Source organism: Artibeus jamaicensis, unplaced genomic scaffold (genome assembly GCF_021234435.1).
Source record: "Artibeus jamaicensis isolate MK-2021 breed Jamaican fruit bat unplaced genomic scaffold, CSHL_Jam_final contig_354, whole genome shotgun sequence".
In the NCBI taxonomy this organism is placed as follows: Eukaryota; Metazoa; Chordata; class Mammalia; order Chiroptera; family Phyllostomidae; genus Artibeus; species Artibeus jamaicensis.
Genome location: NW_026521803.1, coordinates 35,548,440 through 35,666,053, shown reverse-complemented (window position 1 = coordinate 35,666,053; position 117,614 = coordinate 35,548,440). Strand labels below are relative to the sequence as shown.

Genomic DNA, 117,614 nt, shown 5'->3' with positions numbered 1-117,614 from the left:
ACAGAGGCTGAGGTGAGGGAAACTCACCAACCAGGACAAGGGTAGCACGTGTTCTTTTCTGGTGGGTTCCAGGCAAGATGGGGTTCCAAAGAATTTCTCACTGGAATGAAACCCCTTCACCTTCTTGCAAGTTTTTCTCAAATGCAGCTCTTCATGAAGATTACCCTGACTACATTATTTAAGGCTGCAGCTCATTCTCCCACTGCTAATGTCTTACCCCTGCTCTGTTTTTCTTATTTAGTCTGCAAGTCTTAAGCATGCAGGTCGATGAACTCGTGTATATGTAGACTGTCACATAACCACCGCCCAGATCAATAGAGAGAACTTGGACAGCACCCAGAAGGCTCCCTCCGTGGCCTCTTCCCAGTCAGCCCATTTTATTTTTTTCAAAGCATTTGTCACCTTTGAAGATACAATTTGCCTGATCAGTTCACTGATGTACACAAGCAAGTAGAACAGTGCCTGGCACATAGTAGGCACTCAATAAATATTTGTTCAATGAGTGAACCTCCTTGTCCACATTCCCTCCACCCCTTCCACATGGTCTGTAAGAGAGTGAACTAGCCTGGCATCTTCAGGGTCTCCCCAGGGGTGTGAAATTCAGCAGGAGGAATGGTGCTTATCAAACCTGGCACGGAAGTGGATTGGATTGGATGTATCTTAGTGTCGTCTCTCTTCTAGACAATGTTTTCCTGGACAGACTGAGCCCTAGCTGATTGATCTACATGAAGAAAAGTATCGTTCCTTTAGTCCAGGGTCATCGCTTGATTTCTGGGGTGCTGAGCCTTCCCGAGTGGCCTCCCTTGTTCTGCCTCTGCGGTCCCTGCTGATGCCATCACCTGGCATAGAGAATCCGGCTCACCATCCATGCTCCGTGTGCCCGTCAGTTGTAGGTTTTGGCCACGCTGCATCTCGGCTGTTTCTCCTCCGCGTGTCCCTGGAGCAGCTGCTGTGTTTTCAGGCCCCCCTTATGTTGCAGTATCAGCCTCCCACGTGGTACCCCCATCTTAATCTTATCGTCTTCCACACTATCCCCGTTACTTTCTCTAAAACACAAGCTTGATCCCCTCACTGCTGTGGTCATAAGCTTTCAACAGCATCCAAGGCTTTCCAGGCTCAGCTCCCTCCCTCGCCCTGCACAGGCCCCGCTGTGACTGGCCAGGGCCTGTTCTCAGGCCGAGGTGACTTTGCTCTGCTGGCGGGTTCAGAAAAAAGGCTCTGGTCCAGTTTCATTTTACAGATGAGAAAACTGAGTCCTGGGGGAACTTAAGTGACAAGCACAACCCAGTCACAGATCGAGTGTGGCTAATGGAAAGAAAGCCCGGGGCAGTCTAGGGTTTCATGTACCAGTGGTATCTGTCACATACCGGAAGGTCACAGTGGCAGACCACTCTCTGAATAAGCTCTCTGTACAACTCAGCCCCCATCAGGTGTGGGTAACTGAGTCCTGCCAGAAGCACAGCCTTCTTGGAGAGGTCTCCCTCGAGCCCCTAGCTGGCAGTCTGAACCCTCAGGCCACTGACCTTCACCTCTGTGACCCATAGGTAACTCGAGTCCTATCTCCTGTACTACATTTTAAGCAAACTCTGATTCATCTTTGACTTTTCTTCATTTTTTGTCCCGGGATTTTATTGCAGGTGAGCAGTAAAATTCTACTAAAGGGGGAGCTTCCGATAAAAGAAGCATAATGAGCTATATCCTGCCAGGGAGGTGCGGTTCACATGCCAGGATCCAACCACGCGTGCGGAGTTTAAAATGTCCAACCGCACCGCATCATTCACATGCCGCACCCTGGCTCCTACTGACCCCAGTCCTGTACAGGTGAGGGGGTTTGGTCTCCGCAGAAAGCCTGGTCGCTGCAATTACGGGATACATTTCTCGAAGTCTTTTGGCACCATCTCCTTCCCCACCCGCTGCGCGCCGAACGGCGACGCGCCTTCAGTGAGCTGTCCCAGAACGTGACTTGGCACCGAGAAAGCACAGCTCCCTTACTGAGGAAACTCAGGTCCCCGGCGAGCCGTGACCCCGACTGCCTTCCGGGCTGGCGCGGTCACCGACCCCAGGTGTTGGCCAAGCTGGCCGAGGGCAGCGGGAAAGTGACGCGCGCCTGGTGGGGCGGGGTGGCGAGAGCGGCCCCCAAAGAGGCGGGAGCACTGGCGGAGCCGGCAGCGGCTGCAGTTGCCAGGTCGCAGAACTAAGGAGGCGCAGGCCACCTCTGGGGCTCCTATCGCCGCTGGGGGGCACCGAGGGCTCGAGGCTCGACGCTAGCCGCGTCTGTTAGCCCAGGGACTAGCCGTCCATCCGCTCTTCGCCGCCGCCGGGAGGGACAAAGAGAGGGCCGACGGCTGGGCCCGCCCCTAGCCTCCGCCTCGCGCGGCGGCCACGGCTGCGGGAGGGAGACCGGAGGCACGATCCCAGAGCGGAGAAACCAGTTTGGCCGGTCCCAGCGATCGGAGAGAGAGGGCGGCCGCAGAGGAAGGGCGCGCGGACGCGGGGCGGGGATAGGCGAGGAGCCATTGGCGAGCCGCGAGAGCCGGAGGAGACGCCGCCAACGAGATGAGCTTCCCGGGGCCCCGGGCCAGCCCCCGTGCGCCATGAAGCGCTAGCCCGGCGGCCGGAGTTGGGGCTGGGCGGGCGGCTACGGCGGGCAGGTGTGCTGCGATCACGCGGAGAGGCGCGCACCCGGCGGATGCCCCAGCGGGGGCCCGGCGAGCGCCAGGTAAGCAGGGGCGCGGCGTCGGTGGCCTCCGAGCTCCCCGGCACCCCATCGGCCCCGCAGGTCCTTTGACCGTCCCGGGCCGGCGGACCCCGGAGATCCGGGATGCGGCGCAGCAGCTGTCCGCGCCCTCGGGCTCCCAAGTCCGCACGGGTGGGATTCGGGTGTGGTTGCCGGAGTCTTCGGAGCCTCGGGGACAGAGAGGCACAGCTGGACCGGCGGGCAGCACTGTGGAGAGGTCCAGGGGGTGTTCACCTGCCGCGAGGACAGGGAGCTCGCAGGAGGTGTTTGGATTCTTCCCTTGTATGTGACACACAAGTCCAAGGTGAAGCTCCGAGGCTCAAGCCTGACGGGGCTTGCGGGTCCTTGGGACGTGCTGCGGGCTTCCCTGCAGTGTCTGCAGCCCTCTGTGAGTCTCCTGTAGCCGGGTTCTGCTGGTGCCCCCGCTGTGGGAACCGATGCCAAGGCGTCGGAAACAGACCTTAGGGCCAAGTATCCCTGGCCGCACCTGCGGAAAAGGATGGCCAGACCGCCTCCACCGCGCCTGCTGCGGGACCAGCACCCCCCCCCCCCACCGGACGTATTCCGTGCGCCTTTGAGCAGGTTGGGAGGCGGTGGGGAAAAGGGTCACTTTTTCCGTTGATTGTAGCGTCGTACCCGCCAGCGACCGAGGCCCTGCTGCAGCCTATCTCTTTCCCTTTCCAGTCTGGTGCCCAGCTGTGTCACCTCGTTTTAGGCGCGCAGAAGGCTACTTGTCGGGGTGGGAGGATCGTTAAGAGAAGCGAGTGTGTTACCTTCCCACGTCTCCACTCCTTCCCAAGTGAAAGAAAAGCTTGAATTATCCGCGCAACTTATCCCAGGGGGTGTGCGCGCCTGGGCCCCGCGGGGGAGCCTCGGAATGCAGCTCCGTGACAGCTGTAGCGCTGGCCGAGGGTGCAGACTGGGGGGCGGGCTGGAAACGTGCAAGTAAGGGGGATGTGGGCCGCATTTCCACCCAGTGAGCCCCCTCAACCCCACCCGACCCTTTTCACCCGCCGCCCCTGGCTGCCTCCAAGTTCTCGCGTAGCTCCGGACGCCGCGTTCCCCTCCCGGAAACCGTCTGCCCTGTTGACTTGAGAGGAGATCCCTTCCCATCTCCCTAGGCCCATTGCCTTCAAACTTCAGGTCCTACTCCTTGAGAACCCAGGACACGCACAGGCGAAGTGCTTCAATTGCCACCCGACGCGAAGTAGCGGGTTCGATCGTTCTGGGTCCACTCCGGGGTCAGGAAGGTCCTGGACCAAGGCTAACTGATTTTAGGAACAAAAGCTAAAAAATGAGGTGTGATCAAGTCTGCAGTGATAGTAAATACAAGTGCATATAAACAGGAAACAGCGTGAAGCAGGAGTTTTCATTTTCCTCTCATTTGTGTTGGACGGAGAACGCCATTCATTAATGCTGGGCCTATTGTCGCAGGCCTTATTAAACCCATTATAAACGTGCAAACGATGACTAATGGTTATTAGCTGATTACTGTCTGGGGTGAAGCTGGCCTGCCTACTGAATTTCCCTAATGTTTTTTTTTTCACTCTGTAGTAGAGGCTTCCTTCTAATTTTAGGCAAGAAACCTTCACACTTGCTTCACTTGCTATTCCAGCTGCTGGTGCTTTGGTATTTTTAAAAGATTTTATTTATTTTTAGAGAGAGGGGAAGGGAGGAAGAAAGAGGGAGAGAGAAACATCAATGTGTGGTTGCCTCTCTCAAGTCCCCCACTGGGAACCCGGCCCATAACCCAGGCATGTGCCCTGACTGGGAATCGAACAGGCAACCCTTTGGGTCACAGCCCATGCTCAATCCACTGAGCTACACCAGCCAGGGCGCTCTGGTGATTCTTAAGGATTCTCTGTGTCTGTTATTGAGGGTCAAACAGGACACATGCAGCTCAATACTACGAACGCACATGCGTGTGTGAGGGCAGCTCTGGCCACTTTCAAGCTTCCCTTCTGGTTTTCATTTTAAGGAAAATGTGTACAAGTGTGTGCTTGTTACTTGTTAGTTACAGATAGAACTAGGAGTAAGAGGTTTGTTGTTTTCTTTTTATTGGGGCTTTATAAGAACGATTTGGTGAAGGGAACCCCTTAGCCTGAAGAAGCCTGCAGGTGTAAAGCGTGTTCAGGATTAGCTCCACGTTCCACCTGGATTTCAGGCCCTGGGATCCGAGCCCTGGCCACCCCGACCCCCGCTGGCTGCTGACTGGTTCCTTCCCTGTCTGTCTGGGACCCTGTCTTTCCTTTGTCCGTCCCTCCTGCTCCAGCAAGGAGTAGTGGAAAACATATGGATTTAGATTCCCATAGATTTTGGTTCTTTTACTTACTTTATATTGTATTTGGTTTTTACAACTTATATTTGCTTACGTTTAAAATTGTATAACCCGCCCTCCTCCGGTAGCTCACTGGGTTTGAGCAGAACCCCAACATCCCAACGTTGTGAGTTTGATCCCCGGTTAGGGCACATACAAGAATCAAACAATGACTGCATGGATAAGTGGAAAAACAAATGAATATTCTCTCTCTCTTCCCCCTCCCTCCCTGCCCACCACCCCCTCGCTCTCCCTCCATCCCTCCCTCTCCTCCCACCCTATCAAAAATCAATAAATAAAATTTAAAAAGTTGTATAACTTCAGGTGTATTTCTGCATTTTCTGAACCTTAGTTTACTCGTTTGCTGGGGTGAGAAAGGAGATCAACCTGCTTGGGTTACTGAGAGAACAGGTGAAAGTCCCTTGTACGTACGTAGTAGGGGTTCCAACATTATTTTCATTCTTCCTTTATTCAACGTGTATTTTTAAAATTAGTATGATGCCTGGGCATTTGGTGTATTTAACAGTTTATTGCCTTTTTCATCTGACTTTCATTCTGGTTTTTGTACCTGAAATCCAGGTGATCCTTATAACCCCCTCCAGAGGGATTCTAATGTACCAGTTACCTTTGCTCTCCCTTTGGTTTCAGTTCTTGAAAAAGGAGGCTACGCTCTTACGAATGCGGAGGAACTTGCTCTTTAGGTACCAGAACAAGTTTTATCGGGTTCATTCATAACCCGTATCTCTAAAGAGAGGTGCCGTTAAAGTTTCTTAAGCACTTACCTTTAGCATTTGCTTCTGTAGTTGCTTCCAGATTAATCTCCTGGGAAGTTTTTATTTGTGGTGTCTTTCGGTGTCTGGTGAGTCTTTAGGCCCGTTTGTTGGCAACATTCAATTAGATGAATTGTATTCATGCCTAGAGGGGTTCTGTTACTTATTAAGATAAGTAAAAATTAATTTGCTGCCAGAAGAGTGTTAATAACACAAAAAAGATAGCTTATCCTTTTTTCAGTCTGTGCACTGAGTTGCCCAGAATCCCTCTCCCTGTGCTCCACTGAAAAGAGTGCCCAGTTTGAGATCTTTTGAGGTCTCGTGTCACTGAAGGCCTGGCACTGTAGAGTAGTCTAGAAAGTGTAGACGCACCACACGACAGTCTTGTTGCTCATTTTTTATTCTTAGAAGACAGAGAAATTTGTACTATCTGGTCATTTAGGATCACATAAGTACTTCCTACTCCTTCTAAAATTCATGGCACTTTTAAATAAATTGTTGCCAAAACCAGGCCCAATGGAGCTGGTGTTTGCTAACTGGTCCCAGTGCATTCTGGGCCCAGAAGCAGCGGTCCACAGAGGCGGGCCGCATGCTCAGGGTTCTTTTGACCTAGCTTGCTTGGAACCCAGGCCTCACCACTTCCTCACTGAAAAACCCACAGCAAGTCACTCAGTCCCTCCGTCTGCCTCAGTGTCCTCATCTGCAAACTGGAACGGCAGCGGTGACTGCCTGGCACGGTTGTATGGTGCGTTGTATGGTGAGTTCCAAATGAGGGAATTAACTGGAAAGGCTCAGTGCACCGCTCCATGAGGAGCGGTCGTTACCACTGTGTAGTTGCTATCGCTCCATAGGTATTTGTGGCTCATCCACCCACTGCCTTTCTCTTGAGCTGGGCAGGAAGCAGGAATCACTCTGTTAGTATTTATTTAGCCAACACAGGAACCTGCTTGCACCAGGCACTGTCCTCGCCCTAGAGTAGGGGTGAAGTTCCGAACCTCCAAATCCAAGGCTCAAGTTCTGGAACATGGGCGTCCGAGGGCGACACAGAGGACCAGTGCACTCAGTGACCAAGGGACATGCCCACTTGGATGCAGCCACGTGGGTCCCTAGCTGCTCTCACCTGGGTGCCCCTCCTGCATAGTGGACGCCCTTGGGGACTGCTGAGCACTGCCGTGTCTCCTTTACACTCGTGTGTCCCCCACTCTGCCTTTCCTCTTCCCCAGCCTCTGTACTTGTGTTTAAAATATGAGGTCTGTCCAGGAGAAATCCAGCCATTATCAGTATAACGAGAACAGTTTGCGCAACATCGATGTAACCTGGCAGCCAAGGAAAGTGGACTGGAATGTGCATGTGTGAACAATGACGACTTCAGTGTACTAGTCAGTCAGGAAGGTAGACACCGTTGAGTGAGCATGTGTGCTGTGTGGCCATCACATTCAAAATGACTGAGTGAGTAGAGCAACAAATTTGCATCAGGTTTTTTATAGAACTTGAACATTCCTCCACAGAAACTGTTCAGGTGATTCGGAAGACCACAGCTACGGGCAACTGGTGATTGGCAGCTTTGTCGTGACAATGTGTTGTCATGATGTGTCACGTCTCGTGCAGGGTTTTTGGTGAAACATCCAATCACTCAGGGGACTCAGCGCCTCTACAGCCCAGATTTGGCTCCCTGGGACTTCTGGCTTTTCCCAAAACTAAATTCACCTTTGAAAGGGAAGAGATTTCAGACCATCAGTGAGATTTAGGAAAATACAACGGGGCAGCTGATGGCGATTGGGAGAACAGTGTGAGGTCCCAAGGTGCCTAATTTGATGGGGACTGAGGCGTCATTGTCCTATGTACAATGTTTCTTGTATCTTGTATCTTCTTTAATAAATGTCTCTATTTTTCATAATACATGCTGGATACCTTCTGGACAGACCTCAAATATGCATCTATGTGTGTATGTGTATATATATACACACACACATTTCCCCCCCGTTCAAAATTCAGGAATTTTTAGACCTTGAATTTCTTTTAAAGGATCTGTGCTCTCCACGTGGTTTCTTAGTGGTGGCACCTGGTAAGCACTGCCAGTGACACAGATCTTTGGTACAATCCCATTCATTCAGTCACTAGATTTTGAAATGGCTTGAGCATTTTCTCCAGGTACTGCACTGGGGATTGTACCTGTAAGGTTTTCATGGGGTCTGGGTTGCGTGTTGTTTTTCTCCTTTGGTAGGAAAGTAGATGAGACGTTCTCTCTCTCTCCCTGCCCTGGACTTGGTCCCTCTTCGCATGGAGAGGTGCTTGCCTTCGACCCTGGAGCATGGCCCAGGCCCCTTCTAGCTCTGAAGCTCTGTTTCATGATCAGCCTCCAGGTCTAGTGAATGGGGATCTGATAAGGGAGAGCTGGGCCTGGAAGCTGTGGAGGGTCAGGTGGGAAGCCCTCTGACTCTGGGGAAGACCAAAGTCACCCTTGTTCTGGGGCAGTCAGTCCTTCCGTGATGACAGCCACCCTCCCTCTGCGGGACGTAGAAGCCTGGCACTTCTGTGAGGGGCACATGGGCAGCCTGACCTTTGGTTGGTAGCGCTGGTCTTTATTTACAGGGCTGTCATTTCTGGCTTGGTCTCTTTGCAGAGTGGCTTTTGTTCACCAGAGTTGAGGTTTGTTTGCTCTAGCACAGGCAGTGTTTGGAATCAGTTTTCTAACCTCCGCTCACACTGAGTTCAGCTGGAACATCCTCACTGGAGCTCCTCAGGCAGCCAGTGTCATCCTCAAACAGCCTCTGACCGTCCCTTCTTGCTGTTTGGGGAAGCTTCCGAGGGTTGGGCGCATATGGATTTTAGCAAGTGTGGTGTGACTTTTGCACAAATCTTTACTCTGTCTTGTTGGGATGCAGCGAACTACTGACACCGTGCTCTGTGATCTGTGTGTGATGGGTAGATGCAGAAAAAAATGTTTAATATTCTCTATCAGAAACTCGGTAGCCATTTGACTTGGGTGATTTAAAACGAGGATCTGCGTGGGTCAGGGTTGGCGCATCTCATGCTGGGAAACACTGGCCCTCCCTCCACACTGGGAACAACATGAGGGCTTTTCAGCCGGGGATGAAGGACTCCCCTGAGCCTCGGAGCCTCTAGAATTTGCGGTAAAAGAAAGCAAGTAAGTGTGTGGCTTTTATCAGACTCTAGACATTGTGAGAAGGAGGTGAAAATCCATACTCTGTGTTTGGAACCAGGGCAACTTTGGGAGGAGAGGAGGTTCTTCATGATCTCAGCTTAGGGAGGAAGTTTGTTTTATGGGAGTTGTGTTAACTGTGGTCAAATGTTTATGAAAGGTACCATTCTCGCCAGTTTAAAGTGTGGGTTTGGTGGCATGAAGCACATTTACAGTATCAAGCACTTGTTGCCACCATCCATCTGCAGAACATGTTCGTTATCCCCAGTGGGAACTCTGCATCCGTTCAACAGTGACTCCCTACTCCTCCTTCCCCGTAACCCCTAATGGCCTCTCTTCTTTCCATCTTGATGAATTTGGCTACTCTAAGGCACCTCCTGTAAGTACCTTATAATACAGGGTGGGGCAAATGTAATAGAGGCTTATAGCTATGAGTACATGAAGCAGTTTATTCCTGTATTATTAATTATTGTATTATTTTCTATACAAACTGTAAACCTGCTTGTGCCCCGCCCTGTATTGGTCCTTTGTGACTGGCTTATTTCACGCAGCATAATGTCAAGAAGATTCATCCCTGTCATAGCACGTGTGAGAATTTCTTCCACTCCCCGAGGCTGAGTAACATTCCTTTGTATGTCTATAGTATGTTTTATTTACCTATTCATCTGTTGGTGGACACTTGGGTTGTGTCTACCTGTTGGCTATTTTGATAGTGCTGCTAGGAACATGGGCATAGGAGGATCTGTTCATGGTAGTTTTTGAGACCTCCCTCCGTGTTCTGAGACTTATCTTTCACCAAAAGTGGTTGGGATGGGCAGGGACATGTAATATTTAACATCCCACTTTACAACATCTTGGGAAGAACTTGGGAAACTGCAGGGGTGCGGGGGATGGTTTTATTGAAGACACACGTAGGGCAGGCACACACTTCTCCTTTTCACCTGTAGCTGCTCTTAGGAAGCTGGTGGTCCTTCAACGTTCCATCACCCAGCTGGCCTGTTGTGTGGCCGACAGGGCGCTCTGTGCCAGTGTGGGCGTAACAGCGCAGGAGACCCAGCTTCCTGATCTGGAGACCTGTGCGGACCACAGCTGCCTTGGAGGGAGGACATTCTGCAGTGCAGGAAAAAGGAATCCTTAACTTCCCTCCCAAATTAACTGGAATAAACAAACAAAGAAACAAAGAGATAAATCAATATTTTGGTGGAGGGAGGGTTAGAATGTAAGGAAAACCACTATTTAAATGTTTGAAAAATTGAATACTTATCACAGTCAAATTGTGTTCTCCCTCAGGGTAGAATCCATGGTTTTTAAAACAAGCTTTAAGGCAAAAGGTCAGTTCTAGGCTGTAGGTTGGCAGAATGATCAAAGACTGTGCCTGTGAAAGCGGGTGTTGGTGTGTGCGGCTGGAGAAACCAGATGTCCTTCTACAATGATTAGGTGTCAGTCCATGTTCAAGACATCTTGGTCTCTCTGTTTTCTAGAGAACAATAGACTCACATATGAATTTATGTTCACACTGTGCCCTGAAAATTAGCCAAAATAAAGATTTCCATGTTTCATTTTAGCAGGGGTTTTTTTTTTTTAAGTAAACTAAAAAAAAAAAAACCATTTCAAACTAACCCCAACCACCACCCTCCTTGGGTGTCATTCCACCTTCCTGTCCCATACCAACCGCAGCCACAAAAATGATATCAGAGCTTACATGGCTAATCTCTCAGCTTTGGTACTTTGTCTAACTCAAGTTGATTAAGAGCATTTAGAATTTTTAAAATCAGTCTTAGGCTTCCCCCATTACATAGAAAAACATGGTGATAATTCCAATGTGTCTTTGAGATTACTTGAACCAACACTCTTTTTAAAGCTGAAGAAAGTTTGCTCAGGCCCTGAACTCTCAGTTACTGGTTGGTCTCATTTCCTGAGTTCTAGCTTGACTGGCCAAAGAAATAAACCCATGGTGTCTCCTTGAGAATGTCCTATCTCCCCAGTCATTTCACATCAGGGACCCTCTTCCCTAGTGTTACAAAGTCTGAAATGAAGAGGCCTCACTTAGCCAGCTAGACAGCTAGCAGGTGTTTACGAAGCACATCCTGTATGCCAGGCACTTGGCCTCTCCCAGGGAATCAAGTAGGTAAAGAGCCTGCCCTCAGGAGCTCACACTCTAGAGAGGGGAGTAAGAGAGTAGAGAAAAAAGATAATAAATACGAACAGTATGTGGTGTGCTTGGAGATAAGTGCTTCAGGGGATAAAAGGAGAAAGCTGAACGGGGTAAAGGGAACTGGGGGGAGCCCGGGGGAGCAGGATGCAATGGCAGAGCGGAGGAGGTGGCATCATGAGGAACTCAGGGCGGAGTGTCCCTGGAAGAGGGGACAGATGTCTTGGTGCACAGGCCCTAACCGGGGAGTGCCTGGCTCCTCTGATGAAATCTGATGCTATTCCTCACACCTGTCAGTGGGGAGAGGAAGGGGTAAGAAAAGACCAGAGCGGAGAGGTAGGGGAGCACCCTCGTGCGGGGCTTCCTAGGCAAGTAAGAACTTCAGGCACCGGTGCAGGGCATTGCCCGTTGGAGTAGCATGATCTGCGGTCTCACCTGCATTTCCAAAGGGCCGTTCTGGTTGCTGGGCGGAAATCTGGCAGGGGGAGGGCTCTCAGGTAGGGAGACCATTTAGGAGGCTTCAACCCACGGCAGGGGGGGGGTGGCGGTGTTTGAAAGAGAGAAGGTTGTGGACATATGTGTTTTAAAGGTACAGCAGGATTTCCAGACAGCTTAGATCCAGGTGTACGAGAAAGAGGAGGCAAAGGTAACTTTCCTGGCAGAGCAGCGGGGGCAGGCGGGAATCTGAGTTTTCAGATTCTGTAAATTCAAGGGGCAGTGTTCGGATCACTCATAATAGGTTCTAAAAGGGCCTTTCAGGAATTTTTATGTGTATATAAGGTTCTGGCTCAGAGAACTTGACCTGTGTTTATTATCACAGCATGTCTTCCGACTTTGGTGGGGTAGAAGGGTAGTGTCAACAACAAAAAGAAGGAGTTGATGTGCATAAAGCAGAGACTCTTACTCACGTTGGCATGAAGATGGTCTGGAGGGGCTGGCAGGGCCTGCCCCCCACCCCCCGAAACTGCCCTGCTGTGTGTGCGTCAGGGAGGCAAACTCCCCAACTCTCAAACATAGGCTAACCACCCCCGTCTCCATCCACCTAGGGGGTCTTTTTAAACAGCTTCACTGAGATATAATTCATATTCCACATAATTCATCTGTTTACAGAGGACAACTCCATCATTTTTAGTATACTTACAGAGTTGTACAACCACACCAGAACCTATTTTAGAACATTTTCATCTCTCCTCCCCACCAAAAAGACACCCCACACCCTGTCACTCGAATTCTCTTCTGTCCTCAGCTCCTGCCAGCCTCTCACCTACTTTCTGACTCTGTGGATTTGCCTCCTCTGGACACTTTGTATAAGTGGAATCACACGATGTGTGATCTTCCGTGTTTGACTGACTTAGCATAATGTTTTCAAGGTTCATCCGTGTTGTAGCATTGATCAATACCTACTTAATTTCTTATATTGCTGACTAGGCACGTTACTTTTGCACAGGATGCATTCTTGAAAAGAACACGGGAAATGGAACTGAGTGCTATCCACAGATAGACTGACTTCCATGTGATGTGGGGAGCTGGTGGTTCCCAGAGAGCTAAATGTGTGGGTGTGTGTGGGTGCACACACATTAATTTGTTCTCTTTCACAGTCAAATACAAAGTCCATGGAATTTGCCAATGAACTTAGACTAGTGGCTTTCTGGTGGCCTAATGATTTTCTTTTACTCAGTGACTCAATAATTATTTGTTAAATACCTGTTACACTCCAGGCCCTGTGTCGAGACCAGGTGATTAATTCAGGGATGAACAAAACAGACATGCTCCTCCTCCTCATGAGGTTTATCAGGTCATTAGGAATAGATACTAAACAAAATATTGAACAAAAGAGGTATGAAAGAAGCCGATACTGGAATTACAGTCTATGAGAAGCACTTAAAAGAAAATAAAGCATACTAGATAATAATGAGAGCCTACTTTAAAATGGCTGAGAGGGACCCAGATGGCCTTTAAGGGGTGAATAGATAAAATGTTCTATGTCCACACAATGGAATATTATTTCATCTTAAAGAGGAAGGAAATTCTGACCCCTGCTATAACACAGGTCAGCCTTGAAGACATGCTGCTGAGTGAAATAGGCCAAATGCAAAAGGGCAACTATTGTGTGATCCCACTTCTGTGAGGTACTTACAATAGTCAAATTTATAGAGACAAAGGACTTCCGCCAAGATGGAGGCGTAGGTGGAAATACTCTGCTTCCTTGAACAACCAAATCTAAAAATGACAAAGTTTTAACAACAATAAATGCAACCAAACCACAGAAAATAGAACAATACGGAGTCCAAAAACAACGAAAGGCCTGATCAGCTAAACCGGTGAGAGGGGTGAAGCCAGCAGCGGAGTGGGTTGGGCAAAAATGATCCCCCGACCCGGACGGCGCGCTAGCAGCCAAGGGCCGGATCCCAGGTGCAGGGTAGCTGGGGGAAGGCACGGCGCGGCTGGCGGTCTGAGGTCTTGCGTTTGCGTGCAGATAAACCAGTGAAAAGACATGCGTTGAGACGGACCACGCAGGCCTCGGCGCAGGGCAGTGGGCTCGCACATTTGTGCTCAGATAAATAGGTGGGGGCAAGCGGTGATGCGGACAGGGCAAGTAGAGAGGATTGCCATTGCTCCCTCTCTGACCCCGCTGCCACATAGAGCGTCACAAACCAGCAACCTGGGTGGCCCTGCCCTGGTGAATATCTAAGGCGCCTTTCCTCATAAGTAACAGGCACAAACAGATCAAAACATGGCTCAAGAACAACTCAGAGCCTCAGAGCCAATAAATCTAAGCGATGAAGAAATAGCCAAACTTTCAGATGCACAATTCAAAACACTGGTGATCAGGCTGCTCACAGAACAGGTTGATTTTAGTCACAAATTAGAGGAACATATGAAGGCTAAACTTATTGAAATGAATGGAAATGCACAGGAAACCAATAGTAATGGAAAGGAAATTGGGACTCAAATTTATAGAGACAAAAGTGGAAGAGGAGCCCTGGCTGGTGTAGCTCAATGGATTGAGCTCGGGCCTGCAAACCGAAGGGTCACTGGTTTGATTCCCAGTCAAGGCACGTCCCTGGGTTGTAGGCCAGGTCCCCAGTAGGGGGCGTGCTGCAGGCAACCACACATTGATGTCTCTCTCCCTCTCTTCCTATCTCCCTTCTCCCTCTCTAAAAATAAATAAATAAATTGTTTTTTTAAAAAAAGTAGAAGGGGGTAAACAGGGGCCAAGGAAAGGGGAGATGGGGAATTTTTTAAAAATATTTTATTTATTTTTAGAGAATGGAAGGAAGGGAGAGAGAGGGGGAGAGAAACATCAATAGGTTATTTCTCTCACATCCCCAACTGGGGACCTGGCCTGCGACCCAGGCATGTGCCTGACCAGGAATCAGACCAGCAACACAGGCCAGCACTCAATCAATCCACTGAGCCACACCAGCCAGGGCTGAATCACGGTTCATTGTTTAATGAGTGCAGAGTTTCAGTTTGAGATGATGAAAAAGCTCTGGAGATGGATGATGGTGATAGTCACAGGACAATATGAATATTCTTAATACCACTAACTGTACCCTTAAAAATGTTTTAAAATGGTCAATTTTGTATATTTCTTACCACAATAAAAAAATAGCTCAGGAGGGTCTCTTGGAGGGGATGACCCTTAAGTTGAGACCTGCAGGATGAGCGGTCCCCAGGCAAGGCTTCCCCTGGTCCAGCCAAGGGAACAGCACGTGCAGAAACCTCGGTGGTGAGAGCTTAGTGCTGTGATCTTAGAACTGTGAGAAGGGAGTGATGGTGGGACAGGGAGCATGGGTTGCGGTGTGGGCAGGGACCCAGCTGATGGGGAGGCCCTGGTGTGTGTTTAAGCAGTGGAGCAACCAGGTTGCATTCCTGGTTTCACTGGGTGACTCAGGCAATGATGTGGAGAAAGGGTTGGGGTGGGAGGAGACCAATCAGGAGATCACGGCAGGATATGTGAAAGAGAGAGATGATGGAGGCCTGGGCCGGGATGGTGGGGGTAGAGGTCAGAAATGGAGGGAAGGAGCTGCATTTTTAGAAGTGGAATCTTGGTCTTGGAGATGCATCAGATTTGAGAACCTCTGAGAAGGGAAGAGGAAGTGGTTTCCAAATGTCTAGCATAAGTAGCTGAAGATAATGGAGACAATGGTGTTGGACTCAGAGGACCCGGCTGCAGGATTGAGAATTTAGCTTTGGGCCCATTAAACTGTCCCAGTTGCTGGGACACCAAGGTGTGGCCAGAGGTTAAACTTTGACAGATTCAGATGTCTTAGCTGCAGACCTGAAAGCTTGGGCGCTGGAGGGTGGAGCTGAGGCTGAGAAACTCTACAAGGACTTACGGAACGAGTGCTTTCTAGCCTTGGGGTTCACCTTCACATTTTGGCAGAGTTTGTGAAATCACACACCTATTTTTTTGAGCAATGAAGCGTTTAAAGTTGGGCCGCAGAAAAGCACTTGTGCAAGTGCATCAACCCTGCTTTCTGGCAAAGAGGACGACGGAAAGCTAGTGGTGTTGTCTGCAAGACAGGCCCATCAGACGCAATGCAAAATGTTTATCCGAGACAGGAGATGGCCAGTGTGTATTTAATGGGAACTTACCAAAGTTTGGGAATTTCTCATGGAAAATGATGAATTTGATTGGCTTGGGTGGCCTCACGTAAAAAGCAAATTATTCTTTCTAATAGTGCATGTAGGGTAATGTGGCAAAATGGCGTTGCTTTTGTTGGCAAAGTACTGTGCTTCCCACAAGTAGTATTTATCTACTCAGTCCTGTGGTGTATGTGTTTACCGGCTTCTTCTTGCAAGTGCAGGAACTGGAACTCAGAGGTCTCAGAACTAGTAATTTGCAAAACCAGAACTTGAATTCAGGCTTCCGCTTTTCCAAAGGGAGGGTTCTTTCCAGGACCTCACAGTTGATGGTTGGAAAAACAGTACAAATGATCCAGAAACAGATTAGTAAATAAAAACACAGAGCACACAGTTACACTGGAATCTCAGATAAATGAATACGTTTTTAACATAAATATGTCCCATGCAATAGTTGGGACATACTTACACTAAAGGTTATTTATTGTTTATCTAAAATTCAAATTTATGCACGTGTTCTATATTTCGTTGGACAACACTTCCTGGAAATGAAGTTTTAGAACACAGAGCTGTTTGTAATTTGAGGACTGCCTGTATATTTAAGCTCTATTTCACAATTCCTGGATCATCCATGCATTTTTTTTTTTTTTTTTTGAAATTTGGGGGCAGGGGTTGGAAGGAGGATTGATTTTTCCTAGTCTCTCAAAGTGGCTGTGTCATGCCATTCTCCTGGTCTTTAATAAATATTTATGATCTGTAATAAACAGCAGTGTAGTATAACAGGCCCTGGGTTCAGAGGATGTCAGATCTGCTCAACCCATTTTCCAGTTCTTTGACCTTGGCTGGTCATAATAATGCTTGATGTTGTTGGACCATTTCACAGACTTACAATCTTCTCACTTGGCAGCTGTTAGGACAGATATTATCCTCGTGGAACCAATGAGAAACCCAAGAGGAAGCAGGGTTTGGGTGCGCAGAGGCCAGGACTGGGCTAGAACATCGTCCTAAATTTCAGTTCAGTGATGACTGTTCGTTTTATTTTAAAGAAAATTTTATTTTATTGGGGTTTTTTTTTTGAGAGAGAGAGAGAGAAACATTTATTTGTTGTTTCACTTATTGGTGCATTCATTGGTTGCTTCTTGAATACGCCCGGATTGGGGATCAAACCCACAACATTGGTGTATCGGGGTAACACTCTTTCTGGCCAGGGCCGTCAGTTCATTTTCTAATCTTCCATTTCTTTGTGCATTAAATCATAGCCGTGGTATTTTATAGGTTATCCTTCTAATAGAATTCCATGAGCTTTTGTAGTTTTACTGGTCATCAGACTCCAACTGTAAATGTATTGTACATGGTGTAAATTTCAATGCTGCAGGTTAGGAAGTCGGTGAACTATGTAGTTTTCTGATGGCAGAGAAGTACAATAGGTTCTGTTTGGATCATCCCATATGTTCACTTTTATAAAGTATTTTTATGTCAACACAATACTACAGGCACATTTCAGAGGCTTATAAAACTTCAAATGAAGCCTTTTTATTTTAAAGGGTTTTTCTCTCCTTTGAGAGATTTTAAATCTTTAGAAAAATAAAAGCCACATTCATGTACCTGACCACTGAGGTTTGAAAACATTTGCAGCATTTTTTTAAAAGACTATTTATTTATTTTTAGAGAGAGGGGAAGGAAGGGACAAAGGGAGAGAGACATCTGTATAGGAGAGAAACATCAGTTTCATGCCCCCAGCCAGAGACCTGGCCCACAACCCAGCCATGTGCCCTGATCAGGAATTGAACCAGTGACCTTTCAGTTCACAGGCTGGTACTCAATCCACTGAGCCACACCAGCCAGAGCCAGAACATTTCTAAATAACAAGACTTTTTTTTTAATCCTCACCCAAAGATACATTTATTGATTTTATCTTACTTATTTTTAAATCCTCACTTGAAGATACATACGTTTGTTGGTTTTGAGAGAGAGAGAGAGGAAGAAAGGGAGAGAGAGAGAAACATCTATCAGGTGCCTCCCACAGGCGCCCCAACCAGGGATCAACCCGAAATCTTTCGGTTTACAGGATGATGTTCCAACCACCTAAGCTACCTGGCCAGGACAAGACTCCTTTTTTAAAGTTGAAGATCTGTAAGGCCGCACAATCAATAAGGCACGAAAATTCAGTTTGGGGAAAAAGTCATGGCAAGGACCAGCCCGATTAACAAAAGGCGATTCCCAGTGCGCCCCATGCTACCCAGCCTCAGGGCCCTGAATGGGCTCTTCCACCTGCTTTTCATCAGGTGAAATTACGTCTTCTTAGATAGAGGTTCCTTTGCATGCGTCATCAGGAAATCAGTAAGTACAATATGGCTTTAATTGCACTTGGCACAGGACTCGGGAATATAAAGGTTAGTGACCTTTGCAAGAACTAAAGTGCATTTTGCTAGCTAGTGAAATTCTGTTTGCTATGGTGTCTTAGGTGTTGCACAATGATTTCCAGTCTAGAGTACCCTTAGAATTTAGTATGAGTATCATAACATTTGTTGTCTTCAAAATTTTATATTTGAGTACTTCAAATCTTTCACATATTATTTCTCCTCTAACAGCCTGTTGGCAGTCCTTGTATTCTTTGGAATTTGTCTAAGCTCTAAGTTGTTATGGAGCAGTTTTGTGTCCCAACATGTTCAAAGTCATTGCTATCTTCCACAGCTGGCTGTATTTTGACCTATCTGACTAGACAAAAATGATAGTATCTCTCGTTTGTACTCAAGCACATCCTGATTTTTTTTAACTTCCTTTAACGTTTTGGGGGCTTCCTATTTTTCATGAATGCTTAGACCACATTTCATTGCCGAAATGAAGGGGCTTAGTTTAGCAGATCATCAGCAAAATTCCCAGCTCTAACATCCCTGTATCTTCAGTTTACTGGATCCTTCCCTCTGTCCCAATCAGTTTCTACTTAAAAGGTGATCTTCTGTTGTGGGTTGTTTTGTTTTTCACTCATTTCCTGGACTGTGGCAGGTACCATCTTTGGACAGGGGGGTCTCCACTTTCCTTTTTAACCGTTAAAAGGGGTTTACACCCCCCTTCCCCGTATCTCCAGAGCACCCCAGACACAGCACAGCAGCTCTGACCCCTAACCAGTTAAGATGGTGACTCCTCTCTAGTTGGTGCTTAAGCCAGAAACTTGGCCTTGAGCCGTGACCTCTCTTTCTCCCATTCCCAATCCGTCTCCAGATCCATTGCTTCTATCTCCGGAAGATCTTGAATCTGCCTGTTCATCTCCCCTGCTAGCCACCGCCCTCCCTCTCCCAGACCATCCCAGAAGTCTTCTCCCTTTTGTCTTCATTTCCACCCTGCCCCTCCAAGCCAAGCAGCCATCAGGTCCCAGAGCACGTCCACACCCAGCCACAAAACCTTTCCCTGTCCCAGTTTCAACAATATTTACCTCCTTTCCATGGCTCGCCAGGCACAGCCTGCTCCAACCTCTGCTTCCTCCCCACAGTCCCATTCTTGTCCTTCTTTATTTTCCGGAGAGTGACAAGCCCCTTCCTGTCCTAGGTCCTATGCATTTGTCACTTTCTTGCCTCAAAATCTCTCCCCCTTATCTTCTGCTGTTCAGCTCACATCGCTTCCTCAGAGCCCTCTCCGACCACCCTAACTAAAGTAGGACGCCCCAAGACACTCCCTCTGCGCCGCTGCCTGCTCTCCGTGTAGGGTGACCCTTCATTTATTTGTGAGATGAGCGCTGTGCTGCTCCACCTGGGAGCTTCCTGGGGAGCAACCACATCTGTCCTCCAGAGCTCAGAGGCTGCTCATGGCTAAAGCTTCTTCTTGTCTGATGAGTATTGGAGGAATATTCATGGGACTAGTTGCTCCCTGCGTGAGTGAGTCACTGATTGAAGACTCCCCTGAAGCATGAGGGAGGGACATGTGAAACACGAGGCTCTGGGAACACAGAGAAGGGGGTTCCTAACTCAGTTTGGGCTGTTCAGGAAGCTCTCCAAGAATGGGTTACATGGCAGGGCAAGCCTGAAGGATGATTTGGAGTCCCTCAGACTTGGGAAATAATACGATGTTCCAAATGGGGTGGGGCCAAGATTTCAAATGAAATGGATGCTAAAGAAAATCTGGCCTCTGATCAAGCCCGACTGTGGGTGCCACCAGCCAGCCAGAAAGTGGCAGTTTCCACAGCAGCCACCAGGAGCTTCTCAAACACTCATGTGTGTGTAGATGTCCTGGGGACCTTGCTAAAGTGTATAGACTTGGTTTGGCGGGAAGTGAGGCTTTGTGATTCTGACAAGCTCTTGGTGCTGCAGATGCTGTTGGTCTGTAGACCTTTCTTTGCACAGCAAGGACACAGGACATGGAAGACCAGTGACATTGTTGAAAAGACAACAGCTCTGTCATCACCTGCCCCTTGACACATGGTGAAGGGGATGGCCTCTGTCTTTTCTCCAAAACCGAATTTCCTCTTATACTTTCTTTGTCAAATCATATAAAGAAGTATTTTATGACTTCATTTTAGGCAGCATCTACCAGGTACATTTGATATCCTTAAAGTTCTTCCTTAACACAGACCCTCCTATAGTCAAGCAAATAGAAACATAAAAAGAAAGCTGGTTTGAAATCCACCCTGTTACATGCCTGCCATTGGTTTCAAAGGACCAAGGAAGCTGTGCAAGTACTTCCGTTAAACAGAAATCCACTTGAGTATCATCTTCTCCATCACACCTGCACTCCTCCAGGTGCATCGTCTCCTGGAATCTGCACATTGTCTATTTTATGGTCTCCGTGCTGGGCGTTCTTAGTCTGGACGTCTGTTCTCTGCTGCTTGTCATACTCTTCTGGGCACTGCCCCTCACTCCTCATTAGCCTAAGTATCTTCAGAAAAGACAGATTAATATTAATCCAGGCCAGTCATCATTCACAGGGTAAATCTATTTTCCTAGAAGAGCCACATTACAGCCCAGACTCGAACACATGGGACTCACATTATCTAGAGCCTTCTTTAAGATCTATAAACCAGAGGTGACAGAGGAATTTTCTGTATGTGGGAGTGTGCGCTCCATTCTTCGATTTGCAATAAATGAGGTTCTCAAACTGGGCTGCACGTTAAAAATACTTGGGGAGCATCGAATATACATATGCCTGAGCCCCCACCTGGAGATTCTGTACCCAACACAGGTGCATCTGGGGTGATTCTAATGCACAATCAAGGCGGCAAACTGCTGTTCGGAAGGTGGACGTGGTAGGAATCGGCCCTCTGTGGGGTGCCTTCGCTTGGATTTATGGAAGTGTCCAGATATAAACACATGGGAGAAGTGATTAAAATGAATGAGTGATGTAACTCAGAGACATTGGACCAGAGTCTATAATGCGTCAGCTGGGGGTGGCCTCGATCAAGTCACTTAACAACCTCATCAATCTCATCTGTGCAGTGATTTGCCGACTATAAAGCACTTTCACATGAAGTGTCTTCTTTTCACAAGAATTCTAAAGAGAGAGGACAGGGCAACTTTGCCCCCTGCCCTTTCTTCAGGGAAGACAGTTCTTCATGGGATGGCTGGGAGCATGTCCCAGGCCTTCCCAGACTGGATTAAGAACAACTCCTCCAAACTTCCACCCCACCCAGGACACATCACCCTCTCCTGGCACTTACCGCACTGAATGGTAGTAATCCTGAGTTATGGTTTCTCTCCCCTTGAGAACAGAGTGTCGTATTCCTCCCAAGCATCTGCTCGCTGGTGGGCATTCAATAGCTGTTTGGTGATTGGATCACTACAGTAGCCACCACTTCACAGATGGGGACACAGGCAGCCTAGCCTCCCCCTACAGGCCTACGTACAGGCCTCCCCTCGCCTCACCTAACCTTTCTGAGCTCCAGTTCTTCTTGTGAGAATGAAGAATTTGGAAGTTTTCTCTGACATTCCTCAGTGCTCGCACATGGCTGGTGTCCTGGTCTATTGGGTAGTGTTGTAGAAACTCAGCAGAGCTCTCCAAATGGGTGTGGGGCGATCTCAAGAGTAAAGAGTAATCTCTGGCTGGGATTACTGTTTATTCTCCATGCTCAGCTGGTGGGAGCATTGTCTCAAAAGGTTGCACACACCAAAAATTTGTGAGTTTGAGCTCCAGGCAGGGCACATACCTAGGTTGCACGTTTGACCCCCCAGTCAGGGTGTGTATGGAGGCAGCTGATTGATGTTTCTCTCCTTCTCTCCTCACCTTCATCTCCTTAAAAAAAAAACAGTAAATATATTTTTGAGTGAGGATTAAAATACAAGAATAAAGAGCATGATCAAAGTAACCCCTTTTTATTGGCAAGAACAGGGATTCATATTCCTACTTTAGCCTGGACCAGTAACTGAGTTTCTGCTGTGCTTCAAATTCACCTTGAGAGTTTGAGAAAGTCGAACCCCCTGTGTCTGTCCCTTTACTTTCTCTGTAGTTCCCCAGGTGATTTTGAAGTAGACAGCATGCAAGGCCCACCTTCTGATGTCCTGGAGGTTGCTCATAGCTGATGACCAGCGGCTCTCTCCTTGCATGGTCTTCAGGTCTATCCTGACGACTTTAATGAGCTGGCTGATGCCAACGGCCCTGTGGGAGCAGGGAGCATTGGCCGGCCACATACATCCAACGTGCACTGCTGAGACGAGGAAGTTGTCTTCTGTCCGAATTACTGGCTGCTGAGATTGGACTCTTGACACTTAGAAACCGTTTCCTAATCAGCTGGGGTGGGGAGCAGTGGTGAGGTTCTGGATTGCAGAAGGGAGAAGGAAATGGGAACCCTCTTTTTTCCCAGGGTAAAACCGTCCCCAGAATTTTTTTCACAGTTTGTACGATATTATTTTTATCAGGTGACCCCTTAGGCCAAAGCCAATGAAGAGATTTGTAAGGGTTGCAAAATGTAAGGATTAGGTGAGTATATTGAAGAATTAAAATGAAATAATTTCTCTTGCCTGTGGTACGACTGCCAAACTATTGAAAATCCATATTCAGATGTAACTGTGAGCTCCCCTCCCCCTACAATTTTCGAGAAGTTTTCTTTTCTTGGTCTCTCACCAACCAAGCCCTGAATTTGAAGCTGGCCTACCATAGTTTAGCAGTATGATAAAATCTGACACTTTTAATTGTTAAATTTCCCAAGCTGTTAATGTATGTAAACATATAGCAGGCTGTTCCTTACGGCAACAGGTAATGACTTGGGAGCTATTTACATGGTGAATCCTGTCAAACCTTCAGTAAAACTCACGGCATTTTCATTTTCAAAGGAATTTTTTAAAGAAATTGACAAGTTGAATATTTCTTAATCCTTTTAAGAATTTACTTAAGTATGTAAAAGATGAAATAGAACTTGTTCACTTTAACTTTTCCAACTTCAGATTTTTAAAAACTTTCTCTATATTTATTGCTGCCTCCCAGGCCGTTTTACATATACAGGCAAACTTGTGAGGGTGAAATTCATAATGACCCAGTGTGAGGATCAGAAATGTGGCTTTCAAAGTCAGTTGATTTATTCACCTTTTGAACTCCAACACTTACATGCCACAGTGGCTTACAATGGGCTTAGCAAAAAGAGAGTGTTACATTACATCTGAGTATTTCATTTCTCTCCTTTAAAAATTATTTTTAAATATGTCTATTGTTTTATAGAGAGAGGAAGGGGAAGAGAGAGAGAGAGAGAGAGAGAGAGAGAGAGAGAGAAGCATACATTGATCAGTTGCCTCCATACACACCCAGACCAGGAACTGAACTCACAACCTAGGTCAGCGCCCTGACCAGGAACCAAACCCCCAACATTCTGGTGCACGGGATGATGCTCCAATCAACTGAGCCACATCGGCCAGGGCCATTTCTCTTTCATTGCATAATATAAGAATTGATATCTAATCATTCCAAAAAAAAAGATGAAAACCCCATGTTCAATATCGCTAACATTAAAAATGGGCATAACGGACCATAGCTGATACCACCTTTGTTTTTTTCCCCCCAAGCTGAACTGTATCCAGGTTTATTAAAGATAGTTTTGGTAAACAGTCATGGTATTTCAGGCAGGACATGGACAATCGTCAACAGTACATGATACCTTTAAACTCCTGTCTCCCGTGGACTGCTGAGACCAGAAAGCCACTATGAAACCTGGTGAAGGTTTCATCTGCTTCTCTGAATGGCAAGAGTTTAGAGTGAGGGCTGACATCTCATGTTAGCATGTGGTTTAACAGCTTTTCGCAAGCTGACCCTGACTTTCAGGAAATGAAATGAAAGTGGCAGAATTATCGATCTGTAGATCCACAACCTAAAAAGGAATGGCTGCTCTTTTGAGGGACGCCATGCCAGTGGTGACACTGGGAAAAGTCCAGACTACCCAATGTACCGGGAGACATTTTGGGGGGGTCAGGTCCCAACAGGTCTCTGCACTTAAAGGAGTCAAGTCTATGCTTAAAGGGGAGAGGGACAAGGGACACAAAAATGAACTTTAGTTTTCCAGCACCACAGGGTGTGCCAAGGGCTAATGTGTGCCAACATCATGGGACCAAGAGCGATCTCTCCAAACTAGAAGGGAAGGGTGTTATTTTCCCACACCCTCCCAGCTTTGGAGACATTCTATTAGTCCTACATGCCCTTCCCCCCCAAAAAACAACAATAAAGTGTTCTGTGTGCTGACAGCAGAGCTTAAAAGAAAACAAAATTCCGCATTTTTATCAGACTTGATGAAAAATAGCACTTCAAACTGTACAGTCACCAGAAATACGTAGTTATCAAAAATGCACACCCTTCACTTGGCATCTGCAGCCCATGCAGCTTTCTGCACCTGGTCTGTTTCAGCATCTCCGTTCTCTGCAATGTTGTTCCTGTCTGCGCCAGCATCAGCATCCCCCATCTTCCCTTTGGGTACTTTCTCTCCCTCCTTTGCAGGGGCCTTTCCTGGCTTGGGAGGAGCAGGTTTAGCTGATTACCTGGTGGATCTTCCCTGTGGTTGGTTCGTCCTTCGCTTTGGCGTCATCTCCTGTAGCATCCCCTCAGGCTTTCTCTTGGGCACCATGGCGACCGTGGCGGGATATCGGGCAGGATGCAGGGGAGCAATAGCATGTGGGCTTCGGTGGGTCCAGGGCTCGTTCTCACCACCTCGTCATGCTGGGCCCAACTTTGATTTTCTAAGTTAATTTTGAATTTTCTTTTTGCCTCTTCTGGATGCCCTCCAGCTCTACTCCTGATTGCTCATAATGCTTGGTATCTCCCGATGCTGTTTTGAGTCAAGTCATGTCTCTCTGGTTCTCGTTTACCGCTAGACTTCTCATGCTTGTTCCACACAAGCTGTCTTATATGACTTTCGACTATATTTCGGACCCTCCTAAACTGCCAGGATTCTCGTTCGGTGTAATCTTTGGCTGCTTCTGTCTCTGAGTATCCTCTCTCCTGGAGCGTGGGATGGACCTGGTGATATGCTTCTAATGAGTAGAATATGACAAATGTGGGGGGGTCACTTCCAAGGCCAGCATGTAAGCCAGCGGCCCTACTGTGGGCTGCCCTGTGGAGAAATGTGCATGGCAGAGAATAGCCCACAGGTACCCTAGTCCAGCCCACAGCCCTGTGAGTGAACTTGGAAGCAAAGCCTTCCCAAGGGAACTTTCAGGTGACGTGGCCTTGGTTGACACTTTGAATGTAAACCCTGAGAGGGACCCTGAGCCCAAGAACCTCAGCCACTGAAGCTGAGGTCACACTTGTGTTTTAAATGCTAAATTTGGGTGTAATTTTTTATTCAACAATAGATACTGAATACAAGGACAGAGATTAAAGGCACAACTGAAGTGTTCCCTGCTTCAGGGAGCTCACCATCTGTCTTGTATGCGCCGTAGTTGTCTAGCAACCCTAGTAAACCGAGATGTGACATCATCTTTGTTACTCTTGGATGAAGGGCTCCAACAAAAATAGTTTCCCAGCTCCAGTTTTGTTTTCCATGTTTTTTCTTTGTTTTTCAGTTTAATTTTATGAATAAATAATACACGCAAATGATATAATCTTCAAAAGGTACAAAAGGGTATAAAGTAGATCTAACTGCCCCCTTTTGCCCCAGCACCCAGTTTCCTCTTTAAGGCAACAGCCATTACCTGCTGATTGGTTAACCTTCTAGAGTTAAACTTTTCATTTACAAACATGTACATATTTCTCCCCACTCCCCATCAAAACAAAACAAAGCAAATGGCAGTGAAATTTGACTTTCAAGTATAACTTGAAATCAGGAGTTTGGTTGGTGCTCAACAGATTGAAATCTGCCAATGGATTCTACTCTCAGCTTCACAGATAATTAACTGAAGGAACCACTGAAAACCTTTGAGAGAAAGGAAAACAACACGTCACACGATGATAGGGCTGGAGTGGGACCTGGAGAAGCCACCTGGTTTGCCCACTTGCCTGGGGGTAGGATGGTATTGAAGCAGGAAGACGAGTTTCCTCAATGAAGTATCTCATTGACCTTCGGGGGAGAGAGAAGAGGACAAGAACATACTCCCCAGATCAGAAAATGTCCTAGACAGTTGTTGCAGCTTTTCCCTCCCTAATTTTCCGATCAACTTCTCCCTGACTTTATACTGTGAAAATTAGGTGCGTGTGTGTGTGTGATTAGCTTCTGGTCACTTTAGAGAACTAAGTTGACTCTGGGCTGGATGTGGAATGAGCCCCAGGAGTGGATATGAAGAAGGAAGTGAGGGCTTACTCTTGCTGTTCTTCTACTTCTTTCTCTTGCCCCGGTGGTAGAGACTGGGCAACTGCTGTAACTGTGTGGGCGGTGTCCCAGGCCTTGTAGAACAAGACCTGACTCTTTCCCTGGCTGGCCCCGAGACCTTGGCCACGCATCTGAACCTGTCCATGTCTCCGTTTCCTTTCTGCAAGGTGAAGGTACTGAACCAGGTGATGAAATACTTTCTACACTGGCAGAAGTCTAAGTAACATGGTCTACAAAGACTAATAAATGCCCCAGAAGAAAGACACTTCATGAATTTGAGGTGATATTACTATTACAGTCATTACCTTTAAAATGACAGGCAGCATGCCAAACAAGTTCCAATGGAGGTAAAAGAGTGATTGGACAGAATTCAGCAGAACATAGATGTTAGTTATGTTTCTTTAATGTGTAGTTTCGACCTTAAATTGAACTGAGTCATAAAGTACACTCACCCAGTTTGTTAAGCCAAATCACAAGATTGGTCAATCCTTTGAATTTATTATTCAGAGAACCGTAGAAGAAAGCAGCCAAAAATAATGATGATAATTGTTACTCAGTGACTCATGAGCCCTTTGATTGGAATCCAGTGTATTGTTTAGTCCTTGTCCTGGCATCGTTAGTAGACGCTCCTTTTTATTTTGACAAAAGGAACCCATGAATGGAGAGATTTTAAAGGGATGCTTATATTTCACTGCTCCCTCACAGAGTCTCTGTCCATACATAGAAAAGCCAAGCTGTTTCTTCCTTTAGGCCACTCATCTGTGATTCTGAGGATATAACAGAGGAAGAATTTCTCTCTCTGTTTCTTTCTCTCCCTCCCTCTTTCTTTTTTCCTTCCTTCCTTTCTTCCTTCCACTCGCTTACCAAACATTTAGATTCTGTTTCCAGAATCTAAAACCTCTTATTAGCTACCAACTACCTACTATGTGCCAGACACTGTTCTAGGTGCTCTGGATACAGCAAAGAGAAGAAGAGACTGTCAGTGGGGGGACATCTTTCCTTTGCCCTCAAGATTCTTCTGGTTGGTCTAATAATCAAATAGACATGAAGCAGATTAGCAAGAGAAGAGAACTAAATTTAATACATATGTATGCAAAACCCACACACACGAGAGCATCAGAGACCTCCACCACGCACAAGAGGTTCAGAGACAGGGGGGTCAAGGTGTGTGACGCCTGCTGAGTTAGGGATGAGGTGATGCCCCTTGGGGGCTTCGCAGGGTCACTGCAGGATGCGAAGAGCAGATGTGTAGTAAATAAAAGTTTGCCCTGCCACATGCTGGGTCAGAAAGGTTATTGCAGATAATCTCTTCTTATGGGTAAGGCCCCTAGTTCTTCTCTCAGGGATGTCCAACCTTTTGGCATCTCTGAGCCACCCTGGAAGAAGAGCTGTCTTAGGCCTCATGTTAAATACACAAACACTAATGAAAACTGATAAGCAACAACAAAAAAGGTTTTAAGTAAATTTATAATTTTATATTGGGCTGCATTCATAGCCACCCTGGGCTGCATGGGGCCGTCAGCCCAAGGGTGGGACACCCCTGTGGGAGGGGCAGATGCTTCTTTTGAGCCTGAGGCTAGAATTGCCTTTAGCTCAAAACAGTCTGCGTACCACAGAAGCACATCGTGGGGTGGCTTGTTCCAGACTCACGTGTGACAAAGTCCCTGTCCTTGTGGGTCTTACATGCTAGTGTGGAAAGACAGAATAAGCACTCTAACAAGTGGTATGTCAGTTGGTGATGAACAACTGAAAAAATAAATTGGGACACAGGGGTGAGGGTAGGTAGGGGTGACCTCAATGAGGTGACCTTTCATCCAGTCCACAATACATCTACATGTCTGCTGTGTGTCAGGCACTGCTCTAGGTGCTGGGACCATATCTGAACAACAACAACAAAAATCCCTTCCTTCTGGAGGAGTGTGTGCAGGTCTCTTAGGAGGCGGGGGGTGTGGGTGGGGAATGGTATACAGGAGGGTAAGGGGCATCAGGAATGCGGAGTGTCCCATTCAAAGGAAGTGGTTGTTGGGCAGGTCACCTAAAAGGTGCCATCTGAGCTGTGACAAAGATGAGATGAGGGGCTGAGCTTTGTGTGACTACAGGAGAGTGTTCCAGGCACAGGGAAAAGACCCGCTGGGCCCCCGAGGGTCCAGGATGGTGGGGGACCGGTGTAGCTGGAGCACAGCATCAGGTAAGAGTGGCAAAGGTGAGCCCCAGGAGGTAAAGCAGCTGATGGATGCTGGGTTTTGCTCTGAATCCACAGCAGATGGGTTTTGAGCAGACACGTCATACCACGTAAATGACTTTTGGAGAGAATGAGTCTACCTTCTGTGCTGAAATTAGGTTGACAAGGGAACAAGGACAGGAGCAGGAAAGTGGTCTGCAGGCTACCTGTAACCCAGGTGAGAGAGGGTGACAGCGGGTGGTGAGAGGTTTTAGATTCTGGAAACATCTGGAAGGCAAAGCCAATAGGGTCCGCAGATGGCTTAGGGACAGAGGGGGAGGAAGAACCAGGGCTGAGAGCAATGCCACATGTTTTTCCTGAGCACCTGGAATGGCGGAGTCACTTTTTACTGAAATGAGGAAGATGGGGAAGAGTGGGTTTCAAGGGTTCCCTTTGGTTAGGTTTGGCTCTCCCTGGAGGGCGTAGTCGGGGGTCCTGCTGAAATGCAGGTCTGACTGGGCCGGTTTCTGGTGAAGAGGCCCCAGATTCAACTGTTCCCTCTCTTCTGTCACTGCTTATGCTCCCAATTCCAGGGCTGGCCTTGGTGTCAGTCCTCCTATGGGACACATCCCTGGCTGTCCCTTCCCAGAGTTCAGCTTCAGGACAGGAGTCACATCTTGCCCACGAGCAGCTACCTGGGCACCTGTCATATAGCTCAGAGGCCTTGTTTCCAAAGCCTCAAATGGCCTGCGTTTACTTAGCACACAAATTCCAAATGCCTGTCACCTGGGAGTCCTCACAGCCTGGCCTGGGGGCATATCCCTGCAGTCCCCTCTCCTGACCACCCTCTCCTGCACCTGCCTGCACTCAGTAACCCATGGATCCTGTGGCCTTCATGCTTTGGAACTTGCACACTCTCATCTCCTGAGAGGCCTTTCTCCTCCCTTCCCATCTCCCAGCCTGATCACGGCCCAACTTGACTTTCAAGGCCTAACTCAAAGAGTTTCCCTCTTCTATCTGTCCTTCTCTAAAGTCCTGCCCATCAGGTAGAATTGACAGCTGCCTCCTGTGGATTCTTCTTCTAGCACCTGGCGCACTGAATGATGGGTGTGTATTTGCCACTGTTGCCAACCATAGCATTGGAGGACTGGGCCCGTATTTTACATATTCTAAATACGTATATATACTTCACACACTACATGTCTATATATCTCTGTACTATATGCTGTTATCTTTATATATGTTGTATGGAACTAACCATTTGTTTACTGCATTGGTTTTTGGATTAATAGAAGTAATGGTGGAATGTCACACTGTAGGGAGCATGTTTCTTATTGAAGAATCTAAACTCTTTGGTGAAGCACTGATGTAATAACAGAATTATGGGTTGGACCTCAGAGAGCACAGGCAGGGCTTTGTGGTGGGAACCTGGAAACCAGCTCAGAGTCCCTTTGGAGGGGTGGAGGACGGGATGGAGAGACATGTGGGTAGGGCCTGGGGCAACCAGGCTGTGACCAATCCCAGCCAAGAAGCAGTTTGTCCGGTGATGCCCCAGCAGCAGATGCCCTGGCCTCGGGCAGAGTGCCCCATATGGCCAGCTGTAAAGAGGTATACGGAACAAGGGTGCTCTTCCATGCCTCCTTTGGTGGCCCGGTAGCACTGTGCTCTGTGGTACAGCCTGCCTATTCCCTCCCAGGTATTCCAGCGTCAGTTTCTGGGCCTCAAGCTGTGTTCTCTTCTGTCTTTTTTTTTCTGGTTGTTTCCAGAAAATGCTTAGCATGCCCCTTGATGTGCCTGGAAAGCTAACTTATCTCACTTGATACTATTCAAAACTTTGGAGACTGGATGCGCCCCAGTCAGCTGATTGGTTTTCATCAGCAGGAGCTCTGGTTTAACTGTGACCCTGGGCAGCAGCCTGGAGCAAGCTGCCTTGGGTGGCCCGGGTGAATCACGAGGCCCCCAAAGCTCATTGCTGATCAAGAAGAAAATTTTGCAATTGGCTTCTAAAGTGCGGCCGCCTAACCAGAACTCCTCGGTCTGATTTTGGGAAGCTTCAAAGAGGGAAACCTGGTTATCTCAGATCATTCAGGAATCACAAAGAAGATGAAGTGAAGGGTTGGAAATAAGGCAGAGAAGGGGACCGTCCTGAAATGTGAAATGCGCAAAGCCCAGTGCTGAAAGCACACTCTGCCCCGCTCAGTGAGACCACCCGAGCGGGTGGAGGGCTCCCGCTGTGGCCCTGAGGTCAGGGGCCTGTTTCTGACAGAAATAGCTCTATTTTGATTTTACGAGGTCATGCACAAAGATTTACCATTGTTAACTCCCCCATCAGTGTACCAGCCCTAAGTTGAAATTTCTTCCTGATACAAATGAAAGTCCGTGTCTCCTGTAGAGTGGAAACACTAAATGACTCATGTCTGACTTCCCCTTTCCTGTCCTTCCATCTCTCTTGAACAGCAGGGCAGGACGGGATGTTTTCACCTATAGCTATATTGCCATGAACTTGAAATCTGCTGCAGTTGGCAGGCTCCAACGTACCTGTTCCTTACACGTGGTTTGCCCTTAGGAACAAGACACCCTGCTGTCTGAATGGCTGGCTGTTAATCGAGAAGTCTCATCTCAGCCCCTCCTCCCCGAGCGCCTATCACCCCTGGAAGCTCTTGTCTCAGTGGCTTGGCTCTGAGGCACCCTGTTCTCAGAGTGGGCTGGCCGGGGAGAGTGGAAGAATCGCCTGTGAGTCACAGGGCGAGGAAGATGAGGAGAAGAAAGGAGGCAGATGACATTCCACACTGAACATTATTGCACTTGGTGACTAAGTTCCATGGTACCATATGTAGAGCCTCTCAAGGCAAAGGGACATTCTGTGAGCTCCTTTGGAGCTATCCTGTCTAATTCTCAGACAACTAACGAAAATCTGGGGCTGCAGTTTCTCTCTGCAGCTTGAGGGAGCAGGGCACCTGGGGAGGCCCTTGCTGGGCTGCGGTCCTTCAGAGTCCTGAGAGCAAGACAAAGGAGCTCCAGGCATGATGGCTTTGTGAGCAGGGTGCTGGAGCCGCACCAGCTGGATCTGAGTCGAGGCTCTACTGCGTGCCGTCCCAGGCAAGTTTCGCAACCTCATAGTCTTCATCTGTAACATGGAAACAACAGGACCTACTTCACTGGGTCGTTGTGAGCTTTAAATGCATCTGTACACGTTAAGTGCTTGGACCAGTGCCTGGCTCCAAACTATTAGCTCCATAAATGCTGGCCGAGGCATCATTAATCCATTATCAAATCCGAATGGCAAAAGTTCTTGGAGGACACGTGCCATTTGCCGTGCCTCTGGAATGCCACAGATGCCGCTCCTCCTGCGGTCACTTTCTGCTCCAAATCCCATCTGGACTGCTGGGGCTGGGGTCCTGCTTGGCTGTTTCCTGCCACTTGAGATTGCGCACATACTAACTGCTTCTAGCTTTTCCCTGGCTTTCCCAATGGGCCTTATTGTTCCTGATTTTAACCAAGCAGCAACTGGTGAATAAATGGCCTTCCATTGTTGGTGGCATGGGGTAGAAAAGCCCATGGATCCTTGGAAAGGCTCTAGAGAAACTGGTTTTAACCTGAGGAAGGTTTCTATCCACAGTGTGTAGAGAAGGAAGCCAAATAGATCTCGATTTTCATCTCCTCGAAGGGCAGAGCCAGGCAGAGGTGGAGCCCTGAGGAGCAAGGGGCTGACCCTTGCTTGGGCAGGCTGAAAACAGGGCTTTGGGAGTGGGGGGCGTGGCAGGTGCCTGGGCTCTCCTGGGCAGCTCTGTGGTTTTGAGCAATGCAGACACCCAGCTCTTGTTTCTCTCAGAGATGCCCCTCCCTTTAACATGCTTGGGCCCTGAGAATGTCAAACAAAGGCTACGTGAGGTCTGTCTGGGTACCTCCCAAAGCCACCTGTGCCTGAGCATCAGGACCAGAATGCTGGGGCAACCTGGGAGGACCATCTGGTCGCTGGGAACTTGCCCACCAGATTCTTCACGGGGGCTTGGGGCTGGGCTCTTGGGCGTTGCCTCTCTCTCAGGCTGGGCAGTTACTTCCTGAGCAGCTGGGAAAATATAAACATCTCTGGATTTTTCTTTGCAGAAATCAACACCCATCCTCTGGCTCCTTGTGTTTATTAGCTAGCTAAAAAGGACAGCTGTTATCGTCCACCCAAAGGTTAAAACTTTCTCCTGGGTGTGTGTTTCATTTCAGAGCATAACTCATTTCCTCCCTGCATCCATTTCCAATCCTGTCCTTGGCTTGGGGTTTGTTACCTACTTGGCATGCAATATGTCTTGCCTTTTATTTTTAGAACTTAGAGTAAGAATTGGCACTGTAATAACACGAATCCTGCAGACTGAGTCACAGTAGAGAAAAAGCCTTATAAGCTTAGTTTGGGGGGAATATAAGCAGTCAGAATGGCCTTTTAGAATATTAATCTAGGAGTATTATCCTCTCTCGATCCCTTTGGCCAGTTACTTTAAGGATTTAGAAATGGCTGTGGTGAATAAGGGTAATTCTAGGATTCTTCTTAGTGGCCTGGAACAGTTGTTGTTTTACCTCCTTATGTAAGTGATATCGAGGATATTTGTAGCTGGAATATATATTGTGAGGGACTGCTGGTTGTCTAGGAATTTACACTGTAATTTTAAAAACTGCTTCAGCGCTCTGAGCGTGTGTGTTTTTGTGAATGCTGTCCAAACCAGTTGTACGCTGGTTTAATGCAGTAACACCAAGATGCCTGGCAAGTCTTAGACCCACTGCTTATATATCCTGGACCAGTGCTGTCCAGTAGAGCTTTCTGCGATGAGATAAAAGTGTTCTGTATCTAGTCACTAGCCATAGCCCTGCTGAGCACTGGAAATGTGGCCCATGCGTCTGTGGAGCTGGCTTTTAATTTAATTGTAGTTAATTAAATTGAAAGAGCCTCTCGTGGCTAGTGGCTCCCTGTAGGGGACCTCACTGTGGACCTGGACTATTCTGACCTGACACACTCTGTAACTCAGGCAGCAGTTGGCTTCCTGAGGAGCTAGAGCGTCGACAGGAGAACAGCTGGGATGATTGGAATCAGAGGGACCAGGACACGTGCTACAGCCCCCTCCCCAACTCCTCAGGCATCCCTGGGTTATGGGAAGTTGTAGCCTTAGGTCTGAGAGTGTAAATCCTTTAATGCTAAAAGCCCTTGGAGGCTTCCTGTTGCCCCGAGGATAAACTTTAGGCTCCTTAATACCCTTGCTTATCTGCTCACCTGTCACTTCCTTGCTCATCACTTTCCCCATCACCCTCTGACTTTCATCACCAGGACAGACTTGCATTGTGCATTCTTACCTTGAGACCTTTGTAAATACTGTGCTCTTTGCCTGAAATGACCTTTCCCCTCTCCTCCCCTGGCTCACACCTCCATGGCTTATGGGTCTCAGTTTAGACGCCAATCTGATAGCATCTCCTCTGGGAAAAGCTTTCTTGACCCCTGCTGCTGTGCATCCTAGGTGGATCCCCATCATAGCACCTACCACACTTGATTGAAATTGTTTATTTACTTACAAGTCTCTCCCCTCACGTGAAAGCTTCTCAAAGTGTGGTCCCCAGACCGGTGGTAGCAGCATCACCAGGGAGCCTGCTAGAAATGCAGATTCTTAGGCCCTGGCCTAGACCTCCTGAATCCGAAATTCTGAGGGTTGGACCTAGTGACCTCTGTTTAGTAAACCCTCTAAGGGAGTCTGATGCCAGCTACAGTTTGGGGACCGCTGTGAAGGCCGGAACCTGTGGCTTTCTGTTGGCCATGGTGTCCCTGGTCTTCTGTGTGCTGCCTGAGCCAGAGGTGCAGGAGGCACCTCCAGAGTGGACATCTCCGTTATTCTTTGGGCAGCTTGCCTGATCAGGGAAATTTGAGCTGCCATCAATTGAAATCTCTTTGCCTTTCTCCAGAGGAGGTAGAGAACAACTAAATACTTTTTAAAAATTGAGCTAAAATACACATGACAAATTTTAGCACTCTTCAGTGCACAGTTCAGCGGCATTGTGTGCACTCACATTGTGGCGCACCTGTCACCGCCATCCATCTCCAGAACTTCGCCATCTCCCCAGACTGCAACGCTGCCCCTTTAAGCAGCTCTAGATTCTAGACTCTCCTCCCTAGCCCCTGACAGCCACCATTCTGCTTTCTGTTTCTATAAATTTGACCTCCTAGATACCTCCTGTAAATGGAATAATAGAGGTTTTGTTTTTTTGCAACTGGCTTATGTCACCTAGCATAATGGCCTTGAGGTTCATTCATGGTGTAGCATCTGTCAGAATCTCCTTTTTCTTAAAAAAAAGATTTTATTTTTAGAGAGAAGGGAAGGGAGTGAGAGAGAGAGGGAGAGAAACATCAATGTGAAAGAGAGACATCAATTGGTTGCCTCTCACACGTACCTTGACTGGGGACCAAACAGGCAACCCCGGCGTGTGCCCTGACCAGGAATCAAATTGGTGACCTTTCACTTGGCAGGGTGATGCCCAACCAGCTGAGCCACACCAGTTAGGGCAGAATCTCCTTTTTAAAGCAGAATAATATTCCATTGTGTGTGTGTATATACTACAGTTTGTTTATTCGTCCATTGATGAACACTCAAATTATTTCTGCTTTCCGGAAATAGTGTGCACTGCTGCTTTGAACGTGCTGTACGTACTTCTGCGTGAACCCTTCTTGGCCTCTGTTCCTTTGAGAGAACACTCAGAATGGAATTGCTGGATCGTATGGCAATTCCATGCTTGTTTATTTTAGAGGAACCACTAACCATACTGTTTTCTACGGTGGCTGTATATTTCCACCAGCAATGTGCACAGGTTTTAACCTTCCTACCCCCTCACCTTACATTTGTTATTTTATGTTTTTTGACCACTGAGTACTTGAAAGAGAAAAGTTAATTTAAGGGTAATGTCAGAGAAAGAGCTCCTAACTTTCTTACTGTATTACTTTGATCAATTCAAACTATACCTAGTATATGAAAAGTTGTAGTATTAAAAGAAATAAAGTCAATATAATTGATTCCAGTTGGTCCTTGAAAATATTAGAATTTGAAAAAAAAATACATGTGCAAATTTTAAATGTTGAGATGTTTCTACTAATTCCTGATGTAATTTATGGAAGTAGAACTCTATCTTTAGAGAATAGGTTTTTTCTGGTTTTTTTTTTTACAACTATTCTATCCTTGGAATTTATTCTAGGGTGATAATTGGGTAACTGTGCAAAAAACATAAGTTCAGGAAGCTTCATTTTCACATCTAAAATTCTCACTGTTTTAACCCCTGAATTTCATAGAACTTCAATTGCCAGTTATTTGTGGAACAAGAGAAGTAATCTATCAATGTCTGGTTGCCATCACTTAGATTTTTAAAAATGTCTAAGATGACAAAGTCATAGAACCTGTAGCTTATTATATCTGGGGAGCACATTACATTGTCAGGGGTTACTATGGGTTTGGTAGTTTGGTAGTAACAGAGGTGGTTTGCACAGGAAGGATATCCTAGGCGCTAATAAGAAAAAGTGGGAAGGAGACTTGTGCTTTTTTGGTAGTTGGGCACGCAGACCTCGGTCGAAGGTGAAGATCTTCAATCCGACTTTAATATCACTGGACATTAGTGGGCTTCCCCTCTGTCCTGCTGCCTTGGATTGTGTGCCCCCCTCCTTTGTTTATAAATTAAAAACACTTAAGTCTATTTTTCAGTTACAGTTTACATATAATATTACATTAGTTTCAGGTGTAGTGATTAGACATTGATTACCTTACAAAGTGACCACCCTGTAAGTCTAGTACCCATTGGACACCATATGTAGTTATTACAATATTATTGACAATACCTCTTATGCTATACTTTGCAACCCTATGCCTATTTTTATAACTGGAAATTTGTACTTCTTAATCCCTCTCACCATTTTGTATGTCCTGCTCTTGAGAACGAGACTTAAGAGTGTATTCTTTTTTTTTTTTTAAGATTTTATTTATTTATCTTTAGAGGGGAAGGGAAGGAGAGAGGGAGAGAAACATCAATGTATGGTTGCCTTTCGTGCGTCCCCTACTGGGAATTGGCCTGCAGGGAACCGGCCTGCAACCCCGGCATGTGCCCTGACTGGGAATCGAACTGTGATTATCTGGTTCGCAGGCCCATGCTCAATCCACTGAGCTACACCAGCCAGAGCAAGAGTGTATTCTTTAAATGAGAAAACACACATGGTATTGTATGCTTTCAAGCCCCGTAGAATGTCCAGCACAAAGAGGAACCCTAATAGGGGCCACAGAGGAGAGGGCTGAGGGATACATGGGAATTCTCTGTACCTTCTGCTCCATTTTTCTGTAAATCTAAAACTATTTTACAAATATACTAGGAAATTTAGTGCCAGATGGAGGCTTGAACAGCTTCTTGAGAAGCCCTGGGACGTTCATCTGCCATTCCTTAGTCCAGTTTCAGGTCCAGGTTCAGGCTTGGCCATTTGTCATAGTGAAAAGCATTCCACAAGATTCTGTTGGGTGATCCCATTTAGAACTGTGAATCTGGCCGACAGCCCTCACTTACAGGTGAGCGTTTGAGCCCAGGTGGGGACGTGAGCTGCCTAAGGCCATACAACCTGGGGGGGCCTCTTTCCACTCCTCTTTTATCTCAGAGACCTTCAGGGGAGCCAGTGGATTTTAATCTTAAAATTGCTTGAAGCGTAGATGGCATCATTTCCCCAATCTCTTAGAAACAAAACAAAAACTGGACATGATTCATCCTGTCTCTTTGGCGGGACCAGTCCTCTATTTCCTCTTCTTTCATGAAAATCCTTTCCAGCAAGCTGCCCGTCTGGGAAGGCAAAGCTATTTTTAGGACGTCGTACCCTTTTAGTGATAGAGATGCCCCGTGATTACTGATTCTTGGACGTGTTTTTCCAGTTAGACACATTGATCCTTTTAAATGCTGTCTGTAGGACAGAAGCTGTTTCTTCCTTGGAGAGGAAAAATTAAATTAGAATCCAGTAAGTAAAAATTTGGGGGGTGTGAATTTTATCTATTTCTACTAGTTGTGTATTTCTTCCTTTCTCTCTTTCTTTTTCTTGGGGGGGGGACAACTTTGGGGCTTTTAAAGTTTGTATTTACGATATAGGACACCTTGGTGAGCAAAGAGGAGGCTGGCCAGCATATGAACACCTTACCTCGTTAGAAGTTTCATGAAGTGGAAGAAACATTGCCTCAGGTCTGGGATTAAACTCCAGGATGTGTGTTCTGCACCAGCTGTATCTTGGGAAAGCCACTAGCTTCTCTTTCCCTGCAGGCAAACCAGGGTTCAGTCTGGGGAGGTGGATGAGGGCTGGCTTTGGGGGGTGGGGGGTGGGACTCAGGCATCTCTGGAGCTGGCTCTGCCCAGCATGTGTTCCCAGCCAGTGGGATCTTGTGGACAGGACTTTCTCCCAGCTAGACAGGACAGGGACTGAGGCGAGGCCCTCCGATGTCTCATCTACCCAAGACCTTATCCAACAGTGATTGCGTTTGTGTCGGAGGAGTCAAACAGCATTAGCCTTGAACTGCTATTGGCTTGCCAACGGCAGAGCTGGGAGTGGGTTTCCTAACAGTGGTGCTGGGTTAGTTTTGAGTCATCCTAATTAATTCCTTCTTTTATTTCCTGGTTCCTTTTATAGCCATTTGACACAAGCTGCCAGATATCTGTTAGGGTTTAAAGGTTCACAAGTGATTTTTTCTTTTATATTCCCTATGTGTGAATATTTACTTAGTTGAAAAAATGGGAGGGATTTAGAGGAACGAGTATAAAGGACACAGGGACAATAACTAAGGGGGGTGGAAATAGGAGGGAGGTAGGGAACACGGGGCGGGCTGGGCTGGGCTGGGCTGGGAGAAATAGACAGAAAACTGTACTTGAAAAATAACTAAATAAAATTAAAAAGTATATATATTTACTTGGTTGATCCTTTTGGTGCCACCATTTTAGATCAATTTTTTGCCTAGGGAAGCCCCCTGGAATGTCGTAAGTATCTGACCCGGATGTTAATCAATTCTCTCTAGCCCTGGTGAAGTGGGGTCCCTGAGGGTAAGCTAGGCCTTAAGATGTAGAATGTTAGATGATGACTTCTGTCTTGGAGAACTGAGAGGGGAATCTATGAGTTTCTTTAAAAAGTTTCCCCAGAAAATGATTTAGACACATATCAGAATGTTTCTCTAACTATAAACAGCACCTGAAAAGTGAATTTTAATGATTTCCAGGAGTCACTAAGTTAGAAAAGCAAAGTACAAAGGAGCATATATATTCAACTTCTGTATAAGATAAAAATAAAAAATACATGTACCTGCTTACCTTCATTAAAAGATACAAGGAGAATAAAGAGAATATAATGAAGTTGATTACCAGCCCAAGAGTAGGTGGGAACCAGAAGGGGGTGAGGCTATGTGAGGGACAGCCACTTGCTAAGTCCCTTTGAGCAATGTTTGGTCTTTGAGGAGCATGTCAATGTTCCACACATTCAAAAAATAAATTCAAATCAGTAAAATGTGAAGAAGGGAAAAACCCTAAAACTGAAAGCAAAATAAAATGAATGAACCCAGTTGCATTTTAAATGAGTACCACAGCCACAGTGAAGAGGGAGGAAAAAGAGAAAGAATCCAGGGAACAGTGAACATACTATTTTATTGCAAATGCTCAGTCTTAGACAAGATGTGGGAGAAAGACAAAAAATCCTAAAATATTTTACTATGTTTTATGTGGTGATATTGGCAAAACGATTCTGAGAAAATTCTAGATGTATGTTAGCATTGAGCAAATGAAGAAATGTATTGTTTGGGGAAGCCAAGCTTCTCACTGAGGAAGAAGGAACACACAGGTAACATGGAATGGGAGAAATTGTGAGCATTAGTTGGAAGTGGAGGTATTTGTGGGAGCTCATTTCTGAAATATGAGCATGCAGAAGTATTCTCATGTAACATACATGTGCATATGTGTGTTTGCATGTATTATCTGCATGGACTTAACTCTGTCCACCAAAAGGCCAAGAACCCAAGACACCCCAGGGGCAATGAGCACTCCAGTGCCCAGATCTTGGTCTCTAAGATCATTCCCCACTAAAAGGAACAGGACTGGGGCAGACAGGTGCAATGAGTCTGCAACATCCTGTTATTGCTACAAGGTACAGAAATGCTCAAAGGATGACGGGGCCTGTCACAAGGACATATGTGCCAGCTTGAAGGGACTCCCACTGGCCCAACCTGGGACCCGTTGAACACTAAAGTAATTGTGGACAATAGCATTCCTACTGATAACTGATAAATAGACAGATGGGTGGGAGTAAGGGAGACCCTCCTTACAGTGAAATGCCCAAGCCGACTGATAAATGGGGAGGGAATGCTGGAGCAGGGGAATCAACCTGACCTTGTGAAGATTGCACCAGGCAGGGATCATCCGTGGGTGCCCCATCTAGAAGGAAACCGGGATAAAGAGCAGGATGTTTGCATTGTCTCAAAGTGTCTCCCCACAAATGGCAAGTTTAAAAAGAAAATGCAGTGGAGAAATCAAACAGCACCTTGACTGAGGAATGGAAATCAAATCACCAGCGAGGGGTGGAGGACCTCGTGTGCCTCCAGATGCGACGTCCTGAGGAGGACAGAGCATCACCCACCTGTGCAGTGTCCGAGCGCAGATGCAGAGCCTGGATCCAATCACGAGGAAGCATCCTCGCTCAAGTGAGGAACATTCTGATTTTAAAAGGGGGGGGGGGGTTGAGGCAGGTGGGGGACTATACTCTAACACTTTCAATGTCATCAGTGACCAAAAAAACATAGGTTGTGAGAATGTTCCAAATTAAAGGAGTTGGTCATTTAAAGTAATTCCTGATTCCAGACTAGATTCTGTTCTGGAGTAAAAATAACGCCATGAAAGACATCAGGTCAGTGATAAAGTAAGAGTATTAGATAGCCTATTAACGTTAGATTGTCTAATGCTGGTGATTAACGGTTATGCTTATGTAAGAAATTGCAGAGACTAACCTGGAAGTCCTCACAGGCAGGGAGTATGATGTAACTTACGCTCAAATGGTTGGGAGGGAACCATGTGGACACACCTGAGAGTGAGTGGAGAACAAGGCAAAGGGCGTGAAATGTTTGCTAGCGCCTCTGGGTCAACAATGACGACGACGATTCCGGACGTGGAAACAATCCACAGTTCCACAGATGGTATTTTTCTTCTACCTTTTAAAGAACTTTATGGCCAATTTGTGGCTAGCTTATATATTCTCATTCAGAACACCCTATACTGATTAACTTTAGAGGGTGCCTTTTCTAAATAAGGAATTTGAAAATTACCCAAAAGTGTCTGTCCTGCCTGTTGACTTTCTAGTTCCATTGCTAACAGGGGACAGTGAGCACCAGAGTGTGTTAGTTAAAAACACCAATTTGGAGCAAAATGGACTTTGGATGCAATTCCAACTTGCAACTTACTAGTGGTATGACGTTGAGGAAATCACTTAACCTTCTCTAAGTCTCAGTTTCCTTATCTGTAAACTAGAAACAGGAAGAGTTTTGAGGGGTCCCAGTTCCTGGAAGGGCTGAGAAGGGGTACAGGCTGGCCAGGTGGGGAGTGTGGCAACAGGGGTGCACACAGAGCTCAAAGCGGGCAGTTGCCACCCAGCCCCCACTGATGGTCGTCTTGCTCAAGTGTTGCCAGATTTCCCAGTTTTCTGAAATTTCAGAAAATTGGGGAATCCCCATTTCACGCAGAACCAACAGATATTTAAACGCGACAATCTAAAATTTCAGTGAACAGGAGAAACCCTTGGTGAGCCAGACAACACACAGTTGCAGGGTGGGTTCTGCTGCCAGGTAGTGGGTTCTACTCTAACTCAGGTGGGCGCCTGGAGAGTCCCAGGCGTGTCCACGGACCTCCTGTGTCATGGTCGGAGCTTGGTGGCCTTAGAAGAGCACCACTGAGACTCTACAGAGAACTGAGAAGTGAAGGCCTGGAAGTGATTGGTAGATTGACCACATCTGCCCCTTCTTTCAACAGTTAAAAGCTCCCTTGGGGAGCTGGCCTGTGTAAACAGGTGAGGCCATCAGCTGACCAGGAAGGGAGTCCAATCTGGGACGCACAGATAGGGAAGCAATCAATCATTAAACATGCAGATAATCAAGGATTAACTTGATTAAGCAGTCCATGTGAAAGTGCCAAAGCCATAGGAAATTTTATCAAGGATGTTTGTCTTGAGAGAAAAAAAAAGAGGCGATTCAGTCCCTGCTATCGTGTTTCCCGTTCTAAATGTTGAGGTGGTCGTACGAGATACAGGGCTTGACTTTCTCCGTAGGGTGCGATCATAGGAACCACGTAATAAAGCAGTTCTAATAGGAGTGTAACATGGGACTAACTACAAGAATACGTTCGGCTCGGCTTCTCCAGTGTACAATCACACATTGTTGATAAACAGCCTGGGACTATTTTTGGCTGCCTGGTGTACCGTGTCTCTTGTTGGCAAGACAGGCACCGTATATGGTGGCAGAGGTGTCAAATGGAGACAGTTTCTGTTTCTGGAATAACACTTTCTCTTTCTGAAAACTCTTGCTCTTCTTCATCCTGCAAAGATGTGGAGTATGAGACGTGTTGTTGATATAGTATTTTAAATTCTAGAGTGTATGTGTGTGTGTTTTTTAAACAGGCTTCCCCTTTTCTTGGGAGATCTGAAGAGGCGGTAATAGATACACCCTGGGCTGCTTTGTTGTGAGCAGCTGGGAGAGTGAAATATTTAATGTCTGTCTCACTACTAGGGTGACATTTTCCTGCGGCCCGAACTCAGCAGGTTACGAGCTGGGTATTCCCCTTCCTATCAATGATTCAAGAAATGGAGGTGAACTTGAGCCTTGGCGTGGGCTGTAGTAACTTCTCAGCTGTTCCTAAAGTGTTGGTGTGGTCACGCATTTCTCCTCCTAGCGTTTCATTCTCTCACGTAAGAGTAACAATGGCTAATATTGATCATGCTCTTCCTTTGGGTCTGGCGCTGTTCCAGAAGCTTTCCCTATGTCGGCTTATTTCATCCTCACAGCAGCCCTAACAGGCAGGCGCTGTATTGTGCCCATTTTACAGATGAGCAAACTGAAGAACAGCAGTGTTACTATATGGGCTTCCCTGAGGTCTCCCAGCTGGCAGAAGGCATGGCTCCAGAGCCTGTGCTCCTTGTCGCGAGACTGGCCTGCAGGCATGCCAGGCACACTGTGTCGCTGCCCAGTGAAATGACCTTGGCAACTGGAGAATTTGGACTTGGCTCCAGTTTCAGCCCTACAGCAACCCACTGTGTGACCCTGAGCACTTCGTGTAACCTTGAGCACTCTGGGCAACCTTTCTCAGCCTCAGTTTGCTCATCCTTGAAATGGGAATGATGACCATATTTTACTCGCATATTAGGGGAGGAAAAAAAGGTGAGAAAAAATGGGAACAGGATCTGAGCTAAAATGATCCTTAAAGAAAAGAGTTAAAATGCACAAAAACAAGTACCCAGCAGGCTGAGGGGAGGGCTGCCCTTATCTACACAGTGTTGTAGCTTCTCTGTGACCTTTTCACTTTGTGAAATCGTTAATGAAATTCCCTTTGACCTTATGGAATAGGAAATATTCAATTTCACTGAAAAATACTCTCCTTGTAGCTATGAGAAGACTTATTATTTAATATCCGAGTTCCTAACACGCACCAGTGGCCCTGGGGAGTCTGTGGTCCCTCCCCAGCCTGTGCAGTGACTTGGGACACATAGGCCACACACAGTGGTGACTCAAGGTCAGTTAGTTCCCTGTTTATGTTAAGGCTAGTTTTTCTTTCTTTCTTCTTAATTAAGAAATATTTCAAACGTACCTCAAAACAGAAACAGTTGTATAACGAAGCCCCCTTGTTCATGGTCATGGCCAATTGTCTTTTATCTACACCTCTACCATCCTTCTCACTCAGGTAAGACACCCTGAGTAATCTCACAGATTCCCCACCTGACCTACGACCACTGTTTCTTGAGTGACGTTGATTCAGAGTTCAGAATATATTGAACGTTAATTGTATTTTGTGTCTGTTCTAGACCGCAAAATACACATCTCGAGCCAACGATTCTCCTCTTATTGCAGCCCGAGTGTCTGGGCCTGATGGGCCTTCACAGCGTGTTCTGCCCTCATGTCGGCTGGTGCCAGCCTCCGCAGGGCCAGCTGCATTGGGGTTCGGGCAACGCTGTTTGCCCTGCATGAGGTTTAGACTTTGGAAAGCTGAGCTACAATTCCCCATAGTCAGATCTCTAAGCAGGAGGAAAGGAAGGCAGTGGCCTTCCAGCCTCGGTTGGGTGGTGGCCAGTGACGAGCCCAGGGACCTGCCTGTTGGGCCGGGTCTGGCTGAGGAGCGTTCGAGGTGTCCTGCCGTGCGGCTGCACCATTACTGTGCTGCTTTTCTGGGCCTGGGGCCGCGACACCACTGAGGCCCAGAAGTTAAACCTGGGGCTTACTGCTTAAGTCAGGGGCTGTGCCAGGGCTTGTGTGGAAGTCATAAGAGGCTTTTGTCTGGCCACCTTGTTCCTCCTCTGAGGGGTCTACAGCATAGCTAGCGACATGCCAGGGGAGGAAAGGTCAGGGGAAACGACACTCACCAGCGATGTGAGAGGTCAGGGAGTCTAAATTGCATGACCAGCAATGTGCTAGGGGACGAAGGGTCACCCTGGGGGTGAGGTCCCACCTTACAATCGTCCATTGCTATAGGCACCATTTTTGCCCCAGTGACCTTCTGCACCCGGCTATGTTCCTACTCTGCTCCTGTCTGTCTAACTGCTTACTCTATCAGGAGGAAGAGGGGCTGGGGGAGGGGACAGTCCTCCGGACCACTGAGCCAGAGCCTGCTTCCTCCACAGACCTGCAGGGGACGGTGACAGTGAAGCATGTTTCCTAAGTCAAGGAATGATCTTCTCAACTGATTAAAAGCTCTATGGTACACCTTCCCCCAATCAGGTGATGTTGACATTAAGTATTAAAAAAATGTATTGGCATTAGTAATATATGATAAAGTTGTACACAGCATGGTCACAACAGGATTGATGAAGTCATTGATATTGGAGTCCAGCTGGTCTAGGAAAGGCCTTACAAGTGGTGAGGGTGGGGGTCTGGGTCCAAGGAGAAGAGCAAAACATATGCAAATGTATTTTGGTTGGCTGTTTTGCATTGTATTCCACTTCAGAGTTTTGTTGTTTTGCTTTTCAGCTCTGTCTGCATCATAGGCATCACTGTGTAAGGGCTGAGAGTGGGTGGGTGCTGCTGTCAAACCCAAGCCCTCGCCACTGGGCGTTCCCACTGCCCCGCAAGGTGCACAGAGATTTTAAAGGGAAGCAAATACTGAGAGGAGGGAATGTCACTGCAGACAACAGTTCTGGAATGAATTGTGTTTCTCCTGGGAGCCGTGTTTTTTCAGAGATGAAGTCGAACGCTTGTTTTATCGGCACTTCTTTCAAACTTCAAAACCTTTTGAGGCTGTTTGAATCAGTGTTGGATATTTCTGTGGGTTTATGTGTTCTCTGCAAATGCAGCTCAGAGCAGAGGTTTGCACAAGGCCCGTGTTCGTCAGCACTGTTTGAGCAGCTTGTCCTGATTTGCATCAAATACCAGTAGTTTCTTCCTGGTATGCCCTGCAAGTAACTCTTCTAGCGTGGTTAAGTGGCCAATATATATATATATATATATATATATATATATATATATATATATATATATATATATATATGTGCGTGTGTGTATAGCGTGTTTTATCTCTGGATAATTAGAGGAGAGAAAAGAGAATGTGGTCATTTACATCTTAATTATATAACTTGTTACAAAAGCTAGCCACAGCTTTTCCTTTTAGGTACACGATCATTTTGGGGAGGTAAGCTGCAAATTTGTAGACCTAGAGTAAGCAGGATCTGACTGTAACATCCTCTGTTTGTAGGAATCCAGGAACTTTGGGTTTTAAAATGACTCATTGAAATAGTACATTAATTTGCCAGGACTGCTGTAACAAAGCACCTTAAACTGAGCAGCTTAAACAACAGAAATGTGTTGTCTCACAGTTTCAGAGGCCAGAAGTCCAAGATCAAGGCCACGCTTCCTCTGAAGGTGCCAGGAAAGGCTCAGGAGCAGGCCTCTGTCCTGGCCTGTGGCAGCTCCAGTCTTTACAAGGCGTTCTCCCTGAGCATGAGTCTGTCTCCGTGTCCAAATGTCCACATTTTATGAAGACACCCGTCATGCTGGTTTAGGATTCATCCTAAGTAATTACATCTAATCTTAACTAATTACATCTGAAATGACCCAAAGACTCCACATGATTCTGACAACTATGTACCTGAAACAGCATCGGACTCCACAGGTTAAGGGCTCAGTCTTACAGGATGGCACTCCCCCACCCCACCCCACCCCACCCCACCCCAATTGCAAGTCTGTTGTCTGGGATTCTGACTGACTGGCTGTAGATCAGAGGCTCCAATGACACCCGTTTTGTGTTAAATTAATCTGCTAGAATGGCTCACAGAACTCGGAGTAACATTTTTCTTATTAGATGGCCGGTTTATGATAAAAGAATGATTCAGGAACAGCCAGATGGAAGTCATGTGCAGAGCCAGGTGCTGGAAAAGGGCAGGGAGCCCGTCTCCCCAAATCTCTACAAGGTCCCCAACCCGGAAGCTCTCTGAACCCATCCCTTCGGGGTTTTATGCACAGGCTTTGTTACTGCATAGGCATGTTTGATTAACTCATTGCCCTTTGGCAACCGAACACAACTTCCAGTCCCTCTACCCTCCCCTGAGGTCAGGGGTCAGACTGAAAGTTTCAACGCTCTAAACCCATGGTTTGTTCTCCTGGCAACCCACCCCTATCCCTCGGTTACTTAGGTGCTTTCCAAAAGTCACCTTCATTACTCATCACTAAGAAATTCCAACGGTGTTTGGAGCTCTGTGGCCAGGAATAGGCGAAGACCAAATAGATGCGTCTCTTATTATAAATCCCAGTATCACACATGATCTCTCATCCTCAGTTCCCTGGGAGAATGGGTTAAGGCAGGGGTCATTGTATCCTTTCTCCTAAAGCCATAATTCTTACAACAAAAATTTCATGGAACTCCACAGTCACATTTAGAAGAGTTGGCAGCTGACCTGCTAGGCCCCATGGCCCTGGGCACTCACCAAAGAGCACTGCCAAGGGACACCTTAGGGAAGCAGAGGAGGAAACCAGGCAGCCGGAAGGACTGCATCCCTCCAAGGGGGCAAAGGGAGTTTTGTATGAGATCCGAGGCCTGGATTCCAGGGCACACTGCCGAAATCTCCTTGCAAGCATGAAAACGTGTCACCGGTGACCTCTGTTGTATGCCCCTCCCCCATGTCAGCAAAGAGCAGACCCAGAGTGGAGAGATCAAAGGATGTCAGCATGGTGGCCCCTCATTCTCGCTCCAACACAGACTTAACTGTATGCCCCTTAGTTCTTTGTCTCCCTGCCTGTAAATGGGATTGGCCATCTCATCTCCAGCTGATCTCATAGTGATGCTATTGCCATGTTTTCCCATGTACAATACACACCCGTGTTTTTGTGCATGTTATTCATGGGATTATTATACCCATGGTATGTAATCATTATACCCATGTATAATTTGCATCCTTATTTTTCCCTCAAAAATTTGGGCAAAAAAGAGCACATTATACACAGCAAAATATGGTAGGTACAATTAGGGCACTGAGCATTGTAATGAAGAACACAGGGTTCTGAATGAAAAATGTGATCTCAGCCCTGGCTGGCATAGCTCAGCAGATTGAGCGCGGGCCTGCGAACCAGAGTATCGCGGTTCGATTCCCAGTCAGGGCACATGCCTGGGTTGCAGGCCAGTTCCCAGCAGGGGATGCATGAGAGGCAACCACACATTGATATTTCTCTCCCACTCTTTCTCCTTCCCTTCCCTTCTCTCGAAAAATAAATAAATAAAATATTTTTTAAAAAATTTGATCTCAGTTACTGTCTACATATCCTTGAGCAAAGAACTTAACATCCACCTTCAGCTTTTTAAAAATTGATTTTTAGAGAGAGAGAGAGACAGACAGATATTGATTTGTTGTTCTACTTATCTGTGCACCCATTGGTTGTTTCTTGTATATGCCCCGACCAGGGATCAAACCTGCGACCTTGGCACATGGGGATGACACACTAAACAACTGACCTATCCAGCCAGGGAAGCACGTCATGTCTCTGAATATCTGCCTCCTCATCTCTGAAATGGAGATAATAATTTGACACTCAAGAAATAAAACAAAATAATGCATGTCAAGCCCTTAGCTCAGTGACTGATACACGGGATGTGTGGTTGGCTCTCTTGTGAACACTCCACCCAGGAAAACGTTCCATCCCAGGAAAACATGGGAGACTTGGCAGCTCCATATTGTAGGTGTTATCCTAAATCCCTGAACTACCAGACCGGCAGAAACTTAGACACTCCTGATAATTGACTCCTTCAGACTCCGAAAGGCAGGACAGTTGGAATTGACCACTGCCCAAAGGAAACCCGGGAGATCATTCAAGCCAAACGTCAGTGTTTCCCAAGGACATATAAAATATTAATCACATGTTTGCTCTGTGCTCTTGGTCCAGAACTTCAGGTGTGAAGTCAGCTGTCTGGGAAGAGTGTGTAATCTAAGTTGCGTCCTCTAAGCGGACTTTAAATACAGCGGAGGAGAGAGTGGTTAAACATCAGATGTGCCCTTCCTTCGTCCCTAGACTTCTGGGGCCCAGAAGTGTGACAGCGTTAACTTTGAAATGGATTGGGAGGGAAGGCCCTGTGACCAACCACGGACATTCCTGAAGCCATGGCAGCATCTGGAAAAGATACGTGGAAGCTGTCCTAAGTGTACTCTATATGTCAATCAGACATAGTGCCACTTAAACCTTGAAAGATTTTACACATGAATATTTGAAAAAATGTTGGCCTTACAATGTTGTCCTGCATGACGCACAGAGGTTTAGTGAAGGTCAGTGGCTTGGGGTGTCCACCAGCACATAGGGCAGGTCAGCAAGGCCTCCCAGAGGAAAAGACGGACACAGACCAGATTTCATGACATCTTGTGACCTTGAGGAGAGAAATGGAATCTGAGGTGTACTGATGTACTGGCAAAGAGCAATAATACAAAGGAGAAAAATGGATGGGTTTCACCTCTCCTGCCCTGCCCAACATGCAAAGCATCCCTTCTCCAAGCTCAGAGACGGCCTCTATAAGAAACCAGCCATCTTTCAAGCCACTGGTTTTGGTTTTGCAGTCATTTGCAAAGAGATAGGACAATTGCCAATGAAGCAGACAAGCATGACAATAAAGACAGTGATACCCTGACACACTTTTCCTCCCCTTGGAACAGCTCGGGACGAATGTTAGGAGAGCTGGGGGCACACAGACCTGGGTGAAACCTCACTGTATGACCCTGGAGAAGTCACCTAACCGCTGTAAACCTATCAGATTAGGATAATCCTTCCTTTTGGGTGTGTTGTAAGCATTTCATAAAATAAGCCCAGCATATAAGTCACTGTCCAATAGTCTTCACCAAGGGATGGGTTGGTGTTACCAGCTGTTGATTATTTTGGAACAAGGAATGCACACAGTGGGTCTCTTCATTCAGAGCAAAAATCTGGTTCTAAAGTATTCACATGTATCAGGTATAAAGCTGCAGAACAGGACCCAATTTTGACTTCAGTCTTTCCCCCTTTTCAAAGGAATACTTAATGTTAACATCAATATGAATATTGTTTCCATGGCTACTATTTTGAGCTGCTATACTAACAACATAATTTATAAAACCACTATTCTGTTGGACTTTCAAGTTGTTTCTATTTCTGCTTTTTAAGCTAACAATGACTATGAAAAACTTTGTGCGAAGAACTATTTATTTTACTTGTCTAATTGTTTCTATTGGGACCCTTTCTATAGACGAGAATGTTGGGTCGGGCACTATATGTATCTGTAGTGTTCTTGGCACAGAAAGTGCTGCTGCACTGTGGCCTCTACAGAAAGTAGCAGCTTCAATGCCGGCAGCAGCGTGTGTGTGTCGGTGGGTGTGAGCGCCTCCATCCAGTTTTCCCACAGCCAGCAATCAAGGCAGTCACTGAATATCCTTCACCCAAGAGGTGTGAAAGGGTATCGGGGTTGTCATCAGTTGGCCATCTTTGGATTGCTAGTAAAAGTAACCTTTTCCATACGTGCTTATTGCTTCCATTTACTCCTCACTTCTGCCTCTCCTGCTACCCATTTATTCAATGCTTTTGGGTCCGAAAGGGTAATATGAGTGGTTCTGCTGCATGTATCAATGGTCAGGATGACCATTTCAATGTTTACATCTAGTTCCAGAAAACTATGCTGATCCCCGTGTTTGTCTGTAGTGGAATCTTTGTTGAATGCAGCCATGTATCATCTCATGTTGGTGACTCTTCCAACATTAACATTCATTCAACATGAAAGAATTTTTTAAAATTTTATCTTGGGAGTGCTGCTTCTGGGAAGCAGTCACTTACAAAACTCTGATGATTTTATATTATTTAAGCATGAAAAAATGTGTAAACCTAATCAGAGAGGCAATAGGGATGAGGTAAAAATGGGGCCATTGTCCCTAACAAGTAAGCGTGAGGCTTGAGTTAAAAATAACAATGCTTTTCTCCCGGTAACTTTTAGTGTTTTTAATAAAAATAATTGTGGATTGAGGCTGAGTCTCCAATATAAACATCTGGGGAATCCTGGCATCATTAAACTATGGGAACCAGTTCCACTCCTTCCTTGGCTTCTTTTCTTCGTTTTCCAGACGACAGAATGGCAGCCCCACCCTGGCTTAATTTTAAACACATTTTTCTGGCCGCCACCACCCTGACTCAGGCCTGTAGACCTTCTTGCTCTGGCTACACACAGACACTGTGTGTCTCTACTGCTCATGGCTGCAGAGTAAGGTGACTGAACTGCTTGGTTTTATAGGGGACAGACAGTTGACAGGGAGATTCGGTGTCCACTGCGTCCTATGCATGGTCTCCCCACCGGGCTCTCACCTTCCTGGCCAGGCGCACTCCCTCCTCTATCAGGTTAATCTTCCGGAAGCGCCTTGCAGCTCATATTTCTTCCCTTGCAGACACCTTCAGGGGTTCCCTCTGCTCCCCAGAACAAAGCCCTGCCAAGGCCTCCTGGGTGGAGGAAGGTGAGTCCAGCCCGCCTTCATCTCTCTGGCCCCCCTAAATCTTTCAGCCCGGTGGGCGACTCTACTTCTCTGCTCCTAATCTTTCCTGTTCAGCGTCCACGCTGAGTTCTCACCTCTGTGGCTCCCACGCGGCCCAGCTCAAAACACCTTGGAAACAGTGAATGAGTAAAGTTCACACTGATGGGATCTATGTCGGAAGCGTTTCAAGCGCTGCCGCTTGCTGGTGGCACCTGTACGCAGACTGCACCGTTGGCTTGATGTTGCCTATCAGTTTCTTCCATTTCCTCATTTCCTGTGCTTCAGTATCTCTCGTGACCAATGAGGCTCTAAGTTGGCGTGAAGAGGGGACAGCAGTTGACACTCGCAGTTGGGGAGCAGGCCCTGATGCCCCCTGGACAGAGTGTGAGTTCCAATCTGAATGCAGATGTGCACTCTGCACCCCCAAACCCAATCCCAGACTCAACCACTTCGGCGTTTTCATTCATAAAATGGCAATGAAAGTGCTTGGTCACACGTCTCCAGGCAGTTGCATGATGATCATGTGAGGTGGTGCGTGTGAAAAATACCTAGGGAACCGGTCGGGGCTGCCTGATGTTGACAAGACATGCTGTATTTTGCCGTGTATAATACTCACTTTTTTGCCCAAATTTTTGAGAGAGAAATAGGATGCACATTCTTTCTACATGGGTAATACCTGGCATACCTCATATCTGCTCTCGTGTTTTGTAATTATTTGTTACATAAAATTTCTTGTACCATAATATGTTCAAAAGAAATGCTAAAATTCCTTTATAATACAAAAAAACAAGTATCTAAATATACATACATAAAAAATTGAATTAAAAAATGTAAGCCAAAGATTTTTTTCCTGAAAATTCAGCCCCAAAACATGGTGCTCATTATACACAGCAAAATATAGTAATTGGCATTAGTAGGATGTGTTGGGGAGCCCATGGCAGAGCTGGACCATGTTACCAAAAAAAATCCTATGACAGGAAAATTGAAAAAGTGCCCTTCTCTGAAAAGTCACCATTTGAGACTTCCCCAGCACCTTTTCGGTGGTAGCCAAGGGCGTTGGGCAATGTGGAAAGGGGGTCAGCCTTCTTTGTGGCCAAGGGTCGGGGGTGGCCTTGCCAAAGCACAGAGGGTGAAGCTGTGGACCCAGAGAAGCCTTTTCTATCATGAGTAAGGCCCAGGCTGACTTGTCCCCATGCCAGTGAGATCAGAGGCTCCTTAATTTTACGTTCGTTAGCACAGGCTTCTAGATTTTCTAGGCTTTGGTTTGGGAGGAAATCAAACACAGAGCCCTGTTTGTCCTGGGAGCAGGAACCGTGTTTCTATAACAGTATAAAGTCTAAACTTAATCTAGATCCTAGATATGCTTTACTACTCTTGCTTCATGAGAGACTTCATCTAATTACAACTGTCATCCAGCTTGTCAGATCTTACACTCCAGAGTATTGGGCAGACTCCAAACAGGGCGGGGCTTATGTCAGATTAACAGATTTCCGCTGCTTCTGCGATGGACCGTAGAATGAGCATTACTTGAGATTAATGGTATGTGTGTTAGTTGTGTATTGCCATGTAACGAGTTGCTCCAACACACAGCAGCTCAGAGCAACCTCACTTGGCATCTCACCACTTCTGTGCATCAGGAGTCTGAACACTGCTGGGCTGGGTGCTCTGGGCTGGGTGCTCTGGGCCGGGGTCTGCACCGAGGCGGCAGCTGCCATGTCAGCCCAGGCTGGGGTCTCCTCTGGAGGCGGAACTGAGGAGGGACCCACTTCCAAGTTCATGTGGTTGTTGACAAATTTTATTTCCTTTTACAAAATATTTTTCCAGTTTTATTGAGATATAATTGACATACATTTGTATTAGTTTAAGGTGTTCGACATAATGATTTGACACATGTATATATTGCAAAACAATCACTGTAAGTTAACATCCTTCACCTCAGAATGTTACAAAACTTTTCCCTGTGATGAAAACTTTTAAGATTGACTCTCTTAGGCCCTGGCCAGGTAGCTCAGTTGATTAGAACATTGTCCTAATAGGCCAAGGTTGTGGGTTCACTCACCGGTCAGGGCATGTACGGGAAGCAGCGAGTGCGTGGACGGGTGGAACCACAAACTGATGTTTCTCTCTCTCTCAAGTCAATAAATGATTAACTCTCTTAGCAAGTTTGAACTATACAATGCGGTATTGTTAGCATAGTCACCCTGCTGTATATGTACAAAATTCATTTCCTTCAGGGTCGTTGGACTGAAGACCCCCAGTTCCTTCCTGCCTGTTGCCTGGGCACTTGCTCAGTTTCTTGCCACATAGGAGCCTCTCCCAGGGCAGCTGCTTTATCAAAGCCAGGAAGGGGAGAGAGCTGGCTGCCAAGAAGGAAGTTACAGTTGCCTGTGACCTAAACCTGGACCAGACATCCCATTATCTGCTGCTGAAAGCAAGGCTCGCCCTGACTGGTGTGGCTCAGTGGGCTGGGCCTCAGTTCCCCGTCGGGACATGAGCCTGGGTTTCTGGCCAGGTTCCTGGGTCAGGGTGTGTGAGAGGCAACTGGTTGATGTTTCTCTCTCATATCAGCGTTTCTCTCCCTCTTTCTCCCTCCCTTCCCCTCTCTCTAAGAATGAATAAAATCTTAAAAAAAAAGCAAGGCTGTATGTCTAGCCCCCTCTCATAGGAAGGGATTATAGATTCTGCCTATCAAAGTTGTAATTTGTTATATTAAGCATAGAGCATATTATAAAAAACATACATAGTATTGAACATATATAAATATAATACACAAATTTACTATATCATGGGTGTTACATATTTTATATCATCTTTAATAATAATAAGCAAATGAAATGAAGAAAAACGCATTTCAGAAACACCCTTTCTTGTTGAGGATTTTCAAAGCTGTAAAAAAGATGACAAAGAATGAACAAAAATGAATATTGTGATTCATCCATCCTTTCTGAGCTTGGGTCTCCCTGGACAGAAATCAAATTGTGCAACAAAGATACCATTGATCAGGGGCCTCTGGCCTTTTCCAGCCCCAAGTTCTTGTTGTTGCTCTGTGGGTACCCGGACTGTCCCCCAGCACTGACAAAACTCAACTTTTTTGTCCCCACTTGCCTGTTCTTTGAATCTGGAAACCTGTGGTAGCAATGAAAGTTTGCGCTTTCATTCCTTTTCACTTCAGAGTTTTATTGCAAAGGCGGAAAGGAAATGCTGTTTGCCCGGGGTCCCCCCCTCTCTCTCCTTCAGCACCTCCTCTCCACAAAGGAGACAGGATTTCATAGCCAAGCACTCGAAGATGACACCTATGGATGTTAGGGGGTCGAGTTTCGATACCCTGCTCTTTAGTCCTCCTGTCTAGTGGGGTTCACGACCAGGAGGGCTGAGTACTACAGAAGGTGGGAAGGAAAATGAGGCACCTCTTTACTTAATGCTGGAAAACCCCCTAATCGAGCTCTGTTATAAAGGCTTCTTCGTTCCTTCTCTTCCTCCTCACTTTCTCCCTCCACCCTAGACTTGTTTTAGGCAGCCTGAAGAAAAATCTAGAGCCCACTAACCGGACAGCTGCCTGGTGGGGGGCAGAACAAAGAGAGAGGAGAATGCTGGGCTTGCAGCTAGAAAGCAGGCCCCGTCTCCAGTGTGGACCGCAGGGAGGTGGTGAGGTGGGGAACTACCCACACAATGTCCTGGGCATTCAACTCAGGTGGTACAATAATGTGACCCCCCCTCCCGCCCCCGCCCTGCTCCCTTGGTGCTGCGGGCTCTGACCAATACATTTATCAAGGGCCCTTCCTTAGGGAGGAGCAGTAGGGGTGGAGGGGAGGGAGTGAGGAGTGTTCTCTGCCTGTTGAAAATCTTTGTCTTTCCTAAGCACTGAGAAGGAGAGGATGGAAACCAACATGTGGGAGAATGGCAGGACCCTGGTGGCCGTGTGGGAGGTCCCGGCATGAAGTCTAGCTAGAGTCCCTCTGTGGCATTTTAGGGCAGAGATGGTCGTTGTCTGCATTAGGGTGGCAGCTGTGGAAAAGGCGGTGAGGGGATAGATTGGAGGTGTGAGTTGCATAGAAGTGGCCATGTCTCATGGCTATCAGGTATAGTTCGTTTATCTGTACCCTCGTTAACCTGGAAGTCTCCGAGTGGTCTGCTCCCAGGGCCTGGTGGGGGATCGCAGCCTGCCCCTCGCAGGTGTTAGAGGAGGTTGAATAAATGCACAGGTGTCTGCAATGTGCTGCAGTGGTGGTGACACATACGACAGAGTTTCCAAATCCGTAGCACACACAGTGCCTGCCTTGTGGGGATTACGGTTTAGACCTGGGAAGCCCCGGCTGGAGCTTCAAAGAAATGATTTCTTCCTAATTTTTCATTGACCATCCTAAAACGACACAGCCAAGCTATCCTGAGTGTGACTGTGTCTGGGTTGCACACACACACGTGTATCAGAGAACTTCCCAGGCAGCTTAGAGCTCCCTGCCCGGCTTTCCCGGTTGCCTGTGCAGACCAGGCCTGCGGAGCATGTTTGGGTGTGACTTGGCTGGTTAGGCAATGCCTCGCTAACTTTGGGTCACACACTTGTGGTTATCAGTTGTTGGATCCATTTCTTTTTGTTTCTCTCCTCTCCCTGTCCTGAAGGACTGGATCCGCTCTTAACGTGAGAAGTAAGCATGGAGACGCTTGGGGGTGATGATGACACGTTTCCTTAGAAAGGGTTTCTAGAGAATGTGCTTACCGCCACTGACCTGTACTCTCAAAACTGGTTTAAAGGATGAATCTTATGTTACGTATGTTTTGCTACAATAAAAAAGTGTTTCTGTAAGGTGCTTTCAGACTTTGCAATATTTTATATGCCCCTGTAATGGAGACATTAGATCATGGCCCTGCCACTTACCAGCTGAGCCTCGGTCTGCTCATCTGTAAGATGGGATGGTAATAGCTGCTTGACTAAGCACATAGTAGGTGCTTAGTTAGTGGTAACCACTTTATTGTTTTTGCTGTGAAAGATTTCTGATGAAAGTTTTGCCTTGGAGAGTTTGGAAATTTTCAAAAGAAACTGTATTAAATAAATTTTAGTATTAGCCAAAGCATTGATGCTACGATATTACAAAACCACAAAAAGGCCAATTAAGCACTTGCAAAGTCCCAAGAAATGGCCATTTACAAAACCACAGACATTTGGAAAAGAGGGAAAAATGTTTCACTCTGCAATTAAAAGGTTTTATAACTGAACATGCCTGTGCTTAAGTATACACAATGTTTTTTAATAGTCTAGTAATTTACCTCCCATCGGGGGCAGGTGCATTTTAGAAGGGATGGGAAAGCCTAAAGGAATAGATCCTCGTATATTCTACTTGTTATTATAATGTTTTTTTCTAATTATGGAAATAATTGTGGACAATAACAATGACTAAGGTCTGAGTACCAACCATAGGCTACACACTGAACCAAGCACGGAGGTGCATCCTCTCATTTAACATGATGCGTGGCAGTCGTTGGAATTTTGGAAAATGAATAAGTGTGTGTGTGGCGGGGGGTGAATAAATGGGACTATGATGCCTCATTTTCTCAAGAATATTATTGATTCTCATTAGCAGCTTGGTCGTGAATCTCACCTTCCAAGTTAATGTGTTTGGTTGTCATTAGAAATGCTAATGATCATGATTTAAATAACAATTTAATCTGTCCCCATAGTATGGGGAGGCCACAGTTTATGGCCACAGCTGCCAGTCACTGGACATCTGGGTAGTTTCTGGGTTTTACCATTTTCAGTAACACTGGACAAAATCCTCATAAATATTAGAACATATCCTAGGGGCACACGTAAGCTACAAAAATTTAGATGTCTGAGAGGTTAGATTTGGTACAAAGCATGCAACCAGCTCAGTGGTTCCACTCCAGGCAAACACCTGATTAAAACACATAACAAACTGTAACATGCAAGTATAGAAGTATAGAACATCTCTCTTTGGAAAGCAGTTGTTTTTGCTGCGAAGTTTCAATAATTATCATGCAAGTTATCCCATGTCTCGGGCCTTGAGCTTTCTCCTCTGTGGAGTAGAAATAACAGTAACACCCCCACCGAGGTGGTGGGGGAAGGTCAAGGGTCAGTGTTTGTAGAACATTTCAGGCAGGGCCTGGCGCGCCGGTAACACTGAATAAACTCGAGGCGCCGTTGTCGGCAGTGCATGCTTATATACAGAATGCCAGGCTGCAGGCCGGTCCTGGAGGACTCGCGTAAATGTTCTCCTAACACAAATGTAACTAAGGTTGTTCCTGCCACTTGGGTAGAGTCATTTTACACAGTGACACACTCACAAACACAAATTTTAGATATGGGCAGCGGGTGGTGGCAATTAGGAAAATTGGCTAGGGAGAGCTCTCAGAGTCCTTAGTGAAGTTTGAGGGTATAAGCTTGTATTTCATATATCGGAGTAAAGACTCAGAATAGTGGTGTTAGCAGAAACCTGATGTCTGTGGCAATGGGCTTTAAATTTTGCAAGCAATCCACAGTAAGAAATTCAATTCTGTTAAGAACCACAATGCAAATAACTGTGTGCTGGTTTGTAAAGCTGTCTCACCAACAAGCTCTTACTGTGCATGCTGTCCTGATGTCTTAAAATGTTTCATTTTATTTTCTTACTATTTTTTAAGATTTTATTTATTCATTTTTAAAGAGAGGGGAAGTGAAGGAGAAAGAGAGGGAGAGAAATATCAAAGTGTAGTTGCCTCTTATGTGCCCCCTACTGGGAACCTGGCCCACAACCCAGGTATGTGCCCTGATCGGGAATCAAACTGGCAACCCTTTGGTTCGTAGCCCGCGCTCAGTCCACTGAGCTATGCCAACCAGAGCTATAATGTTTCATTTTATTTTAATATTGGTTGTGAACCAGTTGATTTTGTTTACTGGAGACCCCTAGTTTGAAATACAACCTTAAAGTTTGTCTACCCCCTTTAACAGTTTCTTGAAGCTACAATTTTGTTGTTGTTGTTATTAATTCTCACCCAAGTGTATAATCAATGATGAACGGTTTTGTTCTTATTTACATGGTCATTTGAACATTGGGGTCCTTATTCAGACAGATATATATGTTGGTAAAATTATGTTCTGTTAAAAGGCCATTGTAAGCAGATGCAGGCAGAATTCCAACAAAAACTGGGTATGGGTCATAATTCACTTTGGTTTCTCTCTCTTTTAAACCAGGTAGTTCCCATTTACCAGCAGAATGAATACAGAAAGAGACTCAGAAATGACATTTGAGGAGGATTCTCAGCCTAATGATGAAGTGGTTCCCTACAGTGACGATGAAACAGAAGACGAACTTGAAGACCAGGGGCCTGCAGTTGAACCTGCGCAGAATCGAGTCAACAGAGAAGCAGAGGAAAAACGGGAGACATTCAGAAAAGGTAACCTCTCTGGGACCTGGAGACGGGGCACTGCCCTTGTCACCCTCACATGGGCGGTGCCAAGGGCTGCAAAGCCCGAATGGCCCGTGTTGGACGACCCAGGCAGCGTCTTCTTACTTCAAGATGCAGCTGGGAGAGTGGTTGACAGGCTTACACAAGCGTGCATCGTCCGCAGTAGGGCTGGTCTACCATACCTGGCAAGTTCTGCTCGGGAATAGAAGGTCTTTGCTCATGTCTGTGTTTTTAGAAGGGAGTTGTATGTGAAAGAATTTGCTTGTTACTGTATGCAGGAACCTTGGAGTTACCATACCTTTTGTTCTGTCATTAATGAATATAAAATGGTGTGAGCTCGTTCTAGGAAAATTTTTATGAGTCTGATTGCCATGTGGGGCCTTTTATATAGCAAACTTTGCCACCAACCCAGAATCCGAGAGGCTTCCAGGCAGGGTCTCGACCCAGTTGGCAAACTTTTTCTGTCAGGGGCCAGAGAATAAATATTTCGGGCTCCGTGGACAATGCTGTCTCCTGCCTCAATTACTCGGCTCCACTGATGTCTCTTGACAGTTTGTCATTTAGAGTAACAGAACACGGCTTACTGCCCTGGCTGGGTAGCTCGGTTGGTTGGACTGTCGTCTCGAGCACCAAAATGTTGCCAGTTCAATTCCCAGTCAGAGCACATACCTAGGCTGTGGGTTTGATCCCTGGTCAGGCTGCATACTGGAGGCAACCAGTTGATGTTTCTCCCTCACATCAATGTCTCTATCTCTCTCTCTCTCTCAGCCTCTTGCTCTATCTCAAATCAATAAACATAGTCTTCAGCAAGAATTTACAAAAAACAACTTAGTTTACTTTCACAATTACGCTTTTTCCCTGGTGGCTTTTCTACTTCATGTCCTGCAACCCCAGCTAACTAACTTTCCCATTCACAGAAATCTCCGTGAAACTGATCTGCTTCTGACTCTGCAGACACACCTCTCCACCCTGTCTATCAGAATGACCTCTGGCTTCATCTGGTTTCTTCAAAGCCTCTGTCACTGCCAGCCTGCCTTCCAAGGTCTCCCAAACGTATGCTTCCCTCCTCTCGCCTCCTGACCCCGCCCCTCCTTCCAGGGCTCTGCTGCCTGGTTAAAGTGGTCTTTTTGCAGTTTTCTCCCGGAGGAAAAAAGGACACTTATACAGCACTCCCCACCGCTCTGGTTGGATGGTGCCTCTCTTCAGTTCCTCTGTGTGGGGCGGGTCTCAATTCGAGGAAGTGCATGAGTTCTCCCAGGGCCCCTCCCACAACAGGCTCTGAAACCCGGGGAGGCCATTGACTTGTGTTGCCAGCTCTCGGCTTTCCATATCAAACATGTAGAATTTTTTGACCTTCTTGTGGACTTCTGGCTGTAATTTTAAGCTATTGAGCAATAAGCTCCACTGCCTTTTGCCTCTAAATAGAAGTCATGACAATCGGGCTGAATCAAAGTGGAATGGCTGCCAATCTGAACAGGAATGTGGCCCCTGTCCAAACAGGTCCAGACCAGATCTTGCGCACTGACAGGCTCGCAAGGAGTTCTAGCTGACTGCCCAAATAATGCAGACTGGGTTTCTTCCCCATTCCTTTCCCTCTGCACTAAGTTTCATATGGCAATCTTGGAATCTCTACCGTATGCAGCTATCTGATGAGCTAGCAGAGAGGTGGCCCAGTGGGGCGAAGGGTGAGCCTGGTTGTCGTTGCTTGTGTCACTCTATCAGATGTGTGGCTAAGGACACAGCAAAGGGGCTAGGGCCGGGTGCCTGCAGAAATGTCACACAAGCACGTAGTGTGTGGCAACTCTCACCTCTGTTCTTTTCCAACTCTGTCTCCCCATTCTGGTGCTCAGGGCTCTTTCCTGAGGGCTTGGTTGGCAGATCACATTTCTTATCAATTTCTACCCTCAGGATGCAGCCCCCTAGGGCGCTCAGGCTTGATCTGCTCCCTTCATAGTCTTTTCTCTGATAGTGGCTTATCTTTCTAGAAGAATTCAGTGGTTCTCATTTCTCAAAACCCCTGTCAAATGACTTTGCTTGTGACTTCTAAACATATTGTCCTAACACCTCCATCTGCCCTTCCCAACTACACAGAGGACATTCGGTACGTGCTAACCCTCTCCCCTCCCGCCCTACTTCTGCCTGGAGCCCCACCCCCCACCCTCCCCTCCTTTCTCTCTCCCTCTTCCTCTAAATCCCTCTTTCCACATTTTTTTTTCTCCCCATATTCTCACTTGGGCATTTTCCCAATTAAAAAAAAATGATTCAGCCTTGGCTGGTGTAGCTCAATGGATTGAGTACGGGCCTGCGAACCACACGATCGCGGTTCGATTCCCAGTCAGGGCACATGTCTGGGTTGCAGGCCGGTTCCCTGCAGGCCAGTTCCCAGCAGGGGATGCACAAAAGGCAACCATACATTGATGTTTCTCTCCCTCTCTCCTCCCCCCCCTTCCCCTCTAAAGATAAATAAATAAAATCTTAAAAAAAATGATTCAACTTATTTATTTTTAGAGACAGGGGAAGGGAGGGAGAGAGAAAGAGAGAGAGACACTGATGTGAAGGAGAAACATCAATCAGTTGCCCTGACCAAGAATCAAACTCGCAACCTTTTGGTCTGTGGGACGATGCCCAACTATCTAAGGCACACCAGTCAGGGTGGCATTTTCCCCATTAAAGTCAGTGTCACTCTGACCTTTCAACCATCATCTCTCTGTCTTCACATTTTACATGAAGGACACTTTTCTTCCATGAATTCGGTTTTTCAGGACACCAGAGCGTGAGTCGCTCCGTGAAGTGCTGTCAGGCCAAGTAACACCAGGGTCAGTGTCCACTGTGGCAGAGAAGGACCCGCGTCCATTTCTCTAACAGGGTCGTCTTAGGGCAGAGCATGGATTCTCCTTTTCTGAAACGTGCCCGAGCCCAACCGAGCTTTTAGTGTTAAGCAAGTGTTTTGAGAGACCCGTCGAGACTGCTTTTTGGTTGGAGGACATTCGTGGAGTGCTGTGAGACTAAAGAATAAGTGCCAACACGCTGTTCCCATGTGCTGTGGAGGAAGAGATAAGCCCACAGATGTGACTGGGGAACTTTACCTTTCGCTTACTCTGAGCAAGGACTGGCAGGACTGGGTGGGGATGTTGTCCACGCTGTGGGCTGAACATTCTCTTCGCATGGGGAACACACTAGAACAGAAGAGTGTTTATTTCCTAAAGCGCATCCTGGGAAACACTAGTCCCACCGAATGCTTCAGGACACAAAGATTCTGTGGTGCCCATGACCAGAAACTCAGAATTCTTTATCTTTGTCACGGAATTTAAGGTTGTCCATTGGCATACAAGGGTCCAAGAAGTTTTGGCTTGAAAGAAACCAGTTTAAGTCCATTCAGTCACAGCATCCTTAAATTCCTTGCCTGGTTGGTTGGTTTTCTTAGTTTACCATCTTGGTGTCACTAGGTCAGCTCCTTGGGTAAGTCTGTGCCAGTGAGGAACCAGCCTAGGGATGAGGTCCTGGGAAGAATCCGGAGTGCTCTGGAGGGGGTTCCCGGTTGGTGCAAACGGGCTCTTTCTTCTGAGCCCAGGTTGGGATGCACACCTCTCCCGCCTTCTCAGCTGCTTTATTAATGAACTGTCCCATTCCCTCGCTCTGCCTGGCTTACAGATACACCCACCGCTTCCCCGTCCACAGCAAATTCTTACCTGAATATGCTTTCTGCCTCGGGCTGGGGTCTGGTCACCTCAGGCTCTCCTGTCCTCTTGGCTTCTTCCCCTCCATGAGCTGCCTGCTGCTCTATGGATAACACTTTTCTTTTCTTATTTTTTCAATTAATGTGTGTATGTGTGTGAAAGAGACAGAGAGAGAGAGAGAGACAGAGAGAGAGAGGTTGTTCCACTTACTTATGCATTCACTGGTTGAATCTTGTGTGTGCCCTGACCAGGGATTGAACCCACAGCCTTGGCATATGAGGACGATGCTCTAAACAACTGAGCTACCTCACCATGGCTGAATAACATTTTCTTAAAGGTCACCAAGAACCCAGTGTCAAGTCCAGTGAGCCTTTTATCAACCACCTTCTCCCGACCTCTGTTTTCTCTGACGTGCTTGACCTTTTAACACCTCTCCTCCAGGAAACACTGACCTCCTTGGAAGGGGACCCCTGTTACACTCCTATTTCTCCTCTGCTCCCCATTTTAAAATGTTCACATTTCCGTTTGTGCTCTGTTCTCTCACTGCAGGCCTTCCTTTGGCAGGCCAATCCCTTTAATCTGCTTCAGGTACCACACCTTTTTGTGTGACTCTGAGACACAACATGCGTGATGGTGAAGAGTGAGGTCCCCGGGTTCAGGCTGTGGCCTTCAGTCTTGGCTTCACCTCTTTCTGGTTGTATGACCTTGAGGACAGGGCTGTTTCTCTCTGTGCCTCAGTGTCCGCATCTATAAGATGGGCATATTATTAGTTAATGTTATACTGGGTGGCTGTGAGTATTAAATCAGAAAATAGGTATAAAGGACTTAGACTGGCTTTAAGAAAGTACTCAGTGAATATTAACTATTATCACGCCCCCCACATACCAGTTCCCCCCTTCACATCTTTCACAACAAACCTAACGTGTCTACCCTCACCCCTCATCTATCTCATTTTTCAATCATCAAACCTTTTTGGCCCCTCTACTTCCCTTTTGGGTAGTCCCATTCTCCCGGGCATCCCCAGGCTGAAGCTGCAGCAGTAATTCTGCTCAATGGATCCTTCTCTCCCCAAATCCAAGTGCTATGAGTGGATGAAGAGACAAATGGAGTTTGAAGTTCGTTTGCCCAGCAGTGACTTTGCCCACACATTGAGGAAAATGTTGCTGATTTAGTGTCATTCCTGCCTCTGCCATCTTACCTGCCTTTCCCACTAGTTTGGCTTCTCTCTGTTTGCAGGACAGTGGGCACTTCTGCTGACCCTTGGGCTTCCCTATGCCTGGTGATTTGTCAGATAAAATCTTTGACCGGGTCTTGGATAGTTCAGCATAAGGCAGTCAAGGCACAAGTCTCTTCAAACAGGGGTGGCAGAAAGCTGTATTTGTGGAAAAGTCCGCCATGCACATCTCCGACTCAAGGGACAGAGTGGAAGCAGAAAGAGCCTCGCTCCTGCAGCGGTTTGGTCTTTGGATAGATGGAGTCTGCTCCGGAGCGAGAATAGGAAAGGCTTCCTTGTGGAAAGGACTTAATTAGGGAAGGGGAGGGGCACAAGTACCCAGAATAGGGGACCACTTACAGGGACTCTGTGGTGGGGGGAAAGGTGACAGGGCCCGTGGAGGAACTGCAAGTAAGCCTGGGGGAACGAGGGTGGTATGAAAAGAGGCTGAGTGTGTGTTCACTCACATTTTCACCCCTATCACAGGGGAATTTAAAAACAAAGCGAGTAGTTTTCTTATTGTCCGTTATCCAATTAATCTGCTAGCGCTCTGAGGGCCGGGCTGTGGTCAGGACACCGGGCTGTGGGTGGGCATGTGTGATTGAAGGCGTGGAACACTTCAACAGGGACGTGGGTGGGAAGCCAGGGCAGATCTTCTGTGGCCTCCCCTGGTCGAGGAAGGCTTCCTGGAGGTGAGGACACCTGGCTGAGTTTGGAGTGTGACAGGTAAAGCGGCCCAGGGGTCTCAGGAGCAGAGCATTCACACTGAGGCAGCATGGTGGCTCAAGGAACTGAGACTCGGGAACCACAAGTCAGTTTTAGGGCCTAGATGAAGAGGTTGGTCACTCTCCTGCAGGCTTATGGGGCAGTAAAGCATCTGGGAAAACAGCACGGGGCAGTGTGCGGTGGCCGCCTCCCACTACGGCCTCTCTGCAGCACGCTCACTGCTCGCGGCCCAGCCTTCATCAGGGAGAGGCCTCCAGTGCACTTGGAGGCTGGTTCCAGCTCCTCGCTTGGCTGCTCAGCCCATGTGACTTGGTCCTGTCTTCCTCTCCCGACTGGCTGGCTGCCTGTAGCTCGTGGCCTTATTCACAGTGCACCGTCCACCCCGTCCTACCTCAGTTCCTGGTTCTTGGCAAGCCTTTTCCTTCCCCAGGGCTTCCCACCCAGTGCCTACGGCAGCCCCTCCCCTGTGACTGGCTCCTGCTCACTTGCCAGGTCTCCGCATAAGCATTTTGCTTCCTTAGAGATACTTGTCCAACCCCCACCCCCAACCCCACTCCCAGCCCCAGCCTGGGGCAGACCCCTTGTTGTAAGACCCCAGAGCCCCTTGCACTTACCTGCACTCGCCAAGCACTTTTACGATAATGTCCTTGAATGGCTGTGTGACGTGAAGCTCTCCCCCACCAGACTTGGTTTTGTGAGAATCGAGGCCGTGTCTGTCCCACACAGAGCACACGATGGGCTCTGGATAAATATTTGTTGGGTACATGAATTTATTTTAGAAATCCTGTGTTGGTAGCAGTGGGGAGAAGGGAGCAGATGATGCTCTAAGGAAAAAGTGGTGAGGACCTGAACCATCATGGCCGGGATGGAGAAAGGGGGATGCATCAGGATGTTTGTTAAGGATTTGACATTCACATGTCCCATCAGATCTGAGGGTCAAGGGCAAAGGAGGGCTGAGGAGTAATTTCTGGTTAAGGCACCCCAGAAGATATTGCTGCATTTAAAAAAATCGCTCTGAAGTCATTGGCATAGAATGACTATTTCATGGCATTCACTGATTCCATCAGGAACAGAGACAGTTTATTTCTGCTCTAAGATGTCTGGGACCCCAGCCATGGAGACCTGAACAACTGAGGTGTCGCAAACCCCTGGGGCCTGGGTTCCTCTGGAAGCTCCTTCACTCCTATGTCCCGTACCGGAGCTGGATAACTCAAAAGGCTCACCTGGGTCTTCAGATGGGAGCACCCTCAAGTGTCCTGGGCTTCCCTTACCATGGTGCTGGGCTGCAGTGGGAGTGTCCAAAGAAGGACCATTGTCCCAAGAGATCAAAGCAGAGGCCACTTGCAGAACTCAGGCAGCATGACTGGCACTGCATTCTCTTGGTTACAGGAGGCACTGAGGCCAGCCCTGATTCAAGGGAAGGGAAATTAGATGCCACTTCTTGATGAGAGAGTAACGAGGTCACGTTGCAGGATGGGAGATAGTGTTGCGGCTGCCTCGGGACAGCGCTTTCTGCCTCCGTGGATAACGGAGACATTTGTGGGGATGAGTGCTGGTGGGGGCGGAGCCCCTCCGCAGGTCAAGGAGGGGGTTGTTGTTGTGAACCTGACCAGTCTGAGATATTTATGGGACATCCGCCTGCGTTGCTGGTTAGCCGGCAACTGGAAATATAGGATGAAGTAGTAGAAATGAGCCAGGATGGTGCAGCCTGCCCCTGGGAAGTGACAGAATTTGATGTTGTGATACCACATTGTAATAGGTGGCACTGAGCTTTTTTTCTAGAATTCAGTCCTTAGGGTAGTTGATCGACTTTGGGGTTTTGTGGTATCCATGTGGGTAGCATATTCTTAGGGAAAGGGAGAGTCCAGGTCAGAGCTTCGGGACAGAAGCCTTCTCCATGGTACCTACTGCCCCCTCTCTTCCATATTCTCTCACATCCTCCCTTCACACACACACACACACACACACACACACACACACAGCACAGACATTCACCAGCACATCTCCTGCTTGTCAGGTTGGCAAGGACATGGACTGCTGTGTATGAGAACTGATTCTGCATATCAGATGCCGATTCTCTACCTTGGAACCAGAGATGATTCACACAAAAGCTTCACTGTTACATATTCCCTTCAATTTTCTTTTTAAAGCTAAATAATACTATGTAGTCCCCAAGGTCCTTTCTTCTTGCCTGGGTTGGGTTGCTCTCTGTACTTGAAAACATAAAACTGCATTTCTTTAAAAGTCTTTTCCAACTCAGAGCTTTGGGTAGGGGTGAAATCATCATTGGTTGACAGTATTTTGGATGGACTGTCCCATCACTAAGGTTTGACAGAGTCACCAGTTACCACATGAGCCTCAGGACACCGGGAGGACGTGTCCTCATGTGACTTCAGACTGAATGTGTTGTCAACAGAACACGTGCAGCTGTAAACCCAGTGGAAGTGCCCACTTCAGGGAGGAATCCACAGTTAAGGGCGTGGATCTCTGAGCATCTAGGGATCTTACTTTCTCTGGAATCAGAAAACAGATTAAGCGAGTCCTTTGAAGTGTGTGAATCCTAGGAAATCCTCGGAGCACATCCTGAGGAGTGATGTTTGCCACGCCGCTAGATTTCTGGTTTTGACACACACCTAACGTGGAAATTCCGCTCTGACTACTTCATTTCTTTCTCCAGTTGGCCGTCAAGGGCCTGCCTGTCACCACCTCAGCCTTAACAACATCACAGCAACTGGCAGCTTGTAAAATTAAGGGTGGAGGGTGGGGGTGGCCTTCCTGGACTGAGTGACTTGTAATGGGGGAGGGGCGGGGAGACTGTGCCCCCTGGTTCTCTAGAACTCGCTTCTGAGTAGTGCCACTTGCGACCCAGCCTTAAAAGAGGAGCTTTCACTCATGGGGACCTGACATGACGGCTGTTGTTCTTACTGCTGCTTGGAGCCTGCATCTCTAACGTCGGTTTTTAATGGTAGAAGTCACCCGAGGAAGTCTCTCTCTCTCTCTTTCCCTCTCTCTCTCCCTCTCAGTAACTCAGCACTGAGATGTAATTAAATAGAAAACCCCTGGGGATTCCACTGGGGTCCGGAGTGGCGCACCCCACAGCCAGCATGCACAGGACCCCATCTGAAATCCTGGGGAGATGCTGATTCTGGGTGTGGCCCGAGATTCTGCATTGCTAACCAGATCTCGGGTGATGCGATTTGTCCGTACTTTGTGTGGAAAGGGCCGGGAACGAGGGGCGTTCTTTTTTCCTTTTTTTTCCTCTCTGTCAAAGGCAAGCACAGCGTTTGGCCTTTTGCTTCACTTTCAGTCTATCCTTTTCTGTTTTCCCAAAAGCCGATCGAGCCTTCACTGCCTTCCCGAAGGTGCCCACTTTGAGCCACCTCGTGCTTCAGGAAACTCAAGGCCCTACACACACTCCCTCACTCACCCTTCTCTGCCCCTCACACCGGGGTAGCACCCAGAGTTCCCGACCTGCTGGGTCTGCAAGTGGTGCCTGACAGCAGGCGTTTTGCACAAGTCCTCTGGTGCTGCTGCTGGTCTGCACACCTCACTTCCAGAAGCACTGCCCCATTGGTGCTGCTATCACAGCTGACCTGCGCTGTCCCCATCTGCACGGTTCAGAGACTGTGAGCATGGGGAGAATCCAGGAAGACTCAGTGCTTAGCTCCAGGAGGATGAGTTCCACCCCCTTTCCCGGGCAGGGCTGACTGTATCACCTGTTAAGTCTCACTTTCTGTCCTACCCTGTGGCCTGTTGGCTGTTCTGGGCCCAGGTCACAGTGGAAGGACCCAGCACATGTACAGCACAGTGGCCGGTATGTGTCGGTGCCTGGGGAAGGGCAGAACCCTCCCGGTGCCAGGGCGAAGAGCAGACAAGGCACACTTCTCTCCATAATGCCCCCGCCCCCAACCTGATGCCTCCCCAGCCAGGACCGGCCACAGGCTCCACGGAGACCTGGGCTCTGCTCACTGCCGCATCCCAGCTTCTCTTGTTCACGTGTGCGTGCTTCTCGCTGCCGTCAGCATCCTTCTATCGTCACCTTTCTTTTTGGCTGGTCTCTTCTTGATTTATTTATTTTTATTTTCTACTACATGTTTAAATTCTGAAAAGTGCACAGAATACAAACACATAGTTTCACAAATCGTTAAGTGAACATGTGTTTCGATGCTGTTACCAGTTTCTCCCATGTCCTCCCAGAGACACACAGGCACTTACATGTGCAAAGAAGACTTACAGATGGGCTCTTGTATACCCATAGATACACATACACATGAGCACACATGTGTAAGTGGATGTCACATATGCGTTCCTGCCATGCATTAATTCTGTGTGTCACATGGCTGAACGCCCAGTACAGTGGACCCCTCGGCCTTTGTCATTCTGTATAACGTGGGAATCTTCCCTATCGCTACACATGAAGCTGCCTCCTTTTTTGCATATTGCATAGACGTTCATTTAGCTGCTCATGGTCATGTTTAGGTTGTTTCTGATGCACAGGGCTGTGCTGAGTCGCCGGTCCTGAGCTCTGCCTCTTCCCCTGGGCGTGAGTATATGCCCTTGGGGGGTAAACCTCTGGACGCGGGCCTGCTCGGTCAGTGTGGGTGGGGTTAGCGTTCCACAGACCTGTTCGAAGGCTCTCGCAGAGGCCGCCTACGAGGCCCTGTTTCTCCACTGTCTTCAGCTCAGCATGTCGTCCACTTCTTCACTCTTAGCTGATGTTCCCCCGCTATGGGATGAAAGCCGGGCCCCACTGAAGAAACTGCGCTTCTTTTTTTTGATGCACTTGAGTATCTTTTCACACATTTGAGAGCCATTTGAATGTCCCTGGGTATGAACTGTCTAGTCACGTCCTTTACCCTTTTTCCTGTTTGTTTGTTTCTTTCTTTCTTTTTGACTCTAAACTTTTGACCTTTTCGCTGTTCTGATTTGCTAAAGTCTGTACCAATTAATGCAGCTTGCTGGTTTGTCGGCATGTCTGTGAGCAAAATTCAGAAGCAGCCATGGCGGGCTCGGGGCCGGGCCAAGCTTACTTCCTCTTCCCACATGGCGATGAGTGAAGTGCTTGCTGCCCGTGGGAACCCTCTGAGTGCTGTGTAGCAATATTTACATGTTTTGAACACACATTGACCCCATATGGGAAAGATCTTAAGCCAAAGCTGGCCGATGTTAAATGTTCGGGACTCTTGTTTACCAAACAAGAGGGTGATGAGCTCAGATGTTACGAATGTGGTCGGCTGAAGGGCGAAAGGAGGAAAAGAGGGTGTGTGGCTGCAAGAGGCTTCCACGGAGTCGAGAATTGTTTTCTTAAACCAGGAGACAACGTCTTTCAATAACTGGGGCAAAAACTACCCCTAAGGAGAATCGGGGTAGAAAGAGTTAGTATAGGGTGGGGAGAGTGTTATAAGAAACACCCGTTGGGCGAGAGATTACCCCCCAGCAGCAGAGAAGCCGGGGACGTTCTGAAGCGCCCTGGAATTTAGACATGGTGACTGAATGGTGGATGTGACGTGAAATATGTGAAATGAACTTGTACGGGAGGTGGGTACTGGGGATCAGGATAAAGCACCGCAGCGCACGGATGTCTGATTGGGGCTCTCAACTGCTGAACTCATCAGTGATGCCGTTTTTCTTTGATTTATTCATGCACTAAATATTGAATGGGTTATAAATGCTACACATGAGTTCCCCTAGGACTGCCGTTACCAAGTACCATAAACTGGGTTGTTAAAGACAAGTAAATGAGTTTGACAAAATAATTTAGCTGTGACCTTCCGGAGCTGTGGGATGTTTGCCGGGGCCCCAATTAAACAAGGACTGCTCTTTTAGAATTCTGCTGTTCTGTGGGCAAGTGACAATGTGCCCACTGGTGTTGCTGGAACTGCTGTAACAAAGCACCACACACCGGGGGACTTAAACAGCTGAAAGTTCCTGTGTCTTGTTCTGGAGGCTAGAAGTCCAAGTTCAAGGGACTGACGATGTTCATTCCTTCCAAGGGCTGTGAGGGATGGATCTGTTCCAAGCCTCTCTCCTTGGTTTGTAGTAGGTCTTTCCCCTGTGAGTTCATACCATCGTCCCTCTCCGTGTATCTCTCTCCAGATTTATTTCTTTATAAGGATATTAGTCACTGTGGTCAAGTTCCATCCTAATGACCTCATCCTAAATCGTTTCCATCTGCTGTGACCTTATTTCCAAATTAGGTCATATTGTGAGGCAGGGGTGGGGGTTAGGATTTTAGCGTGAATCCGGGAAGGACACAGTTCCTCTCAAAACATCATGCTAATTATCTACTTAACGGACTTTTTCTTCTTTCTTTTTTAAGAGTGTACATGGCAAGTCAAAGCAAATGATCGAAGCTTCCATGAACAGCCTCATTTTGTGAACACCAAGTTCTTTTGTATTAAGGAGAGTAAATATGCGGTAAGTTGAGTTTAACTGCCCGTGTTATCAGTGCCAAAAGCCAGCTTTGCCCAATGGCCAGCGTGCTTACTAGCTGCTTGTGACACCTGCGTCCAGATAGCCCCTGGCCTGGGGCCACGGACAATCACTGTGAGTTGTTTGGAATGTTGCCACTGTCAGTGTGACTGAGCCCCGAGGCTGGAAAGGGGTGGCTCCAATGAAAACGAAATAAATTATGCAGATTGCAAATTGCCCTATGTTTTTGCAAAACTCTCATTAAAATGTGAAAGAATATACCAAAATATCACAAACACCTTGTGTTTGAAAGTAAGAAAAAACTGGAAGGAATCTTTCCCTTTTTTAATCCTCACCTGAGGATATGTTTATTGATGTAAGAAAGAGAGAAGAAACGTTGATCAAAACATGGAAACATCAATGGGTTGCTTCCCATATGCGGCCCAACTGGGGATCGAACCTGCAAACTTTTGGTGTATGGGACGACACTCCAACCAAATGAGCCACCCGGCCAAGACTGAGAGGAATCTTAAGAACTTATCCACCCCGCCACTGCCTGAGATCAGTTCAGAGGTTTCAAAGATTATTTTCAATGATCAAAAACGCTGATTACCTGTGTAATATGATAAAGAACAGCCGTTAAGTGTGGGCTCTAATAGTATGTGTATTAGTTTGGTAGGACTGCTGTACCAAAGTGCCATAGACTGAGTGGTTACAAACAACAAAAATGTGTTGTCTTACTACGATGAGTTTGTAAGGGGCCAGAGTCTGAAAGGAAGGCATTGGCTCCTTCTGGTGGATGGGAGGAAGAGTCGGCTCCCAGCACCTGCCGGGCCCCTGGTGCTGACGGACAGTCCTCGCCGTTCCTTGGCTTGTAGGAGCATTGCTGTCACCTCCTCCTCAGTCTTCCCCTGGACTTCTCTCTGTGTCCAGTTTCCCCTGTTCTGAAGGACAGCGGTCACTGCATCAGGGCCCACCTTAATCCAGGCTGACCTCATTGTAACTTGATTACGCAGGCAGAGACCCCATTTCCAAAGAAGACAGCACCCCCAGCTGTCGGGGGTGGGACTTGAGCACATCTTGGGGCACACAGTTCAGTCCACAGCAATGTCTTGTACTCCTTCTTACATGGCAGCCTCCACCCTCCCTTAAGTGAAAGCGCCCCTTTCCTTTCCTGCTTTGCCGCTCATGTCTACATCTCCCTGTGTCCCGTTCACTAAGAGGCTGTGAGCTGTAAGTGGTCAAGGACGTGGCAGGGCCCATCTGGTCACAGTTGGACTTGTCATACTTCTGGGTGGTATGTCTGCTTCTTGCTCCTGATTCTGACTCAAGACTCCAAGGTGTCTTAAGTCGTTGTGAGGCCTGGTTAGAATTAAAAGCTTAAAAGAAATCTCAATGTCTTTCCCAGAGACAAATGTCACTGTTGGCCACAGGACTCAGTGCTTTTTGCAGATGGGTATACACTGTGATACATGTGTGGCATGATTTAGAATGGCTTTTTCCATTTTTTTCCAACAGAGCAATGCAATCAAAACCTACAAGTACAACGCGTTTACCTTCCTACCGATGAATTTGTTTGAGCAGTTTAAGAGAGCAGCCAACTTCTATTTCCTGGTCCTTCTTATCTTACAGGTAATGCCCTTCGAGATCTTAAAGTCTGATTTGAATTATGGTGACTCAATAACATTTAAGTGGTGGACGCATATAACGCGACTAATCTGGCAAGTTTTTATATTAACGTCAGTGTCCTGCACGTACGTAAGGGAATGTGCTTCATACACGGAATTGGCTGGCTTGGTGTTTAAAAGTTCCATTTTATGCTGATATGACTGTTAGAATTGGCTTCCCTGACATTAATCAAGTTAAACTCTTCACGTTGTAAAATTATCTGTACCTTAACATTCAATGTGTTGTTTATGCATGTCCTTTATTTTTTTATTTAAATGCCTACTTTCCTTAAGAATATTATTGATTTTCATTAACATTTTGGTCATAAGTCTCAGTAAACTATTTTTGTGAAGTGGTTTTATGTTGGAAAAGGCCCATTTTTTCTGAGTTTTATTTTTTAATTGTGGCAAAAAAAATTCATTTATGTGGACAGCGTTGATTTTATCTGCTTAGGAACTGTTACTGTCACCAAGGGGACTCTGCCACTGGTAGTGCCGCCCTTTCGCAACATTTGTGCAGGTCACAAAGGACACATGTCCTCTTGGTTTAATCACCTTCTTTATTTGGGAAATAGTCTCACCTGCTGGGATTCACCCAGTAAGGTTTTGTGAAAATGGCAGCATGTGTGTGTGTGGGTAGAGATGAAGGAGGGGGGGGGAGAGAGAGAGAGGAAGCAATAGATACTCCCCAGGTCTAGTAGAATGTGAGACCTGCTGCCTTGACCACACAGGATGGTCGTGTTATCAAGAGGGACCTTTGAGATAGGCTTGTAGAGATAAACACTACAGATTATAAAGTGCTGCAGTATGAGGAATGGGCTACTTTGCTCTTCCTTCCTTCCAGGAGGGTAAAGGGGAGTTACACATATAGACGAGAATGTGGGAAATGATCTATTTATTTTCCAAGTGCTCCAATTTCTTTAGAGAACAGCAGTGCGACTTAGGGTCCTAGGAGTAGGCTTAGACAGCCCTTTACTTGCGTTGTCACTTCACTTAATTCTTGTGCTCTGACTGAGGGACTATTATACCCTCTGTTTTGCACAGAAGACCTGAGGCCTGGCAAGACAAAGCAGCATGCTCAACATCCCATATCCCATAGTAGTAGACAGACCTGGGCGGGACTTGGGTCCAAGAGCTTGACTCTAACCAGTACATATAAGACTCAATGATCAACAAGATGGTTACAAAAGATCTTTACTAAATTTGTTTCCAAATCTTTTGTTCCAATTGGTATTCTGTCTTGGCGGAGGCGGAGCTTTCTGCAAAGCCAGACTCTGTCTTGCCTGGACCAATAGCAATGACAGTGAGGGAAGGGCTTTCTCTTAGTGTACTTAGTGCACTGGATGGGGCAAAGATCCCCCATCCAGCCTCTAGCTTTCAGAGCCACCCAACACCCACTGCCCTCTTTGCCTGCATCAGAGAGCCTGGGCTGAGCACCCAGCAGTGTGGAGCCTGCCAGATGCATTGCCTGAAAGTGCAAGGACTCCTTTCACCCACACTCCATTCTACCCTCCCCTGGTTAATTATGATTATTGCGTAGGTGCACACATGCACACACGTCGGAGCACTCCCCTTACAGAGCCTCCTCGGTTTCCATTTAGGGTCACGAGGAGACAATTCCAGGAGCCACTGTCCTCTGGGCTCTGTTCCAGGAGGCCAGAAGCCAGAGAAATCAGATTGTAGGAAGAAAATTAGCTGGATGCTTAGATGCCTTTTCTGCACATTCTGCAGGATGCAGACTTGGATGATGAAGGAGATTAGATGTTGAATTAGCAAGCCTAGAATCAGCAGTTACCTGTGGGTCGGCTGTGCCTTCACGGGCACACATAAATGTCTTTTTCTTCCTTCCAGGCAATCCCTCAAATCACGACCCTGGCGTGGTACACTACTCTGGTGCCATTGCTCATGGTGCTGGGCATCACAGCCATCAAGGACCTGGTGGACGACGTGGTAAGAAGGATCTCCCATGCAGCTTTCTCCTCGTGGCTGCGAGCTGATTTTTAGTTTGAAATTAATGCTTTTACATTTCGAGGTTATTAAAATAAACTTCCCCCTTCTCTCTTCCAAAGGCTCGCCATAAAATGGATAAGGAAGTCAACAATAGGACGTGTGAAGTCATTAAGGATGGCAGGTACGGTCTGTCATCGGTAACCAAGTTACAAGGCTGCGGTGTGTCAGGATGTCTGGAAACATACTTGGAGATAATCATCAGGAGTCTCTCAGTGCATTCACCCTTTCACATAAGGGCTCTCTTCACTTCCTAAGACTTGGTTTCCCTTTGTGACCTGGAGGCTCTACCAGTTTGCGTTATGGGAGGCGGCCGACGGGGCTGCGTCACCAGCCCTCCTGGGTTCACACAGCTTCAGCCTGGAATGCACTGTGCCCAGAGCCGCTGCCGCTGCTCCCAGACTTCTGCTGTTCAGGGCTTTGACCAGCTCTCCAGGAGGAGGGATGGTTTCTTCACTGCCCTTTTTCAGAGCACTTTGTTTTCATCTTTCTCATTATGATCTGAATTTTTATTTGAATTGCTTGTGTGGGTGTCTCATCTTTTGTCTCCAACTCTAACTTTCTCAAGGAGACTGTCCTGAGTATTTGTTTTGTGTCCACCAATGCCTCTGACACACAGAGAGCACTCAAGAAGTGTTTAAATTAACACAGTCAACGGGGACCCAAGTGCCAGCTCACCGGCCAGTAATGAGTTGTTTCTTGAGCAAGCGCCTTGTGGCAGAACTCCAAAGTCAGGCGCTAAAAATAGTGACTTGGGCTCAACCCAAAGACTGTGTGTGTCAGCACTGAGGAAAATAACCTGTTTATAGCCCTGCTCCTACTTTGTCCAATGTGAATATAGATTTTGTCAATCTATAAATATGTGCAGGTGGCCTTTTTTCCCTTCACAAATAAGAGGATTCTATTCCAGAGGTTGCCTTTGAAGTCACTTAGAATCATTGTTCTGAAGGGTGGCTAACCAGCCTTCAACCTAACTCCTTTAACTGGTAGAGGAGCTCTGAGTCACCTTGAATTTGGGAGTTGGGGTCGCATATTAAGCAGGTCTGTGGCCCTAGCAGCTCCTGGAGTGGAGTGCAGCCTGTATGGGGATAGAGCATTGCTGGAACAGGACTGCAATGACCTCCTAAGGGGACCCAGACATAACCATGGAAGAATCCAATGGAATCGCCTCTGTCACCAGCAAAAAGCTGTGAGAAGGAGGTGTTCCCTTGTTTAGTTACCATTTTAGACACACACACACATTGCTAATTTACAGTTTTAGAGATATTGACATGTAATCTAACAACACCTTCCTTTATTGAGAAATAAGCCAATTCAAAAAAATCCTGGGATTAAGAATTGTACATTAAAGTCTTATAAAATTGGGGAAACCAGCATATAAGCATATATCTAAAATATATTTTAAATGCCTAGATTTTTTTATTCATAAATTCATGGAGGACAAATGGGGTAATTGAATTCTTGCCTCCAAAAAATTAAGTTTACTAATTGTGGTAGGTTGGTAATATCTGTTGGGGATACCTTTTATATGTATGGAAACTTTAAAAAATATATTTTATTGATTTATTTTTAGAGAGAGGAGAAGGAAGAGAAGAGGAGAAAGAGAGGGAGAGAAGCATTCATGTGTGTGAGATACGTAGATTGGTTGCCTCTCACACATCGTAGCTGGGGACCTGGCCCACAGCCCAGGCATGAACCCTGACTGTGAATCGAACCGGCGACCTTCTGGTTCATAGGCCAATAATGCTCAATCTACTGAGCCACTCTAGCCACAGCTGCAAACCTTTAAAACAGACTATATTTTGAAACTTTTTTTAAATGCAGATTTGTTAGAAATGTAAGTGGGTATTGCCTATGGAATTCAGTGCTGAAAATAGTCATCTTTTTTATTTTCTATTTCATCGATATCCTTATTAGACTTATTATAAAAGTGACACCTACTCATTAAAGAGATAAACTGTGAAGTTCCTTGAGGATTCTGGGTGGCCCACTGGGGAGCGGTAACGTGCTCCTGTCCTGGGCCCACCACCCAGGCCCTGCCACGGGGGAGGTGATGGGTCACGGAGATGAAAGAGGACAGGAGAGGGGCAGACACAGGACTTGAGCAAAAGCGAAAGGGGGTGTCATGTGTCTCCTTGCCACACATTTAAGTAGCTCCCTTAACCCTTCATTACATGACCTAGGATAGAAAGATGACCTCAAAGTCCTCACCATCATCATCTCTTCCTTTAGAGGAAGTGTGACCCCCTTAAGGTGGCTTCCGTGTTAAATGGCTGAACTTTTAGCAAAACTTTTCCCTGTGATTTACATATTTTCCCAGAATCTTTGGCTTCCTGAAAAAGTAATCCCAAATCTCTTGCCAGTAACTTTAAAAAAAAAAACAATAATCTATCTTCATTTTTCATGTTTAGGTTCAAAGTTACCAAGTGGAAGGACATTCAAGTGGGAGATGTCATTCGTCTGAAGAAAAACGATTTCATTCCGGTAAGTGGACCAGCCCTGCCTCTCTCCCACTTTGTCCCCCCAGCGGACCTGGCACTCAGTTTCGCCCTGGTCTCTGCGTCACGGGCACGTTTTGTTCCCGACAGGCTGACATACTGCTGCTGTCCAGCTCAGAACCAAACAGCCTCTGCTACGTCGAAACAGCCGAACTGGACGGGTAAGTGAGCACAGGCGGGCCTGCGGTAAAGCTCCTTTCAAGGCACAGTCACGGCTTGGAAAGCTGTGCCCTCTGGACAGGAAGCCCTGAGAGCCGGCCTGGCCTCTACCACGCGCTCTCCGTCCGGCAGTGGCCCTCGCTGGCCAATCTGCAAAGTGGTGCTTGCAGACCTGCCTCCGAGCCCCACTTCAGAGGAGGTGAAAGGGTGCAGGGCAGATAGCAGGCCCAGCCCTTTGTGAACTGCCGAGCAACTTCTAGATATGTACGAGTGACTCTTAATGTAATCTACTTCAGAAAAAAAGAAAAACAGATTGTCAATGTCCTGCCAATAGACAGTTTTGAATTCTCCCTGCTCTGGTTTTGATGATTTATAGGCTACCCCTTGAAAGGGAGTCCAGTGCTGTTTCCGACCAGTTTTTGATTCGTTTATTGAGTGCTTACTAGGTCGCTAGGTTAGCTTTATGTTTTAGCTCATGTAATCTCCTCAACAACCCCATGGCAAGTAGTAAGATCCCCTTAACATTCCCCCCGAGGAAACTGAGGCACAGGAGGTGAAGTGGCCTGTCGCAGGCCACACAGTAAGTGGCAGAGTCGGGACGCCTCTCCCACGCTGGCTTTCCAGGTGAGAGCCTGTGATCCCTCTCTGGTGTAAACCCCTTCCCTTCCACCCTGGGTGTGCCCGAGCTTCTTTATGGAAAGCTGAGATCGCCCGAGTGAAACCTAGAGCTTTCTTTGTTCTTTTAGAAGTTGGTGGGGTGATTGTTCAGTCTTAGCTATGAAACAGCTATTATTCCCATGAGCGAGAATACCGAGCAGGTGGGACACCCCGAGACCTGGGGTTTGTGAGATAGAACTCTCTCGCAGCCACAGGGAATCCACTTCTTCACTCTGGAAAACAATAACTTGACAGTCTGGACACTTTCCATAAAAAATGCGATTTGTGTTGTAGAATCACCTTAGTATGATTAAACATTAGAAGCTATGTTTTTAAACAGCAGTTCAATTGTGTAAGGCTGGTGGTAAGATTTAAGTTAAAAGGAGAAAGGCACATATTGAGGAATGGCCCACAGTGGCAAACAGCCAAGGGGACCGACATGTCCCAGGACAGGAGTTTGTCTCTAGTTCAGGGGACAACCTCATCTAAACTTGACATTCAAAGATGAACAGAGAGTTTGCAAACAGAAAAAGAAAAGAAGGAAAAAAAGAAAAAGCTCATTATTTAGCTTTTGCTTCTAGGTATGCTTAATGTTACCTGGTACAATTTTCTTTAGGTTCCCTTTAGAACTCCAAAATTTGCCTATTTAATTCTTCTTTCCCCCCTCTCTCTCTCTTTAGAGAAACCAATTTAAAGTTCAAGATGGCGCTTGAAGCCACACACCAATATCTCCAAAGAGAAAATTCCCTGGCAACATTTGATGGTTTGTGCAAACACATCTTACTTTAAGTTTTAACTGCTTGATTCGGTTCCTATCAATTCGAGCTGAAAATCTTTCACATGGAAGTACTTATACAAATCCTCTCTTTTTTCAAAGGATTTATTGAATGTGAAGAACCCAATAACCGACTAGATAAGTTTACAGGAACGCTGTTTTGGAGAAACACGAGTTTTCCTTTGGATGCCGATAAAATTTTGTTGCGTGGCTGTGTAATTCGGAACACCGATTTCTGCCATGGATTGGTCATTTTCGCAGGTACTTTCAGAGTTTGTTGGGAAATCGATCTGGTGGCTGCTTTTAAGATTTAAAATAGAGAGGATGGCTTTTCCATTCTTTCTCCAGCGAACCCGGAGGAAGAGTAATTTTATTGGCAGGCCAGTGAATTGATTTTTCCATTGGTTGATCACATTGAATTTTCCATTTTTAGGTGCTGACACTAAAATAATGAAGAATAGTGGGAAAACCAGATTTAAAAGAACTAAAATTGATTACTTGATGAACTACATGGTTTATACGGTATTTATTTTCTTGTTCTGTAGAGCAGGGGCTAGATTATTGTCTTTTGCCCTAGTGTTATTGTATGTTTTTCTAATGCAAAGAAACCTTATCTCTGTAGGCCAGGTAGAAAAATGCATGAGTCACTCCAAGGTTGGAGGGGGGGTGGAGGTGCTTCCCTCTCTTTTTCTCAGAAATTCACCTGCTCCCTTCTAATATGAGACTCCCTTGGGAATGAAAATTCAAGTTGAAGGGTGCCCCGGCTGATGATTTTGCTGACTGGAGTGACCCTTTGGAAAACCAGGGAACTAGATAAGTTAACAGGGCTGTGCTCCTGAAGTTAAGGCAGGGTTGATTTTACTACAGTTAGCTTCCATAGGGGTGGTTTTGTTAAAAGCAAACTTTTTTTTTTTTATGTATCCTGCACAAATCCACAAATAAGGCAAGCCTAAATCTAAGTTGTGTTTTGGGTCCACAAGCCCCAGGTCTGATGTCTCACTAGAGAGAGGACTCCCAGAATTCAGCATATAGTTGTGCTCACAGCTCTGATTTATTGTGACTTATTACAGTAAGATTGGCAAAGGCTGAAGGTTCATGAGGCAAAGTCTGGAAGAAGCCAGGCACAGGCTTCCAGAGTCTTCCCACAGTTGAGAGACGCACAAGACATAGTTAATTCCCCCAGCAACGATTTGTGACAGCCATGTGAAAGGTTGTCCGCCCCAGAGACGCTCATTAGATACTCAGTGCCTGGGGACTGGTCATGTAGGCACCATCAGCCTGGAATGACCAAATTTCCAGATTCCCCAGAGGAAAGCAGGGGTCAGCGTAAGGCATACTCGAGGAGACTTAAGGGGCCATTCTCTTCAGAGCATAAGAAATAAGGAAGCAAGAAACGGTCCCAAAATCTAAGTTCCCAGATGTTAGCCAAGGGCCACGCTTGCAGCAGGCCTACTAAGGGCAGCGGTCTCGGGCCTGCTGCGTTAGGGTGGCCCCAAGTACTAAGCAGTCCCAAAGAGGATTCATAGTTTTTCAAGTATTTCATTTAATTTGACTATATAAATTTTAGGGAACATATAATACTTACAATCCTTTAATTGAATGTACATATTTAAAATCATAAAAGTAATATATTTAAGGAACAACTTTCCCCCCCTGCTCTCGCATTTCGTGAGAACTTTGTTTGAACTTCTCATACACACGGTCAGTGTCGTTGTCTTGGCTATGGTGAGAGCACTCACGGTGAGCTCATCACCTCTCCCTCTGTGCCAGTTTGTTTTGAGATACAGCACTTTTGGATCTGTGTCCAGAAGTTTAAATCTGCCCCTGGAGATTTTATTACTACCCACAAATACTGAAATGCTACTGGGACAGTTGGCTTTTTTATTTATTCCTTAAGTATATAAGGAATAATTTCCACAAGAGAATACTTACTAAGTTGCTTCTTAAATGATCTTAAACCTTTAAGCGATCATTAAACTTTCAAGAATAATGACCCAAATCAGGGTGGAATTTCCTTGCCTTTAAAAAAAAATTTCATTTCCATCCAAAATTACCTAGAGGCATCCCATTAAACACTGTTTGAAATTCTTTCCTACCTCAGGCAAGGTATCTTCTCCAAACAGTATGTTATTGTTCAAAATAAAACTAATTAAGGGAAAGCGGTAAAATATAGGGGTGTTTAAGGATTTGACTGTAAGCCACTATCTTCTTTTCTGAAATGTAATTTTGGAATAAAACTTCACCTCGTATGTGGAATGTAGGATAAATTGATCAATCGCAGAAATCCAATAGGCTTTCAAACATTCTCATGGCACTGCTTTTATCTTAAGTGTGTTGTCTTTATAGACTACTGAGTTATTATAAAACATGTGACGTATTGAGCAAGGTCAGTTAGCGTCTGTGAACTGCATGGAGCGGGAAATCCTTCAGCATACACTTAAATATTGTGTGTCTTCTAGATCTTTGTGCTTCTCAGCCTGATTTCTGCGGGTCTTGCCATCGGCCATGCTTACTGGGAGGCCCAAGTTGGCAATTATTCTTGGTACCTCTATGATGGAGAAGACTCTTCCCCCTCCTACCGTGGATTCCTCAACTTCTGGGGCTACATCATCGTTCTGAACACCATGGTGCCCATCTCTCTCTATGTCAGGTAAGGCTGTCTACTTTCACTTTAGGGAGAAAACGCAGTGTGTTTTCACAACTTCGTGCCTTCCTTTCTAGCAATAATTGTTTCAAAGGTCGTAAGGAACAAGTACGACAATAACTTTCATTTCAGAATTGGAGGTAATAGAAGGAAAGGAAGTTAACAGTTGGGTGCCTGCTCTGTGCCAAGCCCAGCACTTTGTACCTCAGCCTGTGTACAGATAAGTCTATAGGAGTTCAGAGGTCAAGTGCTGCTCCCACAGGAGTCACTCGCTTGTTAAGACCCCCTCTCTGTGGGCTCCCAAACCCACGCTGAGAAAGAGCCTGGGAGAGAATGGAGATTTAGAATGTCGTGGGAAAGCTTAGCTGTTTCCTTTTCAGGAAACCTTTCCTAACCTCCAATCCGCCTCTTCCTTATTCACATTCTCCACCTGACCTCCCCCACCCACCACGGCCCTTCCTTGTAAGACTCACTGGACTTCCTGGCCCTGACCTCCCTGCCCCGCTGCAGCCTCTGCTCTGGACCATGTCTCTGTCACAGCCACAGTAAGAGTCAGGATCATGCCCCTGATGGATGGTAGCCTCCTGGCTTCATGATATTGCCTCCTTTTTTACTTTTTTTTCCTGTAATATCCAAGTTCACTGTCACTGGCCAATTGGATTTTAGACCTTGGGGAGAGGGATTTGTGCCTTGAAATGTACTCAACAGCTAGAGTATGCTTTCAGTTCCAATAAGTACCGTATTTTGCCATGTATAATGTACATTTTTTGCCCTAGATTTTGAGGGGTAAATAAGGATGCACATTATAAAGACATAGTACTAATTTGTTACCGGTACACAAAATGTCTTGTACTTTATATTTGTTCTTGTATTTTATGATTATTTGTTACATAAAATTTCTTGTACCATAATATGTTAAAAAATAAATGCTAAAATTTCTTTATAATACAAAAAACCAAATATCTATCTTTAAATGTATCTAAATATACATTAAAAATTGAATTAAAAAATTAAAAACAAGATTTTTTTTCCTTGAAAGTTTGGGCCAAAAACCTGGGTGCACATTCTACCTGGCAAAATATGGTAACAGCCCAGAGGCACACGGGGTCACATACGCACCTGCAATTAGAAGCACTTGTTTAGTTTTAATTTTATTACATGCGCATTTGTTTTCTTTTTAATTTTATTACAAGTAGCTACTGTTGTTCTTTTAACGTGAAGTGTAGGGGGGCCATCTGTTTGCAGTTACTTTAAGAAAAACTGAAATGAGTTTTACCTTTGTCTAGGGAAACCTTACACGGATTTTCTTGTCTCAAACTATAACTGTATTTTATAAATTAAACTGTTTGTGTAGTTTTTCAGTTTAAAAGATGCATGCCACATGACTCCTGAGATTTCTGTATTTCTCCCGGAAATAAAGGTCCTTCCGAAGCATAAGTCAGATCAGGTCACCCCAGATAGTGTCTCTGCATTGCTTCCAACCCTGCAGTAGCTTTTTGTCACACTCAGGATACTCGTTCTTGAGGCCACACCATTACCCACAAGGCCCAGCGGATTCGGATTCGACGTCCTGGCCTCCTCCACCTCCAGCAGACCTCCCGCCCCTCCCCGGACTCCTGCTGGTCTAGCCTCTTTGATACTCTCAGGGGTCCCAGGGCCTTCAGGCCTGTTCCTATCTCTGCCTGGAACATCCTTCATCCACAACTGTTCTTTCCTTTCCTTCAGGTCTTTGCTCATCTCGTCATTCCCTCATCACCCTGGCCTTTCTGCACATTCTGTCTTAATGTCACTTCCACTTCCTGTTGGTCTCCATCTCCCCTTACCCTGCTTTGATTTTCTGCAGAGAAATTTTACCACGTAATATATGTTTTCTCATTTATTTATTTATTTATCTGATTCCATTAGAAGGTAACCTCCTCCTTGATAGTAGGGATTTTGTCCGTTTTATTTACTGATGTGTCCCTTGTACCTAGGATGGTGTCTGGCTCATAGCGGGCACTCAGGAAACATATGGGAGGAGGGAAGGAGAGACTTACTTTCCATCTGTGTAACTTGTTAGAAGACATCCTCTGCCCCTTAACAATTGCTGGATACGTAAACAGTTTCCTTATAACTGAGACATTCCTTATTACAGTTTTAGAATTGAGACAGTCCTCTTAGAATTATCTTATTTTGGACACTCTATAACCCTATAAGAATTTAGGGGAAAACTATGCTTTTTTCACAGTGTGGAATCACAATTTAGGTGTTATTTGCCAAAAGCCCTTTCCTCTGCTTGAGAATACACAGGGGTGTGCACCCTACTGGACTCACCCTACAATTGGGGCAAAGGTGAACATGGCCATTCCCGTTGTGCCCAAGGGCAGCAGGGGATGAGAGAAAAGAGAGTGAGAATGGCCACATTGTGTGGTGCCCTCTGCTTGCCACCATGTCACCCATCCCACTGGGCTGTGTTTGACCATGGGGCACTGTGGCCATGGCTGGATGTGCTCAGAGTGAGTGGAAATGAGAAGAGCGCTTTGATCCTAAACTTGGAGAAAAGGTGTGTTTGGTCAGGAGAACTCAGAGGGTGGGCACATGGGCCAGTGGCTGCCTTTTGTCATTGTAGATAAGCAGCTCCCTCCTGCAGGTACAAGTGACAGCAAAATCCACTACGTACCACTCGTATCTGAGAACTTTACTGAAGGTAATCATTTGTCTTCCTAGTGTGGAGGTGATCCGTCTTGGACAGAGCTACTTCATCAACTGGGACCTGCAGATGTACTACCCGGAGAAGGACACACCCGCTAAGGCGAGGACCACCACGCTGAATGAGCAGCTGGGGCAGATCCACTACATTTTCTCTGATAAGACAGGGACGCTCACACAAAATGTCATGACCTTTAAAAAGTGCTGCATCAATGGGCAAATCTACGGTGAGTGGAAACCATTACCAAGCCCCTGGGCATGTGTGCCCAGAGCCTGCCTTCCCAGAATCGCAGGTGCAGAGCTCATGGGTCATCCCGGATGAGTTCTGAAGCTCTATCACTGGTGGCACTGGGCATACGTGATGGGAGAGGTCAGCAGCAGGAAGTAGGCACACAGTCCTCAAAAAATTACACTCAGTACTACCATGTGATCCAGCAGCTCCACTTCTGATATATACTCAAAAGAACTGAAAGCAGGAATTGATTCAGAGAGGTATTTGCACACTGATGTTCCTACAAGTGTTATTCACAATAGCTCAAGTGTGGAATTAACCCAAGTGTCAGTCAGTGGATGAAAAGATAAAACAGTGGGCTCCGTATACACAATGGAATATTATTTAGTTCTAAAAAGGAAGGAAATGGTGACATGTGCTACCACATGGATGAACCTTGGGGACATTATGCTAAGTGAAATAAGCCAAACACAAAAGAGCAAATACTGTATGATCCCCCTTATATGAGGTGTCTAGAGTAGTCAAACTGCTAGAGACACAGAGGGGAGACAATGGTGGTTGCCAAAGCTGGGAGGTGGGTGGGATGGGAGTGATTTAATGGGTGTCAGTTTTACCAGATAAGGAGCTATGAAGTGCATGGTGGTGGTGGTCCACAACAGTGTGATTACCAATTCATTGATAATCACTGTGGGGTCAATGTGTTAATGCCATTGAACTGTGCACTCAATGATGGTCAGTATAGTACATTTTATATTATGTATGTTTTGCCACAATTATTTTTTTATTTTTATTCTAATATTTTGAAACATGCTGCATATTTATAAAAATATCAAGGCTTAGACTTCCGCCAAGATGGAGGCATAGGTGGAAGCACTGTACCTCCTCGCACAACCAAGTTTAAAGATAATAAAGTTTTAGTAACAAAAAACACAGCCAAAACACAGAAAATTGAACTATATGGAAGTCCAACAACAACGAACCGTTCAGCCAGACTGGTAAGAGGATCGAAGCCTGAAGTGGAGCCTGGTTGGGCAGGAAAGACCCCCCAACACAGGCAGCTGTGGTCAGATCCAAGGTGTGGGGTAGCAACGGGCAGACCCAGTGAGGGCACTAAGCAGCAGGCTGACCGCGGTCACACATTTGCATGCAGATAAACCAGCAAAGGAGCGAGCAGTGAGACAGACTGCAGACTGAGCAGGCCCCAGTGGTGGGAAGTAGCAGAGGGGACTGCTATTGCTCCCTCTCTGACCCCGCCCCCACATACAACGTCACAACCCAGAGACCTGGGTGGTCCCGCCCTGGTGAACATCTAAGGCTCCCCTCCTCATACATAACAGGTGCAAACAGACCAAAACATGGCTCAAGAAGAACTCAAAGCCCCAGAGCCAATAACTCTAAGTGACCAAGAAATAGCCAAACTTTCAGATGCACAGTTCAAAACACTTGTGATCAGGATGCTCACACAACTGGTTGATTTTAGTCACAAATTAGAGGAACAAATGAAGGCTAAACTAATTAAAATGAAGGGAAATGCACAGGAAACCAATAGTGATGGAAAGGAAACTGGGACTCAAATCAAGGGAGTGGACCAGAAGGAAGAAAAAAAATGACCAAACAGAAAAATATGAAGAAACAAGAATTAAAAAAAAAAAAAGTGAGGAGAGGCTTAGGAACCTCCAGGACATCTTTAAATGTTCCAACATCAGAATTATAGGGGTGCAAGAAGGGGAAGGGAAAGAGCAAGTGGAAAACTTATTTGAACAAATAATAAAGGAAAACTTCCCCAATCTGGCAAAGAAAATAAACTTCCAGGAAATCCAGGAAGCTCAGAGAGTCCCAAAGAAGTTGGACCCAAGAAGGAACACACCAAGGCACATCATCATTACATTAGCCAAGATTAAAATGAAGGAGAGAATCCTAGAAGCAGCAAGAGCTAAGGGGACAGTCACCTACAAAGGAGTTCCCATCAGACTTTCAGCAGATTTCTCAAAAGAGACCTTACAGGGAAAAAGGGGCTGGAAAGAAGTATTCCAAGTCATGAAATCCAAAGACCTACAACCAAGATTGCTCTATGCAGCAAAGTTTTCATTTAGAATAGAAGGACAGATAAAATGCTTCTCAGAAAAGATCAAATTCCAGGAGTTCATCATCACCAAGCCCTTATTATATAAAATGTTAAAGGGACTTATCTAAGAAAAAGAAGATAAAAAATATATGAACAGTGAAAGGACAGCAAACTCACAGTTATTAACAACCACACCTAAAACAAAAGCAAACTAAGAGGACAGCTAGATCAGGAGCAGAACCATAGACATGAAGATCACATGGAGGGTTAGCAACAGGGGAGTGGGAGGAGGAGAAGGGGGGAGAAGGTACAGAAAATAAGTAGCATAGACAGTAGATAGAAAATAGATGGGGGGCAAGAATAGTAGGGGAAATATAGAATCTAAAGAACTTGAGACACGTGGTCATAAACTAAAGGGGGGGAATGGTGGGGGAGGGGTGTGCAGGATGGAGGTGAATGAAGGGGGAAATAGAACAACTGTAATGGCATAATCAATAAAATATATTTTAAAAAAAGAAAAAAAAAAGAATAAAGTTTCTCCTGTGCTTTACCGAAAAAAAAAAATATATCAAGGCTTATACTGTTTCTGGGTAGAGGGCTCTAATTTTTATTTAATACAACTCTTTTGAAAAAGGTATAAATCAGAATACCATATTCATTCCACTTGTAGAAAACTTTATGCTGTGAATATGTTTTCACATAGCAAACATCCATGAGAAAGGTGGGACTCCGGAGGGCTAAGGACGTGGTTCTCATGTGCGTGGTGACAGTGCCCGCTGAGCTGGGGGAGGTTAAGAGCTTCAAAGGACACAAACTGGCCCAGAGGACACTGTGCTGTAGAGGGAACTTCTAGACCAGGAGTCATCGAACTTTTTCTATAAAGAGCCAGATAGGAAATATGGGCAGACTATACCAAATATTCTTCTTTGTTCTATTTTGTTTGTTTGTTTGTTACCACTCTTAAAAAATATAAATAAAAAATATCCTTGACTCAGGGGCTTTCCAGAAACAGGCTGTGAGACCCGTAGAACCCCCACCAACACAGACCCAAAGCAGGTGAGGCAGGACATCTGGATGCAGGTGGAGGCTCAGTTTGTTTCGTCCTGTTTGTTTTTCAGGAGACCATCGGGATGCTTCTCAACACAATCATAGCAAAATAGAGGTGAGTCGTCTAACTTAAGGAATTGCTGGCAGTGTGTATTAGTCTCCTAGGGCTGCTGTAACAAATCCCCACAAAATAAATGGGCAGCTTAAAACAGCAGCAATGTGTTCTTACACAGCTCTGGAGGCCAGAAGTCCGATGTCAGGTGTCAGCAGGCCACGTTCCCTCCGCAGGCTCTAAGGGGCAGATCGTTCCTGCCTCTTCCATCTCCTGGTGGTGGCTGTCAATCCTTGGTGTTCCTTGGCTTGCAGATGTGACATTCAGATGTCTGCCTGTCATCACCTGGTGCTCTCCCTGTGTGTGTCCAAATTTCCGTCTTTAGAAAGATAGCAGTTGTTGGGCTAGGGCCCACCATAACCCCAAATAACCTCATTTTAACTTGATTACATCCATAAAGACCTTATTTCCAATTAAGGTCATTCCCACATTGCAGGGCTTAGGACTTCACCGTATCTTTTGTGGAGACATAGTTCCAACCCACAACAAGGTATCTAAAAAGCAGATATGAGCCTCTTGACCTTAAGAATGTGTTAAAATCCTACAGTGATTTTGCACAAAACTTAGCTTCAAAGATAAGTTCATCTCATTTGTTAAGCCCAGATTCTTTTTTAAACACATTTTCCTTTTCACTTCTTCTTTTAGCAAGTTGATTTTAGCTGGAATGTACATGCCGATGGGAAATTTGTATTTTATGACCATTACCTCATCGAGCAAATCCAGTCGGGGAAGGATCCAGAAGTACGGCAGTTCTTCTTCCTGCTTGCGATCTGCCACACTGTCATGGTGGACAAAATTGATGGTGAGTGTTTCTCTTGCTCCTTGGACATTAAAGACCAAATTTCTTCGTTTATAAGTAACTCGTGCTTTGGGGACTCAAATGCATATAAAGTACAGTAACATGCGTGACAGGTGTGCCTCACTTATGCCCAAGCGATGAGTACCTGTGGGCACCTACTACCAGAATGGTAGTTTGAAGAACAAAGCATGGAGCAAAGTCCTGACCTCTGACCATCTGCCTCCCCTTTACAGCTCCAGATGTATTTATCACTTTTTAAGTGAAATCTGATCGCTGAAAGAAATGGTTGACTCTTCATTTATGACGGAAGAGTCAAAATCCTCCCAACTGTATTATTACTTATAGGGTGTATTGAGAATGAAGTGCCAAATCTGGGCCAGAAGTGGACTTTAACCTTGGATGGTCTTCTCCACAGATAATTTCAAAGATGAACTTCCTTTTCAAGATTTAGATATGTTTAGGGTTTGAAATATAATAGCAGCTAGAGTCAAGGCCTCCTTAAGGTGCCAGTTTCTCAATGGGAGGAACACAATTAATGTGCGTTTGTATGACAACAAGGAAATCTGACTTGTAGGCCCCTTTGCAGAATTCTTCTTTTCTGCTTTTTTTACTTTTATTTTCTGTAGTATTTTACTTTTCTGCGATGATTATATATTACTATTGTAGTAGCAAAAGAATAAAAGTATCCTGTGTTCCCCCAAAATATTTTGTTTAATCCAAGGCCAATTTTTGCCTTTATGCCGTGAATTGAAGAAGTGACAACTCTTTTGTCTATATTAAGAATTCAAATGCACCCTTAAAGATATTTACATACAAAATTGTTGCAAATATCATTATAAAAACAGTAAAAATGTCTCTAGGAGTCTAAGCACAATTTCTTAACTCTTGTTTATATTTACATTTTTAATGCCAACGATTAAAAAGCCTATTTTTATTTCATATTGGTAGGATCCATACCCAGAAAATAATGATTCCAAGTAAATGTCGAATGTAATACTCCATCTGTACATCTTTAATGGGAACTATTCTAAGACCAAAAATTACTGCAAAGAAATCTTAAAATTTAGGTAATTTTATTGCTGATAGTAATATTGGTATTAGAAACAATCAGGACCCAAGATTTTCACTGCCAGAAAAAAGAGATACAAATATAAAACTGTAATATCAGGCATAAATTGTAAATCCTTTGTAGAATTCTGCAATGCATCTGCAATGCAGCTGGTGCCCGCTTTGTTACAGCAAGTTTGTCCAGTGTCTATGGAAGCTAGTCATTTTCTCACATGTGGACATGTGATGGATTATGGAGAGTGACGCGAATGTTACAGAAAGAGGGGAAGGAACCCTGTTGGCGTATCTGTTAGGAAGCACAGTCTGCCTGACTGTTCTCTACTTTCATGCACACAGCGTACGAAAGCACCTTTCTGTTCTCTGATCCTGAGGCTTTCCACGTAGCCGGTATTAAAACCCCAGAGAAGGAATGTGCCTGAAAACCAAATGCAGAGAAACTCTATGTGATATCTTTCAGCAATTTTCAGAGGAACCCATTCTCCAAAGATGACTCTAATAGGGCAACAAGGCGAGCAGACAGTGGCATTGAACTTGGGGCAGCTTCATGGAAGGGTCTATTAGCAGGCAAGGTGGGGCAGGATGACAACAGGAGCAAGGGATGACAGCAAGGGATGACAACAGGTCATGAATGACAGAAGCGCAGGTCAGAGTCTGGCTAGCCAAGCACGTTTCACGCAGAGTAAGGGTCAAGTCTGATATTTTTAAGCAACTTGGTTCTCTTAGGTTTTGACGTATAGTAAAATTATTCCACTTTGTTGTTGTTGTTGTTGTTGTTGTTGTTAGTGTGTGGTAGTGTCATTTTCAGAGCTAGCCAGCCAATTTAGGCAACTGTGTGATAATCTTACACACAGTAGGTGAGGTCTCTCTATTTTCGGGAGGAGTCCTGGATCCTGCAGAAGGGGGGCCTCCCCAGTTTGGGTTCCCGTCATAACACACAGTACAGACCAGGGTCTGTGAGCACCAGCTTCCTCTGTGTTGCAGGAAGGGCATCGGAGTTCAAAGTCTCTTCCCCTCTCACATTGTGTAGCTCTTGGTCCCACTGTCTGCTCAGGCGGAGAGCTTTTCATCCAGAGGAATCCTTCCTCTTACAGTTTGTGATAAGTGAATGCTCTAGTCACAGAGAAAGAGACAAGTGGGATTTTCCCGGTGTAGGAGGTTCAAAGAGGTGAGGTTGGGATAGAATTCGGTTTCTGTGGTTGCAGGACTGAGGTCTCCATTTCCTTGCTGGCTGTCAACTGGGGCTGCTCTCTGCTCCTAGATGCCTCCTTCTCCCCATCCTCAGAGCCAGCAGGGGAGAATCTCCCTTCCTTGCAACCTCTCGATACTTTGAATCTCTCTCCCACTAAGAAGAGCCCTGTCACTTTTAATGGCTGACCTCATTAGGGTGGGAACACCCAGATAATCTTCCTATCATAAAGTCAACTGATTTGATCTTAATTACACCTGCAAAATCCCTTCCTGGCAGTACTTAGATTAGTGCTTGCTTGAATAACTGGAAGAAGTTGTGTGTACAGCAGGGGTGTGGGAACCTGGGGCCACCTTAGACTCCTGCCTCCCTCAGATGCCCCGTGAGAGCAGAGTGTGACAGAATTGGAGGCCTCTCCTCTCCTTGCAGGTCTTTAAGTCTAAGTTGGGATGCACTGTGACTAGAGAGCTGTGTTTTAGGTTGGCTGGAGAGAGACAGAGGATGTTGATGCCGAAGTTGAGGACCTGGATTAGGGTAGGGTCTTTGGGGAGGATGAGAAAGCCCTGAATGTGGGGGGCATTTGGTGAGTGATTTGAAGAGACTGAGATGATGGAGGGGAAAGAGACGTCTGAAAGTAACCGGTTTCCAGCCTGGGAACTGGAAGGCTGGTGGGGGGCTCTTATCAACCGGAGCAAACTATGAAGTTGGTATAAAGAGAAGTGGTGAGAACGTCTTTTCTATTTCCACCAGTTTCCTGAGCCACAGATTTATTTCTGGTTGCCTCTGAGTGTGTAGTAAATAGTTTTTAGAAATGGTTTCAGAGGGTCAGTTTTCAGTCCAGGTTTCTTCCTGCAAACATGAAGTTGGATTTGGACCAGGTCTCCGAAGTTCCTCCGATCTTAGTAATTCTGTGCGGTTCCACTCCCAGAACAAAAGGGAGGGGTTTTCTTTTCATGATATCACTCACTGTTTGCTTTCTTTTAATGACTCCACTGACAAAAATATCAGTGTTTGCTCCAGATAGGACTCCAAGGCCTGGGAACTTGACCACCTTTTGTCATTTTGTTTCTCCCCTCTGTTGGAAATAAGCTCGTCATCCGTATGATGCAACACAGGTATCTCCCTGCTAGCTGAGCTTGACGAAGGGGCGGGGGCGTTGCCAAGTTCTCTCTGCTGCTTGTTTAGCTCTGGTTAAATATTTTGCCCTCTGGCGTGTATGCATGTTTGTAGAAAAGAGCTAGATTTAGTAAGTGGCATTCGTCACTCCTGCTGTGTGACTTTCTGGGTGAACATACAGCGAGGCAGAGAACCTAAAGTATCAGCTTTAATTACTAATTGGGGCGGGATTAATACTGGCTTAATTAGAGTGAGTCCTCTGTGCAGGTATGTGAAGGAGGGAGGGAGGGAGAGGTGTTCGGCTGTACCTCCAGCCCCTCACCTCGGGGCACCCTGCCCTCCTCATGGGCTGGCGGTGGGTCCAGGGCCCACAGCCTGCTCTGCCCACGGTGGACAACTGAGTGCCTTTCTCTATAAAATTCATCTGACCACGGAAATGCTCTTTTGTCTGCCTGGAGGCAGAAGAACTACGGTAGAAAAATATGGGGGTGGAGGAGGTAGAAGAGGGTAAAGGGGGGTTAAATGGTGATGGAAGGAGACTTGACTTCGGGTGATGAACACACAATACAACATACAGATGATGTAGTAGAGAATTTCACCCCTGAAACCTATATGATTTTATTAACCAATGTCACCCCAATAAATTCATTTTTAAAAAGGCAAAAAAATAGAGACCAAAAATAGAAAACCTTGTATAGATGAGTTTCTTTTTTTTTACTAAATTCAGCATGTATAAAGACAAGCATATATAAACTCAATGAACTTTCACAGACTGAATACTCTTCTGTCCTGAGTACCCAGATTTTTAAACACAGAACATTATCAATCCCCTAGAAGTCCCTCTTGTGTTCCCTTCCAGTCATTGCCCCTCCAAGGGCACCTTCTGTCCTGAGCACGGGACAGAATGGACGGGTTCGCGCGGCCAGTCATGTGGTCTGTGTGCCTGGAATCATAGGGACTCACTGGCAGGCCTGGCTGCCTTCACCCAACAGGGGATGGAGGGGGGTTGATTTCTGTTGCTGAAGTGTGTTGTGATGATACGACAGTTTTCCATCATTTAACTTTTAAAACATAAAGACATTAAAAAGATCAGCATCGCTTCTTGGACTTTTGGCTAAGATCAAGTGTCATATCTATTCTTATCAGTTTTAAAAGATTGGCAAATTGTGGTGTTTTTTTTTTTTTAATATGAGAATATCCCTCAGGTGAGTAAGTACACACTTCAAGGGGGAAGATGAACTGGGACAGCCCTTTTGGGAAACAAATGAGTAACATACACCAGTAGGCTTGCCAGGTATAATATTCTCTAGCATAGCAGAAAATAAAGCCAGAATAACTTCTGAGCACAATGTGATTATTGAAAACAAGACATTTTGGAAGGAAAGTGCCTTTACTAAAAAAACAGTGACATGTTACTTTTCATTAGAATAATGTTTAGAATGACTATGGCAACATACTCAAATATAATGTTAAAATATTCAAGATGTAAATGCATATTCAGAGTGATAGGAACTATTACAGACATAGGCTTTTCCAAAAGGACCAGAAGGAATTGTAACAAAATGTCAGTGTGTCTTTTCTCTCTAATTTAGGTGGGATTACGGGGCTATTTTTCCTATCCTCGGCCAATGTTTAAAGGTCTAATTCATATTAGCGTTTATAATTAGAAACAAAACTTTAAAGTATAAGTGTTACTGTTGGCACACTCCTTTCCTGGGGAGTTCTAGGCCTTGTAGCGCATGCTCCCCCCACCTGCTCCTTGGTGGGGAGCGCTGGCTGGCCTCTCACTTGTCTGCTTTTTGTCCCCTCCTCCTCGGCTAGGTCAGCTCAACTACCAGGCGGCCTCTCCTGACGAGGGCGCTCTGGTGAACGCAGCCAGGAACTTTGGCTTTGCCTTCCTGGCCCGGACCCAGAACACCATCACCATCAGTGAGATGGGCACCGAGAGGACCTACAACGTTCTCGCCATCTTAGACTTCAACAGTGACCGGAAGCGGATGTCTATAATTGGTAGGTCTCCCTCAAGAGTATGTCTGTGAATCTCTCACTTAGATGCCGCCTGTCACACATTTTCTGTAGGGCAGACACCAGGATGAAGCAGCCAATGAATGAGCTGCTTGGCTCCTGGAAGATTTCCACAGACTTGCTGAAGCCAGTTTTCCCCTTCATCCTGCCGATGTCCATTGCCCAAAAGACAATTGCAACAGTGTATCAGAATCCTGCAAATGTTGACGTTGGTCAGTGATACAGGCAGCAGCTGCTGATTCTGGGGTGGCAGGTGCAATGTGCTCAGAGTGGCAGCTGGATAGCTCGCAGCATGGCCAGTGTGCACTTCCACTGCCTGAGCCCTGCCAGATGCCTCCAGGCTACACTGCACGGCAGGGAAGGGAGAAGTCAGAGGGAGAGGAGATTGGAGAAGAGCAAGGATGTGCTTATGAATCAAAATCATACGTCCAGTCCTGGCACCTTACAATAGGCCATCAGATGGAAATGCCGATTGCTTCCTAATGTTGAATCTTTTTAAGAGCACAATTTGAAATAATTTCAGATTTATAGGGAAATTGCAAGAATGATTTAAAAAACCCCTATATGCGCTTTCATATTCACCAACTGTTAGCAGTGGCCACATATTCTCTGTCATTTTCTTTATATAGCGGTTCTTGTTTTCTGAACCATCTGAAAGCAAAAAGCAGATCTAATGTCTTGCCCCTTACATACTTGTGTAAGTATTTCCTAAGAACAAGAATAGTCACTCATACATACACACAGTGATCAGAATCAGAAAATTTAATGTAGTACCATATTTCTATCTAATCTATGGGGTGTTTTCTAATTTTACCAGAAATGTTCTTCCTTCCTCACCCCATCACCCCCTCATGCCCCTCATGCCCCTTTCTCCCTTCCTTGATAACCTCCCCCCTCCTTCCTTCCTTCCTTCCTGTCTTTTTGTCCGTCTTTTGTATTTAGGATCCAACCCAAGATCACACATTACATTAGGCGATTGTTACTGTGGTTTCCTTTAATCTAGAACAGTTCCTCAGCCTTATTCTTGATCTTTCATGCAGTGACATTCTTGAAAAGCCCAGACTCCTTATTCGTAACAAGTCCCTCAGTTCGATTTCCCCGGTGCCCCCTCACGATTGCGCTGCATCCTTGTCGGCAGCATGAGTATACGGGTGATGCGACATCCTTCCCAGCATATCACATCAGAAGGCCCATAATTATCCGTGATGTCAGCTTTTGATCACTCAGTTAGGTGGTGTCCACAAGATTTCTCCATACGAGACTGGATTTTTAACCAATAAAAGATACGGGTTTGATCATCCACTGAAATCTGACTAGGCACACGTCGCTGAATGCTTTCTCCGTGCCTCGCACTGATCTGGGCTGATTCACATGCCTGGCATCCACCTTTGAGAACTGAAAACCTAGCTAATTATGAGGCACATACTACAGTTAAATTACTGCAAAGATTTTTAAAAATCCAAAAGAAATGGTCATGAGGAGTCATGTTATGGTTTGAGTATGAAAGCCAGTAAGAGTTTATAGGTAAGAGAGTCCTACTGGTTGGTGTGGACAAAGAAGCTTCTATGGAAGAAACTAACTAGCCCAGGGCATGGAGCACAGTAGGGCGTCAGTAAGCATTTGCTGAACGAATAAGTAAGGATATGGAAAACTGAGTGACCAAAGGAATCTTTTCATATTTATTTCACCAGCACAATCTGTATAGACAGTGGCTTAGCCACTTTGTTGAGAGCAACAATTTTCTAGTTGCATTGACAATTTTAAACTAATAGTGAATTATTAGCACAGTGATACTTCCAATGAACTTTATCAATGTAGCTTTCTCTTAAGAAACCAAACCTAACTTTACTATTTGCTTTTCCTTCCCTTGCTACTAGTGAGAACCCCAGAAGGCAGTATCAGGCTGTACTGTAAAGGTGCTGACACTGTCATTTACGAACGGCTACATCAAAAGAATCCTTCGAAACAAGAAACTCAGGATGCCCTGGATGTAAGTTCCACCTTCACTCTGTATGCCACAGACTCCGTACATACTTTCTGGACCTGTTTCTTAAGCTTGATTGAAAGCTGTACGTTCACTGTTGATCCTTCCCTTGCCTTGGTGCGGCAGAGTGTAAAGAGCACTGGAGTAGGAATATGGCAGGCTGAACTTCCCACAAAATGACCAGCAGCCCTTTCCCAGCATCAGGTCGACAGAAACTGCAGGCCGGGCCCAGAGGAATGACCGGTCTTTTCCAGTGGCCTTGAACAAGCTACATAACCACACTGAGCTTAGTCTTAATATCCATGAGGACCCTCCGAGCTCCACCAGCCCCCTAATCTATGTGAAGGAAAGAAAGCATTTCTATTGGACAGGGTGTGACAAAGCCATGTGTTGGAGAATTGAGTTGTGGTACCTTGGTTAGTGAATCAGTTTGGTCTTCATTCCTTCAAACTTGTTACCTGAGAGGACAATGTACTTAGTCCTGTAATATTGCAATTATTCAGAATTGCCTACCAGTGCTCATGTTGTTTCGGTTCTATACAATGATGGCAATGAAGTATGGAGGATGTCCTGGTGAATGAAGACCTGGTGTCCCAGTTCTGCTTCTAGTTTTGTGTCCTTGGGGGAGATGACTGATGTTTCAGGTGAATCATTAATGGCTCGTGTGAAAGAGGAAGACGATAATTCCTCTTACCATGGAAGGTGGTTGCAAGGGAAAGTATCTGGCACAGTTGCCAGCACTTAGCAAGTGCTTAATAGAGGACACTTCCTTCCCTTCGCTCCAAGGGCCTGGTCCGGTTTTGAAGCCACCCGATGACTGTTTGTTTACTAATTGGACTTACTTACATTTTAAGATGAGATACTTTGTTAAAAAAGTTACAATACATAATTATCTCTCATGAGGATAGGAATTTAATCAATTTAATCAAACAAATGTAGAACCTTCCGAAGAATCTTTGAAAGCACACACTTGGTTCGGTGAACCAGGTCTGCTGTCTTGGCTAGAATGATGTGAGTGTGAAGTAATGAAACATTTTCACGGGTTCGTATTTTAGCTTAGAAAATGTTTACTGATTCCCCATGATTACATGTTCCAGGTATCGCCTTCTCGTTAAAAGGAGATGCTTCAAGTCAGCTGTAACAGTGGCTCATGTATTTCAGTACTGGTTTGAGGAAATAATGTTTACTCAAGAGCTCACAGCACATTGGGCTTGTAACACAGTTTTCAGGAACAGATTAAAGTTGTCAGCTCTGTATTTAAAACATCAACACCCTCAAGGCAGCTTCTGTGGTCTGTAATTTTCTCAGTCCTTAAGAGTAAAAGAGCCCTGGCTGGTGTGGCTCAGTTGGCTGGGCGTCATCCCGCAAACGGAAAGGTTGTGGGTTCAATTCCTGGGGAGGGTGCATGCGTGGGTTGCAGATTAGGCCCTGGGCTTGGGCATATTGATGTTTCTTTCCCTCTTTTTCTTTCTCTCTCCCCCTCTCTCTGGAATTAGTAAAGGAAAAACATTAAAAGAAAAAGAGAGCAGGAGAGAAAGGTTTTCTTCACCATAGTGACTTGATTTAGAAGAAAGGTTTATGTTTCTCTTTAACTAATTTGGGAACTAGAAACACAGTCTTAGGATCCTGGAGATACTTAGAAACACAAAGTATTTGTTTAAATTCCTCTATAAAGTGTATTTGTACGAATTTATCATTTTTCGTGGTCTCTTTTTAAATTCTCTTATTGTATTATTTCAAGTAAGATTTCAAATTTGATCTTGAACTACGCAAAACTTACCATTCTTTGGGTGGATGGGTTGTCTTTCAAATAAAACAGGTCTTTGCCAGTGAGACTCTGAGAACCCTGTGCCTTTGCTACAAGGAAATTGAAGAAAAAGAATTTGAAGAATGGAATAAAAAGTTCATGGCCGCCAGCGTGGCCTCAGCCAGCCGGGACGAAGCCCTGGATAGAGTGTACGAGGAGATAGAAAAAGACTTAATCGTGAGTTTTAACCTTCATAATATCCCCCACTGATATGCTAAACAAAACTGGAAATTTTATTAAGGTTTATGACATTTTGATCTCATGCTTGAAAGATAATTCTAACTTCAGCATTTGGATCTGATATAATGGAACTAGGTTATTTTGAATTTCTTTTGTTCAAGGGAAATAGAAGTTGTCATTATGGGAAACAGAAAACATTAAAAGAGGTTCTATATCTTGACTGGCGTGGCTCACTTGATTAAGCTTTGTCCTGCAAAGTGAAAGGTTGCCAGTTCGATTCCCGGTCAGGGCACGTGCCTGGGTTGTGAGCCCAGTTCCTGGTCGGGGCACATGGGAGAGGCAACCGATCAATGTTTCTCTCCCTTTCTTTCTCCCTCCCTTCCCCTATCTCTAAAAATAAGTAAATAATTTTTGTAAAAGAGGTTCTATTCTGCCCCGTCTGGTGTGGCTCACTGGATTGAGTGTGGGCTGTGGACCAAAGGGTTACCAGTTCAGTTCCCAGTCAGGGCACATGCCTGGGTTGCAGGCTAGGTCCCCAGTAGGGTCCACGTGAGAGGCAACCACACATTGATGTTTCTCTCTCTCTTTCCCCCTCCTTTCCCCTCTCCCTAAAAGTAAGTAAATAAAATTAAAATTAAAAAAGAAACTTTAAAAAAAGGTTCTATTCTGATTATTTTTATATTACTTATAAAAATTATAATTTTCACACAACAAGCCAGACTAAGTACATTGTGAGGGTTACTGAAATAATTTCTGTCTGGCAAAATCTTGAAACAAAGAAAACATACCATTTGTAAATTCAGTTTTTCAGAGTTTAACATTTATCGCCTGTAGAGTTTAGATTCATGGAAAATTTTGAACAAATAGTAGTAACTTTCAGCAAGAATTGGCTTATGTCCATATGAAATACCATACACATAATGAAAGTGTGTTTTCATTGTCCTTGATTTTGTACTTGCACGTTTGTCTTTGCCAACTACTTTAAAAAAGTAGTTTTTAGTGGCTTTGGTTTGGGGCGTGAAACACAGCAACCTTCCCCGTTCATGCCAGCCATGGGCCCAAGTAGAAAACCGACCGGGTACACAATTAGCCCTTGTTCTCTTTGCAGGCTAGCAACGTGTTAGTACAGCGCATGTATTGCTTATTTGCTAATTCATTTTTTTAAAATGTTCCTTGCAGCTCTTGGGAGCCACAGCTATTGAAGACAAGCTCCAGGATGGAGTCCCAGAAACCATTTCAAAACTCGCAAAAGCTGACATTAAGATCTGGGTGCTTACTGGGGACAAAAAGGGTAATTCGCTGTGTGGGAAGCCTGTGTGTTGACTCACAGACACGCACGGTTCCTGTGTTGGTGCCCAAGATGACCTCTCAGACTTTGCATCCTGCACAGACACTATCCTTCCTTCGGGACGTGGACACTTCCCTCAGAAACCTCACCCTGTTATTCCAGCCCACCCTGACTTTGGCCTTCCCCAGACTCTCCCAATTAGTCCTTGTAATGAAACTCCTGCTCGAGTCCTGCTGTCTGTGGTCAGTCTTGTGTCTCCAGCCAGACGTGGTTACTGTCCTGGCACGCCATCCTTCTTGGCTCTTCTGTCCTCCCCGACACTGCCATTTGTTGGCATAGCTTAGAATACTATAAAACACAGAACAACTCTTTTTTTCTTGCCCATTTTATTGCTTGAAAATTATAATTAAAATTTTATGCCCAAGGGAATACTTTAAATTTTTAGTTGAGTTCAACAAAGAGTTGGATGGTGTTTATTCTACTTTATTCCATAAGTGCCCCACTAGGAACCAGATACTTTCTCTTGCTCTCACTTCATCAATAGGCTCCACACTCTGATAGGCTAAGGGAAGCACACCCCTGACCTGAAACAAATGGGTGGTACTGAAAAAAGGGGGGGAAATCTCCAGTAGGAGACCCCTGTGAAGACTGATAGAAACGGTATCTTCCCTCCATAACAGAATGATTGAACCACATGAACTGAATGTGTTTAAAATGTCAATGAATACTGATTTATTAAATAATCAGTTAATGTAGTTGACAGCCCATTAAATTCATCAGTCGGAATGACATTTGACTTCATTTTTTCCTGTTGTAGAAACTGCTGAAAATATAGGATTTGCTTGTGAACTTCTTACTGAAGACACCACTATCTGCTATGGGGAAGATATAAAGTAAGTAAAAGTCGTACATGATGGCACTATCTAGCATCTCGTTCTTATGAACACAAGACCAGGTGTGGCAGACACAGCAGATACCGAGGGATGGAAGCTAGATTGTCACCTAAGGCAGTTTCCTCACATTTACATGACGCAAGGGAACAGCAGGCAGCTCTGACTAACCGTGTTACGTAACCACGTTATGTTGTAGGGAAACTTGGGGCCTTTAGTTGCACTTCCAGGAACCAGCTTTCTCTGCTGATACAGGAAGTGGGCCTAAGACATCGCTAACAGATTAATATGAATTACATTCCTATATTGTCTTTTCTAGGAATGCCACCTTTTCAAGGGAAAAAATAGAAGAAAACCCCCACAGTTCTGCCCCGAGGGAAATGTTTGGGTTACACTTGCAATCTTGTCTAGATGGGCAGGCCTGATATTTCAGTGCTGAAATATTCCATTAGCCCGAAGTCAGAGTTGCAGCAGACTTATCTTGATCCCTCCTGATTTTCAACTAGAAAGTAAAAATTAAGTTAATGTGGCAAATGGGTAGTAGATATCTAAGCCTCTAGGGCAGTTTTGCCTGCTGTGGAACATTTGGCAATGTCTAGAGTTGTCTTTGGTTGTCACATGGGGAGGAGAGGTGCTACTGACTTCTGGTGGGTAGAGGCCAAGGATTCTGATTAATGTCCCACAGTCCAAAGGACAAACATATTCAACAGAGAATTATCTGACCTAGGATTTGAATAGTGTCAAGGTTGAGAAACCTGTCCTTGAAAGTGAAACATCATGGCTCAGTGCGAGTGACCAGGACAGCCTGAGAGGAGACCTGAGTCTTCCTTCCAGTTTTCCCATCAATATGCTGCAGACAAATTACATCATCCCTGTCGGGCTTTATTTCCTTATCTGTAACATGAACAGATTGCATTTTTACAGACCTTTCCACTCCAAAAGCCTGTGACTCATTCTGCTACCACATAAATGTTAGATGTGGTCTCCTCAATAATGTGTTGATAAAACTCACTGAGCATTTCTCCAAACCAGACTTTACGTGGGAAGAAGTTTCTTTCTCCTGAATAGTAGCCCCTGCTTATAATGTGGGAGGGTTCACCTCAGTGTATTCCAATTCAGATGAAGACTGCCCTCCCGAACATATTTTCAATTGTATCTTCCTTGAGCTGTTTTTGGCAAATAAAGAAGCACCAAAAACATGGTACCCCCATCATGGAGGAATTAAGACAGTAAGATTTTATGTAACCCATTAAAAAATGGGCAAAGGACATGAATGGACATTTCTCCAGAGGGATATAGGAATGGCCAACATGCATATGAAACGATGCTCAACATCGCTAATCATTAGGGAAATACAAATTAAGACCACAATAAGATGTCACTTCACAACTACCAGAATGACTCCTCTCAAAACAAACAAACAAACAAACAAACAAACAAAAATCCAGTATGACAGCGATGGGCAAGGATATGGAGTGACAGGGACTCATTCACTGCTGGCGGGAATGTAAACTGGTGCAGTCACTGTGGGAAACACTGAAGTGTTTCATCGAAAGAAGTTAATATGATCCAGCAATCCCACTCCTGGGTATAACCACAAGAACTAAAAGCAGGGACTCCGAGAGAATATTTACACACCTACATTCACGGCAGCACTATTCACCATTGCCAACAGTGGGAGCAAGCCAACTGTCCATCAGTATACGAATGGATCCACACAATGTGTTATAGTCACACAATAGAATATTGCTGCCCCTTAAAAAGGAAGGAAATTCTGACAAATGCTATAATGTGGATGAACCTTGAGGACATGAGGCTAAGTGTGTCAGTCACAAAAAGAGAAATACTATATGATTCCACTGATATGAGTTATCGAGAGCAATCAAATTCATAGAAATAGAAAGTAGTGTGGTGGGTACCAGGGGCTGGGGGGAGAGGGAATGGAGAGTTATTTATGGGTAAAGAGTTCCAGTTTTGAGAGATGAAAAAGTTCTGGATATTGGTTATTATACTGGTATCCAGTATAACCAATGTGAATATACCAATATGAATATACAGGTACTTAATAATATTGAGCTGTACACTTAAAAATAGTTCAGATGATAAATTTTAACACTTTTCCACAATTGTAAAAAGATTATATGCACCTGTCAAAATTCTCTCACAGTCAAGGGCCTGTTCATGGCCTTGTACTTTAAACACTTCCATTTCTTTCCCCCAGTGCTCTCCTTAACACGAGGGTGGAAAACCCGGGGAACAGAGGTGGAGTCTATGCAAAATTTGCACCCCCGGTGCACGAACCTTTCTTTCCATCCGGCGGAAACCGTGCCTTAATCATCACTGGTTCTTGGTTGGTACGTACATCACTAGGGTATCTGCACCTTTGGCTCAAACGAAAGCAGTTCATTAAGGACCAGTCTTCGATGGTTTGCCTTATTAATTGCCCACCTAAAAATCTTTCAGCCTATACATGAAAGTGCAATTTCCCAAGTTTGAGACTTAATGTTCTTGTTTTATGATATATAAAAGAAATTATACTAAACTAGTAACAGTGGTTATACCTGGTTTATCAATTAATGGCTATTTAAAATTTCCTCTTTGTACATTTTTCTAAATTTTTATAGCAAATGTTTTATAAATAGAACAATGTAATCAATGACATAGTCCAAGAATTATCCTTCGCATCGTGAAAATCTTCGGAATGGAAATCTTGATATAAAAACTGAAATGGTTGTAACCCTTTCCCTCGGTGATTTCACAGAATGAAATCCTTCTAGAGAAAAAGACCAAGACAAGTAAGATCCTGAAGCTGAAGTTCCCACGGACGGAAGAAGAAAGGCGATTTCGGACGCAAAGTAAAAGGAGGCTGGAAGTCAAAAAAGAACAGCGGCAGAAGAACTTTGTTGACCTGGCCTGTGAGTGCAGTGCGGTCATCTGCTGCCGCGTCACCCCCAAGCAGAAGGCCATGGTGGTGGACCTGGTGAAGAGGTACAAGAAAGCCATCACGCTAGCCATTGGAGACGGGGCCAATGACGTAAACATGATCAAAAGTGAGTTCTGCACAGACAGCCAGTGTGACCCGAATTGCTAAAGATGTGACAGGGACATTTTTGAGGGTGGTTTACTCTGATTTCGTTGCTCGGGCTTTCATAAAGCAGATGTTTGATAAAGGGACCCTACCATGATGGCTACGCCTGTGCCCCTGCCCTCAGGAAGCTTACAGCGCCCCCAGTAGGAGACAGCAGGCATGACAATGCCCCTCACAGAATGCCAGGTAGAAACGAGGGCCATGTGGATGACTTTATCCTTGTTTCCTTCTTTTATGTGTTCTGATTTTTTCTCTCCTACCACTTCTCCCATATTTCTTTAGGGCTTATCAAAAATCCTTCTATTTAATAAGTTTTGGTAAAAGTTCTGCTAAGTTTGGTATACACTGTTGAACTCTCTCTGGTATTCATTTTGAGATTATTCTCCCCACCCCCCAAGCATTTTTTTCTGGGAGCTTTCTTCTTGCCTTTGGTAAATTTGTTAGAACTTCACCACTGGGAGACCTAGAGTGGGCTCAGAGTAACACATTTGTCATTGAAGCAAAGTTCCAAAATAGTCTCGCGGTCTCCCTGACTCCCCTAGAAGACGGCCAAAGGTCCTTCTACTGGTTGGAGGACCCTAGGTCTCCACAAATGAAAGGGTTTCGTCCCGTCATACAGAGGAATGCAGTTGTGTTGGTATCAACACATGCGGAATCGAACCCTCAACAGCACTCTGAATCCTGGTCCTTTTTTCTCCCTATATCACTGTACGGGATGTCTTGTGATGAAAAAACCAAGACTAGGGAGACCTGAATACTTGTCCTCATCCTGCTGCCAACATGCTCATCTGAAAATGAGGAAACTATCTCCAGTGTCCACTCCAGCTTTGTGATGTTACTATTCAGATGAACAATTACTGCATATGCATATGCGTATCCCGTAGCGCTGGGCAGTGTGTGTAACCAAATTTTATACTCAGCCGGTTTTGTGACTCACGCATCTGTCTTTCTTTTCTTAGAGTCTCTTCTCCTCCTCCCTGATACACGCTCAGAATATTCCAACTTCATCTTCCTCAACAGGGATCAGCTGTATGATGTATGTCTTCTTGCTTCTTTATTATGTGTGTCGCCACTGGCAGTTCAATTGCTCTCTGCTGTGTTTTGCATGTGGCTTGTGCTTCCATGCAAATGGCATGTCTTGCTCTGAATTAAATCTACTTCTTTCCTCTGCACTCAGCTTTTTCTCTCCCATTATACATCATTAGCATACCTAGATGTGCCAAAAGGGCAAGGAACTCAAACATTATCTGTATGCAGTTATAATGCAGACTTCTAGGTGTTTGACTGGGGGCAGGGGGGTAGTTACCTTGAAATTTACCCTCTGAGTTCACCTATTAATAGCAAAGGGATCATAAAAGTCAACATAGGTAATCTTATAGAGAGACTTATTTTTCTTAAGTTCTCTTAAGAAGTGTAATGAGCTCTGTTTATATGGCAGGTGCTTTTATATATAACCTATGGAGCATCCATTTGGAACAAAAATCGAGGAAGCTCTGAGGTTTCCTTGGAAGCCAGTAGCTTTATCCAAGTATTTTTAGTGCCTTTGTACTTTGCAAAAAAATGCTTGTTGTTTATAAACTAGAGTGACATTTAAGCGTCAGCACAAAGTCTGTCCCATTGCTAACAGGTTTCATATTTACAAATGCAGTGCAGTAGAAGCAGAGGCAATTGCAACCCGCTGCATTTTTGCCCCTAGTAAGGATCCAGGGACTCTCATAAGCTGCCCTCTCCCTCCCTTGTGCCTCAAAATGTCTACTGCCCGTGGCTGGTTTTTCTTGGTCTAAGGCCCTAAGAATGAAAAAGCAACATTAAAGAGAACAGGCATAGGTAGAATGGCTTGAGGAAATGATTCATTTGTGAAGGAATCTACTGGTTCCATTTAAAACCACATTTGAAACTTTAGGAAAATCTAGGCACCTATAGTTAGATTTAGGGGGGAAAGCTAGTGTAGCCTTATGAAGTACATCCACTCAGTTGCCTTGAACCACCCCGTGAATTATTGCACATTCTGTCCTTGGTCTGCCGAGCAGAAAGGCTGGACCAGATGCCAGGGCCTGTGGCAGGCAGTCCTCAGCCTCAGCTCCAACAGAATCTCACCATTTCCCTCGTTGCTTGTTTAGGGAAGACCATGGTTTAGTCATAACAGGTGGCAATCATGACTGGGGATAAGAACTATTTGTGTGTTTTGAAACAGGCCATAAATACTGCATGAGATACAATTTATTCCATTTTTTAGAATTGCAAAGTGTTGCTGAAGACCTTGGTTTACACAAGTCACTACATTTTACATTTGCCAGACCTCGTGTTCTGCAAACAGGGAAGGATTTTTGGAGTGTCTTTTACTTGGAAACTCTGCTGAGTTGGCAGCCACTTCTCAGGGTCTGAGTAATAGGCTGTGTTCTCCAAGCACATGTTCTCCAATCGATCTCACTGTCTTCACTTCCATGACTTCTGAGACCTAGAAAAAATGTGTAGTTCTCTAAAATGCATATGTGATTTATTGACTATTGGAATAATGGATAAACTCGTGACTATCATTTTTTCATCCATTCTGGAAAACTCCACTCCTACATACAAAATTTAAAACACATCTTAAGGTAATGGTAGGCATGATTCAGATTTTGAAAGTTTAATAGTATCCAAGTTAAAACTCTTTTGATTACATGTGTTGGAGAACAGCTAAAACTAGCTTAAGACAAAAAGAAATTTATTTTGAAAGATACAAAGATGTCTCATGCTGCCCAAGAAGCCAGGCCTCAGAAGATGCTGTCGCTGGGACCTGGAGTTTCACCAGGAACCGTGTCTGTCTGCCTGCCTTTCCCTCTGTTTAGTCTGGATGATTTATTTCTCCACCTTCAGAGACCCTCAGAGAAAATATATCCACACCACACCTCAAGAATTTACACTTTACAGTTTCAGACACAAACATACCCAGATCCTAACTCCAAATACTAACGGACTGATTGGGCCAGCTTGGGTGTACTATCAGTCAGGGCGTAGGACTTAAAGCACCTAGGGTGCTTTAAGCAGGAAGTGATTATACAAGGGACTGGGTACTTATAAAAGCTCTGGATGGACTGAAGAAGCTGGGTTGGTTATTATTTTTTTTAGTATATTTTATTGATAATGCTATTATAGTGGTCCCATTTTTTTCTCCCTTTTATCCTTCTGTGCCCTGTACCCTCCCTCCTACCAACATTTCTCCCCATTAGTCCATTCCCATGAGTTGTACATATAAGTTCTTTGGTTTGAAGAAGCTGGTTGTGGCCTGAGTATCTAACATCTCGTATCACTTACTAGAGGAGATTCTGCTTTAGGGATCTTCTGAAGAGCTTTCTCATTAAGAAGGCTTTGCAGTGGTTGGTCAACATCTGGCAGCTGGGGAATAGACATGAATGAACTCTGTTGCAGAAACGCTGAAATAAGAAGAGATGCTGGGCTTCAGTTCACGTCTGCTCCCAAGTATCAAGTGGGTTGGACAGTGGAACTTACTGTATTTTTTGGACTATAAGATGCAACCCTCCCCCCCAATTTGGGAGGAATAATGGCTGTTAATGCTGCTGTTGGGTGCTGTTTACATTTATATTGGTGACATATTATGTTATTTATGTTATTAAATATTCTGCCACATTTTTTGCTTCAAAATTCTTTTTCCTACTTTCCTCCTCTAAAACCTAGGTGCATCTTATGGCTCGAAAAATACGATAACTTACAAAGAGAACCTAGCTGTAAGGGAGTCTAGGCAATTTAGGCTTTTTACTTGTGTTCCCATCTGTGAGTAGAACAGGGTGAAATGAAGGTTGGGAGAGCCTATTCACACTGTCTACCAAAGATTTTGTATCTGCCCATGGTGGACTCAGCTGTGGCTAGGGAGTCAGGGACCCACTAGTTACACGTGGGTGCCTGGGACTCACCCTGTGAGAGGGAAGGATGGCTTATGAGCTGGACAGATAATCCAAATAGAATTCTCCATCCACCTGAGATCCTTTGACAAATATTTATGGAGGCCCAGCCATGCGCTCTGTTTAGCAACTTGTACTTCTGACATGGAATTGAGTTCAGAAGCTAGAGTGGGGAGTGGTGAGCAAGAATTTTATATTTGTTACTCCATATTCTTGTTTTGCTATGGAAGCATGATCATCTCCATGTTTTACCTTTGAATAAGACTTATGAGTAACAGCAGCTTCTCCCTCTGCCCCACAGCTGCCCACATCGGTGTTGGAATAAGTGGACAAGAAGGCATGCAAGCTGTCATGTCAAGTGACTATTCCTTTGCTCAGTTCAGATACCTGCAGAGACTGCTGTTGGTGCACGGCCGGTGGTCTTACATCAGGATGTGCAAGTTCCTGCGATACTTCTTTTATAAGAACTTTGCATTTACTTTGGTTCACTTCTGGTACTCCTTCTTCAACGGGTACTCTGCACAGGTGCTGTCATTGTGAGCTGTTCATTTGGTTTACAGGGTCGGTGCTCTGTCTCTTAACAGCTGCTTAAGACACAGATTACTTTTCTAAAGTGCTTCTGGTGCTTTAACAATATTTTATTTTGCCTTTAAAAGGGTAGAGTTTGTTCCTGGCCTGTTGGCTTTTGTGTCTTTGCTTTCACCTTGAATGTTGTTCTACGTTATCTTGCTATTAAAGAACAGTAATAACAAATGGTTCAACTATGAAAGTATAAAATTATATCATGACCAAGGCTAAAGGGATTATGTAAATATCAGATGATCAATCACAGATCTATTTTCACGTCTCTGTTATTGGATTTTATTTTTAGTTTTTGCTGAAACGGAAATGGTGGGCATATGTAGTATGTTGAAATGGTAGAACAGAAAAATATCATTAGTGAAAAGATGAACCTAAGTCAGCGTCTGTGGTTGCCCAAACCTCTGCGATGCTATGTCACAGACAAATGGTATCAGCCCGGCCTTAGAAACCGGGGCCAAGAGTGACCTGGAGCAGGGTTGGGGCCTTCTTCCTGTTTCCCTGCAGGACTGTGTGTGACTGCTGGTGCCGAGTAAGCCCGTTGCCTCTGTCCCACCTTGAGGACGGGTGTGTGCACAGCCTCACTTATCACTTTCAGCAGCACACTTCTTGTATCCATTCAAATTCTGGTTTACAAAATGTCTCAATGGCAATGCTGGACTTGCAAGATAAAAGTAGAGAAAATCTGAATGGTACTTATGTGCTTTTGAATAGCTGTTTTGGGTTTTAAGATTTTATTTATTTTTAGAGAGAGGGGAAGGGAAGGAGAAAGAGGTGGTTGCCTCGCATGCGCCCCCTAGTGGGGACCTGGCTTGCAACCCAGGAATGTGCCCTGACTGGGACTCAACCCACGACCCTTTGGTTCACAGGCTGGCACTCAATCCACTGAGCCACACCAGCCAGGGCACTGAATGGATATTATATTTTCCAATTCATGAAAAGACATAAGGGCTTGAACACTGACTCAATTTCCAGGTTTATTCAAATAGAATAGACTTCGTTCCTAAAAACTTTTGGGGGTACATCATCCCCACTTATTTAAGGCAAAAATCGGTTTCTATGGAATGTTTTTTTATTCTACCCATTACATAGAAACAAATTCATGCCATCTGCAGGTGTAGAGGAGGGGTGTTTGCTATGGCAGGAGTCCCCACTCAACCTGGGGACACCCTGCTTTAACGAGATGAACGCATGTCGACTAGGCTGGCACTACGTCTTGGCTGATGACGCGGGCTCTGTCCTCTCCCCACAGACTGCGTACGAAGACTGGTTCATCACCCTCTACAACGTGCTGTACTCCAGCCTGCCCGTGCTCCTCATGGGGCTGCTGGACCAGGTAGGAGCCTGTGCTGGCAGGGACCCTCGGCAGGCTTCTTAGGGAAGTTCAAAGCAAGTACAGTACTTCAGGGCTTTCTTTGGGGTATTCACCTGGTTCTGAGTAAATGGCATTACAGTTCCATTGCCAGACAATAAGAGGAACAGCTAGCTGTGCTTCTTGCTGAATGGTAAGAACAAAGGATGTTTGTGCCTGGGTTGAATTCACTGAGAAGAGTTTATAATCTTCCTTTGGATACTAAGGCTTTCTTGATATGTCTTTATAATAACTCACTCATTTTTAAAGTAAATTATTTCAACACTTTCCAAAACTTATTAATTCCCAAATTCACATTTTTATCTCATAGCAATTCTTAGAGAAAGTGCTTTAACGCATAAAAAAATAATTTGGAATGAACCCATCAACTTGTATGTAAAAATACTTTCCCAGAGAATAGGAAACAACATATTCTCTGAGGGGGCAAAAATAGCCTCCCTACGTTTTTTTGACATTACTAATTTGCACTTTCCATAAATAGCAAAATAATACACTTCCGTGGACTGAAGTAATGAGGTTGATGTCTGTACACTGAAAGTATTCATGACTTACCTTCTTCAGTGTTTGCCTTCATAAAACCTAAGTTGAAACCTTTTGTGACAGATAAGTTGTGTTTCTCTTGAGTTCTTTGGTTCTCGATGGAAAGTACACAGCTCTTGTGTTTTCCCCTCAAGGATGTGAGTGACAAACTGAGCCTCCGCTTCCCTGGATTATACACAGTGGGACAGAGAGACTTATTATTCAACTATAAGAGATTCTTCGTAAGCTTATTGCATGGGGTGTTGACATCGATGATCCTCTTCTTCATACCTCTGGGAGCTTACCTACAGACGGTGGGGCAGGATGGCGAGGCGCCTTCAGACTACCAATCTTTTGCTGTCACGATTGCCTCTGCTCTCGTGATAACAGTCAATTTCCAGGTGCGTGGTCTTAGTCACCTTTTCTCAGTATCTGTCGGTACCTGTATTTCCGTACACAGACCAGTGAGCTCCCACCCCCTCAACTGAACCTCAGCCACTTTACAATACATGAATGCTGTTTTCACCCCTTAGAACCAAGCACACTTCCTATTTCTTGCCTGAGCCGAGTTTGACAGTTTGATTGCTCAGATTGCAGCTAAGTCACGCCTACATTGCTGAATCCTTAGGTTCTCTATCTCTTGCTAATGCCCTAAAGTGAGTGCTCTGTTATTCTCTGGTCTCCCAACAGATTGGCTTGGATACTTCTTATTGGACTTTTGTGAATGCATTTTCAATCTTCGGAAGTATTGCACTTTATTTTGGCATCATGTTTGACTTTCATAGTGCTGGGATACACGTTCTGTTCCCATCTGCATTTCAATTTACAGGTTGGTATCTTCTCAGTTCCAAAAATAGGTGTACAGAAAAGGATGATTAGAGTCTGATACAACCTCTGGGTAAGAAAACACACAGGCTGCACATCACTGCTAGTGAGTAGAAACTGAACCGTGGTGGTGGGTTAGAAAGGTGGTTACATGATGGGAGGGAAGCAGATTAGGATAAACTTAAGATGCAATTGTGTATCTGTTAAGTGTGATGAAAGCTCTCCCTCCCATGAAGCCTCATGTTGGTAGCTAATTGGGAAATTGAGAGGACACGTACTGCGGGCAGCACTATATAATATGGTTTCATTGTTCCAAAACACTATCTAAGGATACATAATGAATATAATATTGTTTGTACATTCTGATCACTATTTCCACTGGCGGAAAATACTCTAAGGTGTAAAACACACCAAATTTTGGAAAGGTAATCTTTACAAAGATTGTACCACAACATTTCCACTTATTTTTTTAATGGAAATAACCCAAAGACCTAAGAATATCAAATTAGCTAGTCAAAGTAAGAATCCCATACGATAGGATTCTAGAACTCAAAAGTGGGCTACATCACTGGAGATATGTATGCAAAGAAATAAATACAGTTGCAGAAAATAGAATGGTTTACAAGTATATAAAATGTATGACAGCCCCTGCCAGTGTGGCTCAGTTGGTTGGGTGTCATCCCGTAAACCAAAAGGTCATGGGTTCAATTCTCAGGCACAGCACATGTCTGAGCTGTGGGTTCAGTCCCCAGTAGGGGCACAGAGGAGAGGCAACTGACTGATTATTGTTCTTCCTTCCTCCCTCCCCGCTCTCTACAAATAAATGAATAAAATCTTTTTAAAAATATATATGACAAACTGACAAATGCTTTGCACCAATTTCATAAATATTATAAATAAATATCATGAATTGGAAATTGTGAGCTTCTTTTTTTGAATAGAGTAGCTTGAACTTACATTGGCAAAAAAAAAAAAACCTACCCATAAACTTGTTTTCCTGTGAAACATTAGCTTTTTTGTTTTGTTTTGTTTTACTACCAGTTGTTGGGTTGTAAAAGAAGTTGCTGTGGCAACCCTCTTCTTCCTGGGATTGAGATCATTTTTTATTATTGCATTTTCCTTTACTGACTGTTTTAAAATTTTAGTATCTAGTGATTTAGACTATTCCCATAGGGAGTGGTTTTTAAACCCATACAAATTTATCAGTATAAAAACCACATTGAAAGAATCAAGGCCACTATTTTTAGAAACTTACAGTGTAAATACAGGAAGTGTGACAAATTTGGCTCTAGTTTTAAAATTTGGTAAGTCTATGGTTATCTGGTTGTATTACAGAAGTGAATCGTAACTTCCACTGACGTGAACTAGAGGCCAAACTACAGTGGAAAACGCCTGCTGAGTCGGATATGGGTCTTAATTCAGAGCTGCCCTTGCTAGTTTTCTTATCTGGGGCAGATGACTTTTCCAAGGCTCAGTTTCCTTGCATAGTGAAGAGGGACCCACTCACCTCTCAGACCCGAGTTCAATGGCATGATCTGTATGAAACACCTGGTACAAACCCTATCACACAAATGGCACTGCCCATTAATATTTGGGGTTTCAAACCAAAACCAGAAATTGGAAAGTGCTGGCATTTTTTTTTAAGTTACTGAAAAAAATTCAGAAGTCTGGATTGCCTAATTTCACATTTTTAATCAATGCAATGTAAACAAATACACATTTTTTCCTTGTCTGTTCACTTATGCACACTTGCCTCGTTCCAAAGAATCTACCTTCCCAGTCTGGCTTTGCGTAATCTGATTTTAAGATGCTGATTCCTTGAGCAGTGATGGGATGATTTGGGAGGGGAATCTGGCTGTAAAGTTTCACTACAGAGATTCCAACTATGAACTATTGACCAGCAACAGCTTCCTAAGGGTGAAAGGGCCCGGTGACGACTCCTCCGGTTTCTTACAGGCACAGCTTCAAATGCCCTGAGACAGCCGTACATTTGGTTGACCATCGTTCTGACCGTCGCAGTGTGCTTGCTGCCCGTCGTTGCCATTCGTTTCTTGTCCATGACCATCTGGCCGTCGGAAAGTGATAAGGTACAGGGGGGAAAAGCCTTTCTCCTAACTCTGAGAGCCCCTCGCAGAAGTCAAAAAAGCATTTCCTGGGTACAGCTTTCCAGCACAATTCTAAGCTCTTGGGAAGTCTAGTGTGAACATTTTCAATGACTACACCTCTTTCTCTAACTCCGTCTTGTATATAAGTCCTTTGGGGATCGCATTTTTGTTTGCTTGCTTTTTTATTACAAAAATTACCAAATATAAAAGGGAGAATAGTATGGACCTTCCATGTAACTATCATATCAATTTGACAATTATACACACTATTAACATTCTGCCATACAAATAGGTTGGGGTGTTTTTCTTCCTTTAGAGAAAAATGGCACCTTGTACCTGGATTCTTTGAGATACAAGTAACAGAAAGCTGTGGCTGAGCAAAAATGTATCACCTCAACTCACATGATAATTAGCAGCCTTCAGGCTCTGTTGATGAGCAACTTAATGTCATTAAAAAGTACTGAAGTTCTTTCCATCCCTCCCCTCCACTGTCTAACTAGCTTCATCTTAAATCCAGAGGTCAGCCCTACAGCAGCTCCGGACATCCAGTCGTCACTACACATCCACATCCAGGGGATGACTCCATCACCTTCCCTTAGGAGCCTGGGAACTTTCAAGGCAGGGCCCAGCACACCTCCCTCCAGTCTCATTGGCCAGCATTAGGTCCCATTGTTGGCTTAGTACAGAGCAGGGGAAATGAACCAGCCCTGGGAGTGGCCTCCACACCCCCGAGGCATGAGTCTGTGCGGGAGAAGGGGTTTCTGGATAAACTCAGTTTCCATCAGAGCACAGCTGCTAAGCAGACAACCTGCAGTAACCCCTGGATGTCCCTTTCGACTGACCAGTGTATGCAGTAGCAACAAGGGGAAGAAGAGTTTCCCCCTGAACCTGAACCAGTCTGATTTAAGAATGGGAAACAGTAGAGTTAGGTTCCCCATCTTCTAGCTCTGACACCTTGGAAACCGCGCATAACCTCCCTTTCTCTCTCTCTCTCAACCTGGTGTAAGCTGGTCTAGCTGCCCCACTCATGCTCGCGCAGGCCCCCCCCCTTTTTCCCAGACTTCTTCTGCCATTGCAGGCCTTCATCCTTCTCGGTCAGCCAGTGCCTTGTAGCCTTGTCCCATCTCTCTCCCTCTGTAGATTCAGAAGCATCGCAAACGATTAAAAGCGGAAGAGCAGTGGAAGCGGCGGCCAAACGTGTTCCGTCGCGGTGCGTCCTCTCGGCGCTCGGCCTACGCCTTCTCCCACCAGCGGGGCTACGCGGACCTCATCTCCACCGGGCGCAGCATTCGCAAGAAGCGCGCGCCCCTGGACGAGATCATCGCCGACGGCAACGCGGAGTACAGGCGGACTGTGGAGAGCTGAGGCTCGGGCCCCACGCTGGCCTGCAGCGAAGCGGGCACGCAGGGGGGATGTCTATTTTTTTAAATGAAACTCTCAGGACTATTTTTTAAAAACTGAACTAGTCACAAGGATTTTGAAGACATAACCTTGACAAACTACTTGGGTTGGACTATCAAGCAATAGCAAAGCCAAGAATGCCTTTTTTAAAGTCCTATTGTTCAACTGTTTATGTTCATCAAGATTCAAAGGGAACTTTCTAACCCAGTCTCAATCTAGGGCAACGGAGTTAGAAAATGTATTTCACTTCAAATGGTATTGGATTATTAAATTAGAATTCGATTTTTCAGCCTGGGGTCTTCAACTACAATTTCCCAGGGATCTTTTCTTTACAATGGTAATGACAAAAGGTTTGTGAATGTTCGCCACCTGGGAGCTCAGTGGTCCACGGCTTTTTCAGAGTTGTCAGGGGGCTGCATGTTTTCCTGTTCTCCAACTGGTTTACTAACACCATTCAACCCAGGAAAATTAGTGCAAATTTCCTAAGTACAAGGTTTCCGCCCGTTTCTGGTTACTGTGAGGTTAAAATAGCACATTACATACCTTTACGCCTACTATTCCGTGTTAGCGACTTCTTGTAGCACCAGGTGTGTTCATTCCCTACTTTTGTAAAAATGCACTTAAATATTTATGGGCTTTTTAAAAAGTTTTTTAAAAAAACTGAGGATATCAGTGATAAACTGCAGAATATTTTGCAAAGCTTTCTTTTGAAAAGCAAACTCTGTGCCTGCCTATATGTAAAGTATTTTATAAGAGACGTGAACAGAGACCTCTTTTTCACTTATATCTTGAGCGGAAAGGCTGTTGTTGGTAACCACATTTCTAAGACCGAGAGGCGAGAGTTATTCTTCCAGAAGCTTCTCTCATTCCAGGTCTCTCACCGTTTTCGTGAGGATGCAGAAGTGTTCTCGTGATTCTGTTCTTCAGGCTGCGGACGCTCCCGCTACCTGTCCCACTGAATTCCTAGGAGGGGATCTCAGTGTGTACATAGTTCATCTTCTAGATGTGATAAAAGAATGTATGGTTCTTTACGGAAGCAAATTTCTGAAAGTTTACAACTTCTCTATCTTGTAAATAAAAAAATTGTAAGTTGGTTTTTGTGTGTGTGTAAAGAAAAGTTAGCCTGTGTAATTCTGTTTCAAATCTCTCTTCCTGTTCTGCGAATTGTGGGAAAGGTCGACAATGCAAATGTGTCAAAGACTTATGTTGCTGGGTGCAATAATAACAATTTTAAAATGCAAATTGCTTTGGATAAATTATTTCTACGTTCTGTAAATCTGAGATGTAATGTATATTTTTGTTTAAAAAATAAATGATTTAGTAAAACTTTTGGAAAGTATAATCCTTTCAAATATCTTTTAAGCGGGGGCGTGTACTTTACCGTTGCATGTGCGACATTAGGAACCTGGGCCTGCGAGGCCTCTGCGGGCACGGAGGGCTCCTCTGGCAGTGAGGAAAGTCAGGGGCCCAGCGCCACGTGTTGGGGAGAAGTGACCGGGACCGGTGGGCGAGCACTAAAGGCCGACGGTGTGTGGATTTACAGACATGGTGGATGAAGTAATGGCAGGATGAAGAGGATTAAGTCCAGTTCCGAAAGAAGTCTCACTGTGGGTCTACTGCCATCAGCCTCGCACCTGTGGAGAAATGGAAGAGTCCGCACATGTGGCAGACTTGCCACAGCCGACCCTCGAGAGCCACCACCCTGGTCAGTGAGCAGCCATCAACATCAAGGCCAGACCCTCCACCACCAAAAGATTACAACTCACTGAAGACTGAGATGATGGCTAGCACTTTATGGCAGTATTTTTCAACTTAGGTATGTACATTTTTTTTCTTGAGGTGTAATGCTACCACACACTTAATAGACTATAGTATAGTGTAAACATAACTTTTATATGCACCGGGAAACCAATAAGTTAGTGTGACAGGCTTTGGTGTGGTACTCACTTTACCGCAACGCTCTGGAACCAGACCTGCCCTATTGACAAGGGATGCCTGGGTACCATTTACACTTCAAAAGATGCTGCTTTTACCGGGCAGAGAAAGACAAGTACCATACGCAGAGAAAGACAAGTACCATACGATTTCACTCACGTGGGGAATCCAATGAATGAACTAAAAGGGGGCAGACTCATAGATTGGGAGCAGGATGACAGCTAGTGGGTGGAGGCGCAGTTAGGCGATGGAGGAATTCAGCAAAAAGGAAAAAGGACTCACAGACACAGACTACAGTGTGGTGATGGCTGGGGGACGGCAGTATAAGGGGCCTGAATGGTAATGCAAGAAACGATAAAGATTAAATCATAAAAAATAAGCTGCTTTTTAAAAAGAAAATGGAGACATTTTTAAAAATGGAATTAAAATTTTTTTTTGTTTTGAGCCATACGAACATGTTATCTACTCCAAAAATTGAATTCAATTATTTTTAAGAGATTTTATCTTTAGAGGGGAAGGGAAGGAAGGAGAGACACATCAATGTGTGGTTGCCTCTCATGCACCCCCTGTCGGGAAGTGGCCTGCAACCCAGGCATGTGCCCTGTCTGGGAATTGAACCATGATCCTTTGGTTCAGAGGCCCACACTCAATCCACTGAGCTACACCAGCCAAGGCAAATTAAAATGATTTTTAAGCCAAAGAAAAAGGTCGTTTGAGTTGACATTTTTCCAGCTTCAGTTACAAATCCTCTCAAACTGAGAAGCTCCCAGGCCCACAAAGTTCTCACTAGACCAGCAATCCTCAGCTGCTTATTTTGCCCTTTGGAGTGACTGGGAATCCCAAGAAATGCCAGCTTCTGTTCATGTTCTAGACTGAGAACAGTGTGCTTCGTTAGGCCTTTCATAGGCACGCAGGCTTTGTCTGCCTTCAGGAAAGTCTGGGTAACACCTTGATGACAGGTCTAAGACCTGGAACATCAACACAACTTGAGAGAATGTTCCCAGTTGAAATAACTCCACGGACTTGTCTCTGTGCTGTGCAACCATCAACTAAGAAGACCTCGGTAGTGAGATGCACAAGAAGAAATCACTAAAAATGATGAGGAATGTGGCCTCAAAACTCGAATAAAATCCTAACACAGCTGTTTATAATAAATATAAGAGGTGGGGAAATTCTAACATGGAGAGAAATCCAAACCTGCCAACTAAGGATGGTGGTTGAAGACCTAGGATGTGCCTACCAAGTTCAAGATAAGGGTTACTCACTCTAAATAACCTGCTTAGGATCTCCAGTTAGAGAGACCACCGGTGTCTCTTTTGGCCCCCAATACTGTGAAACAAGAGTCACTCTGGAAGTGCTGTCATAAGCCCTGGAATATATCCTTGTTTTGTTTCCACCCAGGGATTAAAGATATTGGATCTGGCTTGTGAGACCAGTGCAGGAGGGTTCTTTAGCCTAGCATTTCTCATTAAAAATCAATTCTCCCAGGTAATCAACCTTTAGAATAGAGGTTGATTTGCCCACTGAGAGTCATCATCTTGCGGTTTCATTCTAAAGTGGTTCTGCTGAGCCAAGGTGTGTAACAAGTAAGCCAGGCTATGTAAATCCTGTAGAAGGTTTCAGGTTACCATCAGTTTTGTAATTTCCACCTACCATCAGCTTCCTTATTTAAATTTTGTGTGACCACCATAAAAATGTATGCTACTGAAGAGCTTAATAAATGTATCACTAAGGAATATTTCTAAAGGTAGACTTTTGGTTCAAGTTTTTGCAAAACTTGCATCAAGATTTCATTGCAAACACTTTGAATAAATGTGGACCAAGGAGAGCTTTTTTCAATTAACCAGGCTTGTCTAAGACTGGGATTTGTCTTAGGATTTTGTGGCCTGTGGTGAAAATACTTTCATGACTTGTTCCAACAGCAAAAAACCCTCATAAATCAAGAAATCATCAGCAGGCCCTCCAAGATTCCTAAAAGCCCCATCTCTTGTTAAACTGATGCAATGACTGTTCTTCAAACTAACCTGTGGGAGTTCTTCCTCACTGGTCAGAGGACACAACTCCTCCATTGGACTGTCTTCACCTTTCTCAAAGGCTACCCCAGATTCCACATTGTACCCAAACGAATGCAATGAAGAAATTCGCTCAGGCTGATGTTGTGTTGTTTTTGTTTTTTTTAAATATATTTTATTTCTTTTTAGAGAGGGGGAGGGGAAGGAGAAAGAGTGGAAAAGAAACATGAATGTGTGGTTGTGTCTCATGTGTCCCCTACTGGGGACCTGGCTTGCTTCACAGGCCTGTGCTCAACCCACTGAGCTACATCAGCCAGGGCTAACTGTGCTTTTGAAAAGTAATGACTTCCCAGGGCAATACAGCCTGGCGAGCAGGTGGTAGGGTTGTGGTGGATCCTCAGAGCAAAAGGAAGTCACAGAAGGTTGCCAGCTCCAGGGTGGAATTTGGGGGGTGTGTTTGTAAGTGTCCACCCTGGATGGAGTGTGGAGGTTAGAATGGGGAGCTGAGAAGGATAGGACAGGAAGGATACTACCTGCATTGCACTAGAAGGAAGGGATGGGCACTGAAGCAGGGAATTTTGAGGATTCTATGGGAGGAGTGTCAGAGAGCTTCTATGTAACGACATGATGGAAAAGACAGGTCATGTGCTGAGAGCTGGAGCAGTGGAAAAGATCTGCAGAGTCTGCGACATTCTGACTCTGAATTCTCCAGGGTGAAGGGGTGGGTGAGGGTAGAGAAT

General features: G+C 45.5%; 1 protein-coding gene and 2 pseudogenes across 1 annotated transcript; 2 read left to right on the top strand and 1 right to left on the bottom strand.

The window, feature by feature from the left end:
• Positions 1 to 2,143: 2,143 nt before the first annotated feature.
• Positions 2,144 to 114,235, top strand: ATP8B1 (ATPase phospholipid transporting 8B1). Its single transcript, XM_037151978.2, has 28 exons — positions 2,144 to 2,719; positions 58,001 to 58,203; positions 70,151 to 70,248; positions 71,761 to 71,874; positions 73,761 to 73,859; positions 73,979 to 74,040; positions 76,328 to 76,400; positions 76,505 to 76,575; positions 77,911 to 77,993; positions 78,108 to 78,266; positions 78,439 to 78,527; positions 80,465 to 80,655; positions 83,356 to 83,564; positions 86,753 to 86,796; positions 87,439 to 87,595; positions 92,784 to 92,972; positions 94,865 to 94,977; positions 96,791 to 96,955; positions 98,138 to 98,249; positions 99,064 to 99,139; positions 101,358 to 101,490; positions 101,898 to 102,186; positions 106,428 to 106,651; positions 107,958 to 108,041; positions 108,752 to 108,997; positions 109,287 to 109,425; positions 111,378 to 111,508; positions 112,667 to 114,235. Exons 2-28 carry the CDS (start codon positions 58,023 to 58,025, stop codon positions 112,889 to 112,891), a joined length of 3,756 nt encoding a protein of 1,251 aa, XP_037007873.2. The 5' UTR covers positions 2,144 to 2,719; positions 58,001 to 58,022; the 3' UTR covers positions 112,892 to 114,235.
• LOC119054134 (non-histone chromosomal protein HMG-17-like) lies at positions 24,491 to 25,609 on the bottom strand (annotated as a pseudogene).
• LOC119054140 (uncharacterized) lies at positions 92,057 to 92,201 on the top strand (annotated as a pseudogene).
• Positions 114,236 to 117,614: the final 3,379 nt, after the last annotated feature.

Bases quoted from the DNA above. Each gene is read 5' to 3' on its own strand.
- ATP8B1 (XM_037151978.2), top strand. From the start codon at position 58,023: ATGAATACAGAAAGAGACTCAGAAATGACATTTGAGGAGGATTCTCAG. The intron at 92,973-94,864 runs GTAGGTCTCCCT...CCTTGCTACTAG, and splicing joins GAAGCGGATGTCTATAATTG to TGAGAACCCCAGAAGGCAGT. The intron at 96,956-98,137 runs GTGAGTTTTAAC...TGTTCCTTGCAG, and splicing joins AGATAGAAAAAGACTTAATC to CTCTTGGGAGCCACAGCTAT.